We start from the raw sequence: 110532 nt of genomic DNA on the forward strand, positions 1-110532 counted from the left end.
GACAGAGGAAAATCTGGGGGTGGGGGGATAAAACGGAAGTTATAGCTGCACTTGTAACATTAATTTTTTTATCGTGGAAAAGAAATATGAATAAACATTTTTAGAACTGAGTGGGAAGTATATATGTTTCTTTTCTTTTTCTCCATATTACTTATATTTAATACATACTCTAATCATTTTTTTATTTAAGAAAAATGTTCTTAAAGGAAAAATTAGACCTTCCACAAGAAAGGAAACAAATTCACAGTGTATGTGATTATAAGCACAACATTCAAAACATGACTAACAGACCAGACGTTCCACTACTAGGTATAATGGTCCCAATACACGGAAAGGTTTTAAGGAACTAACTACAACGAAATAATTCTGTGGTCTGATAAGGGATTAGAAGCAAATACATCAGTGTTGAGTATCACCATTTACAACTCCTTTGCAGAGAGGGTAATTTACTGTGGTGGAGTGGACACCTTATGAGTGTCCACTTAGAAATAGGAATCTCTTGCTATGTCCTTGCACTAGGAGATTTCCCATCTGCAGGGCGGTTGTTATCACACATTTGCTTCACAGGACTGATACTATAACATAACCAGACAACTGAATCAGCAGAAAGGATAAGTCAGGAAACTCAGGTTTCCATTGTGTCACTGCCACCTCCAGAGTCCTCAGTCGCCTCCCCTCTGCTGTCAGGGTGGTAGGCCAGACCCAGCCTTCTCCACCTGAGCTCCACTGACATTTTAGGCTGAGTAATTCTTTGTCGCAAGGGGCTGCCCTGTGTATTTGTAAGACGTTCAGCGGCTCCCTGGACTCTACCCGCCTGATTCCAGGAGCTACCAACCCCTCCTCTAGTTTTGACAACCAAAGAGGTCTCCAGACATTGCCAACTGTTCCCTGAAGAGCAAACCTGCCCCCATTTGAGGACCACTGGGCTTGTCCCTGCAGGGAATGTCCCTTTTAGCTCCAAAATGTTATGCTCCAGTTATACCATTTGAATGATACATCTAATTTTCTCAGCACCCAGGTAAACATTAACGCATGAGAAGCCAATAATAGCCAGGAAGACATCTGGGGTCACATATGTGTGGCTGCCCAATTGCTATCTTGGGAAAAGAGGCACATTCAATGGAATTATAGAGGAAACTGACAATGCTTTGACCAGGGGACATTGTCTATTGTGAGAATAGGGCAAGTGGCCATAATGATTGAGACTCGCAGAAATTTTAGGTTATCATCAACATCAACCTAGCGCACACATTTGACCTCATTAGACTGAGTCTTGGCTCCCAATATATTGGGAATGCCCATGTACATTAAGTTACAATACAGCTCCCCAGCCATATAATACCCAGAGAGCAGAGATGCAAACATGTTATGTTTTTAAATTAGGTACATCCTGTCATAGGGTGGTTCCCAAGAAGCAAAGGTTTAGAGAAGATTTGAATGCAGAGATTTATGGGGGAGAGCTCTCAGGACGAGGAGAATGAGGGAAGTAGGGTAGAGCAGGTGAAAATGCTGAGCAAGGATGTGGGCTCAGCTGGGTCTAGTTTCAGTCTTGCCCTTTGGGTGCTCTGGAAAGGAACTGCACAACCAGAGGAGGTGGCTGCACCTTCAGGCACGAGTCCAGCCGTCTGTACCTGGTGACAGTCTGTTATCAGCTGTGACCTGCCTCAGTGTGGCCAAGGGTGCATAAACTCCCAGGAGAGGTGGCTTCTGTTATAGCTGAGGGCCATTCTCAAGATAATAGGCAGATATGATCTGTCAGCAGCCAACATTTATAGGAACTGGCAGCTCCCAGCCCAATAAAAGGATTTGATTCGCAACAGTGTCTACGACAAACACACAGTATAAACATGTTTGGACATTAAATTTAAAAAACTCTTGTGCAGAGGCTGGGAAAATCTTGGACCAGCAAAGAACTGACATTTACTGAGCACCTAACAGGTGCCAGATGCTGTAGTATCTCATTTAACTTTACACCACTGACAGTATTTCTCACTATCCTCCTTTTATAAATGAGGAAACTGAGGCTCAGAGAGTGATTAATTGGCCCAAGGGAAGAGAGTTTATGAAAATGATAGAGCAAAGGAGAGCACTCACTGGCAGCCCGTGCTCTGCTACAGCCCTGAGCTTAGCCAGCTCCTGGCGGAAGCACAAGGTACACGTGTAGCTGAGGGAGGAGAAAACCTGATTGTGGGACTTAAGGACACGAATATTGAGCTCTTCACAAGCCCATATCCTCATCAGCTGAGGTCCTCAAATTACCAAAAACTCTACTACGGTCACATCTCCCAGAGGGGTGGCACTCTTGGCTCCCAGGGGTGGGGATGTGGGGTGGAGGCTGTTGCCAGACTAGATTAGTTTACAGGAGAGCCTAGGCCCGCTCCAGAGCCACCAGCTACCATGGGACCATTGTCACCAATATCTTCAAGGGCCTATGACGTGCACAGGGTCCTTGCAAGAAGCCCTTGGCCCACCCCCAAGAGGACAAAGAACACTCCTACTTAATTTTTCCCAGGGCTGATGGCTCTCCAGGAAGATGGAGAAAGGGGCCCAGACCTAATACATTCTGTTGTACCTACATTCTGCAACCTTGGAAACACTTACCATTAAGTGAGAATCAGGGCCCCCAGGGTGTGGAGGAAGTGGCCCAAGGGCTGTTATCAGCAACCCGTCCAGTCCCCGCAATCTGAAGCCACCTGCACTCCGAAGTGGCTATTCTCTGTCTGCAAAGAGCTGCAGGGAGTCTGCCTCCTCAAGCATGTGCTTTCCTGCTAACAATGACCAGGTGGTGCCCCCTTTCCCTTGGATCCTGAGCCCAGGCTGGAAGGAAGGAGGGGAGAAAGAAGGTAGAGGTGGGGGGGGTGTGCGTGCGTGTGTGTTTTCTCCAGGGAGGGAAGCCAACTGAAATATGTAATGTAAAAAAAATGTAGAGCCAGCACCACCCGATTGAAAGAGCTCAGACTTTGACATCAGAAATCTAAGTTTAAGTCGCTGCTATGAAAATGCAAAATGGAGATGGTTGGTCAGAGGTATCCAAAAGAAGCCAGGAGGGCAGAAGGAGTTGGACCCCCAGTCACGTGCACACCTGGATGCAATCTGACCTGCTGAACTGGGGCAAAGTGTAACCCAGCTGGATTTGATCTGAACTGTTTACATGGGCCTGATCACTAACCCGGAGAAACAGCTGCACCAAACTAGATCAATCGTCAGCCGGATACATCCTAGCTGTCCATCAGCCATCATCCACCATGGACCGTCCTAACACCTTCCAGATATGTGAACTCACAGAACACCTCTGTAGGCCCCTGCTCCACCTCACCCGGGTGGAACACCATTTAGCTCCTTGCCAAGATCATGCAGCAGCTAAGTGGAGGACACAAGATTGGAACATATCAGCCGATTTCAAAGCCAGTGCTCTGATCCGCACCATCACCTTCTCCCCCGAGCCTCAGTTTGGTCGTCTGTAAAATGAGTACGATTGTAATATGTACCTCACAGGTTTGGTGCAAGAATTATGTGAAACATTGCACAGGCAAGTGCCTTGCAAATTGCTCTAAGAATGCCAGCCGTTGCCATTATCAGACAAGATTAAACAGCCTGGGTAACAAGAGAAAGCCCTTCTTCTACACTTTTGATAAAGGCTTGTGAAGATAGCTGGAAGAGGCCGATGGGATCTTCCCCCGGTCTCATCTGTGCCACTTAGTCAGCGGTGGGGAGCTGAGAGGCTCCCCCACCCAGCCGGCGCGCCGGGAAAACCACATCAGTGTGAGACGCTGAGCCGTGATAATCAATCATTTGCATCATTTGTGCCAAAATATAATATCATGAGCTGCTCTTACCTGGCTGAAGACCACAGCTGTCTGTGTACGGCCTGCTCCCCATCGCCCCACACCTCATTCTGCTCGAGGGTTTGACTCGGTCGTGCATCTTCCCTCCCGACTGAGTTCTGGAAAGCTTACTCGCCGTTTCCCTGCCCTCTTCCCCATTTAAGGCATGGCCAGAGCCTGGGAATGGCAAACACAGCGCTCCACAAAGTGCTTTTTAACCCCCTTACTCTTCCCATTCTCACCACAGCCCAGCAGGCAGGTGTGATCATCCACGCCTGGTCTACAGGTGGAAAGACTGAGGTCAGAGGAGCTCAGCGACCTGCCCAGGAGAGAAGAGGGAAGCTGAGGGGAGGCAGAGGGGTCCGGGAAGTCCATGTGTGCTATGCTCAGCTCCTAATACCAAGAGTGGGCTGAGGCGTTTGTGTGTCTCTACCGGGGCAGGTGCGCAGTCTGGCCTCGGCGGGGAGCAAGGAAAGGCAGCACCCTGCAAGGACATCAACAGCCAGGGGAGCGCCCTGGAAATCAGCGCCTAGTGGGAGGAAGAACACAGCACGTGCGTGGGCCAGTCCAACATATGTTGACAGCCCACAGATCAGGACTGGCTGAACAGAAGGGACCCGCTAGGATGCGGTGGAGACAGCAGGGTGGGAGGAGAGGGCAGCAAGCCACGTGCCACTCAGACTCTCAGAAAGCGCTCTGGGCTCCCAGCACCGACGCAGGGGCACAGCAGTACAGTGGGACAGCCTGATCACCACCCTTCTTATGCCCCTGCCCCTCAACATTCAGGACTCTATCTCAGGAAAGAGACCCTTGGTCTCCCTCTCGAGCAGTCACCAGGGCACAGTAGAGAGCCCTGCTACCTTCCGCCCTATGAAAAAGTTGGAGGGGTGGAGATTAATACTGGAACAGTGGAGGCAGGGCAAGGATGTGAGAGTATTTCTCATGGGCTATGCCCGAGCAAGCTGGCCTGCAGCTAAGTCTTCTCCTCTGTTGGGGTTGCATCGCCCCCTCCAGGCAGTCCTCTTGGGTGGCCCCTCCAGTGTGGCCACATGGCATCCTTGCCCTGCCGATGCAGGAAGTGCAGCTCACTCTTGCCCCCTTCTGTAATGCCTAGTCTGATTCAACCGCAGCTTCCCAAGGGGATCCTGTGGTTTGGGTCTCTGAGTGGCGCACTTGAAGCTCCCCCTCCCCGGCCTCATGGGGGCGACCCCTCAGACACACTGTCTCTCCTCTTTGGCAGGGAGAACTCACAGCTTGCTATCTTCAAAGAAAACCTCTCTCCCCAATCTCTCAAACTTCAATCCTTTATTCCCTTCAGGTGGGTGATGAGCTAACGGTGGCAAAATCAGTTTCCAGCCACCCTCTCTGCAAATCTTACACAGATGACTTAGATTCAGTGCCTCCCTTCGGAATGAGGGGATGTTTCTGCACTTACTGTTTTGTTCCCCATCTGTGGAACGGAGGGAAGAATCCCACTGTAGCGTCCTGTCACAGGAGCATGGGCATATAGGCATACATAGGCATATGAGCACGAGACTGTCCTTGCCACAGTGTTTATATCTAGCTGCAAGCTCTCTCTCCCTGTCTTCTTCCCAACTAGATTCCTACCATATCTCCGAGTTCCTGACCCAAAGCTTGCATAAGAGAAAGCTCATTGGACTAGTGGGTGTATGTAGTTTGGAAAACCTGGATCAGCACCCAGGCAGCCTTGTTGTAAGCCCGGCTCTGCCACTAAAGGGCCGTGGGACCCTAGAAACGTCAGTGACCCTCTGTTGGCTTTTGTTTCTCATCTCTAACACCAGGAAATTGTGCTTGATGGTCATCAAGGTCCCACCAGTTCTGGGATGCTGAGTTGGTCCAGGGAGTTGTACCAGGCCAGGACAGTGCAGTTCAAGGACAGAGATGACGCTAGACTTGCTTTGCGCAGTGCCTGACACTTCCACTCCCATCGACGGGCTGCTTTGTTTCAGGTGACAAGATCGTCACAGGATCTGTCTCCTGCCTTGGGGACATGTACTCCCCCACTTCACGATAGAGACAAATGAAAGGACAGGCTCCTAGGCCTAGGGGCAGCAGGGTGACTGCATGCCGCACCCGTTGAAGGAAGCTGTGCATTATGAATAGTCTTGTCCCAGGATCCAAAATAGGCAGCCAGTGGCCTGGCTTCCAGGCTCCCCCTCAGCTGAAGATAAAAATATCCTGGGCTTGGGGATGTTTCCAGCCGTAAATCAATCAGCTAGGACTATTTCCATCCTCGTCCTTGCCTAGCAATCCTCCTACAGCCTCCATCCTGCCCTCCTGTCCTGGCCTCCCACTACCCAGCTCTGGAGGAGGAGGAGGCCCGCCAGCCGCCCTGACGACAGCTCAGCAGCTTGTCTGTGCAGCCGGGAGAACCCTTGCCCTGCTTGCAGCCGAACGAGCTGGCATGCTCCGTGAGCCTGGTTGGCACGTGTCCACTCTGACAGGCAGATCGACTTCCAGTGTACACCAGGTTTCCCGGCCTGCAAGGCCAAGGAGCTGCCCCCAGACTGTGCCGAATGTCTGGGAGCAGATGTCTCTGAGTAGCCCCGCGGCATGGCCAGGGGTAGGGCTTACCCTTCACGTGGTTGCAAGGATTAAAGGACCTAACTGGTAAGGCCACTGGGAAGACTAAATGAGACCCTGTAGGGAAAGTATTAAGTTTGGCACGTGGCAAGTTGCAGATGCTCAGAAAATAAGAATCGCCTATCCCCTGCTAGTCGTGCATCTGGAGCTCAGACTCCCACTGCTGGCCCATGTTTTTGGAGAGATTTTTTTCAGTCTAAAACCCTAAGTCAGCTTCAAATCCAGCTCTTGGAGAGGACTTGAGGGTATTTGGTCTATGCAGAGATTCTAAATCAGCACCCTAGTGACCAACCCCACAGATGCCGGGCCAGCTGCAGGACATGCCTCATATTCAGTCTTCTACTGCCCTCTGCAGGCTATAGACTGTACTGCAGGCAGCCTTGACTTCTTGTGCAACGCGGAAAAGACCAAAGACACCTCCCTTCATAGACTGGGGCACTTGCACTTTACAGATTGGGACAACAGGGCAAGGCAAGAAGTCGTATTGTGGAGGACAGCACCTCAGAGTATCACCATGATTTATAGTTCACAAAGCACCTGCGTGTTGGATTTTCATGACCCTGTGCTCTCACATGGGTACCTAAGCACAGAAGGGACTGCAGGGTCATTGCTTCGCCCTGAGGTCCTCACCAGTGACAAGCCTCAGGCCCTGCCCAAGAACATCCCAGAAAAATCATCTGAAATGGACCTGCACAGATCTCAAGGTAAATAACTCTCTGATTTTTAAAGCTCTTTTGCCTCGACCAAGCTATAAACAGCCAGGGTATCTAGAATACTCTGAAGATGGGAATTTTTTGAGGAAGTGGGGGGTGTGTGTGTATGTGTGTGTGTGTGTGGTGTGGTGTGTGTTTCCAAGAAATGAAGGCTGATCAAGACAGGGACGATACTAGCATTTAGTGTGATTATGATGATTGATAAGCATGTCTCACATGCCCACCAGCTGGAGTTTATTAGTGACATCAAGCACCAGTTCAGCTACGTTGTTTCCACTGTGCTCCTTCCCTGGTGAGAACCGTGGATTCTGTCTGGCAGAGGCTGGGGGTTTTATACAGTGAAGGCACACGACCACGTCACATCATCCACCCAGCACCACATAGGGATGAAGTTACGCATTGGAGCAACAAAAAGGGATGTTTGTTTTTCTCCTGTTTTCTTAACCAACCACAGGAAGTTGAGGGAATCTAAGCAGAGTCCATTAGGCCCACATATCATACAATAGTAAGGGAGCCAAGTCTTTAATCTCTTATATAACTGGAGTTTTCAGGGCATATATTTATAGACTGTTAGAGCAAGAGAAGACCTTAGAGATTATTCCAGTCCAGCCCTTTAATTTTGCAGTAAAATGAAGCACAGGAAGGGGAAATGTCAGTCCAAGATCACAGAGATAGTGAGACCCAGCTGGGATGAGAACCCAGGCTCCTTGACTCTTTTTCCTCTGGCTGATCTTTATTTTGAGAGCACCATTTCTAGGTGGAATTACTCTGGCTTCAAATGCAGAAGATTTTTAAACCTAACTTTTTTTTTCTTTTTGGAAGATACACAAAGAGGAAGGGGAGGAGATCTAGCAGGCTGAAGGTCAACGTGCTCAATAATTGAGTTGGTTGGATTTTTGCATTATGGGGTATTCTTACTTTATGTAGCTTAACAAAATTGGATCCAATTAACCCTGAATTTGTTTTATTCTTTATTTTCTCCAGTGACTCAGAGGGAGTTAGAGGTTTTAATCTCACCCACTGCCTCACTGCAAAATTTGAGTATGGATCTGAGGTTATGATATGAGGTTCATTGGTTTAAAGAAAAGGCTTTCTGAGGAAGGCACACAGATTTAGAGTAACTTCAGTCTGAACCTCTGAAGGTTTGTGGGAATCCTCTTTGAAGGACAGACACCATCAGCACTTGAAGTTACGCAGGCTGTCCGGTGAGTGGACAACTCTTCCTAAACCTATTTCAAATACATGATTAAAACAGAAATGACCATAATTGCATATTCACCACTTAGGCCTAACAGTTCTAAATTTGCTTTTGATCAAAATCTTCCAATGCATTCAATTTTCTTCCAAATGCCATCCTGATGAGTCACAGCTTTGTCATCATGCGACTTTTATAGATCCAGGTTCTGCAGTACGTGCTTCTGCTCCATGGAAGCTCCCACACAGCACAAGAAGACTCTGCTGGGGACGTTCTCTTCAGACCCTCAGAGACCAGGGTTTGCAGTTTTCCGTTGCACCAGTGACACACTAGAAAGGAACGGCAGAGCTCTCTTTGCCAAGGTCTCCTGGTAGTGCCCCTCCCACCCTCTCACATATGCACACCTCCCACCACTGCCAGCCATCATTCCAGGACTAAAACCATTCTGCAGTCCCCAACATTGGGAATGCCCCAGGGCAGGACCCCTTAATCTCCTAGTCATTCACTTATTGTTACTGAGCACGTTCCATGCGCAGGCACTCTCTTAGGCTCTGGAGATAGGGTGATGAACAGAGTAGAAGTGGCCCCTTCTTAGGTGGCACTCACATTCCTTATAAAGCATGGTGTGCTCACAGACTCAACCACTATGTGATTCCATGGCAGGGATTTAAACATCACTGGCGTGTTGTAACATAGAAAAGTATCTTTAAGTCTGGGGTCTCATAGGGGCTCTTAAAATGACTGAGTTCTCAAATAACTCAACAGTAAAAAAATAATAATAGTCCCATGAAAAATGACCAAAGGACATGAACAGACATTTCTCAAAAGAGGCCATACAAATGGCCAACAGATACATGAAAAAATGCTCAATACCACTAATCATCAGGAAATGCAAATCAAAACCACAATGACATATCATTTCAACCACAGTTGGAATGGCAATTATTAGAAAGACAAAAAATTACAGAAGTCGCGAGGATGTGGAGAAAAGGGAACTCATACACCATTGGGGGAGTGTAAATTAGTACAGCCACTATGGGAAACAGTATGAAGACTTCTCAAAATACTGAAAATAGAACTACCATATGATCCAGTAATCCCACTATTGGGTATGTATCCAAGGAAAAGAAATCAGCATATCAAAGGGATATCTGTATTTGCATGTTTATCACAGCACTATTCACAATAGCAGAGGTATGGAATCAACCTAAGTGTCTGTCAACAGATGGTTGGATAAAGAGAATGTGGTATATATATATGCAACGGAATACCATTCAGCCGTAAAGAAGAATGAACTTATGTCATTTACAGCAACATGGATGGAACTGGAGGTCATTATGCTGAGTAAAATAAGGCAGGCACAGAAAGACAAATGTTACATGTGCTCATTCATATGTGAGAGCTAAAACACTTGATCTCACGGACATAGAGAACAGAATGGTAGGTACCAGAGGCAGAGAAGAATGTGTGGGTGGGAGGGGGAAGAATAGTTGGTTAATGGGTACAAATCTACAGTTAGATAGAAGAAATAAGTTCTAATGTTTGGTAGCAGAATAGGGGGACTGTATTTAGCAACCATATTTTGTATATTTAAAAGTAACTAGAAGAGAGGACTTGAAATGAAATCAACACATACAAATGACAAACACTCAAGTTGATGGACACCCCAAATCCCCTGACTTGACCATTATACATTCTGTGCATGCAACAAACACTCACATGTACCCTATAAATATGTAAAATATTATGTATCAGTGAAAGAGAAATTAAGATTTTAAAAAAAGGATCAAGTTCTGCATCAGATTATGTGTGAGGAGCTAACCTTGCAAACTGTATGAGCCTCTTGGAGTCATGCAATACTCCTACTCTCCGGGAAATGGGGTTTGGGTAACTCAGCACTGAGGGCTATGGCGGGCCGTGGGAAGGTTGCCCCACAGCTGTGGCTGTCCTCACTGCCTGGGAGCTGCACACATGGTCTGTGTGGTTCTCACCCCACAGCTAAAACTATTGGCAGACCTGAGGGAGGCAGGGTGGAGACCTGCACGCCTCCTTCATCCACAGTGCTGAGGTTAGTGATGGCAGATCTGCTGCCCTGGGGGGTCTCCTGTACTCTCCCCATGCCTGGAACACTTTTGGACCATTAGTACCCACTTTACCCCTAAATCCAAAGGGCCTATTGGATTTCAAAAGGAGGAAACCCAACCTGAGCATCAGGAAGAACCCAGTACTGCTAACTCAACAGAGGTTGTGGTTGCAAAGGCAACTGGAGAGCTCTGTAAATGCAGTGTCCAAACAGACTGAGCTGATTCTGAGATTCCAGCAGTGGAAGAAGCTGGAACCCTACAATGGTCTTCTTTTGCCAGGCATTGCCCACTAAAAATATCACATACCTGCTTCCCAAAGTGATTCCAATGACTATGGAATTCCTCTGCTACTTTCTGCTGCATATACTTCCAAGGTAGTAATTGATAAGCATATAACATAATCATCTGTTTTCCCAAGGTTGCAAAGTGCCCAAGGGCACCTGTGTGTCCCCAGTACCAGCACGGTGCTTGGAATAAATGTGGTTGATCTAATTCATTGTTCCCTCTTTTTCCCTCCATTTCTGTATACTCATACAGTGTCTTTAACAAAGAAAGATCCCAAAAAGCTCATAACCTACGCTAAAGATTAGGCTCTCTAGACTTTTATCCATCACCTTTATAGATCAGGCTTTCTAGACTTTTATCTAGATAAGGATGATGGATAAAAATCTAGAGAGCCTAATCTGTGGGTGATGACTATGCATCATCCATTCCTCCCACCTCTAGTCCCAGCTACAAGTTGTGGCTTTAAGGGGGTTTCTCATTATTCTCCTGCAAGTTCACATGGGTGCCTCATGCTGCAGAGTGAAGGGCAGCTGTTGACGCAAGGCTGCCAGTTGAGGGAGAGCCCGACATCCCTCCTCCCTGCAGAACGATCCCCAGCCTCCCCCGGACTGAGTGGGCACAGGAGAGGCATCATACCAGGGTGGTGAACTGGTCCACACAGGCGTTGCGGATCTTCTCCGGGGTGGCAGGGCTGTCTAGCCGGAAAAGTTCCTTTATGTTATTGTCTGTGTGCTGAGCTCGGGCTGCACGGATGGCGTCCTTGATGGCAAAGAAGATGGAGGCAGCCAGAAAGAGGGGCGGCTCCCCAACAGCCTGAACGGACAGGGCAGAGGGCAGGGGGTCAGGCGAGTGGCCCCAGCCTCCGCGCCACCACACAGACCCTGCGGCGTTCCTGACCTGGAGAGCTGGTGATGTCAGGGAAGCCCCCAGCCAGCACTACTGGGGCCACACCACACACAGCAGGAAGGCACATCTGAAATTCATCAGGGACTGAGAACAATCAGGCTAGTACACGACTGGACCTCAGGGGCATATTTCTTTTAACTCTTGCTGTATAATTTTCTCTGATGACACCATGCAAATATCATGCACCATTTAAAGTTATCCTAGACCATTGTATTTTAAAGACCACAAAATCTGACATCATGGTAACCCTTTCCTCACCGTCAGGAGCCTAGGAGAACGATCTAGCTGCAGCTCTGACACCAACATTGACAGGCACCATAATCATACTTACAGCATCTGCTGGAATTGTAGGCATAATGACAAACAAGAATTAAAACACTTTCTAGCAGAGGTTGGTTTTCTCTCCCCAAAGCATAGATCAGAGAGCACTTATATCGGAATCATTAAGGATACTTGCTAAAAATGCATGTTCTGGGGCTCTACCCCAGACCACGTGAATCAAAACTGCTGGGGGTGGGCCCCGTACAGGTGCATTTCTATCATGAGCCACAGTGATCCCAATGCATGGTAAAGCGTGAGAGCCAACGGCAAGGGTCACAATGTGTCCATACACACACACATGAGAAGAACAAATGGGTGTGTCACTGGTTACCAGTGATTAATTGTCTTCCTTTTGACCTAGGACATGAATCAGCTAAATAATTTTTCAGTCATTTTTTTTCATAGTTATTGGAGACAGGGGAGAAACAGAGGAGAGTTATTCACAATCCTCCAGGCATGTTGATCTGGTCTTAAGTTTGGGTCTCAGCAACAGAAGGAGATGGAAGAGTGTGTGCAGAGGTGCCGCCCCCTCTGCAGGGAATACACTGACTCCCAGGGACCACAGCAGTGCTGCATCCGTGCGGCCATCTCTGAGGATCGGGCACCAGTGATGCAGGCCTGAGATATGGGCATGAGCCAGGATTGAACCTACAGGATTTGGTTAAGGAAGCCCTCTAAGTCCACCCAAAGGAGCCAGCCTCAGCCACACTCAGGTGGTGGCCTCAACCCAATTCTACTGGTTCTCAGGCAGGACTGCCCTACCCCCTACTACCCTCACCAAGGCCAGTGTCAAACCCTCTTCCTTTGTCAAGACCTGTCCCTTGCAGAGACACCAGGTGGGTGGTTGAGGCCCCTCGGCACCCCCACCCCATGGCTTCACACAGGGCAGATCAGATGGCAGCACAGACCCAGAGCCACAGTACCTTGGAAGCATAGATGGCCTTCTTGTTGGGGCAGTCACGGAGCAGGGACACCCTGAACTCAACAGGGATGCTGCCAAATGCAGGGATCTTGTAGGTGCTGGGGCCCCGGGTGTGCAGGCTCCCCTCCGGGGAGTAGTGCAGCTCCTCCAGGGTGAAGAGACCAAGGCCCTGGACAAATGCCCCTTCTACCTGCAGGACAGACAGAGACCATGGTTACCCTGCCTCCCTCCTCCCTGAGGACAGATGCCACTTGCCACAGTGGACACAAGGAAGCTACAACAGCCCTCTACAGCTAACCTGGCTCCTGCCCAGCCCTGGGATAACCTGTCTGGACTTTCACGGGCTTTGGCTCTGGCACAGCAAAGACGTTAACACTGAAGGTCAGTTTTAGAGCTTGTCAGGGTCACACAGTGGGAGGCATATTTTCCACTAAAACCTGCTGCAGTGCAGATGGAGATGTTCCTTCCGTGTCAACACTGGGGAACTGGTGACCCAAAGCTGAGGAACAAGCTCACAGGAGGAACTTCTTGGATAGCAGATTCTTTGAGACCTACCTACAGACTTTTGAACTCCCACCCCTGACTGTCCTTTGGAGGAAGTGCCCCTGCTGTACCTTACAGATCTCTTCTAGGGCACCTGCCATGCTAGACTGGCCCACGTGTCTGCTTTCCCAGCCCCCTGCTCAGAAGAGTGATATGTGGCACCGCAGCTGAATGGGGATTGGGGAGAGACTGGCTGTTAACCATCTTTGGATCTGCAGTCCCTGCCCATACCAGGGGCTCCCCAAATGGCTGGTCATAGTAGGGGCTCCCCAGTGGTTGAATTCATGAACAGACTGACTAATGACTAGATTTCTGTATACTCAGTAATTGCTCATTTTTGAGAAAAGCTATATTTTCTACCAAATGCTCAATACTTGAACTCTAGATTCCTCCTTCTGTTTTCTCCCATTTCACCTATTCTGCTCAATAACCCTGTGTTTTCCTAAAATGATTTTCTTTGGGCCGTCCCTTTGCTCCTCCTGCTTGAGCCCTTGTCTTCCGCTCCCAGGGCGCTCCACCACCCACTGCGTGGCAGCATTTACTTCCAGGGTTTCACCATCCATCGTCTTGTTCTCTGAGGGTAAGTGCCATTTCACATCAATCCATATTGGTTTGCTTTCTGCCTTAACCGCTGGGTGGGCTATCGTCAGTCTAAATCCCACTCTGGGGAGACTCCCTAGGTACCATGTTCTGATCGCCTAAAGACGACATTGGACAATGTGCTGTGGCTGGTGACCCTAACAGGGGATGGGGCACATCGGCGGCCAAGTCCACCATCACTCTGGTCCCCTGGGAGCCTCACCTGCCCAATATCAATAGCAGGATTCAGACTGGAGCCAACATCCATGACGATGTCTGTGCGGAGGTTCTAAAGTAGACAAAAAATGGAAGCAGTTTGAGAAGAAAGGGATATTTGCAATATGATAGATGGGTTTGGTGACACTCAGACTGTAAGTGCTTCCCCAAGCAGAAAGCTCTGGGCATGCTCAGGCAGAAATGTTAGTGTTCTCACCAAGCCTCTACGGCCATCATCACTGCTGGAGTTTGAGTTCTTAGCAGCTAGGTGGGGAGAAGGGAGTGGCAAGGACCTCTCAGTAATCGGAAATAACTATGCACACATCACGTGTGAGTGGTAAGGACAGGTTCCCAGGGACCTGGGGCTTCGAACTCAAGTCTGGGGAGATCATGTAAAGAAGGGGTCAACAAACTGTGACAAGTAAAAATTATGTGAAATTCAAATTTCAGCATTCATAAATAACATTTTATTCTATTCTCTCCCTTAGTACTAAAGTCTTGCAAACTTCTTACCTTGTGATCCCCTGTTAAGCAGTCAATTTCTACTTCAGAGCAAGCCACCCCATAGGTGAAGTAGTGGAAGGGGTTCCCTGAGTTCGTCTCAAAGCTGTAGCCAATGTTAGGTGTTCTGGGAGAGAAAAGAGAAGATACCCCACGGGTATTAAGTTGAACACAGCCCCTTCCCCATGCACACATGAACAGCTTGTCCTACAAAATCTTTAAACCCTAAAAGTTTTATTTTGTCATTTGGCTGTCCATGTGTTTTGAACAATTTGAACCTGTTAATGAAACCTAGGCATTCCAGAGCATTTTATCTCGTCTCTCCTTTATTTTGCCAATGTTCCTTCTATAATCACTCTGTACAGCCTCTACATGGTAGAAACAGAGGTGACAGGTTTGTCTGAGCTCACGAAGGACACGAAAGTCACACTCTAAAGGATCTACTGAATTAGAATCCAAGGTCTTTAGAACTGAAGGTTCTGCCTGTGGTAGCCATTGGGATGCAGGCTGTTCACCTTTCTCAAGGTGAAAGTTAACAAGATCAGTATCTCACACTGACCTGGGTGCATCTTTAAGAAACCACTCCCCACGGGCTGGCCCCTTTAAAAATTCAACAAATGATTTGAAGAAAATGTTATTAATAGAAACAAATGCTCCCTCATACATTTTTTTCTTTTCCAATTCTCAGTACCTTATACAATTCCAATTTTGCAAAAGTCACACGGTGTGTATGTATTATGTATTTGTGTGTATGTGTGTATTCACACACTCACAGTTTATAGTACACTGTATCTATGTTATTCTATACATTACACAGAAATAACATAAACTGATATGGCCAGAATCTGCACAAAAACAAAACCAATACAGGGCTGAAGGAAAAGACTTATCCCAGGAGAAACCACCACCTTCTTGACCCCTGACTTCACCATGTTCATCTGGGTTCACCTTTATAAAACCCTAGTTTTATGAACTCCAAAAATGTCACAGGACCTTATGAGAAAATCTTCATTATTTTATGCTTATGTTGGCCAAATATTGCATAACCCAGGAAGCATTGGCAAAGCATTTCTTTGCCTAATATATATAATGTGTATTAATACTCATTTTTTATATAATGTGTTCTATGTGTCATTATACGTTATATTATAATGTTATATTATCTATATGTTCATATACTCAAAAAAGATATTTTAAAGCAAACATTGAAATGTTTTCCAAATCTATTGATCTGTGAAAGAAATGGTCCTAGTAAGATTTCCCAGAGTTGGCTAAAACATTATGACTCACAGTAAATATTATCATATCTTTTCACAGCTTTTGAGTCAGACTGGTCTCCAGCTAGTCACCCTGCTACTGAATTTTAAAGTTGCCGAAGATATATGCCCTCTTCTAAATCTCACTGCATTAACAAGTTTCCATTGTATTCTGCATTTTGGAATGAGACCCCGTGCTCTAAATCCTCCTCTTGTTCTTTTGAGGGAAAACCTCTACAAAGAAATCCAGCGCACGGTACAAAGAGAACACCAGACGCCCTAGTCCGTGCAGGAGAACCGTGAGGGAGGAGTGGAAGGTGGTCAGCCCAGCATGCTGTAGATGAGGAAATGGGTCCAGAGGGAACCAATGATTTCCCCAGGGGAAACAGTGCACTTTGAGACCAGAACTAGAACAGAACACAGGTCTTCTGAGACAGCAGCTGGTGCTTCTGCCTCCTTGGCACACAGTTCTGTAATCCCACTTCTTTTAGAGCATCTTTAGACTGAAATTAGTGGACATCCCTTGGAGAGAGGAGTTTCACTGGCACTGCTCTCTCCTGACCCCAGGCTGGCAGGACTCAGTGCTGGAGGGGCCCTGGGGGTGAGGAGGACGCACGCTGGGAGCTGCACGAGAACGGCACGGTACTTACTTGTAAAACCCAGTGGCAGACAAGCTCACGGCGTCCAGGTAGGCAGCTGTGACCTGAGGAGAGGAAATGGCCATCAGGAAAGGGCAAGAGTGGTTTCCAGAAACCCTGACCTGCTCAAGCTTTCATGAGCCCATCCCGTCCATCTGGAAGCCCATCACTCCTCACTGGTGACTCCCACTTCCACGCCTAATCCCGCATTCTCACTGCGCCACCTGCACCAGGTCCTCACCTCCTGGAGCCTGGGGTGCTGCCACAGCCTCTCGCCTGGTCTTCCTGCCTCATGTCATCTCCCTAACATACCACACTGACCATGCCACTGCCCTACTCTAGCGCCTTCAATGACTCCCCATCGCCTAGAGAGCAAATGCCTGACGTTAAGGACCACAGTCTTCTCCCTGGCTTTTTGTAGCACACCATGGCCAGCCCAGCCACACTCAAGTGTTAACCCTCTCCCAACCCTCCTGTGTCCCCACACCTCAGCACCTTCATTCATATTGTTCCTCCCCTGCATCTGTCCAAATCCTTCTCTCCCCTCAACAACTACCTCAAACTTGCCTCTCCAATCACTTCTCCTTGGGGATTACTCCCTACTCTGGCCATTATAAAAGCAACTCTATTGTGCTCATGTGATACTTAACATGTTAGCCTTGTGTCTTTACTTATACATTCCTGTCAATAAAGCTATCCCTCCACCCTATGTCTCTAACTAGATAATGGTTTTGGTTTTTTGTTTGTTTGTTTGTTTGTTTTTTCGGTGTTTGCAGCACTAGCACAACACTAAGATTTAAGTTGTGTTTGATACAATTTGTATCATCAACCACCAACCTCTTTCCTATGTACCACATGCTACTTAGCACTTTGCCTACACTATCTTACTTAGTATTCACTACAACTCTGTAAGAGCTGTACTATTATTACCCTCATTTTATAGATGGGAAAAATAAGGCTTAGAGAAAAAGACTTTAACCTAAGACCTGCACTAGTCATACATCAGTAATAGAAGGTGTGTGCATGTGCATGGGCGTGCACGTGTATTACATGTGCTTGTGTGTTGGTGACAGTGGCTCATTTACTGGAGTTACCTGCTTATGAGGAACACTAGACTACATGGCTGGTGGTTGAGGACAAAGCTCAGATCAACAGGTCAGACAGTAGAGAACTGCTGTCACGGTTGTTGTTGAAAACATTTAAATTGCCTGACAAATCCACCCAGAAACCCAAACCACCAAAATCGAGCTACATTCCCATGTCATTCATGCACACAGTCTCTGTGAGTGTGGGAAGGGAAGGTCATGGGAGGCATAGTAAGAGGAGTAGGTCTGAAAGAGTAATGTATTTTGACTGCTGAGGGCTCTGAGCTGGCCCACGTGCAGCACGTTGTATGTGTCACCATCATGCCCAGCTCTGGGGGCTGAGGGAGCTGAGCCGCCATTGGTATCTCCGCCTGTCGGAGGAGCCGCCATCTCCCGCCTGAGGGAGACTTCCCTGCAGCCTCCGTCTGAGCAGTTCTGACTCGCAGCCCTCTGATCCAGAAGTCAGAGCACTGGGCGTGAGTGCTTGTCCTGTCACTCCTGGAATCACAGGAATGACGTAAGCTCTCAGGTGACGTCTTCACCCTGCTCTCCCACAGAGGGAGCCTCGGTGGACCCCAACTCGAGGGCTGGGTGACAGGACTGGCTGCCAGGGGCGACTCTCTGAGAGATGGGGCTTGAGGGAAGCCAGGCTCAGTGAGGCTCCCAGACAAGTGGGGCGCAGGACCAGGTCCAGGGGGGCACGCCGAGCCGTCACCCATCCTCTCAGCCTCAGGGCAGCCAACTCCCAATTCCCACAAGGCTGTCAAAGTCATGGATCAAAAATGTTCCTCAAGTGACTTCCCTCACCCATGAAAACCACAGAGAAAGGAGCCCGGCGAGGCTGAGCGTTTACTCATCCTGTGAAATCACACAGACCCCTCATCTTCTCTTTGCCTGTTTGACTAGGTCATCATCTCCTACGTGTGTTTGGGGTAGGGACAGGCCCTGGTGTTGATCCTCCTCTCATATGCAAGAGTAACTGGGATCTGCTCGGACTCACCCAGTCCTCCCAGGAGCCACCGGGATTCTTTCTCTTGAAAGGTTCCAGTCTCTTCAGGATGGTCTGACACGCTGCCTGCGGAAAGCACCCCCACGCACCAGACACGTCAGTCCTCTGCACTCTACAGCCCGGGTAAAGCCCGAGGGCCTCGGCAAGGCCACCTCCAAGCAACGCTGTGCCCAGGGTGCCACTCAGCCAGCCTTGTTGCCACGCTCCAGAATGACCGAGGCCCAGGCTGGAAGCCACAGGGCTCTGCCCAAGGGGCCGTCCTGGCCCTTGCTTGGAGAGCACTTGCCAACCAGCTCTTAGGCCGACAGAGGGTGAATGTTTGAGGGGCTGGCCCACAAGGAGGTGCCCTCTCCCATTAAATTCCTTGTTTGAGTACGTCCCCCGTGTGGGCCAGAAGCAAGTTTGTCCAACGTGGCTGACCCATCATTGACTTCTGTCCATTGTCTCATGGCCGGTTCCTACACCAGGGAGGGCGTCTTCCCAGAAGCCTCTGCTTCCCCCCAGCACCGCTCCCCGCCCTGTGCTCATCCCTCCTGGCTGTGATGGAAGTGGTTACAATACTTGGGGCCCTCTCTTAGCTTGGCATCTAGACAAACAGCATCCGCCTGGATAAAACTGCCGAAGGCACAGCCATAGCCAAAGAGCCTGAGAGGAACCATTCCAGCTCCCACCCAGCGAGACTCTCCAGGCCAGAAACCCCGGGCTGGCCCTCTGCTCTGCTGGCTCCCGCGGGCTCCTTACATAGATGGCCTGCCCGTTGATGTCACTGCTGGAAGAGGCGGCCGTGGGAGAGGCGTTGGGCACGGTGTTAGTGCTTGTCTCGCTGATATAAATCTTAGAGGTGGGTATTTTCAGAGCTCTGCTGGCCACCTGCAAAAAGAGAAGACGTTGCCATCTAGAAAAGTGGTTATCATGGGGCTTGGCTGCCTTCTCCCCAAGATGGGATTCCTGTTCTCGGTTACAGGCAAGAAAATAATTTTGTAAGCTCTAATCTGATTGATTCTGGGATGCTCTCACATCTGGCTGCATTTGAAGCAGCACTTGATGGAGTAATTTGGTTGAATAAAATATTCATAAACCTAATGGTGACAAACAGTGCCTTTTAAAGCTAACCCTGGCGTTTCATAAAACCTCATTTGGCCAGCCCCCATGAGCCGAGCAGATGTGCTGACTCTAATCCAGCCCCATTAGCCTGGCTCTCTTGGAGCATGGGAAACTAGCTACCTTTATACACACAGCACACCCACCTTCCACACAGAGGTGCTGGTAATGGAAGTGTCTGCAGATGTAACCTGCAAAATCCCTTTGCACATGTGAGGAAACTGAGGCCAAGAGGGCGAGAAGACCTGCCCAGGGTCACATACATGTGCACGACAGGGACATGCCAGATCCCAGGCCTGCTTCTGCATGGGTGTACCCACTGCTCCGTTGCTCACAGCACCTTCCCTTACGACAGACACCACAGTGCTGCGAGGATGCCCACCGTCCCGCCGCTCACCTGGACCATCTTGGTGTGCAGGCCCTGGCCCATCTCAGTGCCCCCGTGGGTCAGCAGCACAGAGCCGTCGGTGTAGACGTGAACCAGGGCTCCTGCCTAAGCAGAGAGAAGGACACCAGACACAAAATTCAGTAAATCCTAACTCAGCTTAAGATGTGGGACGAGAGGTATGGAACCCAGGAAAAAGAACACCAGCAGCAACTTTCTGGATGTAAACTGCAGATGAAAATGATGGCAGTGTAAACCTCATGATGTAATCACATAGATCCTCAGTAGGATGCAAAATGTCTTCATAACCCTCTTTGTGTCTCTTATCCTCAGGGGGAAGTAGGCCAAATCTCTCTGTGCTCACTCTATAGACGAAGAAACAGGACGAGAGAGGCAGAGTACCTGTCCTCAGTCCTACACTCAGGAAGGGCAGGAACTAGAGGTCGGTCCCAGATCTCTGAGTCTCACTGCCCGTGACATATTGGACAAATAAGAACATGCAAGCTCGACTTTCACTGAAACAGCAAAGAGCTCCCCTGGTCAGCTCTGTTACCAGTGACAACGAGATTGCCCTTGCAATTCTGTAAACAGGGGATGATGGGGTCCCCGTCTGGTGGAAATGGACAAAATTTTATATAAAGCAATTACCTGATTCAGAAAAGGAACTGTGAAGCTTATTCCAAATTTGACAGGAATTATGCACAATCCTCTCTTTTTCCAGCAATTTTCCCTGGAGAAAAAGGAACATTCTCATAGAAGCTTCTCTGCCATATTTACACCAGATTGGACATATTTTCAGTCAACATCTTCACATCACATGGAAACAGGACATCCTTGCAGCCGCCCATGTAGTCATTATCATAACTGAGTTGTGCCCCAACAGTGTAGACAAAAATGAGAAGCGTGGAAATTTGGGTCATGGGTCCTTCAGTGCATCTAGAGCCCACCCTGGGTGGACTTCATGCTGGGTCAGAGTGCTCTGGTGATCTTGGACTGTCATCACCTCAGGGAGACACTGTGGCTTACTGATGACAATGATGCCTTCTCTGTGCTTTGTATTTGGTCATCTGAGTGACTCCGTGAGGAAGACAGAGCCAACATAATTATGTACATTTTGCCGATGATCAAACCGAGGCCCAGGGAGATGGAGTGACTGCCAAGTCACGTTTCTAAATTAGTGTCAGAGGCAGGTACATAACTGTGGTGTTCTTAGTCCTGGGCTGTAACACGGTGTGCCCATAAGGCACACACATGTGCAAAGATGAACCACAGCTAACGGGCTATGACGCTGAGTGCAGGCTGTGAGCCCACCTGCCCCAAGCTGGAGATCACTACAAGATCAAAGAGATTGCTATGAGCTGGCAGACTCAGCAGCCTCAGCAGTTAGCCATTAAATTATCAGCTGTAGAATATGAAACCCAAGAGAGCACCAGCACATGGACTCCCCTCCCAGCTCTTACTTGTTGAACTTGTCAACCTCACTCTTCCGAGCGTGGTACTGAGAGCTTGCTAGGCATTCATCCCAGCACCTGGGCAAGGTGAACCCCTCAAGCTTCTGGTTGAAGTGTGTCAGGTCCCCTTCTTTGTACAGGTTTTTCCTCCGCACCTTCCCAAGGAGAGAGACACTGAGGCCTTGAGGGTGGCAAGAGACTGGGAGGGCACAGCCTAAACTGAAGCCTCCAGCCCCCTCATCAGGACCTGCCTGTCCTCCACCCCCACGGGAGAGGCCCATGATACAGAGCCACTGTCCCCGCCAAGTGGGCTAACCCACTCTGCCTCGTGCGACCAAATTCCCAGCTTACCTCCTCTGCAGGCAGCCCACAGGTCACGGCAACTTCACTCATCCAATTCTCAGCAATGAGCATGGCCTGCGGCCCCCCGAAGCCCCGGAAGGCCGTGTTGGAGGGCAGATTGGTCTTGCACAGACGCCCAGTGCCCCGGATGTTGGGGATTTTATAGCAGTTGTCCATGTGGAATAGAGCTCGCTCCATGATCTGAAGCACAGGAAACCAAAACGGGAGAGAACGGTGGGCTGATTGCAGCAGCAATTCAAATAGGAACCCAGAGGGCTGCATCCATGCCTTGCCTTCTTCAAGAAGATTTTGTGTAGATGTAGGAAAGATTATTCTAAAATTTATATGGAAAAGCAAAGGAACTGGAATAGCTAAAATAATTTTGAAAAAGAAAAAAATCAAGTGGGAGGAAGCAGCCCACTCAATTTAAGATTTATTATGTAGCCACAGTAATCAAGGCTGTGTGGAATCGGTAGGGGGGATGTTCACATAGATCAGTGAAACAGAATAGGGAACCCAGACATAGACCCACTCAAATATGCCCAACTGATTTTTTACAAAGGTTAAAAAGCAATTCAGTAGAGCAAAGATAGCCTTTTAACCACGGTGCCGGAGCAGTTAGACATTCATAGGTTGAAAAAAAAAAAGAAGAAGAAGAAGAAAGAAATGAAAACCCTTAATCTAAGTCTCATATCCTATACAAAATTAACTCAAAATGGATTGTGGGCTTACATCTAAAATGTAAAACTGTAACACTTTTAGAAAGAAAGATAGGCAAAAACCCCCAGAGTCTAATGCCAGGCAAAGAGTTCTTAGACTTGACACCAAAAGCACTATTAATAAGAATATAAATTCATAAATTTGACTTTGCCAAAATTTTAAACTTTTGCTCTTCTAAAGATCCTGTTAAGATGAAAAGACACTGCACACCAAGGGAAAATACTTGGGAAACGTATATCTGACAAAAGACTCATCTACAGTATGTACAAACCTCTCAAAATTCAACAGCAAAACCACAAATAGTCCAATTATAAGATGGACAAAAGACATGAACACACATTTCACTGAAGATTATATACAAATGAAAAATAAGCACATGAAAAGATGATCAACATCATTAGCCATTAGAAAAATGCTAAATAAAACCACAGTGAGATATCACCGCATACCTATCAGAATGGCTAAAACTAAAAATAGTGACACCACCACCAAATTCTGGCATGGGTGTGGAGAGAATCACTAAAACATTACTTTTAGGAATATAAAATGGTACAGAAACTCTAGAAAAGACTTCAGCAGTTTCTTCAAACTCCAAACTTGAAACCACTATATAATCTCCTAACTGTAATTTTGGGCATTTATCCCAGAGAAATGAAGATTTATGTTAATACAAAAACTATGCACAAATATATATAGCAGCTTTATTTGTAATAGTCAAATACTTGGAAACAACTCAGATGTTCTTGAATGGGTGAATGGTTAAGCAGTTAGACATCCATACCATGGAATACTAGTAAGCGAGGCAAAGGGGCAAATAATTGATTCACACAATTTGAGTAAGTCTCTAGAGAATTATGCTGAATGAAAAAACTCAATCCCAAAAGGTTTCATGTTGTATTATTCCATTTATATAACATTCTCAAAAATGACAAAATTATAGAAATGGCAAACAGATTAGTGGTTGCCAGGGTTAGGGAGGGAGTAAGAGAGGGAGGGAAGTGGGTTTGGGCATAAGAGGGCACCTTAATGGATCTTCATGGTGGAAAACATGTTTTGTATCTTGACTGTATCAATGTCAATATCCTTGTAGTAATATTGTACTATAGTACTGCAAGGTGTAACCTTTGGAGGAAGCTGGGTTAAAAATAACCCATTAGAACATGGGCAAAAGATATGAACAGAGGTTTCACCTGAGTATATACAGTAGATACATGGGATGGCTCTGTATTATTTCTTACAACTGCATGTTAATCTACAATTATCTCAAAATAAAAATTTCAATTTGCAAAAAGTATACAGTATGATCTTGACTTCTAAATTACAGATAAGGAGGTGATGTGCTTGGTACTAAAGGGACCCAAAGAACAGTATAGAATCCAGGTTCTCTGAATCCTGCTTCAATGGTAAAGACATAACCTACCACTAAGGTCAATCATTTATTTATCAAATCAACAAGTATTTAAAAAGTGCTCACTGTGTGTCAAGCACTATGGAAGGCATGGGGGTTATAAAGAAGAATAAAATATATTTACTGCTATTGAAGGGTCCACAACCCAGTAAGAGAGACAAAATCTTGGACTTATAACCATTATTTCAAGTCATAAATCCCACAGGTAGTTTACAAGAGTATAAGGGACTAAGGTACTATTTACTCTGCATGATAAAGAACCAATAGGAGTCCACCAGATGGAGTTGAAGGGAAGCAGGTTTAACTATACAAAACATCATGTACAAAGTCAGTGGAAGGTACAAGAGAAAGGTCTGTTTGGAAATCAGAGATCTTCAATGTGACTAAAGAAAAGGGAACATGACAGGGGTTGGGGGAGGGGACACAAAAAAGTATAAGACTTATGCACTGAAAACTATAAAACATTGCTGAAAGAAAGGAGATTTAAATAAATAAAAAGAAAATCCATAATTATGGATTGAAAGACGCAATATTATTAAAATGGTAATTCTCCCCAAACTAAACTTTAAATTCAACACATTCCCTATCAAAATTTCAGCAGGCTGTCTTGTAGAAATTGACAAGCAATTCTTAAAATTTATATGAAAAGGACTCCAAATAGCCAAAATAATCTTGCAAAAGAACAAAGTTGGAGGCTCAGACTTCCCAATTTCAAAATTTACTATAAAACCGCTACAATCAAGAGAGTATGGTACCAGCATAATTATACACATATAGATAATGTCACAGAATTGAGATTCCAGAAATAAATCTTATATTCATCGTCAATTATCTTTTTCTCCCTAAATCTGCCAAGGAAATGCAACGGGGAAATGGTAGTCTTCTCAACAAATAGTGCAGGGACAATTGAATAGCCATATGCAAAAGATGAATTTAGCTCCTTACTTCATACCATATAGAAAAATTATACACATATCATATATATATATATATATACACACACACACACACACATAACATGCATACACACACACAATGCTACCGCACCATACGTAAAGCTTTGTAACTAACTTCGCTAGCTTGGTGAAATATCTGGAACAAGAAGGATGGGTTTATCAGTGAAATAATCTGATCATCTTTGTACTTTAGAGATTAATCAAGGTTGGGAAACCTGGAGGTGGGGACCAGGTAGGAGGCTATTGCAACAGTAACAGGCAAGAACTGGGGAGGCCTGTGCCTGTATGGGAACAGGCTGTGGGGCACACACTTGACCCCCTGGTGACTGGGTGCAGGGGCAGGTGTGGGTCCTACTTACACCCCGAGAGAGATCCTGGGTGTTCCCCGCATTGCTGAAGTGATCCACTTCCAGAGCCACGACCTTCCCAGTCTTCATGAAGCCAACCTGGTAAAATGAGAGTGATGTCTCAATGGTCCCCTTCCTGTCTCTGATCCTCCCCTCCCACTTATGCTACATGGAAGAAACAGAAAGAATAAGACATCACACCATGGAAACAAAAGCGACCTTAAGAGGTCACCAGAAGGTAACAGGGGAAGAGGAGAGAAACTAACACCTCCCCGTGGTGCACCCTTGCTGCCTTGAGCCTGCACACACTTGTCCCCACACCCCTCCCTCCTGTTGCCTGCTCCCGGTTCTAGGAGAGGAAGGAAGGAGGTCAAAAAGAGAGAGTCAGTCGTGACTAATTTTCAGGGCAGGGAGGGGACGGCTGGGAAGAGAAACCAGGAAAGATACCGGAGCGTCCCCTCACAGCTCTGGTCAGCAGACAGAAAAGCTGCACTTTGCAGGAGCATGATGTGCTTGTACGTCCTTGACCTCACGTAACCATTAAAAATACCCTTTACAGGCCGTTTTACAAGGTGGAAACTGGGACCCCAAAAGATCGAGATACTTTCTTCAGGCCCACTAGAATTTGAGAATAAGAGAAATACAATCCCTTTCTGGGAGTTCAATCTTGAATAAAGTCTGAATACATCAAAGGGTGATGTTCAAGGCTAGGTCATGGAGAGAGGGGGAGCCCAGGTTTCCAGAGCTGGACTGAGCCCTGGAAGACTATCCTGATGCGTACAGGGAAAGGCTGCATTGGTCACTCATAGAAATCCGGAAAAAGACTGTCCCAGAGAGAAGTATGGGCAGTGCCCAATCCATGGTCCAGTAGAGCAGGTGCCCATCCTAACATCTTGTGCTGTCCAGGCCCCTGGGAAGTTTTATTTTCCACTGTAAATTACTAAGCAGTCACTCTGAGTTTTACATGAGGCCTGTGAACATATGAACACTAGACCACGCAGCACAACGTCTTTGCCCCAGGTCTGCTGACAGATCACGTGTCTGAGCCTGACTGGCCAAAGGCCAGATGCAGACCACAGCAGCTTCACAGAACTCATGCAGCCGCCCTTGGGAGTGGCCTGCCAGCCGCCCTGGGACCACCCTTCTGTGTTGCTGTTGGCCTATTTGTATCTCTCTCCTTACTGTTCCTTCTTTGAATTTTTATAGATAGTCGTGCAAAAAGTAAGGGTACAGCCCGGGGTCCGTGGACCTTTGGTCTCAGGTTTACTTACAAAATGACACTGCCCACCCCAGCACAGCCCCAAAATCTAGAACCTTGTATCTGGCCAGGAAGGGATGTCTGCCACCAGTTATCAGCATGTCCTCATCACGGTCCAGCATGCAGCGCACGGGGCGGCCGGTCCTGAGGGGGGTTCCAAGAGAGTTAGAAACCAGCGAATCTTCAACAACAGCCCAGCCCCATGAGTTTCAGGGAAGAAAACAGCAGAGAAGCTGCCTTTTCCACCTGGGCCACCAAGTAGATCTGTGCCGGGCTGCTAGACCACCTAGGCATTCTGCAGGACAAGGTGGGGAATACAGGATGGGAGGTATGTTCTCAGCCTAGGAGAGCGCGCGGCTGGGTATGGGAGATCAGATGTGAACACATGCGTCAGAACACAAAGAAAGAAGTGATGTTACCCTCACCCTGTGCCCAAGGGTTCTAAAAACAGAGGGCTATGAGGATTCAAAGCAGGGGGAAACGATTTCAAACAGGGGGAAATCCAGAAAGCCTTCCTGGCAGAGGCAGCCTCATTCTTTTTCCCAGAGCCAGCTGGAAGAAGCAGGCTTTGGAACTCACTTGTGCGCAGCCAGGGCCACTGCCGTGGACACCACAGTGCTCCGAGTCTCCTTCCCCCCAAAGGCTCCTCCCATTCTCTTCACTCGGACCAAAATCCGGTTTGCTGGAACCCCCAACATATTTGCAACAAAGCTCTATGGGCAAGAGACAAAACACTCTCACTGAATGCATCATCTGGACTTACTTCTGGCCTGACCCAGGGCGCCCCTGATATGCATGGGCCTCATTACTGCTGTGAATTCTGAAATTCCTTGATTCAAAATCCCCGTGCAGCCCTGTGGCTAGTGGTGCTGGGGTCCAGCACTCATCAGTCACTGCAGACTGAATGCAGACACTTGTTTCTAACCAGAGGGGTGAGCAGCTGGTCACAGGACACTTTTAGGAACTCATTCCACCTGGCCAGGGACTGGTGGGTCACAAAGGTAGGACCAGCTGCCAAAAATGCTGGCAACCACTGTCACATTACAGATGGTGAGAAATGGGGCATATTTAACCTGGTGCAGATAATTTAGTGGTCCTTGTGGCTATCACTTAATCCAATCCATTCATTTTACAGATGAGGAAACTGAGGCAGGATATGACTTGACCAAGGCCATATGGCACTAGAATGATAATAGCCAACACTTGCCAGACTCTAGTTCAAGTATTAAAACTCTTCTAATCATTGCAATAACCCTACCAGGCCCCATTTTAAATATATGAGGAAACTGAGGCCAAGAAAGGTCATAGAACAAGCTCAATGACACTGCTTGTTGGTGACAGTCTGTCGCCAGGACCATTACACTCAAGTCCCCTTCTGGACCAGCCCAGATCTCCCTCTTCCCATTTGCCACGCTGACCTTTTGGTCAGCTAGGAGCTCCCCGTTATCCCCCCAGCCACTTGAGCTGACCCTCATGACATCTACCTGGGTCTTCATGGTGTTCTGTGTAGACACAAAGAGCTCCATCTCCCCTGCCTCGTTTTTTGGGACAGCAATGGTGCAGTTAGTCTCCAGGTAGAAGTGCTCTTGGCCACCGATGTACAGCTCTCCTGAGGAGCAACGAGACCCCTCCCAGTGAGCCTGATGCTACAGAAGGGGCAGGTTTGCTTAGCGAGAGAGTGTGCTCTGCCAAGTGGCCTGGGTAGGAGCCAACTGATCACAGGTAACCTCTGCGGTCCCTGACTGGGGTAAAAAGGGCCCCAAAGTCTTAGCCATCTGGGAGCTGAGAGCTCTCCCACTCCTCACATCAAAGAAACCAGATGACACTGAAATGCATCAGGTGCAAAGTGCTTTTCTCATTGTAGCCAGTGGAAATCAAGGATTTCTAAAACTATCATTGTAAAAAGTAAAGAAGGAATTAATAGATATGCTTTGAAAAGCTGCAAATGGGAGCATCTCCCAGAACTGAAGCTACCAGGCCTGTTGCAGAGTTGGCTACATAGTGACTTGGCAACGCACAACAGCCAACGTCAAAAACAATCCCCAAAGGGGCTAATCAGCAGCCTTGTCCTAGGTGAGAGCTATGGACCTATTTTCAGAGTGTCAGAGACAGAGGGGGAGGGAGAGCAGGGGAGAGGGCTAGCTGAGGATGGGCAGGACTACCTTCAGGCAGGTGGGGAGGGGGAGGAGTCTGTGTGGTTAGAGGCTTAGCAAACCCAAGGCTGGCCAGGCATCAGTGGCCATTATCTTCCCCAGACAGTCTTCCAAATCAGAATATGCTAGAATCTCTCTAGAATCACTTAGATTCAGCCTGGAGAGAGTGGAGATAAATGAAGCTCTATCCTAGCCAACTGTCTACTATTTTGTTACAAACATCAGAGAGCATCTTCTGCTAGGAAGTGTTTGGAAAATCACCTCCCTGTTTGAAGGCTCAATGTGTATCTCTTGAATTTAATTCGCCAACCAGGGCCACCCCATTCTCAATGCTGCACGGTGCAGCTGTACCTGAAACAACATTATCTGCTTCAGAAAACCCCTTCTTGAGGTCTCCCTTCTCAATCTTCAGCTCAGATCCATAAAAGGAGTTGTTCTTTATAGCATCCTGAGGATCACAAAGAAGCTTCGGTCACTCGGCTTTTAGGGGGAAGAAGATAGCTTCTGACTGGGGAAAGAGAAGCGCTCTGAACTGCTGCCTCTCTCTTCCCCTATGTGAATCGCTACCATCTTCATAGAGGGACTTAAACTAAGCCCTATTGTACTCCAGGGAATCCTATTCCTCCATTTCCTCAGCTGCAGATGGACAACCCTGGATTTTGAGAAAAAGCAAAGAATCCCACAAGGAAGTAATTAGAGCTGAAATTTGGGGGAGGAGGAACTCAGTTTAGTTGATAGTGGACTGAGCCTAAGATCATAAAGGTTTACACTGGAGCAGAAATCCTTGGGCTAGAAGGGATTTTAAAGTCCTCTACTCAAATGCCTACCTGCTGCTCAAAGCTCCTCTAGAAGATCCTAACAAATGTGTCTCCAGGGACAGGGAGCTCACTCCTCTACACGGGCAGCACATACTTAGTTACCTCGATTGTGATAATGGCTGGAAGTTCTTCGTAGGTGACTTTCACCCCTTGAGCGGCTCTCTGTGCATGTTCTGGGGTGTCGGCAACCACAGCACCAATGATGTGCCCAACACAAGTAACCTAGGAGCAGAGACAGACTGCCAAAGAACATAACCAAGCTCCTCATGAAGCAAATTATTTTTGGATTGTTCAAAAAGGCAAAGAAGGCACTGCCCTCACAATCAAAGTACGTTTCAGGAATGTGCTGCAGCCTTTTTGTTGCCTTATCCTACTAATTGAGATTATATGCCTCTTCATAAGTGCTTAGAATCAACAGAGCTGGAACAGGGCTTAGAGATCACTGGGATCAGGATGGCAAACATATTTCATCTCAAGGGCCAATCTGATTATTTAGTACTGGCAGCTACTGAGACGCTGCACTGGGTGGAATCTTGTGATTGACTATTGATGTCTGCCATGAGCACAATGGGAGATACAGCACCAGGAAGTGTGTGTGTCGATTTGGATCTTCTTCAGCATCCTTGGTCTTCATGTGAAGACATGGAGACACAGAAGGCAAGGTCACAAGTGGCCAGTTACTAGATCAGGACTAAATCTTAGGCCCTGACTCCCAGTTTTATTTCTTTCCACCACACCACTCTCTTTTATGTTCCATTTCCTAGATTTATACCAAAAGCTTCTCAAAGGCTGCGATCATGTCTTGTGGACATGGGCCAATTACATGCCCAAAAGCAGGAGCTCCCAAATGCTGGTTCTTAGATTTGACCCATAAGCAAGATTTTTTTCAATTTATATAGTAACAATTGGTTTTTCCTTTAATAATTCAGTTACCTAAAAGCTTAATGGATCTCCTTCAGGGATAATTTTCATCCAACACCCTCCTCAAAATTAACAAAAAAAAAAAATTGTTATCCAACTCATCACTTTGGAATACAAGGTTTCTGACAATAAGAACCAATATTTAGCATGCACGTCTTTAATCATTATCTCTTGAGGCCCCAGTTAAGTTATTGATTTAGTTGGTTATTGCAGTGACAGCCGAGCCTGGCTGACTCTCAGTAACCATAATGCTAGCAGTGCTCTCAGGGGCTCTTGAAGTTTGTAAAGCAATTTGTTCTTCCACCAAATGCTGTCCTTGTGGAGTCCTTGTGTCGCATATTTGCAATTTTTTGTTCTTTATGTCAATCATAAGGTGAATTTACCCTTAAGATACACATACTCATGTCTAATTTGCAACATTTGATCTGTGCTGGAATTATAAAATGACTGAGAACTATTCTATGAGGATTCTTTAAGGATTTTTGTAGCCGTTGTCTTAAATATTTGAAACTTTTTATTGCTGTTGTAGGATTTCATATAGTTGAAATCAATAGATAAGCTTTTGTATGAGTTCATATAAGTGAATTATCAATACATACAGTGGTAGTATTGTGATTTCTTTTCTGGTTAGTTTGTTTAATGAATTCTTATTTTCTTTTAATAAAAGAGCTTAATGTTGTGCCTTAAGAACACAATTGTTAATTCAAACGCAATCACCAGCCTTGTTTTACTGCCAGTTTGACATGAAGTCGTCCTACTATGTATAAACAGCAGCCGTCAATTAAATAAACAGGTAACATATTCTAGCTCTTTATAAATTTTCCTGAACTCATAAAGAAATCCAAAGTAACCTCACCCATTGGATGATGGTTATGATACAGGCAAATATATAGTCTTTCAAGAGTAGAGATTTGGAGCAATGAGCACAAATTAAAACGTCAATACTTATTCCAATTACTTAACATAGAAAAAAAATTTAAGCCCTACCTTATCTTTTGCAAAGACTGTTTCATCATCACAAATTCCAGTTACATTACTCCCAGGAATATCACTGGCTGAGAGGAAACAAACAAACCCTGGCACCTTCTTAGCTTCTGAAGTATCTATGGACCTGCAAGAATGAGGTTGTGAGGGGTCAGACAGGCAGGCTTAAGCAGGGGACCCATCACCTGGTTGGATAACCCTGTCCTCATTTTAATGGGCTTTCCTCTACCCTAATTCTTCCCTTCTCTGCTTTCTTTTCTATCAGATTCTAAATCAATTCTGTTCCATTCTGTGAATGTTGGTTAAATGCTTACTGTGCGCAGGGTACTGTGTTGGATACTGCTGGGGTATAAGATGAATACTCCAGGCCAGGCCTCCATGACCTTATGCTATGCCCCGTCTGGTCTCCAAGGACAAGGGAGCCAAATCGCAGTGAGCGGCGTTAACTCTGGAGAGCTCTGGCTAAAAGCCACATCCGCAGCTAACACTCATCCAGAATCAGCACATTAGGGCCCTTGCCGTGCCACGGATACAATGGCCGTGAGCATCTTCACACAGCCAAGTGTCTCTCTTCACGTTAATGGTTCTATGCCAGCACGACCTGGCATCCCGGCATAATTAGGCAATATGGACCTCAAAGGGAGAATGCCTGGAGAGCTTATCAATTGTAACAGTCTAAACTAGGTCCTGATCGCTCTGGCCCATGTCCCCACGGGGAAGGAGGGCAGAGACACCTCAGGGAAAGGCATAGAAACTGCCCTAAGTATCAACCATCTTCAAACAGTTAATCCTTACAAGAAATCCTTAAAGTAATTATCATTACCCGCATTTTACATTTGGGGAAACTCAAGCTCAGTGAAGTTAGGTAGGTTCACTGCTACCTAAAGTCATTCCTCCGGAAAGCAGCTTGACTGGGGTTAGAACTGAGGTTAAGTCAGTGCAGTTCGGCCCACCACACCCCCTTCTGCCTGCCTGCAGCCCAGGAAAGCCCTGATTTTTGCTGTCACAACAATGTCCCTCCCCACCCCATCCTCCTCCATCTATTCACACATTGCTTGGATGGAGGTGGTTTGAGTGTAGACAGCCTGGGTTATTGTACTGTCAACAGGGGCTCAAGACAAGGACAAAGGCAAAAGAATGTACCCTGCAGCTGGCAACTGCATGAACTTAAACATTTTCTTTCAGGGACCTGGAAAAGTTGATTGATCTGTTAGATTTTCTCTGTGTCTTGTTCACCATTCTGGGAGCCGGTCTCCAGGCTGGGAGCAGCAGCAGAGAAAAGACCAATGGCAAGGAGATCTGATCCCTTGGCCACACAGTGGCAGGAGCTCTAGGGAGGGTTTTCCCAGCTGTTCTACTCAGCAGGCCGTGTGTCTAAAGCCCACCAGGAAATACGGTTCATACTCGCTGGGCTGAACACCCAGAAGTGGCACAGCACAGTTGCCCATGCTGCTGGCTTTAAATGCCAAATCAGCCGCTTACCAACTATGTGGCCTGGGGCAGATAATTTACCCTGCTCGTGCCTCAGTTTCCTCATCTGGAACAGGGAGAGAATAATAGGACCTGCCTGTGAGGTTGTTGTGAAGAACAAATGAGCCAGTATATTGTAAAATGCTTTAAACTAGGTTGTGGCAGGTATTAAGTGGCATATGAGTGTTAGGTGTTATTACTATAGAGGTGGCAATTCTTGCTGTTTGAGCTCTCAAAGTTCAACAAACACATACAAGTAGTTATTTTCTGCTACGTGCTTTAAGGATGCTGATGGTAATCCTCACAAAATCCTCTATTACAGTTGGGGAAACTGAGAGTTTAAGTGCACAGGCCAAGGTCACATTTGCTAAGCACCAGTCCAGGTCTGCCAGACACTAAGGCCATGTTTTTCCCTTTAGTGCTCACTCAAGTTCTCCTGAGATTTGGCATTTCAGCTTAGCCTAATATCCAGACTGCAAATCTAACCTGGCCCTGTCCAAACCCCCTCAGCTGCTGGAATGTCATCTCCCTCTGTTCAGCGCTCCGAGGCTTTCCTGACCTGGCCCTGCCCCCTGCTCCAGTGTGAGCCCCCCTCGCCCTCCCAGGAGTAGACCTCCTCCAGGTGCCACTGGGCCCCTCGCCCTGCCTGCTCCTCTCCAGACTGTGGTTTTTAGATAATTCGTTGTCTTTCTTTCCAGACTGGGGTGTCCTGGAGGAACCTCGTTATCTTTGTATCTCCAGTGCCTGGCAGGGTGCTTCCCAGTGCCCTCCTTCCGGAGTGCCACCGGCTCCCCGGCAGCAGCGACACTCACTTGATCTTGGCGTGGGCCCGGGTGCTGGTGACCAGCCGGAGAGACAGCTCATTCTCGTAGCGAGGGATGTCGTCACAGTACACGGCCTCCCCGGAGGCCTGCATGTCTGCGGCCAGGTGGCGCAGGGGCCGGCCCACCGTGTCCTCCTTGGACTGATCCTTGGGCACCTCCTGGAACAACATGGTCACCAGTTAGGCTGAGCTGCTGAGGACACTGCTCCTCTACAGGCCCAGGGCAAGCTGTGGGGAGCTTCGGGCAAGAAGGCAAAGCGAACCTGAGAGAAGAGAGGAAGCAGAGGGGCGTGGGGCAAAGGAAACAGGAGGGCGCACAAGGAATGGATAAGGATGATCATAGTGTCATTATACAAAGGAACAAAAAAAGAGGGACCTAAATGTCCATTAATTAGTGATTGGGTAAATATATTATGCTACACTCATACAATGGAATAATATATAAGCATTAAAACAATTAAAATATACTTTTGAAGAATTTTAATTAGAAAAGTATGTCCATGTTAAGTGTAAAAACAAGCCGGGTGCTATGGCTCACGCCTGTAATCCTAGCACTCTGGGAGGCCCAGGGGGAGGATTGCTTGAGGTCAGGAGTTTGAGACCAGCCTGAGCAAGAGCGAGACCCCATCTCTACAAAAAATAGAAAAATTTGACAGGCGTGGTGATACGCACCTGTAGTCCCAGCTACTCACGAGGCTGAGCCCAGGAGTTTGAGGTTGCAGTGAACTAGGATGATGCCACTGCACTCTAGCCTGGGCAACAGAGCGAGACTCTGTCTCAAAAATAATAAAAAAAATAAAAATAAAAACAATTTAAGTGTAAAAACAGGACACAGAACATTGTGTATATGTGTGTATTTGTGTGTGCATATGATTCAAATTCTATAGGAAAAGATAATATATTTTATAAATATAGTGTGCATATATATGTCCACATATGCATAGGAAAAAAATGGAAATAAGAAAAAATATAATAATGATTTTCTCTTGGAGGTGGCATTTAGGGTGATTTTTATTTTCTTCTTTATATTATTCTGTATTTTTCAAAATGTTTTAAAATGTATGAATTTTATAATAAAGTTCTGTTTTCATTTGCTTTTCAAAGTAATAAAAATAATAGTTACTATTGAATGAGTGTTTACTATATGCCAGATATTATCTAAGCAATTTACTTTTATTAACAGATTTAATCCTCAAAACCACTGTACAAAACAGGTACCATCATTATCCCCATTTGCAGGTAGGTGTAATTAACTTGCCCAAGAGGCACAGAGAGGGTAAATGACTTTTCAAAGTTACAGAATCATGAAATGGCAGAGTTTGGGTATAAATCTAGGCAGTCAGGCCCAGAGTTCATGCTTTGGAGCGCTGCACTCTACAACAGGGGTCAGTAAATTGTGACCTGTGGGCCAACTCTGGCCTACTGCCTGTTTTTGTAAATAAAGTTTTATTAGAACACAGCACATTCATTCATGTATTGCCTGTGGCACTTTTGTGCTATAATGACAGAGTGAAGAAGTTACAATAGAGACTATCTGGCCCTCAAAATCCTAAGTGCTCACAGGAAAATTTGCTGACCCTTTATCCAGGACCTTTCAAAAACTTGCAGTTGATAGAAACATTTTTTTAGCATGCTCAAGAAGACTTCTGAGTTTGCACATTAGCCCACAGAGGGGCTAGAAAAGATAAAATGGGAAAGAAAAAGTTCTTTAAGGAATAGGTGCAGATGAGAGTCTAATCCCAAGAGAGAAATTTAGGCAAACAAAGGGGAAATATTGACATTGACATCAATATGACGCCTATTTTCTTCACAGGATATCTATACACAAGAGTAAGGAGCTTAATGCACCTGCATACAATTCAGGTTGGTCCTCTGTCAGTGGTCAGCTACTGAGCACCTGATGTAGCCTGATACTAGTGGCAAAGCCCCCTGACGTTAGCCATATGCCATCTGTACTCACTTGGAAGAGCTGGACATTGGTCGGAGGGTCTTTCTGAAAGAGTAAAGTGGCACTGACGAAGGTGGGGTCCAGTAGACCACACATCTGTGGAGGCAAGATAATAACAGAGGTGACCAGGACTATATTTCGATCATCACTCCCTTCCTTGATTGTCCCCAAGTGATAAAAGTGACAATCCATCTCTTCATTCCTCATTTTGTAGCCCTTTAAGTACTGGCTAGATCCCTCAACATTCAAACATGGGCTCTGAGGGCTCAGTGTTTAGTAACAGTCTCAGCTTCGTAGCCAGCCACTCTGCACCAGCAGACTGAAAGGTCTCTACTTTCTCCAACATACCACACTCTCCCCTTCCTTCCTGCATTGACGCACGCAGCCCCCTGTGTCAGAGGTACACTTCTCCCTGGCCTTCCTGGAAGTCTCCCTTACCCGCCGCAATTCCATGGGGAGTATTTAGTGATAAGGAAATGTGTTCACACTACACTCTCAATGAAAGCAAGGGGAATATAGAACTCTCTATGCAGTGTGACCCCAAATCTGTTTAGAAAGTGTTATCTCCGGATAGGAAGATGATAGATAGATAGGCGGGTGGAAGGACAGATAGAAACAGAAAAGAGAGAGAGATGGAACAAACAGTGTGACAGAAAGATAAATGTAGGTGAAAGATCACACGAATTAACCAAAATATTAGCAGTGATGTTCTCTGGGATCTGAGAGTGGGAGTAATTTAAGGTTTTCTTTATACAACCCTGTATTTTTTAGGTTTTCCACAGTAAGTCCTTATTACTTTTATAATTAGGGGAAAATGTATTATTAATGTTATAAAAGAGGGATTTAGCTCTGCTGTCCCCGTATCTGTGAAGCTTTCTCTCCTCTGGGCCCCTCCGCACTCCATCTCCGCAGTTGTCTCACCGGGACACCTTCACCGACCATATTCTCCCGGGCTACGCTGCCCCCAGCGCCTGGGGCAACCTGGCGTGTACAGGCGCGAGATCAATGTGTGTTGGTGAACAGACCTCAGCCTCTCCCTGAGCGCACGTCCTGCGCATGCCACGGCCCCCGGGCTGTCGCAGCCCCTGCTGACATTCCCAGCCCACCCTGCCTTCTCGTCACACTCTACATTCCCTTTCCAACCTACAAAGCCACAGTCGTATCCACTCTACTGTCAGAAGGATCATCCGGTTTGCCTGCCCCTTTTGCAGATTTCACAGCTGAAACATAGAGACATGAGACTATTCAAGTTCTCACGGTGAGGTGGTGACACACCCGCATTCCTGACACCCAGCCCGGTGCTCTGCCTCTCAGCCCAGTGGTCACTCCCACCTCCGTGGCTCCTGGACTGTGTCCCTGGTCTCTGCTCTTTCGCCCTCAGATGTCCAGAGGAGAGGAGCAAGTTTACCACGCAGACCAGACTCTCATGTCCCCTGCAAAAAATGCTGCAGAGAACCTGTGCCTTGCCAGGCCCCACACTCACGTTTTCTGGGTTCTCTTTGCCCAACTTCTGAAGAACTGTCAGGTAGAACTTGAAGAAGAAGCTGAGGGTGAGGGTGCGCCGGAACTCCACCATGCCGCCAGGGGCGTCGGGGGGCAGGTGCAGCTCCTCTGCCAGACCTGCGCTCACGTCCTGCAGCAGCTCCTCCTGCCAGAGCCTGCGGAGAGCAAAGTGTGGGCGCTCCCACCCACCCTCCACACCCCTTCGTGCGGAGCGGGTGCCCAGAGCCTTGGAGTTGCACAAGCCTCGGCCCAAACTTTGGCTCAGATACTTAGAGGACTTTAGGCAAGTTACTTAACCTCCTTGAGCCTCAGTTTCCTTATCTTTAAAATTAGATATACTGAAAAAGACCACAAAAATATAAATATTAATAATGAAGTCTATTGAGTCCTTACAATGCACTAGTCAATATCCTGTGTGCTTTATATGAATTGTCACTTTTAATTTAAATTAAAAAGCATAGTAGGGAAAATTCTTATACCCATTTACCAATGAGAAAACTGAGGCATGGGGAGAGTAAGTAACTTGACTTATGTTACTGATTTGGTAAATGTCAGAGCCAGAAACTGGAATAAGGATGCAAATTCCAAGTTGAGCTTTCTTGATCCTATGTGGTTATTTTAAGGATTATATAGGATAATGCCAGTAAAGTGCCTGGTACAATTGCTATTATATAATAGCTGTAATAATACTAATAGTATTAGTAGTAGTGGTAGTAGTAATAGCAGCAGTAGCAGCAATAGTAGTATTTAATACGAGCAGTAGTATCAGCACCAGCATCAATACTACTAGTAATAATACTCACAGTGGCAGCAGCAGTAATAGTAGTGGTAATGGTAACAATATGAATAGTAGTAGTAGAAGTAGTAATAGTGGTGGAACAAAAAGCAGTATTAATGGTAGCAACAGCACCAGTGATATACTACTAGCAGTAGTAGAAGCGGTAGTAGTGGCAGCAATATTACTACTAGTGTAATAGCAGCAGTAATAGTAATGGTAACAGCAGAAATGCTAAAAGGTATCAGTCATAGCAGCAACAGCAATAAATACTAGCAGCAGCAGCAGTACTAGTAACAGTGGTAATAGTAATAATAGTACTACTAATAGTAATCACAGTGGCAATAGCAGTAGCAGCAGTAATGCTATTAGTAAAATACTAATATTAACAACAGTAATAGTAGTAGCAGTAATAATAGCATAAGCAGCAGAAGAGGTAGCAGCAATAGTAGCAATAGTAATTGTAATAACAGCAGTAATACTAACCATGGTCATGATAGCAGTAGGAATAGCAGCAGAGATTGTAGCAGTAGTGATAGTACTAGCAACAGTAGTAATAGTAATAGTAGTATTGAATAGCAGTGGTAACTGTAGTAGTAGAAGGGCAGTAGAAGCAGCTGTAGTAGTAGCAATAGAAATATTAGTTGTAGCTGTAGTAACAGCAGCAATGGTATTAATAATACCAGTAGTGGCAATGATAATATTACAGCAGTGGCAATACTACTAGAAGTAATGCTAGTAGTAACACAATAGCAATAGTAGTAACAGTGGTTATAGTAATAGTAGAAGCAAGAGCAGTAGTAGAAGCAGTAGTAATAGCAGTAGTTGCAGCAAAAGTTAATACTACCAGCAGTCATAGCAGCAATAACAGCATATCAACCAACAGCAGCAGCAGCTTCCTTTTGCCCTTAGCCCTTACTTGGACAGCTGCTTCTGGGCAGTCTTGAGTGCCGAGATGGTTCTGTTGGCCATTCCGCCATAGCAAAGAGCCAGCTCCTTCACCTCTGTGGTTCCTGGCTTGAATAAAACTCTCATGCCGCTGGTCACCTTGGCAATGTCATCTTCTCTCCGGGAGGCCTGCTTGAATGCTGAGAAAAACTCACCCTAAAAAAACCCAGAAACATGCCTGTTTTCCACCCTGTTTTGCAAGGACCTCAGGTGGCAAACCTGAAACACAGGGCTGTGAGGGGAGGTGAGCTGCAATCAGGGGGGAGCTGGCCCAGACGTCAAAGACAAGCATAACTGACACCACATTTTTAGAAGGTCCAGAGAACATTCCCAGGAGCTGAAACGGTGTCAGAATTTCTCCGTTAGTCAGGAAAGCTGAGGGTTGGAGACAAAGTAGAACTGGTGGTCTCCACCAAACGTGCAGCTGGGCAGGAGGAAGGGGCTTCACAAAGCCTCCTCACCCGCTTGCCTTCCCCACCTGGAGCCCACTATGAGCGCTTCTCGGGGGCTGTGCTGAGCCCTCTGCTGGCTGCCGGCCTGCCTAGCAAGACAGAGAGCTGCCAAGGGCTGTTTGGAAACACCTTCAGCTGTGGCCGCCGCAGGTGCTCTCTAACGCCTCCCTCCCACCAGTCTACTGGCTACATTTAGGAACCTTGTTTCCTGAAAGAAAGTATCACACTGTGAAACAACTGTTGCCTTTGTGATTTAAACACACTTTACCCCTGGGTCTGAGCCAGGATCTGTCTTTGGGGATAGAAGGAGAGTGTGAGTTACTTTCCAGGTAAGAGCCGTGTGACTTCAAGCCCTTTCCATGTTAGATTTCTCTTGAGGTTTGAGCCCATCCTGGCATGGCAAATTCTGAGTAACACCCAAAGTAAGAGATTTAAGGAAAGCAGATCTATGGGGGAAAGCACAAGGCCCACTGCTCAGGCTCCCAAATGGCCATAGGACTTTCTTTGAAGAAGCTGTGGAGAGCCCCTCCTGAAGATAAAGCTAGCTCAGATTCCTGGTGTCAAACGTGACCCTGGGACACAACGGCCAGACTTCAAATTGTTCTGGAACTGAGGTTCCAGATGCTGACTCCCAGGCCTGCACCAGTCTATGGTGACATTTTCACTAGGATGCCAAGAGCCGTCAGCACTGGGTTGACAACACTCTTAAGAAAGCTTCCTAATTCTGGGTATTGCAATCTCCTTTCTTTTATGAAATGATGCTTTTTTGTTAATGACCACACGTGGCAAAATAAAAGCTAGGTAGTGCTATACCTCTTTCCTCCCTCCTCCCCACTCATAATTTAAAAAAAAATTACTGAATTGTGAAATTCAAAACTCTGGGAGTCACTGCTCAAAATGGTCTATAAAGACAAGCTAGAAAATCATTAAGAAACCACCTCAGGGATATAATTGCTCTAATTTAATTAGCATTCTCATTAAGGAGGTCAAAATGAGCAAGGGCAAAACATGGCTAGGAACACTCGCCAAAGCACGACCCGTGGGGAACACTTCACACCCTCCCGACAGCTGCTCCCCAGGCCTCTTGCAGACCACTTTTCTGAGATGCCCGTCGTGGACCATGTCTTGAGTTGACAGCTGCTGAGAGCGGGGAGAGCCACACCAGGTCAAGATGCTGTGGGCCCCAAGGAACAAGAGCAAGGCAGCCACCTCAGCAGGCCAGAAGAGCTGCTCATGCAGCAGGAATCTGTTGGCATCGACACCTCCTCAAGCCCAAGGTCAGCACGTGTAGGTATGACTCATGGCATCTTCCCCACTCAGCTCACAAACCCTACACTCTTTACTGCAGGAGAAAAAGTCTCCTCTGACATGGGGCAGGAATATTTGGCAGCCAGATGTGTTCTTGCAATTGTGGCATCTTCACTGGCTCTCAGACATCTGCCAAGAATCTTATGAGTTATTTATTAGTCATCACAATAGCCAGCACAGTAGGTGACAGGGTGCCCATTTTACAGATGAAGAAGTTGGGGCCCAGAAAGGTGAAATGACTCATTCAGGACCATACATCCAGCTGTCTGGTTTCACAGGCCATGTCCTACGCACCCCTACCCTGCAACTTCACATCGTCCAGAGAGGAAGATGGTTGGTTCGTTAAAAGCGAAGTTCAGAGAGAAAAACATCAATGTCAAAGTTGAGGGATGCGCAAGTTGGTCCTGAGGCAGACCCTGGTCTTTGTTCTGGAGCCTGGCATTGGGACTAGTTTGTGCAGACACTGGACCCACTCCCGACACTCACCTCCCTGCTGTAGGGGATCTCTACGGAGAGAAGTATCTCCTCCGGACTCAGCAGGGTCTTCCTGTAGCCAGGGAAGAAGGTGTGATCCATCCGAACAGTTCTCCTGGTGCCTGTACAGAGGCAAGATGAAGAGGGACCAACGTGAGGGAAAGGTGGGGAACAACCCACCAGTGGGACTCTTCACCCCGGTGTCTGATGCCCACAGTCAGAGGGAGCGACTGGCACAATTGGGGCAAGAGCACCATCTGAAATCCTTAAGCAATGGTGTGCTGGTGAATAGTTAACAACCTGCTCTTTGGGGCCATGGGGGAGCCTGTTCTGTAGCATTCCCCAGTGTCTGTAGTATAAAGTTCCCACCAGAGCCAAGTTCAAGCTGGCCTCACTGACTGTGAAGCTGGGGAGGGGGGAGGGAAAAGGACCGCTGTCCTCCGTGAGGCCTCCGCACAAGGTTGGCCCTTGGGAACTTTTTTTTCGGAAGAGTTCCCGCCGTTCCACGACATGAGCGGCTCACTGTGCCCAGACTAAACCATACGTCTTATGATGAATGCCTACTTTCCTCTGGGAGTCTGGACTTTCGGTACGTGCCAGTCAGAGGCTGCCTTTGTGACCAGCCTCCCAGAAAATCCTGGGTGCTGAGTCTCTCACAAGCTTCCTAGGTAGACAAGACTCCACGTGTGTCATCACAAGTCACAACTGGAGGAATTAAGCATGTCCTCTGTGGGTCCACTGGGAGAAGTGTCTGGAGGCTTGTGCCTGGTTTCCCCCAGACTTTGCCCCGTACACCTTTTCCCTTTGCTGATTCTGTTTTGCATCCTTCTGCGTAATGAGTCACAGCCATGAGTAGGACTATGTGCTGAGTCCTCCTAACAAATGTCAGATCTAGGGTGGTCTTTGGGGGAGCTCACAGTTGAGTAGCATTTGCACTACACAGCATGTGTAAACAAGCTCAAGAGTACACATAATAGAAAAATGAAGTAAAATAATTAGGAAGTGACGAATTTTGAGTATTTGTTACCTTTGCTTTGATTATAACTTATTTCGTTGTGAATTTACATAATTTAATTTTTAATAATGCCCATGTTTAACAAATGGCTCATAGAATTCCTGAAAATTCAACAGTCAGCTACGGTAAGCCAGTTCATTCCAGCCCAGCACAATGCCATGTAAGGCAGAAACCCGGACAGCAGTTCCCATTGTGAATTCTTTATAAAGAAAAGGTCCAGCTTTCCTGGCCCCCAACTGGGATGCATTCCCCTTGCAGCTTCCCTAGATTTAAACTTCTAGACAGATGGGTCACTGAACTTTGGGTTCTTTTTCTCTAGAAGATGACTTGTCTAGGGAGATTTTTCTCGCCCAAGTCCTTCTTTCCGGACTTCTGCTTCAGGCAGCTCACCTCTGGATACGAGAGTCAGCTTAGCCCTGCTGGCCATGAACACGGGGTTGAGGTCGGAGATGGGGCTGGCAGTGATGATGTTCCCTCCAATGGACTAGGACAAGCAGAGAACGTGCAGTGAGAGTCCACCCCCGAAACCCTTGCTCGTGCAGCCGGCTCCTGCACACAGGGCAGGCAGTGACACCTGCTGTAAGGGGACCCCAAGGACCTGCACCCGCTGTAGACACAAGACAGACACAGTCAGAAAATCTGGGCATTCAGAAAAATGTGCAAAACTTGCCATCAGTTTTTAATCCCAAGTTTGGGGATTGAAGTCTCAGTCCTGAAATTTACCAGGTAAGCCCCTTTAGATTTCTTTGCTTGATTTCGGCAAACCCTTTTGTGAAAGGATTGAGGTAGTTTATCACAAAGGCCATATAGAGTTAGTAAAATAGAAATAAAGGATAAAGATCAAGGAAAAAGAGGAGGAAGTTAAAGTTGAGCAATTTGTTCTATTTGGACCTGAACTTCCCAGCAACTTGGCACAAAATGTAAGAAGAATCAGATACGGGGTTCTCATTATTAGAAAATAGAAAGAGAATCAGTTGCACAATGGAAATAAAGTTCTTCCTAGAAGTAGATTCTAGCAGAACTAAGGAACTCAGTAGAGCTCTTATGTCTCCTCATCTATAATCAGATGTGGCAGATACATGGGGTGGGGGTAGGGGAATAGGAGTAGGCTATTTCATTTTTAATTTTTAAAAAATTAAAAATGGAAGGAAGAGCTTTTGTCCCAACAGCATAAACTGTTGTGAACCTCCAACAGCACAGGGTGTGTGAACGCCACCATTTGCAACCTGGGAATTTCAGGGCTAGTCTGAAAGCTGGTTGTGAATAGTCAACAGGTGAATCCCTCCCTCCTCTTATGGGGGCTCTGCCTCTGGTTCTCTCTAATTCTGAAAGGGAGAGCCCCTTGGAATTTTGCCTTCTTCCTAACGTATCTCTTATTCGTCTACTGATAGGTGCAGCCAAGCTCAGAAGAGGGAGGCAGAAAGCTGGGTCTCTGCAACCTCAGGGGTGAGGACTGAGTCGCAGAGTAAGAGTTTTCCAGAGTGGCCCACAGACCACTTTCATCAGAAGCACCGATCCCTGGGCTGCATCCCACACCCCAGCTCAGAGTCTCTGAGGGTGGGGCCCAGGAATCTGCATTGTTAACGGGCACCACCCCACCTGCCCGGGGAACTCTAAGCACTAACGTTTGAGGCCCACTGGGCTGAAGCAAGAGAGAGTCTGCAGCAGCGGCCAGACAAGCCACCCTGCCTTCTGTGACAGGCCCGGTCTCCCGGGCCTTGCTGGCCTCCGAACAGGGACTCACCGCCACAGACTTGACCTGCTTCCCAGCAAACCAGCGCAGCTGCTCCAAGACTCCTCTGAACACCTCTGTTTTCTGAGCAGGAAGCTTAGCAACTGCATCAACCAGGGTCTTTTCCACAAAGCTCAGGGGGCAAGCAGCTCCAAAGGAAATACCTGGGAACACATGCTCAGAATAACATCAATCCTTCTACAGCTCAGAAAACACTTTCATATACAGCTCCTATGAAGCTTTAGAGCAACCCAAGCAGGGCTGAATCAAGACTTCTATATTTATATGGATGAGGAAATTAGGGCCCAGAGAGGTTAAGTGACTTAACCAGTGTCACACAGCTAATAAAAGAGCCAGTACTCAAGCCCAGGCCTCTTGATCCTATAGCCTATGCTTTTTCCTCTAAACCACTGATTCTCAACTCAATAAAATTAGAATTTCTGGGGATGAAGTCCTGGCATTTTTTTAAAAAGCACCTAGGCACAACCCCTCACCTCCCCGACCCCTCCTCTCATGGATGATTCTAATGTGTGTAGCCAGGATTTACAACAACTCTTGAAGATCTCACAGCCTCTTGCCCACTGGCACCCTGCCCTGGATGCCTGGTGGGAGAAAGGCAATGAAAGGGGCCCCTCCCCAGCCTCCAGATTCCCCGGGGAGTGAAGGGGCCCCCCCAGGAGCAGCAGGAGGCAGCCAGAGCCAACAGGGAGCCACCCTGGCACCTTCCATCCCCTCTTGTGACCCGTCCCCAGCATCACAGCCTCTCTGTGGGCTCGGGGCCAGCCTCGCCTTACCCTCAGGTCCATGCTGCACCGAGTTCAGCTCCGGGATCCAGGCTGGGCAGACGATCAGAGGAAACAGCATGTTCTTAAACTTCATCTCGATGCCTTGAGAGAAATGAGAAGCCCGAAGTTATAGGCCCACTGTTGTATCATCAGGGCAGTCCTCAGCAGTATCACACACAGGATATATGACATATTCACACCATAACATGCTCCGTGGGTGTCTTGGGATTAGGAAATGCAGTGGACAAGGTGTGGGATTAGGTGCAGTCTCTGGACTGTCAGCCCTAAAACTGTGTCTTTCTCTCCCTTTCAAAAAAAAAAAAAAAAACCCTATCTGAATTCAAATGAAATGAGTTTGAATTCACTCTAATGTATTAATGTATGTGTGTGCGCATGTGAATGTGTGTGTGTGATACCATTAGGAAACACAGGAGATCAAGATATGTCAGGAACTCTTCTAAGCACCTTACCTATTTCAACTCATTTAAATTTCACAACAACCCTATGAGGTACTGTGATTTATCGCTGTTTATAGATGAAGAAAGTGAGGCACAGAAAGAGTAAGTTTCCTGCCCAAATCACACAGCCAAGAATAGGCAAATTTTAGCACCTGAGCTATTGTTAGTGTTGCAGCGTAATAGTAATAAAAACATGAAAGTCTGACATTAAACCAAAAAGGGAAAATGAGAGAGAAAACGTCAAATCTGTCCTCCAGTCCCTAGTACCTGTCGGAGTTCTCCAAGATGTATGACTTTGCAGGGCCACACATGTGTCTGGTTTATGTTTTCCCCAACTAACTAAGTTAGGAATCTTGGTTATACAGATGCTCCTCTGTTCCTTAGACCCAGCAGCCTCAACACCTCTCCCAGCCCCGCCAACACGGCTATATGTGGGAAAGGCTAAAAAGAAATGCCTGTTCACCCCTTCCCTCTCCCCCAGTGCTGCTTAGGATTTCTGAAGGGGGCCCAGGCTTTGAGGAGTCTGGCTTGTTTGTTTGAATATCGGCTCGGAGGATGAGAATGGAGATTGAAGCAGAAAGTCTCTGCCTACTTTCCACCGATACCCTGCGTTGGCTGGAGGTGCTGATGCCGTTGGGGTGTGTGTGTACAAGGGAGGAGGGAGGAGGGAGGGGGGAAGATAAAAGTGGTTATTCCTAATTGTGGAGCTTATACAATCTTTGTGCATTCCTTTCTCTTGGAATCCAACTGGGCCCCGGACATCGTATGACTCATGTCAAGAAGCATGTCAAAGGATCTCCCAAGATTCTCCCAGCCACCTTAGACCATGCCATCCCTGGACTGCATGGGCCATGAATCCTTTTAAGCCATGGGCACCAGGATCACATCACCTGAGGCGTGTCTCAGCCCACCCTGCCACCCCATTGTGTTGCAAAACTGCAACATCTGTGTTCACAAGGGCAAAGCCAGCTTTGAGTTCCATCAGCACTGACCCTGCCAGGCCCTCCTCTCTGTGGCTGTGGGTCCAGCCAGAACCTGGAGCTTCAGGGCTCCTTCAGGAACCAGAGCCAGGAGTCTCCCAGAAGCTGCACTTGACTGCTTAAAAGCGTGTCATACCCCACCAGCCCCCAAACCAGAGGTCCTTTAGGAGAAACCTCAGCTGTGCCACTTAGATCCTCACTAGGCTTGTGACCCAGTAAAGTGGAAACAGGCTAAGCCAGGTTGAGAGATGGATGGACGTTAGCAGAGGCCTGGGCAGCTCTGGGCAGCTCTGCCCTCTCTCCCTCTCTTGAGGCCCTGGGGCTGAGAGCGGCACATCCTGAGTCCCTCAGCCTGGTCACATGCTGCAGGCCTCACGCCCCCGTGGTGGTACCAACAGGGCAGGTGGCCATGGTCACAGGCAACACAAACAGTCACACTTGGACATCTCCTTCACCTTGTCACATCACCCCCCAGGAAAGGGGAGGCAAAAGTGTGACATCTGTGGAAGCCCCAGTGTCCATCAGAGCCTGGCCTGGACACTTGGTTTACTCTCCCCCCTCCTCCCTAGGAGAGCCCTGAGGGAAGGAACCGTGTCCAGGTGACCTTTGTATCCCAAGCTCTTCCCAGAGTCCCTGGCTCATAGCTGGCACTCTGTAAATGTTTATGGGGAAAAGTCAATGTGCACACAAGGATCTCATTTAATAACCAAAACAACCATTTGAGGAGTTATTATTGCCCCATGTAAGAAAAGGGAAAAGGAGGGAAGGGGAGGACACACAGCCAGCAAGGTGCTAAGCCAGATCTGTGCCACTCCAAAGCCAAGGGTCTTTGCAGGAATGCAAGTGTCCAGGGCTCCTTGGGGGCTTTGGGGCAGTCAGTGGGGCAGGGGTGGGGTGCACAGGGGTAGGGTTGGGGTGGTGAGGGGGGCAGGAAGGACGAGCAACACTCCCAGGCCCCAGGCCTTACCGATCTCCGTGTTCCCCACCACCAGCTTGGCGTCAGGGTGCAGAGCTTTGAGGTCCAGCAGCTCCTTCAGCGTGGAGGCCTGTATCCACGTCACACGCTCCCCTTCAAAACGCAGTTGCTTCCGAGGGGTGTCCTTCAGCCTCTGAGAAATGTAGTTTTCTTACTACACTGCCTCCCTCTTCCCACTGCCATTCCCCCCATAAATTGCTTTAATCCGCAATCAGCTCTTCTATTGGCTTGTTTAATACTGAGTTCAGGATGAAGACATATGTTAGGGGAGCAGAAGGAGGAACTAAAACATTCTATGGCAGGAACTCCCTCGCGGCCATTAAATACACACTTAGTCTTTACAAGACCTCCATGAAGGAGGCATGTGAGCCTCATTTTTCCAGGTGAAAGATGCACCTGAGAATCAAGGAGGTTATGGGACCCGCTGACAGTCACCTGCCCTGAGAGGACCCCAGCCGACCTGGCTGACAACCCAGGTTCCTGCAGTGCCCCACACGGACTCCAGGGGGCGCAGTGGGCAAGGCGTGGGAAGAGGTCGGGGAGGAAGGGGTGTCATAAGGGGACGTCTAAGAGGTCTGGCGCCCGGTGCATGAAGGGTGACGCTAGGCTGGGAAAGAAACCCCCAGATCAAGCTGATGCGTTTTCAAGGTTTCACAGTCCCAAGAAAGATATTCGGGGGCCTGCTGCAAAGCCATTCTCTCTGGCCTGTTGAGCCTACAAGGCAGTCTTCATGAGCTCAACGCCCCAAAAAATGTGCACTTGACAAACTCTGGGAGTGCTTGATTCTTTCCTTGCAATAAATGCTGGAGTGAAGGTGAGAAAGTTGGTGTGGAGGGGCGCCTTAAAGCAGAACTGCAAACTGCAGGTCATATACCCTTTGAATACAGCTCTCTTTTTTGTTTTTTAAATGAATGGGCTGCTTGTAGAGAGAAGAATAGGCTGCTTGTGTGTGTGTGTGTGTGTGTGTGTGTGTGTGTGTGTGTGTGTGTGTGTGTGTGTGTGTGTGTGTGTGTGTGTGTGTGTGTTGGGGGGGGGGAATCTGGGGGGTTATACATTAGATACAGCCAGGAGGTCAACACATAGTTGTAGAGCACCTACTACTGCTACACAGTGTGCCCGGAGACCCAGTCCCTCTCCTCACAGGGCCTGTCCTCTAGCGAGGAACACAAAACACCAAATTAGTAACCCTGAGTGTGACACGTGTGAGAAGGGCAGGGGCTTGGGCCTATGTGACAGAGGGACTTGGCCCAGCAGGAGTGTCAGAAAGAGGAAGGGAAATGCAGGCTGAAACCTGAAGCACAAGGAAGACACGAGGTGGGTATGGAAATACAGCAGGTCTCCAGGGACTCTCGGTACAGCCTGGCTGGACCTCTCCCCGAGGCGTCACCTACCAGCAACTCTGGGGGGAAGATGGGCTCCTGGGTGGGATCCAGGGGTGTGAATTCCTCTGGTTTGAACAGAGATGGCGACAGACTGAGCTGCAGGGAAAGAGAACAGGCAAGTGGTACGGTGTCTTCTCCTTTCCAATACCCCATAGGACTGACCCAGCCCTTTCTCTGAGTGAGCTCAGTCCTGGCCCCCAGCAGGCTGGTGGAGGGGCAGGCAGCTCCCGGGGAGCAGGAGCAGGAGGTCTTGCCAGAGACCCCAGGGCTGACGTGCACCTTCACACCCCCATAGCCCAGCCATCACCGACCCTTGCCATAGTTTCCTCTCTGGCCCCTACTCCTGGGGGTGTAGAGAGAGTCCACTGACTCCTCTGAGAGTGGCCCCCCAGGCTTCCAGGGGGAGAGGTACCCACTTACCACGTGGTCTTTCTTCAAGTTCATGCAGCAGTTTGGATTGTCCCCATCTCCTCTGCAGCATCCACCATCCTAGAGAGATGATAAACATTTGCACAAGGATATTTGCTGAGGAACCTAGGTTATTAATATCTAGCAAACTCCAGCATACACAGGGGAGCAGAGACCCTGCCCCATCCCCCCTGCCTCACTGCGCAGAGTTGAGGGCTCTGCTACGTTCTCTCTGGCTTAGTTCATATAGACTAAACAGCTCACGGATAAACCAACAGGAGGAACAGGGAAATGGAATTTCGGGAAAACACCTCCATTAAAACTAGCTCCTACTGTATCAAAACCTATCCTTAAGCCCATTTTCCTTCTTCAGTGCTGCTTCGTTAGAAGCCCGGATAAGAGAAATTCCCATTTGTTCTCTCAGGATTGGAGAGGCCCTACTTCCAGATCAGCCAGGTTCTTTGGGGCTTGGCTGAGTGTCTCCCAGGCTGTGGGCCCCTGCCAAGCATGTCCAAAACCAGCACTGGGCCCAGCAATGTGTCCAGCCAGCGTGCCCAGTGCCTCCCTGCTACTTAGTGGGCACTTCTTCCCAAAAAGCTACGCACTCTTCACTCCTTGCGGGGGGCCTGCTTTGGAGGAAGGGCACAGGTCGATCACCATCTGCTCTGAGAAAGGACTTGCTCAAGAACTCTCCCAAGAGCAGAGCCCAGATAGAGCCCAGAATCAGTGCCTTCCAGAACGAGGCATTGCAGAGCAGGGCAGGGGTGTGTTCACCTGACTGAGCTGCTCCAAGAAGGCAGGAGCTGTGGCTCAGGGCTTCAGGAGACACTCTAGAACTGTGGGGTTGTGCTGAGACAAAAAAAGTGGGGGAAGCTCACAGGCCCAGCATGAGGCACTTTTCTGAAGTAGCTGAGGTCTGAAGAAGCAGGCTGGGAGCAGCCTTCCTGCACATGAGCCAGGGGAGACACCATGCTGTGCTGGCATTTCACAACCTACTGTCTTTCCCAAGAAAACTCAGAGAGCCATGGAGACTGGAGGTGTGAGAACTGGTGAGCACAGTCAGGCGATGGCATGAGGAGAGAAACACCTCCCTCGTCTTGACCCGCTGCACATCCACAGCTTGGCCACTGGACCCCAGGCCTGCTCTGTCCATTCTGGCCCTCCCCACTGCCACTTTGCCCTTCCCCTCTATACTTAGAAAGGGAGGAAGACAGGTTGCTTAGTGCCTCTTCTCATCTTCCTTCTTGGAGAAGGAGCAACGCAGGGGAATTCCCATGTGAAGTGAGAAGAACCTGCTTCTAGGAAGGCATCCGCCTCCGGCACCCAGCCCTCCTGAGGAGGGACATGTCTCACGGAAGTACATTCCCCAGATGATTAAGGGGCCAGCACATTACTACTCAGATCTTTGTTCTTGATCATTCCTTGATGTGTTCATGACATAAAATATTGCGATGTACAATAATGCCTCCCTGCCCTCGAGGTCTACCGAGGTTGGGTAAGGCTGAATTTTCCCACCCCTGCCCTCCTGAGATTTCTGCTTCATTAAGTAAGGTTCTTCGTTTGTGCCTTTTTAAAAAAAAATAAGCTTTCTTCTTATTTTTAGAGCAGTTTTAGGTGCACAGCAAAATTGAATGAGAGGTACAGAGAATTCCCAAATACCCTCTGTCCTCACACATGCACAACCTCCCTCACTATCGATATCCATCCGCACCAGAGTGGTTTGAGAGCTGACGTTCCATGATTTTTATTCTTTTAAATTTGTTAAGGTGTGTTTTATAGCTAAGAATGTGGTCCATATATGTAAAAGTTCCATGTTAGCTTGGAAACAGTGGCTTTTCTGCTGTTGGCTAAAGTAGTTCATAAATGTCAGTTATGTTCATTGATGGTACTATTGAGTTCAACTATGTCCTTACTGATTTTTGGCCTGCTGGATCTGTCCATTTCTAATAGAAGGATGTCTCCACCTGTTGATGTCTCCACCTGTAATAGTGGATTCATCTACTTATCCTTGCAATTCTATCAGTTTTTGCCTCACATATTTTGAAGCTCTGTTGTTAGGTGCATGTACATCAAGGATTGTTAAGTTTTGTTGGAGTATTGATCTTTTTATCATTTTTAATGCCCCTCTTTTTCCCTGATAACTTTCCTTGGTCTGAAGTCTGCTCTCTCTGAAATTAATGTGGCTGTCCCCACTTTGTTTTAATTAATGTTAGCATGGTGTATCTTTTTCCATATATTTACTTTTAGTCTATACTTTAATCTATTTCTATTTAAAGGGAGTTTTTATAGACAGCATATATTAAAATAGTTGGGCCTTGGCTTTTGATCCACTATGACTATATCTGTCTTTTAATTGGTATATTTAGATTATTGACATTTAAGGCAATCATTGATATAATTGGATTAGTATGTACTATATTTGTTACTATTTTCTATTTGTTGCCCTTTTTCTTTGTTCCTGTTTTTGTCTTTCACACATTTTCTGACTTTTGTGGTTTTCATTGAGCATTGTATATGATTACATTTCCTCTCCTTTCTTATGATCTGTTATACTTCTTTTTTTAACCTTTTTTAGTAGTTGCCCTAGAGTTAGCAATATACATTTACAACTAATCCAAGTCTACATTCAAATAACACTATACCACATCACAGTAGTACACATTCCTTATAATAACAAAGTATTTCTAATTTTTACCTCTTATCCTTTTTATCATTGCTATTATTCATTTTACTTATACATAAGCACATGCACACATATATATACATAATCAAATACATTGTTGCTATTATGACTTTAAACAAATTGTTATATGTTAGATCAATTAAGATTAAGAAAAATAAAAGTTTTTGTTTTACCTTTACTTATTCATTCTCTGATGTTCTGAGTTTCTGACCTATATCATTTTCCCTCTCTTTGAAGGACTTTTTTCAACATTTTTCACAAGACAGGTCTATTGGCAACAAATTCCCTCAATTTTTGTTTGTCTGAGAAAGTCTTTATGTCTCCTTCACTTTTGATGGATACTTTTGTAGGTTACAGAATTTTAGGTTGGTGGGTTTTTTTTCTCTCAATACTTTATAAGTATTTCACTACACTCTCTTCTTGTTTGCATGGTTTCTGGGAGAAGTCAGATGTACTTCTTATCTTTGTTCCTTTTCAGGTAAGATGTGTTTTCCTCCGGCTTCTTTCAAGACATTTTTTTAATCTTTGATTTTCTGAGGTTTGAATATGATATGTCTTGGAGTCATTTTGGGGAGGTTGTTTGTTTGTTTGGGGTTTTTTGGTATTTATCCTGCTTAGCGTTCTCTGAATTTCCTGGCTTTAATTAAAGTCTAACATTAATTTAGGAAAATCCTCAGTTCTCTTTTCTTTCTTCTTCTGGTATTCCCATTACACATGTTACATCTTCTATAGTCATCCCACAGTTCTTGGATTTTCTGTTGGTTTTTTTTTCTTCACTCTTTTTTCTCTTTGCTTTTTAGTGTTAGAATTTTGTCTTGTCATATCCTCAAGCTCAGAGATTCTTTCCTCAGCCATGTCCAGTCTACTGATGAGCCCACCAAAAGCAGTCTGCAATTTATTATATTATTTTTGATCTCTAGCATTCCCTTTTGATTCTTTCTTAGAATTTCCATCTCTCTGCTTACATTACCCATCTGTTCTTGTATGTTGTCTACTTTTTCAATTAAAGCTCTTAGCATATGAATCATAGTTTATAAAATTCTTGGTTTGACATGGCCAACATCCTGGCCATATCTAACTCTGGTCCTGCTGTTTGCTCAGTCTCTTCAAAATGTGTCTGCTTTTGAGTGTGCCTTGTAATTTTTTGTTGAAAAGCGAACGTGATGTACTAGACAAAAGGAACCGCTATAAAAAAGGCCTTCAGTTAATGTACTGGTACAATGCGGGAGAAGAGAAGTACTGACAGTCCTAGGATTAGGTCTCAGTGTTTTGGTGAGCCTGTGCCCCTAGACTGTGAACTCACACATATTTCTCAGGGTTTGTTTTCTCCCTCAGGTGGGACGAGATGGCTGGAGGGGGGCTGGGTTATGTATTTCCCTTCCCCATGTGGAAAAATAGAGGGAACTGGAGTTTGGTATTTCCCTTCCCCGAGGTAGGTTAGGCTTTGATACAACCTCAGAAGTTTAGGCTCTGGTAAAATAGATTCTTCTGAGAGCAGAACTTGTTAGGAAGAACAGAATGCTCTGGCATATTTCAAAATGATTCCTTTTCTCCTCTCCCTACTGGAAACCCAAGAGGATTTTTCTCTAACATTGACTGTGAAGACCTGGTAGAGCTCTTAGAGGTAAAATTCACAAAGTATACAGCCCCCCCCCATCAGTGCCCCCGCCATAGGACTGGGTCCCTCTGGAGTTTGTATCCACATTGCTCCTCCAGCAATTTGCCACGTTGTTTAGCTTTTCCTACCCTGGTAAAGGTTCCTGCAGAGGTTTCTGCTCTGATACGTTGTGAGTCTCTGTGTCTGCCTGCCTGTCTCTCTAATTTGCGGGGCAATGGTTTGTCCTGAGACTTCAATTATCTGCTGGATCTAAAAAGAGTTGTTGATTTTTCAGTTTGCTCAGCTTCTTACTTGATGTTAGGACAGAATGAAGACTCCTAAGCTGCTTACGTGCCAGGGCAGAAGCTGCAAGTCTTGCTTGTGCCTGTTTTGCGGTTCTTTCACTTCCTGCCTTGCTGCTGGATCGACACTGTCAATTCTTGCGTGAGCAGTGTGCCCACCTCTAGCTGACCTTCCTCACCCTTTCCTGGTGTCTGCTGTGGACAGGGAAACTGATAACCAGGTTTGTGAGAGCTGTGTGTAAAATTAGAGTAAAAAGGCTCTGAATAAAGGTCTCAGGGGCCTCCAACAAGTAACATGTGTGAGCACCTTTCATGCAGCAGGTATTTTGGCTGCTCCAAGCTCTCAGCCTCTCTCTGCTCTACCCTGCTGGGCAGCTGGACCCAGAGGCGTGTGCTGCACCATGGAAGAGGAGCCATTTCAATTTCCAAGAGGGAGTGTGATTTCCTACTACACTAAAGCCCTTCTTTTTTGAGAAACCAGGAGGACTGGTTATGTTGTATCTCTTGAGGCAGGCTCCTATGAAGTCAATAGAGGCCAGATTAACAACCCCTGGTTCTCAGGAAAGCCTGAGCAATTTATGAACATTATATAATGGCTAATGTACCAGCACGATAATTTATAGTTGACATTTATTGAATACTTAAGATGTGCCAGGCATCGCTCTAAAAGCTTTACAAGAAGTACCTAATTCTTATAAACACAGTAAGGTAGATATTATAGTCACCACTTTAGAAACAAGGAAACTTGTCCAAGGTCATGCATCAATTAAGTGGGGGAATAGGATTTGAATCCAGGTCTGCCTACTCCAAATTTGAGCTTTCAATCATTTTCATTTAATTCCACATCTCCTAATGCTTCAGCAGCAGCAGCATTAACCGGGTGTGGTGTTTTCCACCCTTGTAAGGCCCTGTCTCCATCCCCACTATCCCTTCTTGGGTTATTTGGACACAGCTTTCCTTTGTGTGACGTGCCACCCCTAAGGGTGAGTGCAAAGCATAGGAGTCTGTAACTCCCTGCACCTAGAATCTCACTGAGATGAGTTTGTTTGATTAGAGTCAGGATTAACTTGACCCAACTGAGGAATCAGGTAAAACCTGGAGATGAAGCCAAGAGGGGACAGGCCAGCCCTCTGTTCTTGCCAGATGGCAGGTGTGTGTGTATGTGAGCGTGCCTGTGTTTGTGTAATCAATGCCCACACACCGGCTGTGGCTTCTCACTCCGAGTTCTACGAACACTGCAGGGGTTCACAAACTGTCTGGAGATCTAATTATCAGTTACATAAGCCCAGCAGAGAGCCGAGTCGGGGAGGGAAGGAGGAGGAGCGCAAGTGCTGAGCCTGGCTGGGTTGTTATTAAATGCCACGTTCAGCACCTGTGCCACGGGCTGAGCCTGCCAGTCTCCAAGGGAAAGCTGCCGAGCCCAGAGGCCCTGCAGGGAGCTAGGTCTTAGGCAGTGTGCCTCTTCCAGAGTCCAAGTCCCCATGCTGTTGATAAAAAGAACGGCAGAGTCTGCCCCCCATGTCAGAAGTCCCCAGCAGGAAGACCCACTAACTGGCCCTCTTAGCTTTCTTGGTAGACCAGAGGCCCTTGGCACCCCTGACAACGGTGACTTCTGAGTGTTACTGCTTTAGGAGCAGGGGCGCTGCTGTTCTAGGCCCCCACTTACCCTGGCGAAGGTCCGGAAGCCCTGGAGGATGGGTCTGTAGCCTGTGCAGCGGCACAGATTTCCTGCGGGCCAAGGAAAAAGCTGCCATGTTAGTGCAGGCCCCAGGGAAGGGGTGGGGGGTCTGTGACTTTGCCCCCAGCTCATTTGGGTGCTCCCTGTGCCACTTGCCCTTGCATATCCTCTCCTCCTCCCCACAGTCCTGACTGACATCCTCCAGAAGCCCTCCTAGAAGGCCCAGACTGAGCCAGGTGCCCTCCTAAGTGTTCCATGGCAGCAGGTCCTAGCTCTGTCAGGGAGCTTATCAAACCACACTGTAAACTCTCTTCCCCTTCAGTGTGAACTCCTTGAGAGTAGGGACTGTGTCTTTCATCCCTGTGTCCCCTGTACCTTCTATATAGTGCCTGGCATGGGTTAGGACTCAAAGTAGCTGATTGATAAATGATAGATTGACATGAGGAATAGAAGGGAGCCTTCTCTATTCAATTCAGAGAAATAGACACGTGGTACAGGCCCCTGGGCCCATTCACAGAGGCAAATGGAATGCCAGTCCCTGTCTGTGGCTCAGAATCCCAACCACCTTGTTCATATGTGGTCTTCCCCTTGCAGAATCCCCTTCTGGCGAGAGCTGAGAGGAAAGGAAGCCACGTCACTAGTCTCTGTGGAGCTTCCCAGATGACATCCTCCCACGCCAGCTGCCCACTGCCAGCCTACTCAATGCTGCGGGAAGGCAGGAAGATGAACACAAATGCAGGGGATCCCAGGAGGTCCCTACACCACCCAAGTGCTCTCCAAATTAAGAGAGCACTAACTCTCTAGCAGATCTTAGCCACCACATCGGGGTGGTCTCCCCCAAAGGGCGGTCCCTCACAACCCTAGCCCCTCTCTGGCCTTCACCTTGGCCCTGCCTGCCCTCTGTAGTGCCCCGTTTGCCGTTCCACCTCCTGGGCTGTGCGGAAGGCCCCTACCTTGGAAGGCATTCTCAATCTCCTCAACAGTGGGCGTGGGCTGGTTCCGCAGCAGCGTGTACATGCTCATGACGATGCCGGGGGTGCAGAACCCGCACTGGGAGCCATGGCTTTTGGCGATTCTCTCCTGAAAGGGAGAGATAACAGACACCTGTGTCGGCAGAACTCCTCCCAGGCTCCCAGGAGAACTCACCTGGAGCCAGCCCACGTTGAGAGACAGCAGGGAGTAGCGTTCACTGCGCAAGGTCAAGTTCTGGTGCTGCTGCTTACCAACGGTGCCCTCACCCAGGTCACCAAGCCCCTCTGAGCCGCAGAGTCCTCGTCTGTACTTGCCCCTACAGGTGTGGTGAGGACTAACTGAGATAATTCACGTAAAGCTCTTAACCTCGCACCTGCATAAAGCAGGCAGTCAGCCCATGCTAGTTATAAGTAGGAAGGTCCCTTTAAAGAATAGTGACATTAGAACCAGAGGGTGGCTTATCACCCTTCATTCCCATCATTCAACAGAGGAGAAAGCAGGCCCAGAGAACTGAGGAAATTTGCCCAAGCTCACACAGGGCAGAGGGAAGAACTGTGTTGTGTTTCTTTAACTTCACTATCCTGCAATCCAACTCAACCAGCATTTATGAAGCACCAACTGAATCCATTTTATTCCAAAATAGAATACCACTGTATCCCTGTATTCTTACATGAAGGCAACCCTGGAAGCTCAGGGAGGACATAAGAATTGGGAAATGTGTCAAATGGACTTTACCATATGCATTGAACGTCACAGAATTTTCATTCAAAGCTGAAAGATTTTTATAAGGAGATTCTCCTACACATTTTTTTTTTGTGTGTGTCTCTTGGGAGTCTCTCTTGGAATTTATGTGAAGTAAAATTGCTAGAAAATTGTATCCCCAATGGCTAGCATATACAGTTGTCCCTTGGTATCAGTGGAGGACTAGTTCCAGCACTCCCTGCAGATACCAAAATCCCTTATATAAAATGGTGAAGTATTTGCATACAACCTGCTCAGTCCACTCATGCACTTTGAATTATCTCTAGATTACATGTAATACCTACTGCGATGTAAATGCTATGTAAATAGTTGTTATTGTGTATTGCTTAGGGAATAACGATAAGAAAAAAGTTCTGTACATGTTCAGTACAGACTCCTTTTAAAAAAAAATTCAATCTACAATTGATTGAACCCATGGATACAGAACTCACAGATACAGAGGATGGGCTGTATATTTATTCATTTTATGAATATTTACTGAGGGCCTACTGTGTGCCAGGCACAGTAAAGGCTGTGGGGATAGAGCAGTGACGAGGAGAGATGAGGTCTCTGATCCCATGAAGCCCACATTCTAGTAGGGGAAACATGAAGACAAACAAACAAGAGGACTCTAGATGCAGGTCAGCACCATGTAGGGAATTTGTACAGGACAACGTGATCCAGAATGACCAGCAGCTACTTAGAGTGGTCAGAAAAGGCTGCTCTGAAAAGCGGATTTGGATCAGGAACGAGTGTGTTCCAGGCAGTGGGAACAGCAGGTACACAGGCTCTGAGGACAGACAAGCCTGGCTAGGGTTGTGGAAAGGCCAACGCGGGTGGAGTCGCCTGGGACTGGAAGAATTGGCCAGGGGTGTGAGCAGCTGCCAGATCATATAGTGCTTCACAAACCAGGGTAGGGACCTGGAATTCCATTCTGGGTGTGACGGGAAGCTAGTGAGAAATGTTCAGTATGAAGTGGTGTGATCTCACTTAGGTTTTTAAATAATTACTCTGGCTGCTGGGTGGGGAATGGATTGTAGGGGACAAGAATGGGACAGGGAACCAGGACATTGTAGTGGACCAGGGAAGAGGAGATGCTGGCTCACACCAAGTAGCAATAGTGCAAATTGAGAGAAAAAGAAGGTCCCATTGTATGTTTTGGAGGTAGAGTGGACACTACCTCTGGATGGATTGGGCGTGGCATATGAGAGAAAGAATCAAAGGTGACATCTAGATTTTTGTCCTGAGCAATTGGGTGGATGGTGTTGCCATTGACTCAGATGGAGGAAGACTGGGGAAGGAAGACTTTAGCAGCAAAGTAGGGTTTTGTTAAGTTTGAGGTCCGACATCCATACTGTAATGTCAAATAGGCTGTCGGAAATAATAAGACTAACTTTTAAGGAAAAGCCAGAGTTGAAGGTACACATGTGAATGTAATTTGCATGTAGACAGTGTTAAATCCATCTAGGGAGACTGTGAGGATGAGGAAGGGAAGGGCCCAGGCCAGATCCCAGGCCCTGCAGCAATTAACGTGGGGGTGGGAGGAAAAGTAGGAACACATCATGTCACAGAAACCAAGAGAACAAAAATAAATAACAAGTGGCACCAGGCTCTACGGATTAATTGGAGCCAAAATAAGTACATTAGGAATAAGATTCTACACCGCTGGATAGGGAGGGTTCAGACTAATTATAAAGATACGATCCCTGCAATGAAACTATTCACTCTTTCTTTCATCTTTGTTTCAAAGAAAGTAACAAGCCTTAATTAACCCTCTGACATCTCCTGCAGGTTGGATGAGTTTAGTATTGTCCCCTCTTCCTGCCTAAGAAGCAAAGCTATCAGGGTGAAGCAGCACCACCCCCAGCCGGCTCTGAGCTTGCATCACTGGCCTGAGATGCTCTTACAAGGAACAGAACCAGCTCACTCACTAGGAGGCTCTGGCTCCATGATGTCATGAAAGGTCCCCCGGGAAGGCATGATCTCCTGAACGACATGTCTCCTCGAATAGTCGAGGGAGGACTAAGGCCCACCTCTGGCATCCTCTGTGCTTATAATCTCCTAAAGGGCCTGTTTCCTCAAACAAAATGCATTCGGCACGACGGCCTTTCTTGCCTGCAGTGCTCCGCTCCTGTTTGTTCCCACTTGGCCCAAGAGCATCCTGATTTCCTCCACAAAACCCCTCAGATTACGACTGCCCACTCTCGCCAAAAGTGTTCCTGATTTCCATCCATGCCAGGTGGTCTGGTACCACCAGGGAGAAAGCCCTGGTCAGGCACTCATAAATCTCTGTTGTCTTATTTAACACTTGCTAACCTCCATTGTAGTGAGGGTAGAAGCCCAGCAGTCCCCATTTGTTGTTCGTGGGTGGGAGGTAAGTGGTGCAACTGGAATTGCCATCCCAAGGGCAGGAAGTAGATGGGCTTTTAAACAAGGGGCACAGACAATTTAGAATCTGGAATCTGGGAGGGCTGGGGGGTTCCTAAACACACTCTGGAGCAAGGTGAGGAAGCTCCCCTGCCCCTCGTCCTCCCAGTTCTGGTGCAGATGGACTGCCCTGGCCACCAGATTCAGTTGACCTCTTGGGTCACTTGGGATCATGCAATGTTATATCTGCCCGGATCACAGGAGGGAGCTTCGGGCTTAGGTGCCTCCTCTTCTCACCCCACAGCACCCAGAGATGGGGAGGTGGCCAGGGCACAATGCCTCCTTCGCTCAGGCAGCACAACTGCACCCAACAACCCAAAGCAAGTTGGCAGCCCTCGCTGGGCCTCCCTGCAGAATGACTGGCCCAACCTCAAGAGCATAGCTCCCTGTCCTCTGGTTACCTGCACAGGATGCAGCCTGGTCTTGGTGCTTCCTATTCCTTCCACAGTCGTCACGGCAACATGGTGCAAGGAGCAGATGGGGGCCAGGCAGGCATTGGCAGAAAAGTGGCTAGAATCCCAGATTAAGGTCACTCCATTGTCCACTCAAGTCATCAGAACAGACCTGAATGCAGGGCCTGGGGGACTCTGTGAGGTTTTATGTTATGTCTCTTCACCCTAAATTATGTTCTTGTCTCTTCTACTGGTGCTCTCACTTCTCCACTCAAGACTCTGGCCAAGGGACAAAGGAAGGTCTTCCCCCAGGTGAGGCTGAGCCCCCCAGAGTCCTGTGGGGTCAGGCACCAGTGCACCCTCAGCCTCTGAACTGGAGCAAAGGAGCTGGGGTCACCTTCAGCTGCCTCTTTCTCTGCCCTAGCCAGGAGACTGAATCAAGAGGAAGTTTCTGGCAGGTCGCAGTCTTGAAGCACACTCCTGTCCCTGTGGGGCCCTTCCTTAGCCTCAATGCCAGACCTCCAGTCACTTTGCACCCCCGCATTCACTCACGGCCATTTCTCCCAGTCCTCTGCAGGGAGAAGGGAGAGAAATCCCCGGGGCCACCAGAGGCTGAGGCCACACTACTGCCCTGAGCCAGGGATTCCTTGCTTCCTTCCTGCCCATTACTCACTCACTTACACAGTCAGCATCAGTCACTGGGTGCCAACCATGCCAGGTACTCTGCTAAGGGCTGAGGAACTAAAAGCAAATAAGAAGAAATCTCTGCCCTTCAACAGCCTGTAGTCAACCTGGGAAAATAGAATCTGGGGTGAAGCTGCAATTTAAATCTTGTTAAAGTACATTAAAATGGAGACCAGGCCTGAAAAATCCCTGAGTAGACAAAACCAGTTAGGCCTCGTAAGTGACCTCAACCTGGCTTGATTTGCAAACATAGGTGAAACTTGAGTTATTTCTTGTAAATGCAGACATTAAAGAAAAATAGAACTTAAGCTCAACCGATCAGAAGTAGCCAACAAACTTATCATTATGAAAACAGGGACTTTGCAATGAGATAGACCAAATATGGCAAGTGTATAACTGTAACTAATGACGTATTTTCTTTGCTTTACTTCTGTGTCCTTCCTATAAAAACCTCCCCCTGGCATATCCTCAGTGGGGCTCCTGAACCACTTCTGGTTTGGAGCTGCCCGACTCATGAATCTTGCTTAAATAAAGTTTTTTAAAAAATTATATTGTGTCTCAGTTTACCTTTTTGTCAGTCTCTTACAGTAAGTGCTTTGGGAAGGCTGTGCACAGGGCACCATGGGACCAGCACAGACCAAGAGCACCTAACACAATCTTGAAAGATCAAGGAAGGGTTCCTGGAGGAGGTGACGTTTTAGACCAGTCCTAAAGAGCTACTAAGAGTTATCCAGGTAGAGAAGTCCTAGAAGAAAGGACATTCAAGCCTTGGGGAACAGCTTATGCAAAGACTAAGAAAGGGGCATTGGTAATTCACAATTGTCTCTGCTTGAGTGGAGCACTGGACCCATGATGAGAAAGAAAACTGGACAGGAAAACTGGGGCACATTGTGAAGGGCTTTGTCTGATAAATGCAGAGATTAGACTTTGTCTTGGGGGCAATGGAGAGCTGTTGAAGGATTTTATGGGATGTGATATAAGCCTGGATTTTAGAAAGGTCATTTTATCAGCAGTTCAATATGCATAAGCCAGAAAGACACTTGCTAAGATATCAATCTACAATTTTTCTGTCCATAATCAGATCCTGCCAAACACAGGGCTCACACACCTGTGCACCCACACACTCATGTACTCACTCACAAGCTGACCCCACACCATAGTTCTCGCGTGGGCCATCAGCCAGCAGGCAAAGGATACATGATCTTGTTGTGGAGATGATCATACTTGGAGAGCATCACCGTGCAAGCCCCGCAGCCCCCTTCTCCACAGCCAAGCTTGGTCCCGCTCAGCCCCACTGGGCGGTCAAGAGTTAAGGAGGATGAACTCAGGGTTGCTGGGAAATACCTGGGCAGAGCCGCGTGGGCAGAGCCACGTGGGTAGAGCCATCCGTTCCCACACACAGGCTCAGGCCCCTTGACCCGGTGGGCAGCAGACCCACAGGCCTCCTCACTGAGAGGGGCCGCACTGCACCCCAGGGAGGCAGCAAAGGCATCAGAGTCCCATGGACAATATCCAAGTAGCATCCCCTAGGATGTGAGTTCTAGGGCTCAGCAGTCCTGGAGACCTCTCTTGGTGTCAGGGTCTCCCAGGTGTGGTCTCCCTGGGCAGGCAGACCAAGCACCTCACAGACAATCACATGGGGCAGCCCTCACATCTCCCCGGCTGGGCGTGCAGTGAAGTCTGGGCCAGAATGAGACATCCATCTGCCCTGGACCCACTGAGTCCTGGATTTTCACTCTGAACCTTTTGGGCTGATAAAGTTCCAGAAACCAAAATTAAGACTGGACGAGGGATTTTTGAATACTTAGCCCATAAGATATGTGAATGGAAATTAAAATGAAGATTTTTTTTTTGAGGTCAGGAACCAAAATTGGGCCCAACGTTTCCATATACTTGCAGGAAAATAATCTGATACTTTGCATTTTAAAAGTGCCTAGCTAGTAAGCTATCCTAGAGAACAACGATTGTAGTGGTCACTTTATAGGTGACACAGAGGCTCCACTGCCGCTTTTCTCTCAGGCCTGCAGGCCTCTAGGCCACTCGCCGTCTGTTGAAGACGGAGGGAACTGAGGCTATTATCGCCTAGTCACTTCCACCATTTTCCAAAAAAAATGACCTAGCATCTTGTACTGGGAAAGCACTTATACTCAGGTTACCTGTTTAATCTTCACAATAGTTTGGTTAGCAAGCAGTGGAAAAGCTACTATTTCCCCACAGATTAAAAAAAACAAAAACAAACAGACCCAAGAGGTAACATGGGCCACACAGGATGACACAGGACCCCGACACAGCCGTTGACTCCAGATTTGGCGTGCTCTCCGTCACCACGCTGCTTCCTTCCATGCGCATCTGGAGGGTGTGCCCTTTCTGTGTCCTAAGTTCCTCTTTTCCCTAGTCAGGACATGTGCAGTTACCTGCAGCTCAGACAACTCCAGGGACACATGAAGTCAAAGGTGGCAGCCCAAAGTCTAGCGTGTCTTCCTCTGGCCTGGGGACCTTTCTGAAAGCTGGGGTAGAAGTCAAGGCGGGAAATCTTCTCTCCTGCCTCGAACTCCCAGATTGACTCTGAGCATAGGCAGCCATAAACTGCAAGGGCTTCCTGTTTTCATGCTACTTTTAGTTTTGAATTGCATTTGAGATTGACCTTTGAATTGGCCTCTCTTCCCAGACCTCCCAGATAAATGGGCCGGACATGCAGTTAACCGTGCAGTCCCCAATCCTATCAGTGACGTCTTCACTGCAAAAAAGCCACCAGGTAGGTTCATCTGCTATGAACCCCAAGACCTGCCCGTTTTAGGTCAAAATTCCAGAGCAAAGTACACCAAAGCCAACCACTGCAAACCAGAGTTAAAGCCAAGGATTCCAGGCTCAGTTCTGTGGGTGTTGAAATAATTATTTGTTGTCCCCAAATACACCACTGGAAAGAGCCACCAGACACCCCTCTGGAAGCAAGAGGTGTTCACTGACAGAGGTCAGGGTGAGCACAGTCCTGCTGACAGACCCCCAGAGGGTTTCCAATTTGGGTTAAAGGTTAAGAGTATGGCTCTAGGCTTTGGTGTGGGCTCTGCCACCATTTGCCCAGAACATGCTAGCAAAAGGCAGGTCACCTAACATATCCACGTCTTACTTCCTCCTCTGTCAGAAGGGAGTGTTCCATTTCCATGGGACTGCTGAGTTGATTGAGTGAAATGAGCTACAAAAATCACTTTCAACCCTGCCTGTAAATAGTAAGTGCTCATTAAATGTTAACCCTATTATTGCTGTTGTTGTTTTTGTTCCAGGGTCTCAGAACACTTTCATACTCAGAAAGAACAGAAGGTGCAGGGAATCCTACAGCAGGCCCCCCCACACTGAGTGAAGAGCAGCACCCCAGGTCTTTCTAAGAAGTCTCCTGCCATGAGGGCTCCCAGTGTCTGTGTTTCCACAGAGGATGGTGCCTCGGGCATCCCTTTCCCAACAGACATTCCTTCCCTTGTTTCCCTCCACCTAGGCAGAACTGGAAACATTCCCCAGGAAGCATTTAGGTATTAATCAAATGTCACCTAAGGAAGGGCCCCTCCTCCCTAGGGAGAATGACTGTGAAGCTCACCAGGGCCTTTCTACAGGCCTACAATTTAGTCAGTGATGTTACTAGAGTATTAGCTGGGAGAGAACTTAAAAAACATCATGCACAATCCTTTCATTCGGTGGCTGAGAATTTCAGAGCTAGAGAACTCAAATGGCCACCCAAGGCCACCCAGTTACTGCTTGACCCAGCTATACCTAAAATGCAAGTATCCTGACTCCCAGTCCAGTGCTCTTTTCTCCATACTTCATGGCTACACCTACAGTCACTAGGAAATGATGTGAGGCCCAAAGAATCAGTGCCCACCGCCCCTCTCTCCCTCACTCCCACTGCGAAGTCAGGATACACTTTCTTCTCAGGTAGGCCAAAAGGGTTGTCTCTGGATCTGCATTTTTCTCCACCACCTATGAAAAAAGAAAAGAAAAATATCTCATAGGTATCCTAAGCCATCCTTCCACAATTAATGTCTCCCTTCAATGTCTCACCCCAAAACTTGTAGAGTTAATGGGATATGTTTAATAGATCATAAAACTAAGGTATTTTTTCTGGCAATTCCAAAAGAATAAACATATTAACTACAAGCCAGACTGTGTACATGCTCACATCCTTAAATTCTACCTTAGTGCTCAGCTCCGGATCCACCACAGAATACTCAGGTGATGCACCTGCCATGCTGGGCTGGCCAAGGCAAAGCCCTCTTCAAAGCAAACGTGTCACTGTTCTACTGGTGGATCACACCTGTGATTGCCAGAAACATCTGAGAGCACAGCAGGCAGATCTCTGGCTTTGCCTGCTGACGTGGACACTCTCAGACCCTTCACGTGACTATAGAAAGTCCGTGGCCTGTGCTCATAGCCGAGTGTGGTATATGATGGGCTGTCACAGTCAACAACATTAACACATGTCAGAAATGGAGGAGCTATCTCCAAAAATCCATCAGTAGGTTCAATATGGTAGAAAGGGTGGTCTAGGCCAGGTGTGGTGGCTCACCCCTGTAATCCTAGCACTCTGGGAGGCCGTGGCAAGGCTCAGGAGTTCAAGACCAGCCTGAGAAAGAGTGAGACCCCATCTCTACCAAAAAGAAAACATCAGCCAGGTGTGGTGGTGCACGCCTGTAGTACTGGCTACTCAGGAGGCTGAGGCAGGAGAATCGCTTAAACCCAGGATTTTGAGGTTGCAGTGAGCTGTGATGACACCACTGCACTCTATCTGGGTTGACAGAGTGAGACCTTGTCTCAAAAAAAAAGAAAAAAAGAAAAGAAAGAAAGAAAGAAAGAAAGAAAGAAAGAAAGAAAGAAAGAAAGAAAGAAAGGAAGGAAGGAAGGAAGGAAGGAAGGAAGGAAGGAAGGAAGGAAGGAAGGAAGGAAGGAAGGAAGGAAGGAAGGAAGGAAGGAAGGAAGGAAGGAAGGAAGAAAGGAAGAAAGAAAGAAAGAAAGAAAGAAAGAAAGAAAGAAAGAAAGAAAGAAAGAAAGAAAGAAAGAAGGAAAGAAAGAAGGAAAGAAAGAAAGAGGTTGTCTACAAACTAAGGTGCAAGTTCCCAGTGTAAATTGTCAAACGACAGATTACATATTAATTATAAGAGTAAAAAGGCCGGGCGTGGTGGCTCACACCTGTAATCCTAGCACTCTGGGAGGCCGAAGCAGGTGGATCGCTCGAGGTCAGGAGTTCAAGACCAGCCTCAGCAAGAGCGAGACCCCATCTCTACTAAAAATAGAAAGAAATTATCTGGCCAACTAAAATATATATAGAAAAAATTAGCTGGGCATGGTGGCGCATGCCTGTAGTCCCAGCTACTCGGGAGGCTGAGGCAGTAGGATTGCTTAAGCCCAGGAGTTTGAGGTTGCTGTGAGCTAGGCTGACGCCACGGCACTCACTCTAGCCTGGGCAACAAAGTGAGACTCTGTCTCAAAAAAAATAGAGTAAAAAGAGTTGTCTTATAGTAAAGGGGACTAGTGGATACCCCCCTAGCCAAGTGATCAAAGTTCACATCCTGTGCCTCCTGGATGCACTGAGAGAGACACATCACTTGTGATATTCTTGCCCAAAATGTAGACTAATTCTAAGAAAGCATGAGACAAACTCAAAATGAGAAACATCCTCTTCAGAAACACCAGCGACATGAAAGATGTAGGAAAGCGGAGGAGCTGTTGCAGGTCACAGGAGACTGCGGAGACGCCGCAGCCGACTGAAAGGTGCGATCCCGGATTCCGGGTGGGGTGGGCCATAAATGCCATTACTGGGGAAGTTGGAATAATTCTGTATAAAGTCTAGACATAGCAGTATCATATCAAAGCTCAATTTCCAGATTTTTATAAATGGACTGTGGTTCTGCAAGAATATCTGCATGCTCAGGATAAGAGATAAAGGACCATGATGTCTGAAACTTATCCCAAAATGGTTCAGAAAAAAAATTTTGATACTATATATTTATTTACATTAATTACATACATTAATACATAGAATTATTTATGTACTTATAATACACACATCTGTATATCTGTGTGTGTTTGTGTGTGTGTGTCCAGAGAGAGAAAGAGAGAATGACAAAGCAAAATGTTGTAAAACATTAACAGTTGGCGAATGTGGGTAAAGGGTGTTTAATATTTTATTGTATTCTTCTTGCAACTTTTCTGTAAATTTAAAATAATTTTAAAATACAAAGTTTAAAAAAATAGATTTCTTTAGTATAGGATTTGTCAAACCTTTTAACATTCATGCATTCATTCATTCCATCCACATTCATTGGGCACCTATTATGTGCTAATCACTGTGACAAGGGGTTTAGGGATATGCCAGAAGATCTAATCTCATGGAATTAGTTTTCTGTGAGGTACATTTTGTGATATATTACTTTGTCTAATCACAATCCACCTTTCCAACTAGTGCCTAGGCTCCAGAATGGCAAATGTCCAGTCTCAGAGACTGTATTTCTCCAGTGCCTGTCTCACAGTCTTAGGCCTCGGAAGGAGCCTGACAAATACTGACTATTGAGTGAGCGAGTGAGGGAGTGATGCGTGAGTGAGTGAAAGTCACCGTGACACTCTCTGTAGCTGACTCTTCTTGTGGAGATCATTCCTGGACACCTTCAGCTGCACCCTACCTGCCAAATCCTCCCAGATTCCTTAGGTACCAAGAGTCACTGCTCAGAAAAGCTAGAATGTTGCCCTCCAGAAGGACCATCACTATAACAATAATAAAAGCCTGGACAGCTCTCTCCCTTTGTCTCTGACTCTAGAACAGAAGAAGATGTGAAAACAGTAGTCACCCAGGCCCACGCCACCTCAGAAGGCCCTGAACGTATTTGATTGTTTGCACCTAACAACCTCTGCCGGATGCCTGCTAATGGAGACAGAGGCCTGGACAGTGACACAAAACAAGGAGAGTAGGAAACACATTTAAGAATGAGTCACCAAGTTCTGACAGCTTCTTCGGTAACTTCTTTGCACAATATCCTGTAACAAAAGATCTAGAACATTTTGGGAATAGCAATGGGAACAAACTTACTCACAGCTGCTGTTATTTGCCCATGAATTCCCTTGCTTGGTCTTGTTTTTATAGCACTGCTTTCACGTCATTACTCCTCACATTGCCTCTCCTCCACCTTTCTGGCAGTTTCTCAAGAGGACGCGTCTTTATAAATTACAAGCGTGGATATTCATTACAGAAACTGGCAGTAGCGGAAGCTTCCAGAGATAATAGGGTTTGATGTAATGATACCATTTAAAAATTTTAAATTACTTTCCTAACGTGAAAATAAAACACAAGGGAAAACAAATTTCACCAAGCCAGATTTACCTCGAAATACTCGTTTCTAGATCCAGTGTATAACAGCAAATCGTCCCTAAAGAAGAGCAGGAACTTACACGTTCAAAGATAAATTTATGGCTTAATAAATAAGGTTTTAACCTTGGAGTAAGATATGGCGTTGGAAGTCATTGAATCCAGCTGCTTACTTACTGTAAAAATTACTTATAAAAATTCCAGAGAAGATGTCTTTGTGTAAGAAGCAATTCTAGAAAGCCAGTTCAACAACTGGTGCTTAAGTCTCCACAATGTAATCGCAAAATGCTAAGTTGTTTGAAACATTGGATGTGAAAGTCTTCCTGCCACCAACATGGCAGCGTTGTTGCCCCATCCCTTGGTTTGGTGCCAGAGCCAACCCTGACAGGGAAGCAACCCAGAGAGACAACTCTGAACCTGGAAGAGCATGGCCGACTCCAAACCCCAGCGCCTCCCACTGGTACCACTCAAATTCAATCCATCAGTCTCCGGGGCACTGGTTTGAAATGCTCACGAAATTGCCTTGACAGTCACTCAGTTACACCCTGACAATTTAAGTCCCAGAGTCCTATGAAGCACACTTTCGTTCTGAAAAATTACCTCAAAAGTCACTTAGTTTCTCAACTCAATGCAAAAGTACCAATATAGCAAGACAAATAAAATTGTCCTTCTTTGGGTGCCCATGGCACACGTTTATCACACCCTGTGCTCGGGGCCAGTTACACTGTACAGCTCCGCTACTCTCTGACTGTCCTTTCATTCCCAAGCAGGGAGCTGAGCAGGTGTGAGCGTCTCGGCAGTGATGTGGGGAGGGCGAATGGAGGCTGGAGACGCTGTAATGCGCTTGCCCTCTCTCTCCCCCCGCACCTGCATAAAAATTGGCAAAGATTCTCACCCTTGGCATGCCTAGGGACTGGCACCTGTGCCACCTTCCCTAGACCCCTGTGCACCAATGAAGTCAATCCAAATGTGTAAGAGATTGGCAACACTTGTATGTAGAAATACAGGGGTGGGAGAGGAGGCAGAGCATGCCCTTTATGAAAAAAATTGTAGCGGCTCGCCACAAGGTGTCAGTATATGTCCCCCACACAGTGAATCAGGACTGGCTGTTACACCTGTATATATAACATACCAGAATGCAAGGCTGTGTACATCTTATACCCTGATAGTAGCAAGAAAGCATATTCCTATTCCTCCTCTCCGTAAAGAGGACAACACAAGGACTAGGATACATTTGACTAAACAGAGAAACAGAGGTGTGGTGGATGACCTCCAGCCTCAACAGGGAGAGAACTCTGTCCCCTGTTCTCGCTCTGTATCAGTGTCTCTGCTACTGCAGAGAGTTGACAGGGAGCTCACAGACGCCTCTCTTCTGGCCTCCCTCCCCTCACTCCTTTGCCCCATGAGAATCTTGCCTATGCTGTCGCCCTGAGAAGGTCGTCTTCCCCAAGTTTACCAAAATGCAGCAACACCTTTGAAGGGAGAGAGAGAAAGCGAAGAGAACAAGTAAGAGGGAGCAGGAAAGAGACGGAAGTAGACGTGCCTCTTCCAGAGGACACACGTCCCCTCCCAGCAGCAGGGACACCAAACCAAAAGTTTACTTGCTCTTGCTCACCTTTCTGCCATTCACAAAGAAAACCAGCTCGTCTGCTGTCATTGTCGCTGGTTGGCTGTCCCTGAACCCCAGGTACCTCACTCCTAAGAGGCACTGGCAATTAGCGTTCTCCGCTCTGCAACCTGAAAGATATGCCTCCCAATAAAATGAAATGAAGTCGGCCAATGGGAGGGAACCAGCCTGGAGCTTCGGGGCATGGAGAGTTCTTGGCAAAAGCCACTGGTTTACATAATCAAGGAAACGACAAACAGTCATACACAGCCAACCACACACACCACACCAGCGTCAAAGAGCGCAAGGAAAATGCATCCAGGTACTAGTAAGGCCAGCACTTTGGTGTCAGGTGGCCATGGATCTTGGGCTCAGCTCTTATGGAACCTGCTTCATCCTCTACTGGCTGCAAGACCGAGAAGGGGATGCACCATCATCAGAGTCACTGGTAATAGAGCTGAGTCACAGCCTGCATGTCTACACTTGTCATCTTACCATTCAGACTTACAGCAGCACAGACTCAGCACATACAGGGAAGACTCATGCTCTCCTGGTGGAGTACAGAAGTGACAGCTCAATGAGCCTGACTCAAATCCTGGCATTCGGACTCAGCATGTTACTTACCACCTTCAGAACTCAGTTGTTTTCATCCTATAAAGGGGTGTAGAATGACACCAAGATCATTTTCTGAGGGACAAGTGATATTTTGGAAATCCTTTGTAAATCTTCAAAGAATCACAATATTTATCACTGCTTAAAAGGTATCCTCAACAACACAACACATATAATCCTGACAGCAATCCATTGTTGAGATTTTTCTTTTATTTGTTTCTCTCAGGAAAATGTCCCTGACAAGTTGTCAGATTCACTCATGAAAGCATTTCAAAATACCAAAAACATTAAATCGCACATACCATGTACACATAGGCTAAGCTAACACGGAACTGAAAACCTGGCCGCTGTCCAGTATCCATTAACTCCCAGCGTAAACACAGGTGCACACTGCCCACCCAGCAGCGCCAATGGGCCCTCCGAAGTCCAGCACCCTCCCAGCTGCCCCAGCCAGCTTTTTAGGTAAACACACACACAAACCCAGCATTCACTCTGGTCTTCTTCAGTCCTGTAACGACCCACACGGTCACTCAGCCAGCCCCCCTGCAGTAGGACACCTCCCATGCACCCCTGGCAGGCTACAATGGGGAGAAGGGAGTGTTAGGCAGATGTGCTTGGTACAGCAACAGCTGAGAGAAACTGAGGCTTGCCAGGGCAACCACACAGTCAACACAGCACCCCTCTCCCCCCACAGCATTAGTTTAACCAGGACATGAAACTTCACTTGTAGGGTGAATGATCATCCCAGTTTTTCCCGGATTATCCTGGTTTTAGCGCTGAATCCCTGGCAAATGCCTCAGAGATCCTGGTAAGTCCCTCAGTCCAGGGCAAAGTCGGATGATTGGTCACCATAAAACAGCGGTTGTTATCTGGGGGGGATTCTCCACCCCAGGGGCCATTTGGATGTCTGGTAATATGTCTTATTGCCGAGACTGGAGAGGGATGTTACTAGTATGTAGTGGATGAGGCCAGAGATGTTGCTAAACCTACAAAGCACAGAGCAGCCTCCTACAACAAATTATCTTAAAATAGTCAACAGAGCCAAAGTTGAGAAATCCTTCCCCAAAAGAAGAAGGAAGGAGCCAGGAACGGGGAGGGATAGTGGCCAAGCTCAGGGTATGTTTTGTAATGAGTCAATTCTCCCTGACTGTCACAGCTCTGTGATTGAGATGCTTTTCCTGTATCCACTGATCCACCAGCTTAACAAGCCTAGGCAGTCCCTAGCCAGAGTCCCAGGAAGGTCTCAAGGGAGAGGGGAAGTGCTGAAAAAAGACCTCAGGCTTTGGAGGTAGCTAGCCTAGCTTGAATATTAGCTCTGCCACTGCTACGAGACCTTTGGCAAAAACCACCCTCTTAGCCTCAAAATTCTCATTTACAAAATGGAGGTGACTATACTTTCTAAGAACCAACTCTTGTGAGAATGAAGTGAGAAACAGATTTGCAAATGATAGAGTTTTCTTTTTATGTAGGGCTGAATAATATTCCACTGTGTATTTATAGCATATTTTCTTTATCCATTCATCTGTTGATGGACATTTAGGTTTATTCTGTATCTTGGCTATGGTGCATAATGCTGAAGAGAACATGGAAATACAGATGCCTCTTCAACATACTAATTTCGTTTCTTTTAGATATATACTTAGTAGTGGGACTGCTGGATCATATAATAGTTCTACTTTTAATTTTTTGAGGAAGCTCCATACTGTTTTCCATAATGGCTGTACTAATTTACATTCCCATCAACAGTGTGCAAAAGTTTCCTTTTCTCTACATCCTTGCCAATATTTATTATCTTTCATCTTTTTGTTAATAGCCATTCTAATAGATGTGGGAGTTGACATTTGCATTTCCCTGATAATATATGCTCAACATAAAAATGTTGAGCATTTTTTCATATACCTGTTGGCCATATATGTGACTTCTTTTGAGAAGTGACTATTCAGTCCTTTGCTCATTTTTAAAATCAGGTTATTTGTTTTCCTGCTACTGAGTTGTTTGAGTTTTTTAATGTATATTTTGGATGTTAACCTCTTATCAGATATATGGTTTGAAAGTATTTTCTCTCATTCTATAGGTTGTCTCTTCACTCCGTTGATTGTTTCCTTTGCTGTGCAGAAGCTTTTTTGTTTGATATAATCCCATATATATATTTTTGCTTTTGTTGCATGTGTTTTTGGGTTTATATCCAAAAAAATCATTGCCCAGACCAATGTCATGAAACTCTTCTCGTATATTTTCTTCAAGTAGTTTTACAGTTTCTAGTCTTATATTTAAATCTTTAATCCATTTTGAGTTGATTTTTGTATATAGTGTTAGATAAGGGTCTAATTCTATCCTTCTGCATGTGGACATCCAGTTTTCCCAACATCATTTATTAAAGAAACTGTCCTTTCTCCATTGTTTGTTCCTGGAATCTTTGTAAAAAAAATCAATTGACTGTAAATGTGTAGGTTTATTTCTGTGCTCTATTCTGTTCCATTGGGCTATGTGTTTGTTTTTATGTCAATGTCATGCTGTTTTGAGTACTATGTCTTTGTAGTATATTTTGAAGTCAGGCAGTGTGATGTGTCCAGGTTTGTATGTTTGTTTGCTCAAGATTGCTTTGTCTATTTGGAGGCTTTTGTGATTCTATGTGAATTTTAAGACTGTAGTTTCTGGCCGGGTGCAGTGGCTCACACCTATAATTCTAGCACTCTGGGAGGCCGAGGCGGGTGGATGCTCAAGGTCAGGAGTTCGAGACTAGGCTCAGCAAGAGCGAGACCCCATCTCTACTAAAAACCTAGAAAGAAATTATCTGGCCAACTAAAATATATATATAGAAAAAATTAGCCGGGCATGGTGGCGCATGCCTGTAGTCCCAGCTACTGGGGAGGCTGAGGCAGTAGGATCGCTTAAGCCCAGGAGTTTGAGGTTGCTGTGAGCTAGGCTGATGCCACGGCACTCACTCTGGCCCAGGCAACACAGCGAGACTCTGTCTCAAAAAAAAAAAAAAAAAAGTTAACACTGTTGTTTCTTTTTCTGTGAAAAATATCATTGAAACATTGATAGGATTGCATTAAATTTTTAGATCACTTCTGGTAGTATGGATATTTTAATGATATTAATTCTTCCAATGAATGTGGGATGTTTCCATTTTTTATGTTGTCTTCAATTTTTTTCATCAGTGTGTTGTAGTATTCGGTGTATAGATCTTTCATCTCCTTGGTTACATTTATTCCCAAGTATTTTTTTGTTGCTATTGTAAATGGGATTGTTTTCTTGCTTAGATGGTTTATTATTAATGTACAGAAATGCTACTGATTTTTGTATGTTGATTTGGTATCCTGCAACATTAGTGAATTAATTTATTAGTTCTAACATTTTTTTCATGGAGTCTTTAGGATTTTCTATGTATAAGATCATGTTGTCTGTGAACAGGGACAATTTAACTTCTTTCTTTCTAATCTGACTTCCTTTTATTTCTTGGATGGCCCTGGAGGTTTAGTCCCTGAGTAGCAGCTAGGAGTCTGGGGTCATGTGGGCCTGCCTAGTACTAGGTTTTACCCAGTGTTGAGTCCAAGGCAAAGTCCAGTGCTCACTTCCCTCTCCTCCCCCCAAGTGAAAGATATCTCTCTCCACACGGTGCTGCCTGGGGTTGGGGAAGAGGTAACACAAATAATGTAAAACTGTCCTTTCTCCTCTCTTCAATGCACCTTTTCTTATTGCTGTGCTGCACCCAAGTGTTATAATATCTCACCTGGGTTTTTTAGCTCTTGTGAAGGTATTTTTGTGCATGGATAGTTATTCAAATTGATGTTTCTATAGGAGGATGGGTGCTAGAAAGTGCTATTCTGTCATCTTCCTGATATCAGTAGTCTCTTTGTGACTTTTCAAAATAGTATAAATTAAGGGAAAACAATCTAAAATGAGAAACTTTTCCAAACTGAAAACCTCCTGTATATGCTTTTGACATTGAAATGAGTTCTGAAATTTGGGCTGAATTAATGAAAGTTCATGGTCTGAGAATAAGCTAACTGTAACTTATATTGCATTACATTAACTTACCCCATTTTCCTAAGAGATGTCTTGGCTTATAATAGGCAGTGCATTAGTATGTGAGGCCCCCAAGTCCATAGAAAAGCCAGGTAAGCCCTGGGGCCTCCTGGACACAGATATCTTCCCTCTAGGAACTATACTTTCAGGAAATCACAAAAGATAAGAAGAGAAAAAATGCTGCCAAGAGCCATGCCTTTGTTTCTGGAAGAATGAGCTCATCAGGGCCAAGCACTTCGTGAAGGAAGATCCAATTCAGGAAAGACTTTGGAGTGTTTCCTGAAGGCCTAGTCAGAGCCGGGCCAACATCTATGGAGCATTTAGTTTTTGAGATCACGCCCTGGCCCTCTTGTGCCCTGGCTGTGTCTCCAGCTCCCTTTAGAAGTCTCACTGCCAGCCTTTAACCTGCCTCTTTGATAGCTGCCCCTCTGGTCTGCTCACTCCTCTTTACAACCAGATGTACATTCTTGTCTGTAACCTAAGGGCATCCCCTGTTCATTTCCTTCACATACTATAAAGTTTACTTGAAAAGAAAAAGTCATTTTTCTTTCAATATATTTCATTGTTCAGGCTTTTTTAAAATAAGATTTATTACACTCCTACATATGCTCTGCTCTGGATGAAAGATTTTGCAGTATTCTCAGGACACCACTGCCCAACACCCAAGTCCTCCTTTGTTCTCCCAGCCATCTATATTATTACCTAGTCCTAATAATGGTTCTTGACACCTGAATAGCATTTCTTTCACATAGCTTAATTTCGTTTGATCCTTATAATAGCCCCACGAGGTGAGCCAGTGAGTTACTATTATCTTCCCTTTTCAGACCAAAAAAATGAGAGTCAGAGAGGTTGACTTGCCAACTGTTGCATGGTGAGCAAGTGCCAGTTTCTGTCACCCACTCTCCAGCAGAGAAATTATTTCTTTGATGGTTCTTCACTAACAAAACCAGGATTATTGACATAGCACTGATGGCCCTTCTCAGTCTGGCTGAAATCCAGCCTTCTAATTAGTGAAGTATTAATATCCTTCTCTCATGCCTGGATGGTGACTAGAACTGTGTTTACCACTGCATCACTGGAGCCTATCATAGGGCCAGGTATGTAAGAAATATCTATAAATGCTTATTGAATTAAGTCCTCAATGCAAGGGATGAGTTGTATTTTCAGAAATGTCTAAGCCTCTGCCTTTTACTAAACATAGTACTTTCTTCCATCACGTCATATATTCTTAGCATCATTTAACTCCCCTTACCAGGTCCTTTCTAACTAATTTTCTGTTATACCTACACTGAATGTCACCTAGTATTCCTCAACACAAATGCCACATTACTATGCTGCTATTGAGGAATCAATTCTTTATTTTCTACACACATCTGATCAGTAGGTCCTCTTAGAGATTATTCGAAAATGGACACATAGTCAAAACTAAAGCAAGTGAAATTCAGCGTAGGTCTTCACTACAGACATACAAAAGCTCAAGAAATGGAAAAGTCCCAGAAGCAAATTTAAACACACTTTGATCTACCTGCATAATTTTTCTGTTTTTTGATAGTCTTTTGTACTCAATAAATTCTGTAACCCGAGGGTCAGTTATGGCAATGGCAATGTGAGCTTGGTGGCTAGCTGGACACAAAGCAAAATTTCTCTTTCCAATCTGAGCTGCTCTCACACAATTAAGGAAGGAGAGTCCTTACTTCACCTACTCAAAGGACTAATTCACATGTGCTCTGTAGATAATACAGACCAATGAGTAACCAGAGGGAAAAATTATTTGCACAACTGTTTGCACTCTTAATCCCCTGCCCTGATTTATTTTTATCACCATGTGTAATACTGTACAGTGTACTCACATGTTTATTGTCTCCCTGCACCCAATGGAACATAAGTGTGGTAGGGATGTCCACCTGTCCACCAAATATTCATGGTCCCCTCTAATGAAGACCTTCTGATGAGAAGCCACTGCTCAGCCAGAAGTTAGATTTCCCATCTCCCATTATATGGATGAAACCAAATGATTGAGTTCTCATGAATATCATATGAGAAAAAGTGATGTGATGATGTTGAGGCTCCCATGCTTTCTCTTACTCTAACAGCTAATGTCAATGCCCAGGCTGACATAAGCTGCACATTGGAGATGGCAGAGCTTCCAATCAGCTCAAGTCCTTAAATGAATACAATGATCTGAACACTGCCCTTCCCCACTATTGTTGCCTACTTGACTTTACAGGAACAAGAAACAAATTTCTATTGTGCTTGTCCACCAAGATTTCTGTGTTTGTCTGTTATAGCACCTAGTATTACATTCCCTAATACAAATTCCATTAGTTCTGAGATGTTTTTCTGTTTTGTTAGTGCAAAACACTGACTGGACGTGGTAGAACTGATATTTACTCAAGAAATATTTATTGAATAATAAATATTCAGCAATATTTATTCAGCAATAAACAGCAATAACAGAATCAGGCTTTTATTAGAGTCAAGGGAGCATGGCTTAGATGTCTGGCTTGGCCCATATGCAAAGCTGTGTCTGTAAATGGTGCTCTTGAGTAGAACTTTGGTCTCATTCTCAGTCCTTATCCTTAAATGTTCCCATCCCCACACTATGTTTTAAGAATTGGCTCCAGAGTGGCTTCTACACTAGGCAATATTCACATATCCATTTATTTATCAAATTTAATGAGACTCTGCCATGTGTCCTGCACTGTGCTGGGCACTGATTAACTCTAGGGTCAAAGAGGCTTAAAGAGCATCATTATTGTACTTTATAGATAATCCATGATCCCCTGAACCAACATTTCAAAAACTGAATGCAAAGCTTTTTACCTGCCCTCCTAAACTTCACCACTCCCCAGAACAAGGATGTAGAATGCAGGCTCCTATATTGGCGTATTTAAAATAGCCATCATATGAAAAGTTAGAGCTTCCCTCAGATCTCCTGGGGCTCACTCCTTAGTTTCATTACAACAGCTCCTGAGGAGTCAGTTCAGGTTGCAAAGGACTATAGGAAGATCACCTGCTGTTCCTATTCTAAATTTGTCCTTGTCCTTGTACTGGAACTCTTCACAGAAATTGCTAATGATGTTATTTTCTCTTTTTTTCTTTTAAAATGGAAGGGATGCCTATGACTGGTAAGGGCAAAAACCAAGATTTGAACCCAAGCCCCTGTGATTCTAGAATCTTCTGACAGCAGTAGAAGGCAGAGGCTAGGCTTTCCTAGCTAGACACCACTCAGCCTGGCCCTTTCACACTTTGTAGGAGCAGGGGCAGCTCACTGACAGAGCCTCACTAACCGAATTGGTAGCAGCCGTGAGCGAGTTTGGCTGGGAGAGGATCCGAGCGAGGAGGGTGGAGGATGAGACGGTGCGCAGTGTGGCTCAGCGGCCGCCGAGGCTGTCAGGCCTGTCTTTAGACAACGCAGGGAGATGGTTTGTTTCTCTGGTTTTACTCTTACAGTCACTACAAAGTGCAGGATGGAAATCATCTGAGGAACAGAAATCTGGTATCTGACTATAAGAATCTGGGGAAATTCTGTGATCCCAAACTAAAATGTAGCGTGTAGGGAAAGAGAAGGACCAGGTGGTGGGAAGTCAATGCAATCCTAGCTCTCACCCATCTGGCAGTTTGGCCCCCTGGGAACCCAGAGGAGGGCCCCAGGTCCCAGGTTCACTCTGCCGGAAGGAGCAGGATGGGAGCGGAGGAACCATGGCCACCGCCCCAGCACCCCAGGCGCAGGATGTGCAGAGAAGGGAGAAGGAGCCGCACTCCTGCGGCGTCTGTCCCGCACTGATGTCTGGTCCTCATTCTCTCGGGAGGACCGGAGACTTCTGGAAGTCAGTGCCCCTTGGTGGCCTGGAAGCCTCCTAGAACGTGGAGAGAGCGTGAACCTGGGTGGGGAAGGTTGTAACCCTCCACATGTGACCCCTGCGAGCCAGAACAGAAGTGTTGATGGACTTAACACATAAGCAGAGGAAAAGGAAGACAGAGGACCCACAGGAAGGGATAACAGGGTGGGCCAAAGGATGGAGAACCTAGAATGGCAATCACAGTTACCTCGGGGGCCTCCTGGTCTAGTTTCCTACCCCTGTGATTTTGGGTTATCTTCTATCTCCAGCTGAGTAGCCAGACCAGAATAGTCAATGGTGCAAGTGACCTGGTAGCTATAATTTTCTAGTCTTGATCACTATCAGCATTTTCACTGCACTACGCTTCCCCTACCCATCATCTCTATCTGATCATCAACTTTATTCTGAGAATCCCCTGTGGAAGTAGGAACTGGGTGACAAGAATCTGGGTGCTGGCTGCCCTGTTGGTGCGCCACACGCCATAGCCACGTCGCCATGGCCGTGCCTGGGGTACCCGTGAAGCAGCCACTCCTGGGAAACACAGGAAGCACCTTGCCTGGGGGCTAAGTGGGAGAGCTTCAGTGGTGAGTCTGTGAGCAAAGAACATGAGTTTGTTCAGGAAAAAAGAAGAGGAATAAGAGTATCTTTTTCCTAAGTGAAATCTCCCCAGCCTCCTCCGTTGCTATGAACAGAGGCCCCATTTAACTGGTCTAGAGAAATTTGGAACCAAACTTGGGGTTGTGAGGAAGCCATGGAAAGAGTCCCAGTCTAGGAGAAGGAGACTCAGGTGATAGCCAAGGATCTGCTCTCTCTGTGTTCCTTTTGGCAAGCCCCTTTCCCATCTGTAAAATTCCAAAGACCCTTCCAGCTCTGACATTTATGGGTATAATGACATGAGATAATACTTGCACTTTTTTTTTTTTTGAACCTTCTTTGTAGTGGCAAAGCCTCACCCATTCGTGTTGAGGATATTCCCACTTTTTGTCCAGCATTGGTGTAACTGGAATGCTAAGGAAAAGAGTGTAATACCGGATTATGGAAGTACTCTAGTCTATTCTGTGCTTGACATTTTCATGTAACTGTTTGGACCACTATTTCCTAATATAAAATATCCGTCAGTAATCCTCTCTTTGGTAAGCCTCTGAAATTTTCTTAACATTTTTGAGGCATGACAAAATAAGTTGTCATCCTGAGACTCTTGTCCACCAAGGGATGGAGTGAATTCCCGTAAAAGATCCACTGGGGGAATGGAGGTGACAAGACATTTTCCTGCTGACAAGGTCTGATGCTTTTACCAACTCAGCCCAGTAACTCTAAAAGTGGGGCTCAGCAAAGGTAGAAGGTGGGGCAGCACAGGCCCACCCTGAGGCTCAAGCACAGGGTGGCTCTGCCCTGGGCCAGCTCTTTGGAGGGTCCTACTCAGGCCAGCCTGTGGTTATGCCTCTCCCCACTAGATAAGAAGTTCACTGGCCTAAGGAAAGTGACCACTCAGAGGCTATGTCACTTCCCTTTTACAGCATGCTCACATTCCAGCATCCCTGCCTAATGACCCCCAGCTCAGTTGCAAGACCCAACCTGGCCATTTCCCTTGGTCTGTCCCCCCAAAGGAGACCTGTGCTCCTGGTGTGTCCACCCCGTGGCTCCTGCTATGTGCATCCCAGGTCCCCTGAGGGTGACTCCTGTGGCAGTGGGCACAGCTTGGATACGTGGGCTGTGATATCCTCTCATGGGCTCAGGAGAGGGCTGTCATAGAGTGGGGTACAGCTGGGGATGGAATTCAGAGGAGGGAGGGGACAGGATGGGGGACAGAGGAAACTAGTGGTCTGGAGAGTCTGAAAATTATCAGTTAAAACCTGATCTTCAAGGTGATTATGAAGGACAGTTGTAAGTGAGGAGCACAGAACATTTTGATTTAACATTTTGTTAAGTTAGTTTACAACTTTTAAGTATGTAAACATCTAGCATGTGGGCCTCCATTTGTACCTTTGCCCCGAGCCCTGCAAATGTAGGAGTGAGTCTGGAAGGTCCTGCTGTTCCAACAGCTTGTATATGTATTATCAGGGAGGAGGAAAGTAGGTGGGCAGCTGCAAATATACACAGCTTTAGGGGGAATCTCTCCTAAAACTTAATGCAATGCAAATAGAAAGACTCTAAGGGCAGTGAGAAGGACTTACAGTGTCCCACACAAAACACCTGGCCACAGCACACAGGCTTGTGCCACCTGGACCCATCTGAACCCAGCCCACTAGCCTCATTTCCAGCTACCTTGTCCACACAACCCATCTTTGGCTACAGCAGACTACTCTCTGCTCCCTGAACCCACCACCAATTGTATTCCTCAGTGTCTTGGCCCTGGTCATTCGCTCAGCCTAGAACTCCCTGCCCCCATTTCTTCCCTTCCTGAAATCCTTTATAACTCAGATGAAATGCAACCAGCTCCTCAAAGCCTGTGGCCTCAGACTCCCACATACAACTATACCCAGAAAAACTCATTGCTCCCTCATCTATTTCTACTGTATTTTGTACCCACCTCTAACATGTTATTATATATAACACAGACACCAGATCTTACTTTTTTTTGTATCCACAGCAATACCCAGTAATGGTCAGTAAATATTTGCTCAATGACCTTTGCTCAGCTGTGAAGGGCTGAGGGAGAGGCATTGATTCTTCTCCAACAGTTCACCTACAGCTGTTTCCCTCCCACTTGGAAGAGAAAGTCATCTTAATCTTGTGCTTATTCTCTTAATTACTCTTCTCTTTTTTCCTTCCTCTGACCATCATTGTCATCATGCACTATGGTTTGTGCAGTGTTATAGTTTATTTATATGTATCTATTCATGGGAGCGTCATAAACACATGATATTATAAGCCAAATTTTCATCTGAAGAAACAGTTCCAGAGAGTAAATGAACTTGAACTTGAACCCCAGTCTATAATTCCAGAGTCAGTGCTCCTTCCACTCTATGAGATCCCTCAGGTTAAGGCTTGAGCACCCACGTGGTTCTCATGACTGAGAAGCTCACACAGAGCCTGGGAACCGACCAGCACAGAGATGTTATCAACCTTGGATTTGGACCAGTAAGGAAGAGTCAAGGAGGAAACACTCAATTTTAAAAAACAGAACCTCAACAACCAACAATGAAAATTCAGGGACAAGGAAGTGAGTTCCCTTTAAATAAACCCCAGACATGCTGGCTTAAGTGAAGCAAGACTTTCCAGAAAATGGCAGGTCACATGGGAGTTATTCATGGGTCGGACCTCTCTGTCTTGGGCAATAATTACTGGAAACTCCCTCATGGGGAACATTTCTAAAGAGGGCCGGAAAGAATGCTTGCTAAAGGAGGGAAGTAGTCCAGAAATGGACAAATGGAGCTGTAAGGAAGGGGCAAGAAGGGGACAGGTGGGAACACTGGTCTGGGCAAGGATGAGGAAGGAAGTCAGTGGCTCAACAAAGACAACCCCAGGCAGAGGCAAGGTGAGCCAGGCACACCTGCTCACCTCTGTGGCCTGGTGGTGTCCAGTGGTGTGATGCCAACGTAACCCACACCATGCCAGGTGTGTCAGCTCTGGTGGGAAGAGGTCAGTGAGAACAGGCCAGACCGCAGACTTGTCTGCCCCACTTCACAAAAGCCTGGAAAGCACCACAGTATCCTCTCTTCCAGGAAAGGAGAAGCCGCCCTGCTCATTGCTGGAGCAGAGTGTCCCTTTCGCCTTCCAGAACTCCCCCCAGCTGCCCTCTGTGCCTGCCCAGAAAGCAAAAGCCCCACACTCAAGTCTCTTTCTGCTTGGACATGGGGTAGGGAAGCTGTTACTCACTTTTACATGGTTAGGAAGCAGCATGGTGCTGTATCAGCATCTACAGAATGGGGTAAGGAATGCATTAATGCCCCACTCATGTCAGCAAAGGCCAATGTTCCAGAGTCTAAGAATAAGGCATGAGAATCAGATATCAACTCCAAGAATCAGTCATTAGTATGACTTGAATGAAAGACCCATCTTCACACACATGCGTAGCACCTGCTGTCTTGCTCATAGAGGCCTGGAGATCCATACCTTTCCTACCAGCATCCCTGAAGAAATCACTGAGGAAGAGTCTAGGAAGACACTGTTTCTGCACAACGCTTAGCAGAACTCAGATATGCCATTCAAATTCCCACCAGGAGCTCCCTCAAGGCTCAAATTACTGTAAGCCCTGAAATGCCCCACAGAACCACCAGCTAACAATTAGTCACCATTAAGAGCTGGCAGATTGGCTTGGGAACAGACGTGGCAGCAGCAGGCAGGAGCAGTGGGTGGCACAGTCTGACATGGGAATGCCTGTGGCTGCCCCACCTGTCCCCTGATTACAGTGTGCTCTCCAACTCGGGAAGCCACAGTTAGTTCTGGGAATGTCCTGGGGACAGGGGCCCTGCAGCAGGCCTTTCCTGCTCTGGAGCACTCCGCTGTGTTCAGACGGACACTAGACAATGCCTCAGGTGTCCGAGGGGCCTCCCTAGGAGGATGGACTCGGGCCAGCGGCTCCAGCTGAGCTCTATGCACCCCTGGTTGCCAGCAGCAGCCCTGGGCTTGGTTTTGCCAGCACAGCTTGTACCAGAGTAGCCAACAGGAGTTGGGAAAGAAGATTTTGCTATTTTGTTTCCCAAAACTTCCCCTCAGGGTTCTTCTGTCACATTTGTAAGAACTGATTTTTGTCACAAAGGAACTGTTTCCAGGAGACTGAAAAATATCCTTTAATACCAGGCCAATAGGAAGAACTTTCAAAGAAAAAGATCCTAGGGATGAGATTTAGAGAAGGGACAATAAGCGATTAGTAGGGGTATGTGTATCATCACTAACATACTATGGGGTGGGGGGAGAGAGGCGTAGAATTCAAATATTTATAAATTCCAGGTTCTTGTACTCTCTGAACCTGTGTCCCCATCTGTAGAATGGAGAGAGTAATATTTTCCTTACCTGTGTGGCTGTAAGAAGACAATGGTTGTTAACGGCCAGGAATAGAACTGGTATTCAAGAAATGTTTCTTGAAGCAGAAGTTGGAGCTGGGCAGTATTTTATACTGTATTTTAGGACATTCTCCCAAGAACATCCTGGCCATGTGCTTCTAGCAGTAAACCAGTGATGTTCAGTGGGCACTTCCTAGGGACAAGGCCCTGCCTCCCACACTGATACATGCCAGTGAGCACCAGCAGGCAGGGAGAGTATGGACTCCTGCGAGGCCTGTCTGGGGCCAAACCGTGGACGTGAGTACACAGCGCTCCTTCGTCTCACTTGCGGTGAGCCAAGCCGAGACTGGACTAAGTGGCCTCAGACATCCAGGGCTTCAGGGACTTTGTAAATCAGGTTCTATCCAAGAAAACGCTTAGTGGCCCAAAGGCCAGCAATAAGGATTTGGGTTAGAAAGTCAAAGCACTGTTGCATTCTCATTCTCTCTCTTTATCAAGTTATAAATATCTAATCTGCTTTACATTTTGTTCCTGATTCCTTACTGCCTCACAACAAACCAATAAAGGGACCAATAAAGATTCCCTCATGACTTCATGAGGTCAAGGAGAATGCAGTTGGAGAGTAGGATGTTTGAGTTTGTGATTTAAGAGAACCAGTGCAATTATATACAAATGACTACCTTGTCATGGTGTTCTTTGTTTCTTTTAAATTTATGTACCATTAAATACACAAATATTAAGTGTTCAGTTCAATGATTTTTAACAAATATATACACTCATTTTCTTAACCCCACTATTTCTATCATTCTAGAAAGTTCTTTAATACCTCTTTCCAATCAATCCCCCCTCCCTACTCCCAACAATAGCAACACACTGTTCTGATTTCTATCACTGTAAATTACTTTTGTCTGCTTTAGCGTTTCATATAAATGGGATCATACAGTATGTATTCTTTTGTAGTGGTTTCTGTTATTCAGCATAAGGTTTTTGAGATTCCGTCATGCTGTTATGCGCTTCAGTAATTCTTTTTCATTGATGAATGGTAATGCATTGTAAGAATATACCACAATTTATTTATCCTTTCTTCTATTATGCCGGGTAATAGAATAGGTGTGTATTTAACTTCATAAGAAACCTCTAGATAGTCTTTCAAGGTGAGCGTAATATCTTACACTCCTACTGGCAATGCACAAGAGTTTTAGCTAGTCCACGTCCTATCCAGTTGTTATCAACTTATTTCATTTTAACCATTCCAGCAGGTGTAAAGTGATGTCCTGTTGTAGTTTTTGCACTTCTCTGATGACTAATAATTTTAAGCATGTTTTCTTATGCTTATTGGCCATCTCTATATCTTCTTTTGTACAGTGTCTTTTAAATTGAGGTTTTTGTCTTTGCATCATTGAGCTATAGAAATTCTATATATATTCCGAATTCAAATACCTACATCTTAAATATCTTTCTCCAGTCTGTGGCTTGCCTACGCATTTTCTTAATGGTGTCTCCTGATGAGAAGTTTTTGATTTTGTTTTAGTACAATTTGTCAATTACTTTATGGTTAATGAATTTTGTTCTATTTAAGAATTTTGCCTACTCCAAGATAAACATATTCTATAATATGTTTCGTTATAGAAGTTTTATATTAATAGTTTAAGCTTTTATGTTTTGGTATATAATTTATATCAAATTAATTTTTGTGTATGGTATGAGTCAGGGCTGAGATTCATTTTTTTTTTTTTCCATATAGTAATCTAATCATTTCAGCACCATTTGTTATGATGGCTTTCATAACTTTCATATCCCATCAAATTCCTTTGACAACTTGTTAAAAACCAATTGACCCAACATGTGTGGATCTATTTCTAGATTCTATTCTATTCCTTTTCTTTATTTGTCATTCTTATGCCCCGGCCACATTATCTTAATTACTGTAGTTTTGTAAGTCTTGAAGTTGGAAAGCAAATTTCCTCCAACTTTGCTCTTTTTCATGATTGTTTTGGCTATTCTAGGTCTTTTGAATTTTTGTGTAAATGTTAAAATTAGCTTATAGATTTCAGCAAAAAGAAAGTCTACTGGGATTTTGTTTGAGATTATATTTTTATAGAACAATCTAGGGAGACATCTTAACAATATTGAACCTTTCTAATTCATGGATATGGTATATCTAATTGTTTTACTTAGGTCTTCTTTAATTTATCTCCACAATGCTATGTAATTTCAACGTAGAGGAGTTTAACATCTTTAGTTAAATTTATTCCCAAGTATTTTATATTTTTGATGTAACTATAAGTGATATTGCTTTTGAATTTTCATTTTCCAATACTTCATTGCTAATATTTAGAAATAAATTGAGTTTTTGTGTTGAGACCGTGTACCTTCTGACATTGGTAAATTCATTTGTTCTAGTTGTCCTAAGAATAAAGTTTTAATTATTCATCTTTAATATTTATGCCTTTGATTTCTCTTTGTACTTTCCATCTTATCACTGATTAGGATCTCCCAAACAATATTGAATAGAAGTGATGAGAGAAGACATCCTTGCCTTGTTCTTGCTCTTAGGGAAAGGAGTTGTTTTTCATACTTGCCTATTTCTCCTCCCAAACAGTAAGATCCTCCACAGTAGGAATCACAACTTATTCACAGTTGTGTTCTCCACCATTCCTGACATAGAAAAGGGTGTGACATTTCAGAAGCACTTAGTAAATATTTGTTGATGTCTTAAATGAGTTACAGATGGTAGAAATGCCCTATTTTAATCAATTCCTGGCCACATTTGGTGCTGATATATTTTAAAATGAAGCAACAACTCATAAACAGGCAGCCACTGATAAAAATATATTTTTAAAGTTAATAGTTTTAGATACTGAGTTTTATGCAAATATCATATTAGAATGTCAAGACATGTTAGGGAAAAAGTGGACGTTTTGGTCAGGACACCAAGTAAGACGCATGCATATTCTAAGCACACAAAGAACTGTTAAAAGCAGCCATAGCATTCAAGTTCACCAGCCACAAGTCCCAAACATGCAAAACTATAAAGCTGGCTAAAAGGAAAAAAAAAACTGGAAAACTAGGATTTGTGGGAGAATAGATTCATCAATCTGATATTCATCCACAAAGTACCGTTACTTATCAGTCAGAGGGTTATAAAATCTTGATCATCTGGTTCAGCGGCAACTCTTCATTAAAGGATTTTTGAAAAATGACGGGTAATGGTAAGTGCTACCAATTATTGAGAGAATATGTCAAACATTGTGTTAAGAGCTTCAAATAGTTTATAGCATGTTATCCACCAACACTCCGAGGTAATCATTGCATCCCATTTTATAGATGAGTAGATTGAGATTAAATGACTGTCTTAAATCATGCAATTCCTACACGCTAGAGACAAGACCCAGCAAGACCTCCATTCGAAGTGTGCAACTTAACCACTAGGCCATACCCCCAAATTCCACGCCATGCCAAGGGGCATCCTGCTCAACCTTTCCCGTCAGCTCTAGGACCTGGACTGACTGACTGACTCATGAGATCACGGACCATGTCTGTGTGTCTTCACTCTAACCCAAAGTCCAGAATAGTGCCCAGCACTAAATAAGCATTTGACCAAATTTAAAAGATAAATGACATACGTCATCAGTTAATCATAACCATAACCCTAATATTTGTCTGTTTCACTTCTCAATAATTGAAACTGTTTTTAATTAAAATCTTCCACTCAGATGCTACATTTGGCCATTTTTCCTGGTAATTCTAGGTACCTTGTCTATTTCTGCTTTATGTGTTTAGAACTCTGTTGAGGCATCTTCTAGGGATTTAAACTCTTAAAATATTATGTAGAGGCCTCTTTACTCCTAAAGATGCTTTTTGTCTTAATTTCTATTTTATCTGAAATTAATATCTTGTTGCTAGCTTTTTTTTGTTTAGAATTTTTATGTTTTATCGTATTCTACACTTTTCACTTTTAACCTTCCCAGGTTTTTAAGTTTTAGGTATGCTTTTGTGAAAGCACATGGCAGAATTTTGTTACTATTTGGAAATCCATTCTGTCTCTTTTAACTAGCCTGTTTAACTTATTTACATTTTATTGATTATTAAAATATTTGGACTTGTTTCTACCATTTTTGTACTTTTTTCTATAATTAATTTTTCTTTCTTTTTTTTCAATATTCAGTTTGTGGCATGTTTGGTTTGAAAGATTTACTCTCTATTTCAATTATTTTACTGGTTGTCCTTGATTGTTACCATTTATAGGCATTTTTAAAACTTTGCATTGTTTCATTTAATTGTTCTGAAATAGCTGAAGTTTTAGAACTTCTACCTTTTGTAAGAGCAATCTGTCAAAAACCTGACAATAAAAGTGGCAAAAGAACAACAGAACTGTTAAGTGTGAGTATGAACTATAAACACTGCATGTAAATTGAAAATACTTTTAAAACAGGAAATATCTAGACCTCAAAATCTTCATGGTAAAGAGAGTTGATTTGTCAAGAAAAAGGAAAACTCTTTTATCTAAAAAAGTGATTTTTTAAAGCTGACAGGAACTTTTGTGATTTAATCCAAGCTCCCTGTCTCCAGAAAGTGAAAATAATTTGCCTTATTAGGCAGAGTGAAGGGAAAACCCATGGCAGATAAGAAAATCCAGTCATCTGACAGTTACTTTCATTCCGTCAATTTTTATTTGCAGGTGACCAGCCCTCAATCCAGGTAGCTGCTGCCAGGGTGGTAGTGGTACCTCCATTATCAGTAAAATCTAAACTAGTTTTCTAGTAGGCAGATCAGAAGACCTTTCAACTCATAGACAATCTTTTCATTTATGGTCTCTTTATTAAAGTAACAAATCACAATAAAATCTCTAATTGCTAATCACAAAGTTCACTAGGTATTTCTGTAAAGAATCGAGCTTTCAAAGTCCATGAAGAAAACCGCCTATTACTTTCTAGATACATCTAATAGCCCTGGATAGGGCTCCAGCTCTATCCAGGATAATACAAGAAGTGCTAGATCACCACTGTTTTGTTTTGTTTTGTTTTGTTTTTGGCTCAGTAGAACTCCATAGTATACGTATACCACATTTTATTAATCCATTCATGTATTGATGAGCACTTGGGTTGTTTCCACATCTTTGCAATTATGAATTGTGCTGCTATAAACATTCGGGACCTGATCAAATAAAAAAGCTGCATAGCCAAGGAAACTATCATGAGAACAAACAGACAACCTACAAAATGGGAGAAAATATTCGTAAGCTACACATCCAATAAAGGGCTGATAACTAAAATCTATATAGAATTCAGGAAAATGATTGAGAAAAAATCAAATAACCCCATTAAAAAGTGGGCAAAGGACATGAACAGAAACTTTTCTAAAGTAGATAAACTAATGGCCAACAAACATATGAAAAAATGCTCAACATCTCTAATCATCAGGAAAATGCAAATCAAAACCACAGTGAGATATCACTTATCTCCAGTGAGAACAGCCTTTATCAAAAAGTCCCAAAACGTAAATGTTGGTGTGGATGTGGAGAGATAGGAACACTCATACACTGCGGGTGGGACTGCAAACTAGTACAACCTCTGTGGAAAGTAATATGGAGATACCTCAAAGAGCTACAAGTAGAACTACCATTTGATCCAGCAATCCCATTACTGGGCATCTACCCAAAAGAGCAAAAGATGTCAATTCTTAATGATGTGACATTAAGTACATTCACATTGTTGTACAACCATCACCATCATCCATCTCCAAAACTTTATCATCTTTGCAAACTGAAACTCCATACCCATTAAATAATAGCTCCCTATTCCCTCCTCCCCCCAGCCCCTGGCAACCACAGTTCTACTTTCTGTCTTTATGAATTTGACCACTCTATGTACCTCATATAAGTGGAATAATACAGTATTTGTCTCTTTTGTGACTGGTTTATTTCACTTAGCATAATGTCCTCAAGGTTCATCCATGTTGTAGCACGTGTCAGAATTTCCTTCCCTTGTAAGATCAAATAATCTTCCCTTGTACATGACATATTTTGTTCAGCCACGCAACTGGTCGGTGAACACATTGGTTTCTTCCACCTTTTGGCCATTGTGGAAAATGCTGCTATGATTCACTAAGCTTTGTTTACTATAAATTTTACTCTGGTTCTATTCATGAAGTTGAAAAAGACTTGGTCCAAAACTTTCCTTTCACCCACAAAATCTTTTCTGATGAATAAGAATTTCTGGCTCTGACTGAGGCACTTAAAAGCTTTAGACAGCCTGTTGTCAAAACTTCTCACAGGCACTCTGTTCCATTCTTTCAGAGAAGCATTTGGCAGCCATGTAAAACCTTTCAGAGAGCACACATAGCTGTCTGGCTATTCCCACTCCCTCTGCTCATAACAAGAAATCGTTTATAGCACAGGACTTAAAAACCCAAACGGGGAGTCAGCAGATGCTCTTGTGTGGGCACGAGGCAGGAAGCTGCGTGACGTGACCTTAAGGGTCTGTTTTTTCTAATTGGAAGAAGATATTCTCCTCTCAAGGAAAACGGCCTTTTATCAAGTATTCAAAGCCCTGCAGTTAGCATATTTACTGGGATGGAATTGTATTGCTCTTCATCAAAGTTCCTTCAAGACTTAAAGAACAAAGAGGAGGAGGCACCCTGCTTTCCTTTAAAGAAGCATGAAATGACAGGACCTCTTCTTGTGTACAGTGAGAAGGGAGGACAGGGATGCTTTGAGGAATAGAAGAAAAGCACGTCAGACAACACAGGGTGGAAGGAAAGAGTCTAGGAAATGTCAGAGGAAAAGCTTTCCCCTCTGGCTTCTGAAAAGTTAAGTTATTATCACTTTTCAAGAGGAATAGTAAGAAGTCGAAGTATCTGCTCCATGTGCAGGACTCAAGGCTCTACACCACATTGCCTTGTACCTAACCCCTTTCTCTTCCCAAACCTTACAGCTCCTGACTGCATAAATCCTGGCTGCCCCTAGCTCGGCAGCCCACCCTGATTGCCCTGTCCTTTGAGATTTAAATAAAAATGGATTAAATTACTCCACCCCGCACATGATGAGGAGTCTGCCTCCTTCCCCCTCATATGATTTCTGGGAATTCTTAGACTTAGACTTCTCCTGATTATCACCTGGTCTCTCTTTTCACAGAATTCTTGCATTTTGCTACATCTTCCCTCCTGCAGCTCTTTTCTTCTCCACCTTGCATAAACCCAAACCTGGAGCTCGGTCCCCTTTCCTTGTTGTCCCCGGGCATCATACACACAAGCAGGTATCAAGAGTAGGGATTTATTGAAGATCTTGGAACCTTGTCAGGAAAGTCACAGCCCTGCCAAACTCCCTAAGATTGGGCACAGAACTTCTCACCTGTCTCCTCTTCTCTGTTCCCTGCATCTTGCTAGGTTCTCTCCCCAACACACCCTCTCTCTTCCTTAGCTCATTCCTGGTGTCTTTGCTGAGGGAAGGAAGGTGCAAGGGATGAAGGGGAGCTGTCCTCACCTTGTCCCCTCCTAAAGTTGCCCTTTGACATGCTGAGTGAGCCTTATTTTTTTAATGATTGATGTTTTTCCAGAAGTAAATTTTGGAGATACTATTGATGTCTTTGCCAGGAAAGTAAAATTATGATAGATTCTTTTTGGAGTATAATTAAAATATTTAAACTGGTAATAATGTTGTGAGTTTTAATGTATCTTGTTATCAATTTTTCAATATTTTTTCAACTTCTTTAATGTTCTGGGAAAGAAATATCATTAAAAGACAGATTAAATCATGTTGATATAGGTGCATAGTTTTCCTTTTGCTTCAGGCATTGATACAGCTTCAGCTTGGTACTGGCTTTGGTATAATGGGAACCAATGTAACTCAGCTTTGGCCCCCAGAACCCCAGCCCTCAGCAGAGGTGGCAGAAATGAGGGGAGACAGCTTAAAGGCCCCAGAATCCATGCCATGTCTCTTCATCACCCTTCACAGGCCGAGGGGGGCTCAGCTACGGAGAGCAGTGTGCGAAACCGTATGAAGAGACAAAGAAAGAGGTGGCAATTACAGAGTCACTGAAGGAACAGCCAAGACACCTGCAGGGCTGGGTGGGTGCTTTTCAGAAGGCTGATGGTACAGTGTTGGAAACTGAAACAAGAGCCAGCAAAGCTAGGCTTTGCTAAGCAATTTGCCATGGTAGGATAGCAAGTACAACAGCCCACAAGCACCCAGCCTGGGTCTGGTTTCCTGCCAAATGTAGCTAGTGTGTGTCCTCCAAACCAGTCATTTTCCTCTCAAATGCCCTGCTCTGCAGGCAGAAAAAGAGCAGGATGGCTTAAGAATCAGGAGCTCTTTCTCTACCACTTTCCCTTCCTACAAATTCCCACCACTCCCAGCTTCCTTCTCTCCTGTCGATGAAACCCTTCTCTGGCCTCCGTATCTACACACTTTCTCTCGTCTGTGGGGAAAATGGCAACAGAGGGGCAGGAGGGAGGGACAATGTGTGCCCCACACTGTGGGACCTTAACAAAAATACCAGTAAATTGGATCCTTAAAGTTAACTGCTTAACCAAGACTTTCTATGCTCTAGGCTTAGAAAAGCATTTGGGAATAGCAGGTGGGGATTATTATAGAAATATAAGATCCCAGACTTGGAATTTAAAAATAAGACTCTTATTTGCAAAAGCTGTTCCAGAGGAAGGAAGATGTGAGTGTTTACCAGATTTGAGCATTGACTAGTACACCTTTAACACATCAACGTTTCTTTCCTATGCAAATGTAATCCAAGAATCCTCTGAGAATCTCTTGGGAGTCATCAGTGGGGAGGCCCGGGAAGGGGAGACAAACCCTCTTGATACTCAGCAGGATGGTGAGATTAGACTATAACTTACTTTCCAAGTGGGCTGTTTGAAATGCTGCTAATAGCATACATTCAAAAGATGATACATATTTGCCCAATAAATAATTTTTATTTTTATTTTTTGTTGCCCAATAAATATTAAAGATCTATAAAAGCTCACAGTAGTTTGTCCAAGGAAGTAGCATGTTGACGCTCTATAAAAAATCAAAGTCTTTTTCCAGGAGAGTCAAATGGTGAAGATCTCTAAAAGAGTGAAAGTGTTTGTCCAGGAGAATGAAACATGAAGGAACTATGTTGGTTGAGAGTTTATCTTTAGAATCAACTAGGACTGGCCTGGGAAAATTTGGGGGTTGTTTTAGGGGTTTTGGAGGGTTTTTTGTTTTTGGCAAATTGGAATGTAAGGTCATGCCACACATATACCACATTTAAGTGTGTTACTCTGACTCATTTAACGAAAAACCCATAAGTCTACATTTGAATTAGGCTGAGCACAAGAGGAGACTCTGCAATTAGTCCAATTAGTGAAAGCTGCTCAGCCACTCAGGCCTTGTAATCCAGAAGACTCCGCAATGCTCACGGTGTCTATGGCAGATAAGAACGCGGTGCGGAGTCTCTGGCAAGCCCCAGCGGCAGTACACACTCCTAGGGTTTTACAGAAAAGCCATGTTGTCCTCTTCAGATAATGATTCTCCTTTGAGATGCTGCCCCGGGCTTACTACTAAGCTCTAGATAAGACTGAATGCCTGACCGTGGAACCCAAAGTACCATTCAATCCCAGTTGCTAGTTATGAGCTTGGTATTATCTGGAACCCAGTTTATAGCACTGGGCATGCACAGCAGTATGCAGTAATCGAGTAGAAATGGTCCTGCAACATAAGTTGGATGAACAGCTGGCTCTGTCTCCAATGGCACTTACTCCTCCTATATTGTCACTGCTGCGATTGGAATCACATCTGATTAGGTTTCCAGAAACGCACAGTTATTCTCCAGACCCATCTGCTTTCTGACCAGGCCAACAGGCATGGTAAGTGGCAACATGGGTGGAATCACCATCCCTGCATCTTTCCAGTCTTTGTTGGTGGCACTGACACTCGCAATTCATCCAGGTGGATGGCATTGGCTTTGGTTTACTATTCGTAGCGAGCGGGAGGAAGTCCCAGGGGCTCCTTCTTGAATCTTCCTACCCTAATAGCCCTCAGTCCATAAGCCAGAAAACCAATGTGGTAACTCTGCCAGTTCCCAGTAGATCTATCCCAATCATGCATTCAGAAACTTTGGAATAAACCTGAGATAAATTCAAAGAGTTTCTAGGTCCACTGGGTAGATGAATTTAGACCAAAACTCCATCTCTCACTCAACCTGCATAAGCCCCCACTCTGGCAGAGCATGGATGCATTTCAGATCCCTAGGTATTAACATTAATTCAAATTTATTATCTCTAATTCCTGAAGATATTGTATTTCTCCTTCTTCAAGTCACTGTTATCAGGATACACAGCTGCAGGCCCTTTGGGGACATCTTGGAGGACTATTTATACTAGAGAATTGTGGTAATGTCGTGAGCATCTTCCTCAAGGAGATTCAATCTCCCCTTCACTAAAAAGGCTTCAGGTCTCTGAACTGGTGAAAGGATCCAGCCTTACTGTGGTGACAAGCTGACAGTATCATGCCTGTTGTCCAGATCTCTAATGCTTCTGATTATATTTACTACTTTAACTGGCTGCCCGTCTGTCAGTCCTAAAGACACTGATCAAATAGCCACAGTGAGTCACTGCATCCTGATTCCTGCTTTGCCCTTCTTAACCACTTTGGTAACTGAGCCCGTGTCTTCGCTGGTACTTAAATGCTGCTACGTGGTCTCAGTCACTCTGGGAGTGTCCTGTAATGGTGGCATTTATCACTTTCACGGGCAGCAGGTAGGAGACAGACATCACATCCAATCCATCGGCAACAATCTTAGCTCTACCTTAAGCTATAGTCTAAATCCAACCACTCTCACTGTCTCCACCACTACCACCCTGGTTCTTGTCACCATCCTACCTCAACTCCCACAGCCCTAGCTCCCTGGCTGGTGTCCTGATTTTGAGCCCTGATTGTCTATTCTTCACACAGCAAGCAGAGGCATCCTTTCAACACATAAATCAGATCACGTTGGCATCTGCCCACTCCCCCTCCTTTTATAGAATATACTGTCTTCTCCATCAAGGACCTAAAGGCTAGCCCAAGGGACCAAGAGACTCTAAAACCATCAGAACATAAGCCTAGGCCTTCGCAAAGTTGCAGATCTCCTTGGGTTTGATTCTTAGTTTTTTAAATGGATACTCTGTAGCCTTTCATCTTCATTTTAGCCCTTCGAAACCCAAACCTCCTTTGCACCAGTTTCTCCACATATCCCTGGATGGGCCGTGGTCCCTCATCTCTGCTCACTTTCCCTTGTTCTCCAGGGAGTATGGACTAATATGAAGACTATGGATTTGGGAGTCAGACAGGCATGGTATACAACCCCAGCCAGTCATCTTGTCTCTCAAAGTCTCCTACCTTTTATCAATATTGGCACAGTATCTACTTATTAGGGTTTTATGACATAAATGTGATAAAATATACAAAATGTATACAAATGTGCAGTTATAATTAGTTTTCTACAAATGTTTCCTTTCCTACTTCCTTCCCCCAATAGCTATTTACTTTCCCTTTCTTCTTTTTTTAAATCCCCCTTTCTTCTTGAATCAAGAGTCAGCTTTGTATACACGCAACTGAAGGAGATCTTGTCAAAATAAAGTGCAAATTGAAGTAGATACCCCAGTTGTTTAGAGACTCTCAAACCCTGCTTTTAAAGACTCGACCTAAGACTCTCAGGTTAAAGCAGCAAATTGTGCTGTTTGAAGCTGACTTGATTCTTTGGCTCCCCTTGAGTTGAGGAGACCTGATCTCACTCCTCTCCCTGTCCAGCCTGAATCAATGTAAGAGTGATCAGTTTCTTCTGTTGCCAAAACTAGAGATCGCTGAAATATGGTGCATCAGAGAGGGGAATTCTGTGTGGGGTTGATTTCATTTGATTGGATACTTAAATCTCATTGCCTGCAGAGAAACTATTTTTTTAAAATAGGAATGTATTTGGCTCACATCATGGTTTTATTTATGTAATATAGCTTCAAATAATGGAAAAGAGAAAAAATACTATATGCAGACCTTTTAAAAGAAACCTATTCTCAAAATGTGTTTCTCATTTTATGAGAGGAAACAAGGGAGCAGTAGGCAAACTTTTGTAAGGAAATAAAAACCCCTGAAAAAATCAGGTTCCTAGAGAACTTTATATGTGGAAAAATATGATCATAAATACAACCGGCAAGTTGCAGGCAGACAAGGTTGCTAGGGTGATTTGTGGCCTGGTGTTACCGGAGTAGGACACTGATTGCACCTGCAAAATGTTATCAGGGAACTCAGACAGATTAAACAGATCATCTACCACTTAACTGCAATTTTCTTCTTTTATGATCTATTCTTACGTGTTATTTTATCCCTGAATTAGTAATATAATACACTTTTGTTTGGAGTTTTCAAAAAACATAATTTTCTGTGTTGTTTATAAGGAAGCAATTATTCAGGCTTGGGTTATGTGACCGTGGGATCCCTGTTATAGGACGAGGCTGAGGCTACCAAACCATAACCAAAGTTTCCAAGGCCGGGCACCATCTCTTTCCTATACGCACAGCTCAGGAAGGAGATGAATCTCCAAGAACAATGAATGACTGCCCAGCTTCCTGGGAGCTTGACTCCACTCCCACTAGAATAAGCCTGTGGTGTGGAAAAGTAACACACAGCTCCTATTAGAATGGATGCCTGGAGAGCTTTAATCAGCAATAATTCAACACATAAATGGATCGGACCAAGACAGCAGAAATCACTGTGAGAATGTGGGTGACCTGTCAATTGAGCACACGTGGGGTCTTTCCATGGTCCTTGGACCAAATATGCTCTAACTGAATTGTCTTTCTAAATGGTGTATAAGCACAAACTAATCAGGGGGCTATTTTCCCCACTGGTAATTAACAACAGCAGGGGACAGAGAGCAGTTACCATGGATGTTAAAAGGGATCTCTTCACTCATAGTGAACTTGACTCCATTTTCCTTTATTTAAACGTTAATCCAGAGCAACGTAAAGTCCACATTTCCTATACTAATCAATAAGTATCTATATTTTTTACATGCCATGAATAATCCTGCAACATTAAAAAAATTGGTATGTTTCCATATAACTCTAAGACATACCTTACTACGTGGTCCGTGCAGGTAACAGAACAGCAAAGCATGCCAGGTACGCTGATGGCAAATCGCACAGTGTATTGGATGATACATGCCTGGAATAAAAAGGTAGCTGTCACTCAGCTCCCATGTATTGTTGTCACGTAGAGCTTCAGGTTTCAAGAGTAGATAAGAATCTGAATTTCTGTTATTTTTCAGATTTTGTAAACACTATTTAGTTTAAACAAGCAAAATATACCTTAGGCTCTATCACTCGCGACCTCTGATTCAGCCAGTCATTCCGACATTGCTGAGACTCCTGAAGTCGGGGAGCAGCTGTGGTGGCAGCCACTCACTGACATGGTCAACACGGGAGGACAAGGTATGAAAGAAGGATGTGAGTTCACCCTGGGCCACCAAGTTTGGGAGAGAAAATCAGGAACCCAAGGACACTCTCCTGGGGAGCATCCCGATATTGAGGAGGCAAATAAGGAAGAGGAGTAGAGACAGAATTAACAGCCCAAGAAGCAGGAGGCAAATCAAGAGAGAGGAAAGTCATGCGCACCAACAGAGAGGGGAGTTAAGGAGGGAGTGATCAGGTGGAGATGATTCTCTAGCCCCAGTTGAACCTTGAGATGATTGTTGCTCCAACTGGCAGCTTCACTGCAAGCTTGTGAGAAACCCGAGCCAGAACCACCCAGCTGAGTTGCTCCCAAATTCCTGATCCTCAGAAAATGTATGATATAGCAAATGTTTTTTGTTGTAGACTGCTAAGTATTGGGGTAATTTATTACACAGCATTAGATAACCAACACAATGAGAGCCATTTCAGTAGAGCAATGGTGTAGCATCCAAGACACTTAGGCTAAATAATGATTTAGATGAAGAAATGGAAAAAAGGAAATGTAGAAGAGCTCTTTCATAAAACTTGACTGTGAGTGATTGATGAGCGATTGACAAAAGTAGCGAGGATTTGGCGCCAGGGAAGAGTTTGATTGTTTTTTGTTCTCTGATGGGAGAGGCTTGACCATGTTTCTGTTAGGATTAAGGAAACCAGAGCACACACCCTTCTCTGCCTGAGAGCTCCCTGCTTGTGAGCCAAGGTGTCTGTACCCCTCCCCCAGCAGAGACACGGTACAGTGCTGGATTCTATAGGGGAGACGAGTGGCTCCACACCAGAGGACAAGTGGCACTGGTGCCCGGGAAGGGACATGGAGTCTGGGATGTCTCCTTTCTCCACCCACTGCTGTGGACATAGCCATGACTGCTCCCACAGGGGGTCTGGCACAGGTGCGCTGGGAAATGGCCAGTCCCGGGCTTTTAGGGGCAGCTGCACCCCCCACTAACAGAGTGTCCACTGCACCAGGATTGCACACAGGGTGTGGCTCATTCCCCTCCCTGTGCAGAGTGGCAGTGTTTGTGCAGCTGCCCTGCTCACACAATCTCAGCCCTTGGGTCTCCACATTGCTGAATCCCCTGCAAACATTCCTCAGCACCCACTCAGGCTGCAGCAGCCACAGCGGGCCAAGGGGTCGCAGGAGAATGGTAGGATTCTTGGAGTTTTAACATCCATGTCAGGCTGCTCCTAGGGGAGAGGAGAGTGCAGCATGCTGGGGTGCCCCTTGGGACAAAGGAGGCCAGAGGGCACACTCTGTTCCTTTCGAGAGTTCCCCATTTGTGAGCTGAAGGTGTCTACTCTCCCCTCAACAGAGACTTGGGCCTGATGCTGGGCTCTGTAGGAGAAAAGAGCAGTTCTGCTCCAACGACCAGGCAGCACTGATGCCCAGGAATGGACCAGGAGATGGGAATTCTCTTCTTACCAACCCCCCCGCCCCCTGCTACTGACGCAGCTACAGCTGTCCTCGGGTGGGGCTGGCGCAGGCCCACGGGGGATGGTCATCCAGGACTGCTGTCCCCAACCCCTGGGCAGCAGCGCGGTCCCAGTCCGTGGCCTGTTAGGAACCAGGCCGCGCATCACCACCTGAGCTCGGCCTCTCCCCAGCCCCCAACCCCCTCCCACCCATCCATGGAAAAATTGTCTTCCATGAAACAAGTCCCTGGTGCCAAAAAGGTTGGGGACTGCTGACCCAGGCCGTTTAGGATCGGCTGCACTAGCCCCCACTGGCAGCGTGCCCACCGCGCCCACCGCGCCCACCGCGCCCAGGCTTGCGCGGACCCACATCCCGCACTTTAAGGAGCGGCAGCATCCTGCAGCGACCAACAAAGCTGTCTGTTTCAGGCCGAGAGAAGTTTCGCCCAAGGCCATCTGGGCACAGAGCTGCAGGACAGGTGGCCCTTAGCTGCATTAGGGCCTGGAGGAAAACGACAGTGTCTCTCTGAACTGAAAGTCCCCCGGACTGTGGTGAGACAGAGAAGCGGCTCACACGTCTGACTACCCAGGCTGTGTACTTCTGCTCATCACTGGGGTGTACAAGGGTGAGCTTAGCGGCCCAGCTCTGCCCAGCTTTGACCCCCACTCCCGGGCTGAGCAGGGAAGGTAGGACATCAGGCACCGAGGACCCCGCTGCCCGAGCGGACTGAGACCCGGCACACGCCACGGCTCCTGCTGTGGCCAGCGGCTGCACACGGGCACCACCTACCGGGCAGCCGTGGAACTGCGGCCCAGTGCATCGCCGCTACAGCCAGCGTCTGAGAAAGCCACTGCAAAGAGGCCATCTGCGACCAAGAAACACATAGCCTTGGCACCAAAATACTGCCAAAATTCGAAGCTAAATGAACAAATACCACATACATTAAAGACTCACCCTCAAGGGGGAAAAATAATAATTTTAATAAAATTTAATGTACTGAATTTATGAAGTGATATATAGAGATGACATATCGGTACTGTTCAGTTTTCTTATCTAGAAACACAGTATATCTCTCCACTTATTCGGGAATAATTTAGCCTTTGATATGTTTAAAAATGTTCTCTATAAAGGGCTTATACATCTTTCATCTTTAATGAAATTTATTCTGGCTGGGCACAGTGGCTCATGCCTGTAATCCTAGCACTGTGGGAGGCTGAGGCAGGAGGATTGCTTGAGTTCAGGAGTTCAAGACCAGCCTGAGCAAGAGCCACACCCTGTCTCTACGAAAAATAGAAAAATCAGCTCAGTACAGTGGCTCACTCCTGTAGTCCCAGCTGCTCGGGAGGCTGAGGCAGGAGGACACTTGAGCCCAGGAGTTTGAGGTTGCTGTGAGGGATAATGATGCCATCGCACTCTAGTTGGAGGCGACAGAACAAGACTCTGTCTCAAAAAAAGAAGAAGATTTATTCCTAAATATCTTTTGGGTTTTGTTGCTATTATGAATGGCATATTAGTCTATAACATACTGATTATTGCTAGTATTAGGGAAGGCTATTAATTTTTGTATGTAAATCTTTTAACCAACTAATTTGCTGAATTCCCCTTTTATGTCTCCTCATTTGCTTTTAAGTCCTTTTGAATTTTCTATGTATATAATAATACATCTGTAAATAAAATACCTTTGTATTTTTTGTTTCAATTCCTGTACCTTATTCCTTGTCTTATTTTATTGGCTATGACTAAGCCTATACTGAATTGTAAAGGTAAGCACACATTTCTTATTTCTGAGTTTTAGCTATTAAATATGATGCTTGCTGTAGCATTTAAAGAACATTATTTGTCAAGTTAAGAGAATTTCTTTCATTCCTAGTTTAGAGTTTCTTTCAATCATGAATAAGTATTGAAATTTTTCAAATGTTTTTTATGCACCCATTAAATCATCATATAACATTTTCTTTAATCTGTTAATGTAGAGAATTACACTAATAGACTTTTGGATGTCTATTATATTAAAAATATATGATACACAAACATTTTATTTGAGTTTTTTGGTATCCGTACTTATAAGTTGACTATTTAAAATTTTGATACCAAGGTATTTCAACTTTGTAAAATAAGCTGTGTAGTGTTTCACTGAAAACAATTTACATGAGGTTAAAATTATTTGTCCCTTAAAGGTTCAGTAAAACTTGCCTATAAATCCTTCTGGGTGTGATATCTTTGGGGTGTAGAAATTTTTCACTAGCAATTCATTTTAATAATGGTCACTACTAGCAAATGGACTGTGGCCATCACAAACAATGTAGATTTATTAATCACTTTGAGCCTCAGTGTCCTTGTCTGCATCTACTCCTAAAGCTTATTATTAGCCATTTATTCAATATTCTTTCATTTTGAGACAACTGTGGTTTATTATTTTTCATTAAATTTTTCTCATTTTTATTGGAATAAAGGTTTTTGTTATCATTTGCCATATTGCTTTTCTATTTGTAATTCTGTCTCTTTTATTGTAAAAAAATTGATATATGTTTTTTGTTTTATTTTGGTTTTGGGTTTTTTTGTTTTGTTTTGTTTTTGAGACAGGGTCTTGCTGTCACCCTGGCTAGAGTACAGTGGGGTCATCATGGCTCACTGCAACCTCGAACTCCTGGGCTCAGGTGATCCTCCTGCCTCAGCCTCCTGAGTAGCTGGGACTACAGGTGCGTGCCATTAGGCCTGGCTAATTTTTCTATTTTTTGTAGAGAAGCGGTCTCGCTCTTGCTCAGGCTGGTCTCAAACTCCTGACCTCAAGCGATCCTCCTGCCTCAGCCTCCCAGAATGCTAGGATTACAAGCGTGAGCCACTGCACCCAGCCTTTTGCACACCCTTTTTTCTTTCCCCACAATTGGTCTAACTTGAGATTTGTCTAGTTTTTCTCTTCAAAGAACTTATTTTTAGTGTTGTCGAGCCCATCTTAATTTAGTTTATTCTTATAATTCATTACTTACTTTATTATTTCCTTCCTTCTCTGTTCATACACATATATCAGTAGCAGCTTTATTTTTAGTAGCCAAAATCTGGAAATAATCCAAATGTCCATCAACAAGTAAATGAATAACAATTTGTGGTATATTCACTCAATAAAATACTACTTAATTTTGAAAAAAGCTATTAATATATGCAATAGCATGGCTATAACTCAAAAACCTTATGCTGAGAAAAAAAAGAGTACATACTGTATTATTCTATTCATAGAAAATTTTAGAAAAGATAAACTAATTAATAGTGACAAAAAGCATAACAGTGATTGTCTGAAGTATAGATGAGTTATTATTACTGAGAAGGGGTACAAGAGTGATGGAAATATACTATATCTGGGTTGTGGTGGTAGTTACATAGGTATACAAATGTTCAAAACTCATCCAACTATACACTTAAAAACGAGTGTGTTTTGTGTCTAAGTTATACATTCATAAGCTTATTTTTTAAAAAAGCAATGAGATATCTTTTCTAACCCACTGAAATGGTTAATATTAAAAGATTGAGGCCAGGCACAGTGGCTCACGCCTATAATCCTAGCACTTGGGAGGCTGAGGTGGGTGGATTGAGTTCAGGGGTTCGAGACCAGCCTGAGCAAGAGCAAGACCCCATCTCTACTAAAAATAGAAAGAAATTATCTGGACAACTAAAAATATATATAGAAAAATTAGCCGGGCATGGTGGCGCATGCCTGTAGTCCCAGCTCTCAGGAGGCTGAGGCAGAAGGATTGCTTAAGCCCAGGAGTTTGAGGTTGCTGTGAGCTAGGCTGACGCCACGGCACTCTAGCCAGGGCAAAAGAGCGAGACTATGTCTCCAAAAAATAAAGATTGACAATACAAATGTTATTGAGAATGTAGAGCAATTAGAAATCTCATACACTGTTGATGATAGTGTAAAATTATACATTCACTTTGAAAAACTCATTGCAGTTTCTATTAATAATAAAGATATGCATGCACCTATATACCTTATTATCTAGAAGTATATACCTAAGAGAAATGCAAACATGTGTCCACAAAAAGACCTTTCCAAAAACCTCCATAGCTGCTTTTTCCCCCAATAGTCAAAAATAGAAAACAACTCAAATGTCCATAAATAACGGAAAGGAAATAAATAAATTGTAAATTAATCTGCATATATGTCTGCATCCTGTGTGAATCTGTGTTAGTGATGTGCACCTGGGCACATATTTAACAGCTTTGGATATAAGCCCTCCACTTCCACCATCCTTCTTGGGTTCTAGTATTCATCGTCTTGTGAGTCCCGTTTTTGTCTGTCTGCTGCTCTTATTTGGAAAGCCCCTGTGCTGTCCCCTTACCAGCTGGGAAGGTTTGGATCCCACAGTAAGAAAGCACCTGTAAACTGACCTAGACGACCGCTGAGCCAGGCTGTAGCAAGGAAATCCCTTCATTCTTTCATCTTTGATGTACTCTTCTTTGACTTTATCTGTCTTCACCTTTCCTCACCTGGGAGGCTGAAAATAGGGCGTGGCTCAAAGCAAGGGAATCAGCAAGGCCTCATTTGGTGTCAGAATTAGCCCTGTCTGAAGCTGAGTGATCAGCCCAGCTCACCGAGTATTTGAGAGAAAAATTGCAATAGTGAACATAATGTTTTTGCCTAAAGTTTTCCCTCTGCATAGCTCCCTGGAGAACCTGTGATGGCCACAAGTGTCTAACCCTGGAGGATTCTGGAGCTGGCAAAAGATCATCTCAGTTGAACAAACAGCTGACCTATGAATTGATTCTCCTTCCTCAGACTCCTGTTGACTATTACAATGCAAGCACCCTGAGGACAAAAACAACATGCCAAGCACCTAATGACTGCCCAAACTTCTTCCCTGAGCATGCACTTTCTCTTGCCTCTCTCAGGAAACATCAGTTTAGGCAGCTTAGCTTTAGCATCATGCCCATCCAAAAGGCCTTGAACTGGCCCTCCTGAAGAGGTCAATTAGCAAACCAGCATCAGACTGTTCTCTTTTATTTCAGGCTGCAGCAGGATGAGGCATCATTAATAAATGAATAGGATCAAAGGAAAGGCTTGTCTCCAATTAGGTGTCTAATTGACTATGATTTTCTTTGCACAAAATGTGGACTCTGTTTCAGGTATTGAAGACCAACTCAGCAGGAGGAAGCCCAAGAGGGTTATATCAGATTTCCCTTTATTGCACCCCTTGGTTCCAGAGCCCTTTGCTCTCCACCTGAGCTTCAGATGTTTGCTGGATAATACCTTCAGTAAGACATGAATAGCTGTGAAGAGCCCTTTAAACATCCCTTCCCTCCTGGTTGCAATATTCTAAGCAGATAAAGCAGGGGAGTTATTTGGTACAGATATAAGCTTAGGAACAGGAGGCCTGACACGATTTTAGGAGGAAATTAAATAACTCATAGCTTATAGAGTGATAAAACATGCTACAAGAACACACACCACCCCACTCACTACCCCATCATGTATATACCTGGTCAGATTCCTACTTTTCCAGGAAGGAACAGTTCTGGTATTTACACCTGTGAGAGGCACACTGGGGCTCAGTCTACCACAGGCCTCAGATCCACATGGGATTTGCTAAGGATCCTTTGCTGGAAAATGTTCATGAATTTTCAAATCCTTCAAGAATCTGCTCTATTATGTTTACACCTAGAATTTAGAATTGAGTTCAAAGCTGATGGTATAAAGTTTAGCCTGAATCCAGCTGAATCTGATCCTCCCAGATTGGTGGGTAAGAAAAAGAGAAGAGCAAAGATCAGGGGAACCGGAATGAGTTGAGGAAATTTCGGAGCAACCTATCAAATTAACAGTAGTTAGCCCTATGTGGAGCCACACAATGTTTTGTGTTAAAGGATACTTAAGTGTGAGACATGGGCCCTGGCCCACAGAGGGGGCAAGATATGCACCCATAAAAGGATGAAGAAACCTTCCTAGGACCAAGTTGTGTGCGACCACTGGTAAATGTATTAATGACACATCGGCAAAGGGAGTCTGAGGCCTTCCTCCGGAGGTCAGGGAAGCTTCGAGGGAGGGAGTGAGACTTGAGCAGTGTTCTGACAAAGAATGTGGATTAGCTGAGGAGAAGACCTGGGGACAGGGAGACATTCTTGATTTGGTTGGAAGAGTAACAAAGCTTGGTGGGAGTCATGTAGGGGGCAGAGATTGTGTACAGAACATTCATGTGACAAGAAGGAAGCAGAAAAACAGCGGAGATGAGGTTCATAAGATAAGAGCCAAAGCACAGATGGTCTTATAAGCTGATGAGTTTGTCTGACTTGCTGTCTTAAGAAATACAAAGCTGAACTGTAAATCTATCCATTCCATTGCTGTTAGCTCCAGGACCAAGGTGAGGCAAGTGAGGTGAATGAGGTGCTTGCCTCCAGTGCAAAATTTAAGGAGGCACCAAAAAACTCAGGAACCAAGGTAAACAATATTTTAATGCAGCATTTAAAAATAAAATTAATGTAAAAAAGTCCATGATGAACAAAATATCAAGATTTTAAATAGAGATGGCAGCAGTGACAGTGGTATGCTAAACCCTATTAAAGCCTGAGACAAATGGAAAAATAAGTAATACTGCTCTTGTCCTCTTATTAGTTCATAACACATATTAGTATATTAAAGACTTTGAAAAATACCTGCAGAAAAGAGTTCTACTCAAATTCGTTTAATGCTACTGATCCCAAATGCATGTAACCACACAACTTCTTTGCAAGCAACATCTCATATAACTGTAGAATATTTTCAAGACAAGCTAATATCATCTAACTTTGTTTTTAACTGATGAAGAAACCAACGCATTGACAATCAGCAAGATCTTTCTAATTAACAAGGAGTAAATTGATGAAAAATATTGTAAATGTATGAGTTCTATTCTTCATGAATAAGTGTGGTACAATGAACAGTTTTTAACCTTTAATTATTTTTACAGACTTTAGGTCACTGTGATTATTAATTCATTGAGAACTGTCTGTGAACATGATTGCTTAAGTTGTGAGGGATTAGGTCAAATCTGTGCTGATTTCAAGGTAAAAATAATACCCTTAGTTTCTACTCACTGTATGGGGAAAATGAGCATCTAAAAAACCAATCTTGCTCCAAATAAGAGTTATAAAATCTGGACAAAATACAAAAAGTACACAAGACTCTGGAGACTGAACAAAAACAGGCAGTTTTTAGAGGATAGTTAAAACCTGCAGCAAGGAACACAATGAGTTCCCATTTTTTTCCCCCTTTACTCTGAAAACAGTAGCTTAAAGATGGATCGATAAAAAGTATATAATCTAAACAACAAGGGAAAAAAAGAATAGAGCCTTTTGGAATATGGAACAATTTCAAAAAGTCTAACATATGTTTAAGTGTTGTCAAAGAAGAAAAGGAGAAAGAGAACAGGGTAGAAAAAATATTTGAAGAAATAATGGCCAAAAACTTCTAAAATTTGGTTAATGACTTAAATTTATAGATTGAAGCAGTTCTATGAACCCAAAATATGATAAAGTTGAAAATAATCATACCTGGGCACATCATGCTCAAACAGCCAAAAACCAAAGGTAAAGAGAACACTGTGAAATCAGTCTGAGAAAATAACACATTATATTCAACAACTATTTGAATGATCATGACTTCTCATCAGAGTCCAGGGAGGCCAGCATGTTTTAGTAAAGCAGCATCTTTAAAGCATTGCCAGAAAAAAACTCAAATGTTAACTGCTTTGTGGTCATTGGATTGTGGGTTTGGGGAGGCCAAGCAGGAGCTACAGCCCCATTGAGGTGATGGGAGGGAGAGGGAGAGGAGTGATGCACTCCAGATCATCTGGGATGCATTCCTCTCTGTGCTCCACCTTCAGGACTGTGTGTTCAAATGTAACATAGTAAAAGGTTTACCAAATAAGAACTTCTTTAGAGCCCAGACTCCTTGACTTGATACTCAAGGTCCATCCCTCATTCTGGTCTCCAGCCATCATGGGTGGGGTCCCAAGCATCTGTGCTTCTCACCTTGACTGCTCATGATTCCATGCAGGAATCTTTCCTCTGTCTTTGCTGAGGCTGTTTCTTCCTCCTTGAGCGGTACACCTCTTGCTCTTCCTACCTATCAAAATCTCCCTCATCCTTCAACTTTTCTCTTGGTGAGTCTTTTTCCAACTCCTTCCCTCAAGTCAGAGTCCTCTGCCCCACTCTCTCTTACCCCGTAGTGCTCTTGTGTACTTCTGTTACAGCCTCATCACAGCCTAGTTTGCCTGATACTCCCACAAGATTCTGAGCACCCTCAGGGCAGGCACTAAGTCTTATTTTCCTGTATTGAGTGTGTAGTTTACTCTAGACACTCAACAATTGTGTTTCTCAAATTTTACTGAATGCAAGTAGACAACAAGAGTGGTGCTAATGAGTTGGTCTTTTTTCCCCGGTGAACATTGGACAACTCCTAGAGCAAACTCTGCCTCAGACAACTCTTGCAAATTGAAAATGGCAATCAGTGAAATTTTGTCTTCCACCTCGCACTAGCTTCTGTTCTTCACAGCAATATTGTGGACTTACTTTGTTTACTTTCCTTTGCTCAGGAACCACTGTCATGCACTGGCTATTGTTTAAATTCTGAAAACATTGTTTCCTATATTTTTTTCTTCACTTCTGAAAGATGCTTTTGCTGTGTACAGAATTCTGAGTCTACAGTTCTTTATTTCTTCCAATGCTTTAAATATGATATTTTCTAAATAAATAAATAAATAAAATATGATATACTATTGTCTTTTGGCTTGCCTAGTTTCTAATAAGAGCTCCTCTCATTTTAATGTTGTTCCTCCACATCTAGTATTTATCTCTTTTTCCCCTATGTCAAGCCTCAATTTTTTTCTTTATCTTTGATTTCACTAATTTGACTATAATATTTGTAGATATGTCCTTCTTTGCATTTAACCTTCTTGGAGATCTTTGAGCTTCTTGGATCTATGATGTGTAGTCCTTCATTAATTTTGAAAAATGTCTCAACTATTATCCATTTAAATTTCCATTATCTTCTTTTTCCCTATTCTTATGGCTGTCACCTATTCCTCCCATACTTTGCCAAAAAGGAAACAGTTTGTATATTCCAGCCTGTTCTTTGGAATTCAGTCCTTCTGGTTGTTTTCCTATCTCAGCCCATTAAAACAGCAATCCTCAACCTTTTTGGCACCAGGGACCAATTTAAAGGAAGACAATTTTTCCATGAACTGGGGGTGGGAGGTGGGGGGCAGGTGGAGCTCAGATGGCAACACTAGTGGAGGGGAGCATTTGTAAATACAGATGAAGCTTTGCTTGTTCACCCTCTGCTCATCTGCTGTGCAACCTGGTTCCTAAGTTTCATGGAAGACAATTTTTCCATGGACAGTGGCGGGGGAGGGGCAGGCGGAGGTGGAGCTCAGGCTGTGATGCACAGCCCAGTTCCTAACAGGCCACAGACCAGTACTGGCCACAGCCCAGGGTTTGGTGACCACAGCATTAAAAGACTTAAGAACGTTTATAATACTATAAACTTTTTCACATTTTTATGGTGATAGTCTCTTGGGTCTTTCTACATGCTAAGTGGAAACAAAACTCCTCGGCCTCTTTGCTTATAGAGAGTTGAGCTGCAGCATTAGATCATGGTCCTTGTAGGAGGACATCACAGGAAGCTGCATAAAAGTGACTGCTGCATTTATTGTAAAGCTGTTCTCATGGATATAGCTCCCCATATTACACAGTGAAGAAATGTATCATGAGTCTCAGTACCAGTAATAGTTGTGTCCCCCTATTCAACTACTACCTTTTTTAGTTTCCTTTTTAGCCTTAGAGATGCTATGAATTTAGCAACTGATCATTTCCTTCTTGACTTTGAAGATTTAGCACCCAATTTAGTTCTAGCTGTACCTGTAGCCACTGTACATGATCGTCTAGCATGTGTCTTTGCATTTTAACTTTGTCTCTGGCTTTATTTCATTTTTTACAGCTATTTTTACTTACCTCCACTTATTTGTTGATAGTTTATCCTGTTATAAACTACCCCAAAGAACTGTTTTAACAGAATAGTATCTGAAAGGTAACTTGTAACAAAGGAAAGCATTGTTGAATTGACAAAATTTCATTGATTGTATGGTATGTCTTTCTAGTCAACACAGAAAAAGCATCCCTATAAGGAAGGATCCTTTTGCGGGGGCCTCTGGAGGGAAGGGAAACAAAGGCCCTGAAAAGAGAAAGCCCTGATGTTTGCTTTTCCTCGGGATGCTCCCATCTCCCCGCTGGCCTCCCCAAACTTGGATGCTGCCACACACATCTCAAAACAATTACTTCACCTCTTTCTCACGAGTGTCCCTGCTACGCAGACCTAAAACCATCTTTACGAGGTGAGCTGACAGAAATACAATTAAATTATTTATCCTGAGGCACAGCCATATGGTGTGTGTTTAAAGAAACTCAGCTTCACTCATGAAATGGGGTTCAGAGCAGCGAGTATTCTCTCTCTCAGAGGGACGGCTCTCCCTGGGAGGACAGAGAGGGGATCGGTTTGCGCAGGCTGGTGCAGGAAAGGGAAGAAGCCCGCGCAGTAGGGGGAGGCCTCCCTCTTTGGAGGCCCTTTGCTTCACTTCATTGCCAACCCTCCCCCCAGCCCTCACCCGTCACTCCCCACCTTCCTTTTCTCTTTCTTTCTGTCCTGGTCCTGCCCCCAGCCAGCCTGCCGCGTGGGATGGGATATTGGCTAGCCCTCCAGTAAACAATCTAGGTTCTGATTGCACTGAGCAAAACGGAACCCTGAACCCAAAAACGACGGGACTGCAGGAACTAGCACAGATTGGTGCATACTTTAACCTTCCCTGACAACTTATTTCATTCACCCAGATCCCAAGCTATAGTTGGTGGGAAAAAACAGGGCACAATACAAATAACATAGACCCTTTCAAGATCACAACTCAGTAGACTCACAGAGAGAATGAACAAATCCCTTATGGAGAAATTCAGTCCCCTCAATGGGCTACTAAAGCATCCAAGCACTCACAGTGCCACCTGGTCCATGCCTCTTTCTTTCATCATGGGATAGTGTAGATGCTATAAAACTGTTGTCCCCAACCCCAGGGCTGTGGACCGGTACCGGTCAGTGGCCTGTTAGGAACCCGGATTCATAGCCACCTGAGCTCTGTCCCCGACACCCAACCCCTATCCATGGAAAAATTGTCCTCCATGAAACTTAGGAACCAGGCCACACAGCAGGAGGTGAGTGGTGGGTGAACCAGTGGAGCCTCGAAGCTTCATCTGTATTTACAGCTGGTCCCCATGGCTGACATCACCACCTGAGCTCCACCTACCCCTCCCTGCCCATGGAAAAATTGTCTTCCATGAATCTGGTCCCTGCTGCCAAAAAGCTTGGGGATGGCTGCAACAATCAGCAGCCTTCTCTGGAAGCAGTCACTTTACATTTGCTGTTCCCTTGCTTGCTTGCTTTGCCTGGGTTGCACAGCCCTTTAGAGAGAACCGAAAGGCCAGACAGGACAGAAAATAACTCTGCATGAGTCCATTCTTCCACATGCCCAGAGCTTGATCCCCTGCTTCTTGGTGACATCGCCATGAGGTAGACACAAAACATCAAATTATAATCCTACAGGGTTGTAAAACCATAGATTTATTTATTTGTTCCCAAAGGGGTGTAAACCTAAATCTCTGTTTAATTGCATATTTCTCATTAGAGCTCTTTTTGTCTTTTGGGGTACAGTGGAGCCAATGCTGCTCCTTATGAAGGTAAGTGTTGGGGAGGAGGGGAATTTGTGAACTGAGACCTTTTCCATCCAGAATACAAATGTTGTCTCCACTATGCCAAGGTAGGAAAAGCCCCATTTTGTTAAGTAAGTTTATGACAAGGGCATCAGCCTAATTGTCCCACAGAGTGAAGGAAACAGACTACACACAAACATGCCCAGGACCATAGGTGCACAACTGAATTATGGAATAGTACTTAAGCTCTGGCTATTTTTCTCCTGCATGAGTTCTATAGAAATTCAAATGGCAGCCCTATGGGTTGTGCTTTAAGTAGAAAAAAACCAGACTTCGGACCCTCAAAGGGACAAGATGAGATGACCACTCTGACCAGCTGTGCACCTGGGGGAGGCATTTCAACTCTGTGGGTCTCAGTGTTTCTGTCTATAGTATGAAGGGGTGGGACTAGCTGATGTCTGAGGTCTGCTTCAGCTCTGTAAGTCTAAATTCTAAAAAACAAACAAAACTCAACATCTTCTACAAGGTCAGCAGGAAAACATTCCTTTTGTGAAAGCTTCAGCAAGAACAGGACAGGGTGTCTTGTTAGCTAAGATGCTGTTATATTTTTAACCAAAAACCACTCCATGGAAACCTCAATTACTCCTTCTTTTCTTGCACCCTATTTTCAGGAGAAATGGGAAGAGATATGTCTAGGGATGAGCACACATTCAGATCTTGTATTTCAGCCACTTACATATCCTAGTTCTAAACAAAGAAAACTGGAGTTGAACACAATTGCCCTAGAGTATTGAGAATACCTCAATTTTCAAGGGACGATTTAAGATTTCATGGAGTTCACTTTATCCGATATTTAAATTAAGAATGTCTACAATCATGATAACTTTGAAAAGGCAATATGTAAATTACCTAATGAAGTCAGTGTTGGGCTAAATAAAATTTTAGAAAGCGCCCTCTTGTGGCCGAAAATGCAATTGCCAAAAAGTAGTTTTGTTCTTAGATTTTGAGAGCTGGGCAAATATTATATTAGCTGTCATTTATTGAGCAGGGATTACCTATCAAGGACTGGCCTGGATGTTTTACATGGTAATACAACAAAGGACTTAAGAAAAGCAGTTTTC

The 110532-nt window shown here is 45.2% G+C and overlaps 1 protein-coding gene across 2 annotated transcripts; it reads right to left on the reverse strand.

Annotated features, from left to right (window-relative positions):
* Positions 1-8099: 8099 nt before the first annotated feature.
* Positions 8100-69563, reverse strand: XDH (xanthine dehydrogenase). 2 transcript variants are annotated; one of them, XM_045549335.1, is made up of 36 exons: positions 69399-69563; positions 64350-64407; positions 61636-61732; positions 59764-59872; positions 56176-56302; positions 55211-55272; positions 48975-49043; positions 48564-48650; positions 47164-47305; positions 44768-44860; positions 43986-44137; positions 42632-42725; positions 41239-41348; positions 38964-39148; positions 37250-37424; positions 35779-35862; positions 33808-33977; positions 31529-31652; positions 29723-29842; positions 29154-29250; positions 28134-28258; positions 27229-27362; positions 26706-26793; positions 25404-25490; positions 21970-22161; positions 21628-21773; positions 20816-20897; positions 20180-20275; positions 19423-19551; positions 18673-18747; positions 16600-16652; positions 14706-14820; positions 14200-14265; positions 12856-13044; positions 11342-11518; positions 8100-8665 (listed from the first exon to the last, which is right to left on the reverse strand). In XM_045549335.1, the coding sequence occupies exons 1-36, from the start codon at positions 69438-69440 to the stop codon at positions 8615-8617; spliced, it is 4002 nt and encodes a 1333-aa protein (XP_045405291.1). In that variant the 5' UTR covers positions 69441-69563; the 3' UTR covers positions 8100-8614. The 2 variants fall into 2 exon arrangements, with proteins under 2 accessions (XP_045405291.1, XP_045405292.1); XM_045549336.1 differs by lacking the exon at positions 69399-69563 and adding an exon at positions 67508-67557.
* Between the last annotated feature and the right edge of the window lie 40969 nt (positions 69564-110532).

The sequence above is a fragment of the Lemur catta genome, chromosome 4 (assembly GCF_020740605.2).
Source record: "Lemur catta isolate mLemCat1 chromosome 4, mLemCat1.pri, whole genome shotgun sequence".
Lineage (NCBI taxonomy): Eukaryota > Metazoa > Chordata > Mammalia > Primates > Lemuridae > Lemur > Lemur catta.

Excerpts from the sequence above, each read along its gene's own strand:
- XDH (XM_045549335.1), bottom strand. The coding sequence starts at position 69,440 with ATGACAGCAGACGAGCTGGTTTTCTTTGTGAATGGCAGAAAG. Across the intron at positions 42,726-43,985 it reads AGCAGGTCAAGTCTGTGGCG|TCCATTGGAGGGAACATCAT; the intron begins GTGAGTCCCTGT and ends TGCTTGTCCTAG. Across the intron at positions 26,794-27,228 it reads GTGGCCCTGGCTGCGCACAA|GACCGGCCGCCCCGTGCGCT; the intron begins GTGAGTTCCAAA and ends AACCCCCCTCAG.